This window comes from Liolophura sinensis, chromosome 11 (genome assembly GCF_032854445.1).
Source record: "Liolophura sinensis isolate JHLJ2023 chromosome 11, CUHK_Ljap_v2, whole genome shotgun sequence".
NCBI classification, from domain to species: domain Eukaryota; kingdom Metazoa; phylum Mollusca; class Polyplacophora; order Chitonida; family Chitonidae; genus Liolophura; species Liolophura sinensis.
The window spans coordinates 19147694-19264732 of record NC_088305.1 but is presented as its reverse complement, the minus strand read 5'-3'; the positions used below and the strand labels follow the sequence as shown (position 1 = coordinate 19264732).

Here is a 117039-nt window from a genome sequence, read left to right as displayed (position 1 = left end):
CAGAAAGTCGTCCTCTGGAAAAAGTAGAATGGTCGCCTGATTTGACGAAAGTTCGTTGTCATGCTGATTTCTGGCTGTTTTCCCCTCTCTCGTGTCTGTAGTGGACATCAGTGCTTAATTCTTTCCCCGTGGTTTTGTTGCAGATTTGTGTCTACTTAGTGTGAGTGGGGTATCAGTGTTCTTCATCGTGCGCTTTTTTTGATGATACCTCTGCCATTGCCATGTTACCACAAGCTCATCTTTTTACTATTACCCTCTTGGAGCTACAACTGTGGTTTACCACACAACCGTGAAGCCCAGAAGAAAAAAGAAAAAAAAAAAAAAAAGGAGGAGCATCAATTTACCACAATAAGAAAAGGTGTAACGGGTATCGTCAGTATGTTGGAAATGGCGCTAGGGAATTCCCCGGTATTCCGTTTGGCCTGTCATTTTGGATTGGGATTAAGGATAACTTACTGGTGTCTGGTACTGCTATCATGTCCCTGGTTTTGCGTAGTTTGGAGTTTCAATATCGACACGAAGACTGCTGTGGTTCACACGGGGGACAGGGGCAGCATGTTTGGATTTGATGTAGCACAGCACCTGGACCAGGGCCAGAGTTGGTAAGTTAAAACCTCTCTCTTTTCCAATCTTTTTACTCATCCAGTTTTTTAAAACTAACTAATGTAATTGACAAGAGGTCGTATTATCACACTCTTGACGCTGCTCTGCTTTTACTCTGTATGCTGTATTGTTAAGTTTTTTTTAGTCTTCTATTATAAGTTTTAGACGGAATTTCTGTTTGTACATCTGCTGGATGATGCGATTTGTCAAATCGATCAGTATATTGTTATAATTCATTTAAAACTTTAATACGCGCCGCAATGACCCAATAGCGTCTCACCACTGCGGTCATTGTGAGTTCAAGTCCGGCTCATGCGAATGGTCGTGGGTCTCTCCAGGCCTGTATCACTTCATGTAAAATGTTTCTTCAAATTCGCCTTTTCATGTAGATAAACGGTATGTATAGAAAAATTAGCCTTTGTATCGTGTTTGTCTTCATATGGTCCACATAATCTGTGCCTGGCGAACGCATGGGAGTATGGTGATTCGCTCGCTTAGCTAATCTTGATTATCTGTGTAACGGTAAAAAAGGGTCCCTATACCATACAAGCGTGATGGCACACGTAAAGAACAGGGAATCATAAAACTATTTAAGTCGAAAGCCTAAATTTTCGCTTTACCTTTTTTGGAGACATGTTAGTGTGATACGTTACTGGGTACCACTAATAGCATAGCTGTATATATGATTTAAACTTTAAAGGCGGTATGACAAGTACGCTGCATGGTGTAAACATTAAGTGTATGGCAGGTTTGTGATTCTGGCAGCCAGGTGTTTGGCTTATAGCAGTGGTTCCCGCCACCTGGCATTGCCTAACACGACCGTGGAATGAGGATATATTTCACCCTCACCATGCAAGGCTTGGGTTAGATGACAGACAAACCGGTTCGCAGGCGCTGAGCTCGTGTTATCCCTTCAACAACCAAGTGGATAAACGAAGTTGCTGTCCCTTTACCTGTCGAAGTCCTCATAGAAGCGTTATGTATAAAACCGCTTACCATTGCGATTAGTAAAGTTGATTATGACACAGATTGTGTTTAAATGTAAAATTCTGCGTGTTAAATGCAACAACGGAACGTTCTGTAAAAACGTTATTTAAAAAGACGGTCATGGTAAATCCAGTCCATTTATAGCAGCAAATTACATTTTTATTTATCTTTTTGATTGGATTTTAAGCAGTACTCAAGAATATTTGACTTATGTGACGGTGGTTAGCATTATGGTGGAAGGAAACCGGACAGATCCCTTGGGAAAGCCTCGACCATCCGCAGGTTGCTGGAAGACCTTCCCCCTGAACACTCAGACCCCGTATTGCTGAGAGGCTCCTGGGTCATTGCGCCGCGCTGGCGGCCTACCCACCTCGACTTCGGAGGCCCCTAACAGCAAAGTGTGTGAAATATATGAATGTTGCAGCCCAAATACCGATTCTCTCTGCGTAGAGAAAGCAAATAAATTTATACAAATATGATGGATAACTTGTCCATGACAAGGAGGGCATTTCACCTCCTTAAATATATGCAGTTGCTTTGAAGTTGATTGTAGTTGGCATGACTGCAACAAACGTTACACTCACTACGCTTAAAATAATGTATAATGTGTTGAAATACCCAGACATTTCTGCGTTAAAGTGGAGATGTAGTCATACAGCCACCCGAACAATTTCTCGCATTTCTACATGTGTCGGGCTTCGTTTTCATCAAGTATTCTCACATCTGTGTTATATTATTAAATAGGCACATGCGCCACTTAGCTGGGGGTAAAACCGAAAGCCAGAACGTCACTGCTGCAATTAAGGTCACGTGATCTCATTAATATACGGCCATTCGCGTAAATATCCATGACATCAGTCAATTGGTCATACATGCAACCTTATATACGCATGGACAGGTAGACATACTGACCCAATTAACTTCACGTGCTCTCTGGTTACATTCAGATCGGCCACTTTCCACTCAATTGCCACCCACGTGCCCTTAATGGCCTAAGCCTCTGAAAACTGACTGGCCGCCATGACAACCATCTGGAATGTACGGCTGGGCATTGGGCATGATAGGGCCTACTGATCTCTATCAGTCTGTACACTGAGTACCGTGGACACGATGACTGGCCATGAGCTGGTTTAGAGGACCATCTGGGTAGCAGTGGAGCTAGGAGAGAACTATTTTGGCGTTCTACATACAATTAAATGGACAAGCGTCCGTATTTCATGGGTTAGGTGTGATTATTTGACAATTGTCACATAGTCTTCGCTGGTTTTAATTTCTGTGCTGTTTGTCTTTTATTATATTTCAAATGAAACCTTTTTCAGGTTTTCAGAAAACCGCTGACCTATTGAAGTGTATAGCAGTGTTACTTATGGTGTTGTTGATTGCTTTCAGTGACTGCTTCTCTGTGCACGAGACCGTCCAAATTTCTTATTTTATATATATATTTTAGCTCATGGATGGTTAGTTGGTTGAACGTGGTTTTGGATATTTGTCCTGCGATTATAGATTCTGAAGGCCGTTATGGTTGACTGCTGGTATATGAATGTCTGTTTTCTAAGCATAGATTAGCTATCAACTAATTCTAACGTGCCTACATTATTATGTTTAATAACACTGGCCTATGTTCTGACCCCGGTATTCTTCATACCAATATATATGCTCATTTTCGTCGAACCCGCCTGGAAGCATCTACTTATAAACACGGAACTAGAACTAAGAGTAACCTAAAATCCAGTCAAATCAAGAGTATAAGCCTGTGTGTGATGGGTAACTAGGTCACGAACGGTCGGAAACCAGGACGATTTATCATTCGCATAAATTAACGAATCTTGGGTCATGGTAGATTGGAAAGTTGTAATTGTTCCTGGTAATACGTCTCTGATGAGAAATAATTAAGGCTGATTGTTTATGAATGTCTGGTCGCAATGGACACATACATGAACCTGGCACACTTAAACACATACTTTCCACTATGTGATACGGAAGTCAACAGCATAGATATTAGAACCACAGAAGCGACGACAGTGTGATAGCTGGCAAATTGTCACACGTAACAGGTGGAAATTCGGCTTCTTATCAGTTTACTACAGGTAGGGTTTTATTCTAACTTCTCGCGTACATGCTTACTGGCAGCATCTTATAGGCCCCCTAGTACAATTAGGAAATAACTGCAGTGATGTTAATTGCAATTCTTTAAACGCCGATGGCCTGGAATTACTCAAAATGCTGAGTTGGGAACACATTTAATGAACAAACACTTTAACGGACAGAACATGGGAAGGCTTAGGCCTAAAGTCTACCTGCTGAATCCAGTTTTATTCTGGAATGGAATATTAGAGACAATGGAATAGAGAGCAAAATCAGAGCAGCGACGATAGTGTGATAGGTGGCGAATGGCCACGTGTAACCGGTGAAATCCGGCTTCTTCAGTTGTCAGTTTACCTCAGTTACGGTTGATATCTTACTTCCTACATATCTTTGTTATATCTAGATTACATCCCTTTACACACCCGTTGTTAACGTAAAGGGGATACCTTTACTTTTGGGACTTAATCTGCACATCACTGTGGAATGTACCTATGTAAGTATCCCGACCAGGTTGCAGATCAAACTTAACACAGCGTGAAGATGGCTTACAGTAAAGGCGGGTTATCATCAAACAAATACACGCTGTTCGTGTACATTGATAGACCGGAACTATCTTGACCCGGCATCAGCCTGGCGACTGCATGGGTGTACATGTTGGCATGGGAGCGTTTTATAGAAAACTCGAGTTTGGTCCAAGAACGTGGATGCATGTAGGTATGGCTGTCTACCCCTACAGCCACTGCTCTGTTAAACTCATGATGGCCTTCCTGCACAGGAAATACCAAATTACCACAACCCGCTTTATAATTTGTATTTCAGAGGAACACTTGAATTGTTCTCCAGCACTTTTCGCTGTGGAAGTGCATATATATAGTACTTCTTTTGATGTACAAGTTACCTTGACTTGTATGTAGGGAGCGAGCCGTGGCCTAGTTAGAAACATTTGTCTTTCAGTCACCAGAACACACGAAGCGTGGGTTAAAACCAAACGTTCGTTGAAGACGTCTTGTCTCATGTAAATATGTGAAGCTAGGGCCAGGGCTAGATTCGAACACGTGATTTCTTCGGCGAAGGGCCTGATGCCCGAATTAAAGGAAAAGACCTCTAAAAATCGAAGTATGCATCACTAAATATACCACTTAAAACTATGCACAACATACTTTCATTTATTTATTTTTTTAGATTTTTGTGAAAAGAGTTGAAGGCGTTCAAACACTTGAATTCTAAGGTGGGCTTAGTATGGACCATAGTATCAGAGGGTAGAAACTCTGACGTCACAGGAAGTTTTTCCAACTCTAAACACGACACTGAATGTTGGGATAATTCTTCATATCCATGAGTAAAAGATTACTGAAACAATTTTCCCAAAAATTCCTTCCGTCTGGTGAACATCAGGAAGAAAAGGTGCGCTGGGCTGGTTTCCAATCAGTGCTACAGCGCTGGTCTCCAATCAGTGCTACAGCGCTGGTTTCCAATCAGTGCTACAACGCTGGCCTCCAATCAGTGCTACAGCGCTGGTCTCCAATCAGTGCTACAGCGCTGGTTTCCAAGCAGTGCTACAGCACTATTTTGTTTTAAATTTTGGCCACATTTTTGTTTTTGATATGTGAAACCTTGGAATAAACAAAGACTTAGCTTCCTGGCATCGCATGTTTATTTCGCAGGCGTGCTTCGTTCATTCATACACGTGTATGCCGCAGTAATAGCACAGGGACATGTTACACGTATGAACCTTATGTATCTCTGCCTTAGCTGCAAAAAGAACATTCCCGTGTATTACTTTTCAGAAACACTATACTCATATTTTGTAGGCTAGGTAGAAAAACTCCTTAAAGCCCCAACTTAAAACCGCAAGCCACCTAAAAGGGTAGGAAGCTGAGAGTAAATATATCTTTGATATACGCTCAAGCAGGCGGAGGATGTCTGCATTAAAACAAGACATTTGATCTGCATGCATATTACCCTAACAGTTGTGGAGAAATGAAAGAGCCGGGTATGCAACAAGCTAAAAATAAATGCAGACGTCTGTATATTTGTATATGTACCGTAAAAAAGTTGAACACATGAGAATGCTTTACAGCTGAAGCGATAGGTGACATAGCGTGAAATATATACTATATACTAGCCTTGTAATTTAACGCAGAAGTAGAGTGGCTATAGATTTTGAATTAGAATGTCTTATAATCCATTTGCCAAGCAGCTAATCTATATCTATCTTTTAACATGCCCGGTCCATTCATTTAACGTCTGGTCTGAGTGTAAGACGACATGGACTTTTTGCGGCATGTCGCAACTGTTCTTTATTTATTTGATTAGTGTTTTATGTCGTATTCAAGAATATTTCATTTAGACGACGATGGCCAACATTATGGTGGAAGGAAACCGGGCGGAACCCGAGGGAAAGCCCCCCCCCCCAAACGTACACGGCTGGAGAGGATGCCAGCATGAGCTGGTTTTGAACTGACATCGACCGCATTGGCGAGAGGCACAACTGTTGTGAATTTGAGATTGTTGCTCCTTTCTAAAGACTAAAAAGATCTTGTCTCCTAAAAAGTATTGTTTGACGAAACAGGGTTCTTTACACTCAATCTTGTCTTTAAATTGCTACAATTTATACCGGTTTTGCATTTGTAAACGATCCTGATTTCGAATTCCAGTATAGCTGTGTAGATCGGCCATGTATGCCTTGCCAATCGTCAGCCATAATGGACGGCCTAGGTCAGTAATCGACAGACGCATTCTCACTATAACGATGAAGATTGGTTGGCGAGAGGTCCTCATCCAGCTTCCATATAAATCTGTCCTAATTTCTTACTTTATAAACCACTTCAAAGGCCTCGAATCGAGAGACACACCAAAGACATTATTAAATTGTACTCACTGTTTGCTTGGGTACTTGGAACTGAGAGATTAGAGCAAGGAAACAGGAGTGAGTGAGTGAGTGCTTGGGGTTTAACGTCGTACTCAACAATTTTTCAGTCATATGACGACGAAGGAATCATTAGGGTGCATGTACGTGTAATGTGCCTCCTTGTTGCAGGACGGATTTCCACCGCTCTTTTGTTTAGTGCTGCTTCACTGAGACGACTTACCGAAGGCAAGTAAGCCGCCCCGCCCGAGCCATTATACTGATACGGGTCAACCAGTCGTTGCACTATCCCCTTCATGCTGAACGCCAAGCGAGGACATTACAACTTCCTCTTTTAAAGTCTTAGGTGTGACTCGATCAAGGATTGATCCTGGATCTACCGCTCCCGAAGCGGACGCTCTACCAACTGTGCTATCCGGGCCGGTCAAGGAAACAGGAATGCTTGGCCCAGTGTCAGTGCAATATAACTGGATGGGGTGTCATGTCTGGTGTCCTTTGGCATGATATTTCATTGGCAGCAGCACCTTGGCGGCATGAGCTCGCCCTGCCACAAGAAGACACAATGTATGCACACACACCTGATTCTTCGTCGTCGTTTATATATGATACATATATACATGCATACATTATATACTTTATTTACTTTTTACTGGTCTGTGTTGCGACTGTCAGTTTCGAGGTGTCAGTCGTTCTAGGTGCGTACATGCAGTCAGCACTGGAATTGAGTATATCATGTTGTGTATGTTAATCAAATTTGTATCTCAGTTCCGTTTTGACTGGAACTGTTCTTCTGTCCAACGCGGGGAATTTATGCAGAGATGGCCCTTATCCGCGGCTATCCTTGCGCTTGTCTAGTAGGCGCTATTGTTTCTTATCTTTTGTCTATAATTTGCTCGCAATACGGAATGTCGTTTTCAGTCTGGCTCGCATGGTACATTCTGTACCATTCAGCACATAGCTATGTAGTATATACAGATGTGTGCACACTCGCTAATATGAGACATACATCTACAACTGGGTATATAGTGTGTAGAAAACACTAAAAATGTGTAGAATGTTTTCTGTTATTGCAGCAGATTATTCTCTTAAATATGGCACTCACATTTGATTAATTCAGCACGAGGACTGTAGTACACTAATAGTGTAGAACACGTTGTTTTAACATATTTACTATACCATATTCAACATAATATTCGGCCTAGCATTACGCAGGCAACAGACTTTCTGTTATTTATTTTTTTGAGTGTACTTGTAATTATATATGTTGAATACCCTCATTAATTTGTTAACGGATTCAGGTTTGGGTATGAAAGAAAAGACACCAAATCTACCACACTGTTAGGGGTAAATAGCGAGAAAAGTTGTGTAGTTTTTAGTTTCTGCAATGTTGATTGCTATCGACATAAAACTCGTCAGGCACGTCGGTTCGTCAGCCTCGTTAATTAGCGGTAACACGTGCGACATTTGACCTCGAGATGTTTTGCATCATCTGTGATTTAGACGTGTTACGATGTTACGTCACCGGTAAGTACAGCTGCCGAGAAGAACGTGCGAGAGATAGGCAAAACATGAGCGTCATCGTCATAAAGACCGGTAACTCACGGCAGTTGAGTGAAGGCAGCTGCACTGTCTTTAGAGAGAGAAGCCAAGGTTTTTACCTACATGTCACATGATAGAATACAACATGTAGAGAGCAAAACTATAGTAGTGGCAACAATGTGATAGGTTGCAAATATGACGACGAGGAGTCATTAGATCTGTTTACATATACGCTATCGTTTTGTAACCATCCATGACGCCAAAGTGCTGTCACCACTGAAGGACCTGTATCATGCCGAAGACAGACTTGATACAAGCGTTATGTCCGACATTCGTATACCATTCATAGTCCGTAAAGGGCGTTCCAAGTCGATAATCGCAAGATCCATTTCCAAAACAATGTTTAACACTAACTCCCAAAGATAAAGTTATGTAAGAAATTATACAAATAGGAAATAAAGCTGGAAACACAAAAGAGAGAAGCGGTCATCAGTTTTTTTAAAATCAGACAGTTGATATTCCAGGCATGAATTCCATATCAAAGTTCAAATTCGTAGTTCATGAATGAGTTCCAGGTCAAATAACAATTAAACAAGGTATCTCAGTCGCGCTTTGATTGCAACTGTTCATAAAGGCATCATGCAGATATAATGAGCATGGCTGCCTTTACGGCCCCTAGCCCCAGGTTAAGTGGTATTAGATACAGTTCGAAACCCAGTCACATTATACTAACAACTGGCCAACCAAGGCCAGCTTCCTTGTTCTAACCCCTAACAGTGTGGTGAGCGTCAAACAAGGCAGCAACAAGTACCATTTTTATAGCCTTTGTATGACCCTATCCGGGTTTAATAACTTGTCTCCTGACTTCGAAAACAAACGCTCTAACATTCGTGTTTCCTGCTAATTCGACCCACTTAAAATGCCCTTATTGCTCATCCTGTGAACGCAATTCCTGTGAATGACGTCCTTCCGGTGAGTCACGTGACTGTACGTCGCAGGCGGATAATCCCACTTCGTATTACGTGCAGTATCAAATTACGGCTGTTTTTGTACTAATTATTAAAAATCCACAGTATGTTGGACCGAATGTAACATGGTGTCACCTATTAAGAGTATGAATTATGCTTGGGATAACTGTGACCATTGTAAGTTCCACCGGATGTGTGCGATTTTCGAGATTTTCATGTAATGCTTTCATGTAAATGCGTATTAAATATCATGACAACAAAGCACTTTGAAAAGGTGGAAGTAAATAATAATAAAAGGATTGTGACTGGCAATTTATTATATGTCACTTGTCTAGAATTACCTTGTCTTTTTATATAGTCAGTTTAAGCCACGCTTAAGCCACGCATGATGCTAGAGGGGTTAGGTAAGTTGGTTACTTAACCGGTGAATTCTGACCGCTGGTCAATTTACCGTCGTTAGAACTTTGTTCTATTACTGTTCATGTAAATGCCGAAAAAGGACCATTTGTCAACTATCACAATGCATGCGAGCGTTTTTGCCATATGTGATCTTATTCAACGTCATATGGTCCAAGGCCAATCGGAATTAGACGCAGTCATGACACAACAGAATGTCAGAGATTTTTGACACGCCCTCCATACTATTACTTACAAAAGAACAGCACTCACTGTAAAATTCAAGAAACTTCGATTGAATGTGTTTGGCTGAATATGCGTGACACATCAGTTTTTGTTTTGTAGTGAATACTACTGACGTATGTTAAAATCATCACACAATGCACAGGCAGGATGTAACAAATGCTTCAAGGTGGTGGTAACTCCACGTCATATGCAGAGCCTTTCAGTATATTGCTGTCCAAGTAAGGATATGATTCACGGTGTCAAAAATTAAATTACCCTTCTTATCGATTAGTCCGTGTGCCTGGAAATCGCTGTGGCTTTGGTAAAAATACGTCCAGGTAAGATGTACCATCTGGGGAGTCTGATGTAGTTTCCTTTAAAATCCAACGAAAAAATAAATGTATCTTTCTCAGCCTAGTAGGTGTCCATGCAATTGCTGTAGATGAATCCGACAGTCCATTCATTCGAATTGTTCAAGGTATTGTTCATTTGAAGACGCACATGACCTCTCGAGGGACTGGTTCCTAAACGGAAGACGATTGGGTTGTAATGATGTCGCTTTCAACTACGCGAGGCAAGATGCTTGCCACATGTGGCGGGCGGTCACTAGTCTTTATAAGTGACCAGTGACCCCGCGGCTGGCGGGCATCCGAGGAAATGACAAACAGGCTCGGTTTGTGGGCTGTATTGTCTGTGTAAACAGACGTCCGCTTCGGAACACTATCCAGGTACCAGTGTTTAGGGACGGTGCAAGTCACTTGCCAAATATAAACTCTTCTTACCACCCATAGACAAGGTGAGGGTAAGATTTATCATGGACGGATTAAAACCGCCATGCACAGTTTAGCCAGCTCTTCCTTTTCCCTCCTCCGCCAATCCCAGAGCGTTCGTGACGTATACCGTATTTCACCTAAAGTTTAGCTTTTTTGAGAAGGACACATTTTGCGTGATTCATCCAGCTCATAGGGCCACTTAAAGTCTCAAAGTCCTAAAACTACACATTTGATGCCAAGAATTATGTTTTTTGGTAAGAAATTAATCAAACTTCACAAAAAATCTTATATGATTATGAAAGTTCATTTCTACCAGCCATACTTTTGGTGATATACTTAAGATATCATATCCGACGTTAACCCTAAGCCAGTCATCATCGACAATCTGTATGTAAGCGTCATGAACAAGCGTGTTAAGTCGATAACTGCAACACCCATTTCCAGAACAATATACCTGAATCAACAGTTGCCAAAGCAATATGTAAGAAATATTAAAATAAATACCAAATAAAAGATAGTAACATATACGATGGAAGGGGCCATCATCCAAACAGTTTCCAGTGATGCAGCAAAGACAGTTGATTTTCAACAGGCGTGGCTTCAGTGTTAAATCTCAGTCATCAGTGCAGTTCTCAATGAGAAGGGATCGATATTCGTTTGGCGTGACATCCGATTCAAATTTCAGCTCGTATGCAGTTCTAGAATAATTTCCAGGTTGAACAAATACGGGTTAAGGGATCTCAGTTGCACTTAGATTGAAACTGTTCACAAAAGCACAATGCTGATGAAGGCCGATTTCTTATGAATTTCTAATTAATGGGCTACGTCTTTAGAATATTGATTTACATTTATAGGCCTGTGTTAACAGGAAGCACTGCCATCAAGTTTCAGTAATGTTGAGAAACAGCTTATAGATATTCCTGGCAAGATATATTCGAAGGACCTTGTATGGTAAGGCGGGGAATCTGCACCAGTGCGAGAAACTGCACCTCAAGAAGCGAAACAAACTATAATTTTGACAACTGCTGACATCTTCGTCAGGTTCACTGTACTATGAAGGATGCCACTCTGACTGTTGAAGAAATACGGATTTTAAACTTGCCAAAATGACAAAACCAATCACAATTATAAAGTTCATGTTTTTACATATGAAGACAATCGTTAAACAAAACGGAACTTTGACAACACATAGAAATTCATAAATGATAGTTTCACAAAAAATATTTTTTTGGTTAACGTCGATCTTCATAAAGTGCCTCGTTTGAACAAAAAATTGGCGTTTCTGACCGAGATTGCATTGTTGGTGGGTTATTACTAAGCAACCATCTCTTTTGTGGCCATATGACTTTTCTGGGCTTTTCCACTAACTTTTATACTTCTGATTCCGAAACGCACAGAATTGTGCTGGGATTTTGAAAATTGCACTTTATTATCGTTCCTCTCTGGGACCTTACTGTACCGGGTCCTTTCAAAATCAAACACAAATTACAGCAAGGATAGCAAGTAAAACCAGCACAACGACGATAGCGTTGTATAGCTGGCAAAATGATAACAAGTAACCGTGGAGACCCGCACTCTTGTCAATTCACCTCAGCTAGGTTCACTTAGTCCTTACATTAGGTAGTACTACCGTATCCAACTAAGTCGAACGCAGTCATCTATAGTTGTTTCTCAGGCGTGGTTAGCCTAATTAATTCCAGGGACTCTCGTTCTCGCTTTGGCCTATAGACCTATTACCCGCATTATATAACTTATTAAGTCATCCGAATTTAAAGTTATCCTGGACTAAAATAGATGCGTATTAAAAGAAAAGAACCAAATACATTTGTTTTGCATCAATTCGGCAACTTTGAAGGCCTATACAGTTGCTATATATACAATATCTAACCTGCCGTAAAATCTTGACCGTATTAGGTCTAATTGGCATGCTGAAGGATGGAGATCGACATAGGCCGAGTGAAAGATAGCTAAGAATAACTTAACTGCATGTTCAGCCACGATTGTGCTGGTTGGTTCGTTTCCGATAGGCCTACAAAGGTGGAACGACACGATCTTCCCTTGAGGCCAATTTCCACTCTATGGCTTGTCGTCTTGGATATTTGTACTGAAGATATCTAGACCTAGGCGTATGTGGTCTGTATCCATTTAGCCCCTCTCCTCGTAATCCTACACAAAAGTGCGTCATAATAATTATGCCAATTTGTATGATATATAAAATATCGTTAAACTTCATACTCTCAAAATTAATCCCTTAAATGTAACAGAAAATTTGAATGATTGAGTGTATTCGATTATTGAACCAGATTAAGCCTATTTTCTTAAAATTGGAGAACACATAAAAATTACGTAGCCTCCTCCCCCAACCCCCCCCCCCCAAAAAAAAAACTCTCTTAAACTTCAGATAAAAGAGTGCGAAAAGTTAGTTGTAGGCTAAATGTTGTAAAGTTGTAAAATTTCTTTCGATTTCTCTTAAAAGAGAATTTAAAGACACTTGAAACTTTGGGACCACCTCGTGATATAGGGCCTAGGCCCTATATTGTCTTTGTGCAATAATGTTCTAAACGAGGAAGTAACTAACAATTACACATATGTAATAAATATATTTGCTCTAGAATTTAGTCTTTTCAGCTAACAAATGTGGTTGAACTGAATTTTTTAATATATTTCTAAATATTATCATAATTCAGATTAAATGCATGTGTTTGGATATAAACAACAAATTTTGCCTACATTCAAATAGATTTATTAGGCATGCATCACATCCTTATTTAGAACATTATTATGCAAAGACGACATGGTGTATACCAAATTGTGGTCACGAATACCCACCATACAAAAATATTTTCAAATACCGTTTTCTCCTGACAGAAAAAATCGAAAAAAAATACTGAAGACCACATTTGCAAATAAGATTGCACTGTCGGGTCCTGATGCCTCCTCCTGCACGAAATGCCTGTTGGTAGGTTTGATATGCTCATTAGCATACGAAGATTCTAGTAAACATGACAGCGCCATCTATGTTACCAAAGGAAGCCAAGGTAGCGCTAGGCGGAGAGTTGTTAGGCGCTTCTGGTGTCGAAGATGATGTAGTTCAGAGCGTGGAACAAACCCACTGTTTTTGTATTACTAGCAATAAGCGAATCAAAAGTCATACCGAATGTAGCAGCGAGTGAGGGAAGTGGGGAAACTGCCACACTTGTTTAATGTCAGCCTCCATTTTGATTCACTCATCAACTCAAGACGGCCATATCAGTTGTTGTTTTGCTTACAGAATGAATCTGTTTTTTCAATGTTGGAAGAGGGCATAAAAATAAAACTAAATCGTAAAATCATTAAATTTGTGAAAAATTGGATTATCTGAGACTTAAAATTTTCTTGCTTTTCAAGGCTTTCCGATCTTGTTACTGTGTCTTCAGCATGAAAAATTGATGACATCAATCGGACAAAATACATGCATTTATGATTTATTTATATTCATTTTTGTATTTTTTAGTATGTGTTAATTCCTCCATAAAACACAAAACAAAATTGGTGTCGTCTTGCGGTATGGACATGACCACATAGGTAAACATACCGGTGGGGACTACGGCGATTAATTTCTGCAGCGAAATGAAAACAGTGTTATTGCTAGGTTTGGTATTCTTTGGTATTAACAGCTTTTAAGTAACGGGAATGTGGTAAGGACATAATCCGGTGACATCAATGAAATTGAGAATGGCCCGGAAAACTTTGCTGGATAATTTACTACCAGTCAACTCAGCAAACACCAATAAAATACTAATTTTCATTTTCTCAGCTTTTAAACTTGTAGAAACCATCACATCAGGTGAACTCCATGGGAGATAATCTATTCACAGGATAGGGTGTTCAGCATTGATCTTTTACCAATGCCATTTTCTGATTTACAGGTTGCTAATTGGGGCACCAAAAGCCGACACACCTCAGAAAAAAATCCAGAAAGCAGGAGCGGTGTACAGGTGTAAGACTGAGCGAGTGAATGATTGTCAGCAAATTCCTTTTGATACAAAAGGTAAGATGGGGTTTTGTATACCAAATCACACTGTAACACTCTTATATGTACATGTACTGGTACAGTAGCCTATAACCCCAAGGTGATTTCAGAAACTAACTTTAAACCAAACCAAATGTGGAATGTAACTTCAATTTAATTTAAAATTCAATTTCAGCCAAATTTTTGTTGAATTCCATGGGCTGTTTTAAAAGTTAATTAAACCAATCTCTTCCTAACACAGAGCAGTAACAACTTTAACTTTACCTTATAAGCTTAGGGCTCGGTTGTTCAAAATTGTTTTAGGATAGATTAAATCCAGACTTGATTTCAAGCCGAGTCTTCAGTTTTGTACTTAGTCCAAAAACAATTGTGTAACAGTGTATTAAATATGAACTAAATCAGCTACTGTTACACTTTGTACTTGAAATGACAACTTTATTGGCTGTTGAGTTTGGCGAAAATTTTAAATAAACACATGACTTAACACCAGTATTAGCTAATTCACTTTCAATAAAGGTTTGGGGAAATGCCTTGCCTCATTATAATTCTAGTATTTATTTATTTGTTTCATTATTAAGTCCAGGCTATGAATTGCCTCAGCTGAATTTTAGGTATGGGACTGTAGATTTATGCAAGCATGACCAAGGCTGCAAGATTTAACCCAGGAAATCCTATCTCCACTCTCAGCCAATCAGCGACGATTCTGTATCCCTTTATGATTACAGTTCACATATCACATGATTACATATCCAAACATTATCATTGTGCTTTGCTGTCTGTTGTAGATGAATGAATGGGGCGCAATCTCAGAATATTAGTTTTAAATAACGTACATATTGCATCTGTTGGTTTTATCTGTAGGTAACAACATTCGATGGAATGGCAGTGAGTTTTTGGATATAGAGGACAAGTCAAACCAGTGGTTTGGTGCAACGGTCAAAAGTTCTGGAGAAAATGGTGTCATTGTGGTGAGTCAGTTTATTCATAAATGAACATTTCATATGTCAGAACTGACGCAGTGGTGCACATATTGCTTAGGAATTGACAGAAATTTTCACGTAATTCATAAACGTAACTTTTATATTATTTAAGTATACTTTAAATGTTTATGAACTCAGGATAGGTTACATGTACACTTTATGTTTATGAATTTGCCTGAAAAGTATAGACTTGTACACTTTATAGGTATGAAATGGGGCAAGATACAATTAACATTTATGAATTATGGCAAGGGCAAGCCTATGCTTTGCATTCATGGATAGAAGTAAGCGTATATTTGCAATAATGATTTGAGGCAACTGTACACTTTACATTTGTGATTTGAGACAAAGGTACACTTTACATTTATGATTTGAGACAAGGGTACACTTTACATTTATGATTTGAGACAAAGGTACACTTTACATTTATGATTTGAGACAAAGGTACACTTTACATTTATGATTTGAGACATGGGTACACTTTACATTTGTGATTTGGGACATGAGTACACTTTACATTTATGATTTGAGACAAAAGTACACTATACATTCATGTTTTGAGGCAAGGGTAGACTTTACATTTATGATTTGAGACAAGGGTACACTTTACATTTGTGATTTGAGACAAAGGTACACTTAACATTTATGATTTGAGACATGGGTACACTTTACATTTGTGATTTGAGACAAGGGTACACTTTACATTTATGATTTGAGACATGGGTACACTTTACATTTATGATTTGAGGCAAGGGTACACTTTATTAAGGGCAGGATACTGTTAACGTCCATGGATTGAGGCAAAGGCACACTACATTTATGAAGTGAGCCAATGTCGAGCCTTCTGTTTACCAGGGAGACTTAGTTGAATTGTGTAGAAAATGATGTGCACACTTGCAGGTGTTTACCAAGAGGCTGCATATAAGCCAGAAGAGCTTTTGCTAAGCTGACACTTTGTATGGAGAAATAAGTTGAGTGATTGCTTTAAGAGAGGTTAAAGTGGTCTTCATATCTTACAATGTACCACCCAGAATCCCTTGGAAAAATTCTTTGTACAGAGTAACAGGTTGTCGTGAAGAGCCGAAACCAACAAACAGGTTTTGTTAAGCCTTGGAACGGTTCCACATTTCTTATTGATGGTTGTTTCTAGTATCGCACCAGTGCCTGGCAAACTGCCTCTACAGGGTGGGGCTGCGGAGGAGGGGGTGGGTGGTAGAATTCACGCCTGGAAAAATAATCTGAGAAAAATTGTCTGTTGCACTGATCATACGGCTGCAGAATTAATCAGTAGATTTTATTTCTAGACAAAGGTTAAAGGGGAGTCTATAGATAGGAGACAAATCATGACTGTGTGCTCTGAAGAGTTGTTGTAGATTGCCACTTTTAACAGTTTACACAAAGGTACCACCATTTCCAGCCTCGTTGATGAACAAAGCATATAGATCGGAGCTGCCTGCACACAGGTAAATCACACCACAAATTAACCGGCTAAAAAAACTGACAAACGGGAGTATAAAAGCACTGCTTCCTGCTGAGGTTGCCAATAGACTTGTTGCATTTGTCAGAACTCGACTTGGTTTGTTATTGAGAGGCTTGTGTTATGTGACTGTGTGCGGGGGAAAAAGCAGGGACCACCTGGCGCCTGGATGAAGTATTAACTGGTTTTTGGTGAAGTAAAATTGTTACAGCCCCTGTACCCATAGAGCAGCTTGTGCATAACGATCCAAGGCTATTGGCACATGTCCCTGCTAGGAGCATGGTCATTTTTATATATATGTAAGGTTGATGCCGTGCTAATTCCTGGCACTTGAGCCTCACACATGTGAAGTTGTTACAGCACTTTTGCTTTTGTCTGTTTTTTTTATGTATTTATTTATTTTATTGGTGTTTTACGCCGTACTCAAGAATATTTCATTTATACGACGGCCAGCATTATGGTGGGTGGAAACCAGGCAGAGCCCGGAGGAAACCCACGACCATCCGCAGGTTGCTGACAGACCTTCCCTCTTACGGCCAGAGAGGAAGCCAACACGAGCTGGACTTAAACTCACAGCGACCGCGCCAAAATCAAATTAAAATGTTGAATGAATCGTACTGATAGTTTCTCTTTCATATGGGTATAGGTTGAGGAATTAAGATATGGATAGGCAGGCCTCAAAATAACTTTTTTAACTGAAACATTTCAAAACATTGTTCAGTCCTTGTAGTTACATGTGAAGTTTGTCAGTCACCACTTTGTTTGAACCTGACAAGATGTGATTTCATGATTGTCCGTCGACTGCTTATTTCCAGTCCTTATTGGGGGATATTCTATTACTCGCTCATGGGGACTAATGTGTGTTTACAGGTTTACCTTTTTTTTGTTTTATTACCATTTTCTAAAAGTGTCTTTTCAGTTTTCTTTTTTTTTTCTGATTCTATCATCTTTGTGCCACGTTAACAAGGCTAAAATATGGCTAGTGTGACATTAAATCCCAGAGTGTCCGTCTCAAAGTCGGGAGACCCTAGGGTCAAAAAAATTTTATACTGGCACTTGCTGTGGCATGGTTTGATGCTCAGCTAGGAAACATGACAGGTTGGCCTGGTGTCAATATAATGTGACAGGGTGGGGTGTCATGTCTGGTGTCTTCAACATGATATTTCAAAGGTGGTATCACTTTGGCGGCATGCATGGACTTGCCCTGCCTCAAGAAGACACAGTATATGTGCACACACCTGATGACACCTCATCGTCATATGACTGAAAAATTGTTTAGTATGACGTTAAACCTCAAGCATACACACAGGCATGTACATGTACATCTACACACCTCATTACAGTGTCAGCCACACAGTCATTAACGAACGCTATGATTAAAATGACAATGTCTTTTATTCTAGATGACACAGTCAGGACCAAAGACTTCTTCTTGACTTGGCTGCCAAAGCTATTAGGTCATGGATAATTTGCGTTTTCCTCAAGTAATGTTTAAATGTCCATATGCAATGTAAAGCAACTTCCCAAGTCATAGTTCAGGCATGTACAGATATTTGATTTAATATTTTGTTTGCAGCGTAATGACCCGGGAGCCTCTTGCCAATGTGGTCGCTGTGAGTTCATGTCCAGCTCATATTGACTACCTCTCTGGCTGTAAGTGGGAAGGTCTTCCAGCAACCTGTGGATGGTCGTGGGTTTCCTCCCACCATAATGCTGGCTGCAGTCGTATAAGTTAAATATTCTTGAGTACGGCGTGAAAAAACAATCAAATAAATAAATAAAATGTTTCGTCCATGATCAAGTCACTTATTTGGCCTGATTCTGAAAGCTGTAGTTTTTTGAAAAATTGGTGTTTTCAGGTTTGTTTGTAAAGTAAAATTATATCCTTGTGGAAAAATGGAAGTTTCAGCACAAAAACATAATATTTTATGGCCTATCTTTGCTTCTGAAATTACGTATTTAAGATGCACTGTTAGGACGTCATTATCAATATTACACACAGGTGACAATTTTAATATGCGTTGTTAATATGCACCTGTAGCTTCCATGGCAGCTAGTGAGTGAGTGAGTGTTCTTGGGTTTCAGGGCTTGGGATGAGTGAGTGCTTGGGGTTTAACGTCACACAATTTTTCAGTCATATGACGACGAAAGAATCCTTAGAGCACATGTAATGTGCCTCCTTGTTGCAGGAAGGATTTCCACCACTCTTTAATCTAGTGCTGCTTCATTGAGATGCCTTACCGAAGGCAAGTAAGGCGCCCCGCCCAAGCCGTTATACTGATACAGGTCAACCAGTTGTTGCACTATCTCCTTCATGCTAAATGCCAAGCGAGGGAGTTACAACTTCCTCTTTTAAGGTCTTCGGTATGACTCGACCCAGGATTGACCCCTGGATCTATCGCTCCTGAAGCGGATGCTCTACCAACTGTGCTATCAGGGCTGGTCCATGGCAGCTAATACTGGAGGTATTGTGTCACCATGGTAGATATGTCCATGTAGCACAACCTGCACTTTGTTGCAGCATTCAGTCAAATTTCAGAATGCAGATTATCATGTAGTATCAATCAGGGTTCGAAATTAACGCTGGTCTGAGGCCAATGGAATATTGTTCAGGCCAGTAGAGTTAAACAAGCACTGTTCCGACTGACTGATACTTTATCAAGACTTAATTCAGAACCAGTGACCATACCTTACCTACTTGTATATATGGTTTCTACTATAAATTCTGCATATTAAGATGAAAGTACATATGTATATTGTAGGAAGATCAGCAGGTCTCAAAGGACGCAGATGTCATTGGCCAGTGACATTTTGTAGTTAATTTCAACCCCAGAATACCAGCGGATAACATTTGATTCTGTTTCTTCAGTTTTTTTGAAGGACACAACGAGAGTCTGTATAAAAGACGGCAAATTTAACAAACATATGGACACATGTAATGTATTTATTACATGTAAGCAGAAAAAAAGAAACACTTCTTCTTCCTGTTTGCGTAAAAACTTAAACTACTCAATGTGTGAACTAATGGATAACACATTTTTTTTTTCGTGAGTGCTGAATTGGCAAAACATTTTCAGCAAAAATAAACACAAATTTATTTTTAGCTCCCAGGGGTATGTCTGCTTTAGACATTATCAGCGGAACCTGGAATGAAGATGTAGACAATGACCTTTGACCTAAATTCTGGATGGATCATGTGATCAAAACACTGCAGATGTAATAAATCAGAAACAGCTGCGGTTTTGGCAAAGTTGTGAAGAGAGTTGGTAAACTTGCGTTTTTCTGCTTGAAACAGGTCAACTACTTGCCGTGTTGTGATTTTCATGTCAGTGTGATTCGGCTATCTGCTGACGAGGAATGAGCAGCGTCGATTTTTCGAACAGCAGGAGTTTTCTGCCAAATCCTGAGCTTGATCAGTAGGGTTTTCGGGCTGGTATAGTACGGGAATCAAATTCTCAAAATACTGGAAAAGTTACAGCATTCCAATAAAGAAACAGATAAAAAAAGAATTAAAGACTATTTTATCAGGGAAGAAGACTGTGTGGTTGTTTCATTTCCATTTATACTTTTAACAGAAGTAGAAGGTGATTCTTTTAGATGTAAGCTTACGTATTATCTAAGTGATTATTTAGGCTGTTTACGTCTGTGAGAAATAAAGCACATTAATCTCTGATACAACTTATATTTTATCACTTTAATATTTGCCTTGAAAAAAGGAATTGAGAAACAACCTGATTATGTCTAAATCTAAGATTAAATTGCCATGAATTCTGCCATGAGTTAAACCGGCAGGGAATTTGTTTGCATTCTGTTTGGTGGGTGGTGGAGAAGGGGAAGTGGGAAGGAAATGAGTGGTTAACTTGTCAGTCTATGTTCTTGTTTTGTGAACATGTAAACCACGGGCTCTAACATCATGTAGGTGTGGAGGGTATGCACAGAGGTGTAGAATGACATGGTGCTGATAGGCATGAAGGAATCAGATAAGGTTGTGTTTTGGTTCATTTAAGAAAGTTGTGATGTGCATTACTGTGCTATCTTACAGACCTTCAGGTGTTAGGATGCTTGCACTGAAAGCACATGCATGGAAGAGTTTCCTGCTCTCCCTGTTTGTCTTCGTACCTGTTAATTAAATTGCAAGGCCAGAATGATTTAGGCCAGAATGATTTAAGCCAGAAGGTTTTAGACAAGAAGGTCTGAGGCCAGAAGGTTTAAGGCCAGGTCTTAGGCCAGAAGGTTTAAGGCCAGGTTTAAGGCCAGAAGGTTTAAGGCAAGGCTTTAGACAAGAAGGATTTAGGCAAGAAGGATTTAGGCAAGAAGGATTTAGGCCAGAAGGATTTAGACTATAATGACACATTTTTGTTTTGCTTAATCTTGCACCAAAATTTTAAAAATTACCCTACCGTACACAAATGTTTTCATTGAGCTTTTCTCATGAATCTTTATATTTTCTCTTTAAGACCTACATACACTGTGCCCTAATTTTTCATATACATGTATATGATTGGGAAGCATGAAATTACCTTTTTCTTGGGAATATAATCATACTGCCCTTCGCCAGGTATCTGATTGACCTCCTTTTGTTAATCCTTTTAGCTGGTCCAGTCGTAAAGCGGGTTCAAGAATGGGATAGTCATGATACAATTGCACTTAAACTTGTCAGAGGAAGAGTGCAGTGGCTAGAGGCAATTATCTTTGTTGTGCTAGGAGACACAAGGTACGGGTTCAAACCCAGCCTTGGACAGTGAAATTGTGGATTCCTCCACTCTTACTGCTTGAGGAGTCTTGGTGACAGTAAGCTTGTGTGTCTGTCTGCACCATATGCAGCATGCAGCATAGTTATGCATTCGTTATGTAGATTTGTCTGCACGTCTGCACGTCTGCACTGCATTTGTCTGACTGCAAAAAATGTGATCAGAAACATCCATATGTCCAGTATGAGTTTATTGTTATAAAAACTGCTTAGGCCATACCAATTTTATTTGGTGTTTTGCAGGCAAACTAACATTAAAAAATTAAAAAAAAATTGCATAAAAATGAAACTGAAAACTCACGTTTAAATGTTGTCAAATCTTGACAATTTGCTGGGACAAATCCACATTTCCCGCATATGAGAAGATTTTTCAGCTTTCTTTTTGTACCCTCCTCCAAAATTGGAGGAAAATTATTCTTCCCCTAAAACAACAGTTTAAATTTGTGTGGCCTTGCCAGATTCTGATGTAGATTGTTCACACAATAATATCCAGTGGAGAATTCTAAATGCGTTTGCGTGCAGTGCTGAAGTCATCCTCTGGTTTAAATGCACATTGCATACAGGTGCACGTTACAGATGAACTGGCTGTATACACACTGCGTTTGTTTATTATTTTGTGTCAAAAATTTTACCAGAGGCGGCCTGTAAGTCTGCTGTCAATTCCTGTGACAGCTAATGTCTTTGTCAGAGACACGCCCTCGCTAGATCAAGGTCAGATTTGGCAGATGCTGAAAGTTGGGCTTGTTTATAAAGATTCCAGTTGACAGGTTTACTGTTCAAAAATATTGTCCACATTGCCCGGATATTGGTATTTTTGTTATAGGCTGATTATACCAAAGACTAGTTTTTTTTCAGAACGATTTGAAACTGTTTTAAGATTTAATTACCACACTGAAGAATTACAGTACATGTATTATCAGTGTGACTGTCCGTCTGTCCACTTTATAGCCTTACAGGTGCCCCTTGCATGTACCTCCTTTGGCATGCGACACTGTTAAGGGCACTCTAGAGGCAGTTTAGCATATGGCAATAGATGGACTCAAGATGCCTATGGCTGGTGACTGCACCATGGTACATGTGCTAACCTATAGCATGAGTTACATTATAACCCTACCTGTACAGCTCTACTTGTATACCCACTTTATACAAACCACCCTACCCAAATGCTTTTACTTTTGATCTGAAATCATCATTTTAACCTTTGGAGTTTTTTCCTGCATTTTTCTTCTTCATTTAAAACTTTCTGCAGTTTGGAAATTATTCATGAAAAGATGCAGTGTAAATTTGCATTAATAATTGCAAATTTAAAATAAACTTGAAAATTTTATTTTGAAAATTAATTTTTTGATAAATATTCACTACCAGTATCCTGCATATAAGTTTCACATGTGGTACCATACAATTCATTCTTCAGAAAATAAACTGACCTGCCAAACTAACAGAAAAATAGAGCTTGTTAAAATAAATGTTCCGCATGCCTGTACAGACATCTCTTTTATAATGGGATACCGGCCAATGTGGGACGTATTATGTCATTTTAGTGACACTAAACATTCTACTGCTGCATCACTGTGACATATGATGTCACATTGAGTACCATATGCGTGTATGAAGACATCGGGCAACAAAAGACTTACACCGTGAAAATCATATTGTACTGCTGCACCACCTGGTGGAAGAGGAAAATCTGCTTGAACCTCATTTTGGCCTAAAATCTTCTGGCGATTTGAGTGGTAAAATGGAAACATTTCATGTAAAGCAAGATTTCAGAACGGTTAATTCACACGTGAGAAAGTTTGGTAGTGACTTGCATAAAACACACCACTAAATGAAAAATGTTTGAGTTTAAAAGTTCATGTGTGTACAAAGAGTGACTTTGTACAGAGAAACGTATTTAGATTATCAGTAACTTATATGCTAACATGATTCACAATTTCAATACATACATGCATACATACATACATTCATACATACATACATTCACTCATACATACATTCATAAACTCACACTTGCATACATACACGCACACCTACATACATACATACATACATTCATATTTACATTCATACATACTTTCATACACTCACACCTACACCTACACGCACACACAGACAACACACACATTCACACATACATACATTCATACATACATATTTACATTCATACATACATCCATACATACATACATCCATACATACAGACATTCACCTAGACCATTCCTTGCAGCTTTTCATCATCATTGAAAACTGTTGACTGATTCTCTTAATTTGCATTAATCAATCTTTAATTTTAGTACTTTATTTACTTTCTTAGTTCTTTGGTGGTTTATGCTGAATGTTTTGTTAATTGGCCTTGCAGTGACTGACTTGGAACGTCTATGTAATTTGTTTCACAGCTGGTATACCAAAGTCTGTTTTTGACACATATATTCTGTCTTTGTTGCCTTGATGTTGGAACTTTTGAGTCACCCTATCTTTAGGGTGGGGCATATGTAAGTGCTGTCTTCTAGAAGGATGGTGGGAGGGGTTGGGAGAGATACCCAGACACAAGGGTTTAAACACTCCCCTATTACACCAGACCCACAGAATACCCTTCTCTCTCTCTGATAAAGAGTTAAAATATAGTCTGTTGTTTAATCTACCACAGGCAAATGTCTCATAGTATGGGAATTTTGTGTTTTGACTTTATTAAATCTCTTTGTGCCAGACATCATCAAAGTAAATGTGCATTATAACATAGGTGGGTTGTATACAATAACGAAAATTACGCACAAAAGATGATTTTCATTTATTGAATTACCTAAAAAAATCCACTGCACTAAATATTTTAGAGAATATAAGTCATCAGGTATGAATAATGTGAATTATAGTATATGTTAAAATGCAGTATTAAGCTGGCCAGTGCCACAAGTTGCTGGTGTCAGGGCACATCACCCAGGATGACGGTGGTGGTGTCAGGGCATGTCACCCAGGATGACGGTGGTGGTGTCAGGATGCTTCACCCAGGATGAGGGTGGTGGTGTCAGGGCACGTCACCCAGGATGAGGGTGGTGGTGTCAGGGCACGTCACCCAGGATGAGAGTGGTGGTGTCAGGGCACGTCACCCAGGATAAGGGTGGTGGTGTCAGGACACTTCACCCATGATGAGAGTGGTGGTGTCAGGGCACGTCACCCAGGATGAGAGTGGTGGTGTCAGGACACGTCACCCAGGATGAGGGTGGTGGTGTCAGGGCACGTCACCCAGGATGAGGGTGGTGGTGTCAGGGCACGTCACCCAGGATGAGGGTGGTGGTGTCAGGGCACGTCACCCAGGATGAGGGTGGTGGTGTCAGGGCACGTCACCCATGATGAGAGTGGTGGTGTCAGGGCATGCCACCCAGGATGAGAGTGGTGGTGTCAGGGCACGTAACCCAGGATGAGAGTGGTGGTGTCAGGACACGTCACCCAGGATAAGGGTGGTGGTGTCAGGGCACGTCGCCCAGGATGAGGGTGGTGGTGTCAGGGCACGTCACCCATCATGAGGGTGGTGGTGTTAGGGCACGTCACCCAGGATGAGGGTGGTGGTGTCAGAGCACGTCACCCAGGATGAGGGAGGTGGTGTTAGGGCACGTCACCCAGGATGAGGGTGGTGGTGTCAGGGCACCTCACCCAGGATGATATTCCAAAGTTGAATCCCAAAAATTCTTCATTGCATGGCCAATGACTTTAAGTTTTCGGGATGGATTCTGCAACTATGGATGTTGTCTGGTGACTTCATAATTAGTTAAGGCGATAAAGTGAAAAGTGGGATTTTGTTTCAGCTGGTCTTACTATACATGTACTTAACCCTCAGCCTCACATCTGTATTCCACATGAGACAAGTTGAGTACATTTACATCAATCACACACAATCTCTTCAACCAAATACAACTGGTATATCAAAAATCCAAAAAAAAAATAAAAAAATAATCCCCCGCCCCCCCTCCCCCAAAAAAAAACGCTTTAAAATCATTCAGATGTCATTTTTGAATTTTAATGAATGTCACTTTAAAGATACATGTAAAAGTACCTTAACTGGTTTGTTCAACTTAACGCTTTAATAACATTATTATGCTGTAGAACAAACACAAAATTGTACTACACCCTCATAGCTTTATACAGAAGGATAGTTGCACTAGCATATAACTTAACCAGTATCAAATGTCAGATGTATTGCACACTCTCCCTGCTGAAATTGGAAAGTTTGGAACCCTTTATAACTGCCATGACTCCAGGAACATGTAAATAATGAGATAAGCTATGGTTTTCCCATTTTCCTGTGACATTCCTTGCAGAGGTTGAAGAAGCAAGGCTCGGGACAAGTTTTGTGGACTTTGATGTTTATATGATTTCTATAATGGGGCATGTGTACATCTGTGTTTATATATATATGTTTTTCTTTCCACTTAAGGGTTGTCTGCTATCTTAACTTTAGAGAATGGGAAAATTGTGTGAACAATTTCTGAACCTCTTGAAATACTATTTCACTTCTAAATCTACATTTCTTCTCAAAAGATAAACTTGAAACTTCATGTACATGTAAACTTTCTGTGTGATTTATGACATGGGACTGAGGTAGAACATGTAGAACACTGGACAAAGACTTATATGTACAGTGTGTTGGAACCTCACACACATGTAAACTTTCTTATTATGACATGTGACTGAGGTAGAATATGTAGAACACTGAACAAAGACTTATATGTACAGTGTGTTGGAACCTCATGCACCTGTAAACTTTCTGTGTGATTTATGACATGGGACTGAGGTAGAATATGTAGAACACTGAACAAAGACTTACATGTACAGTGTGTTGGAACCTCATGTACCTGTAAACTTTCTGTGTGATTTATGACATGGGACTGAGGTAGAATATGTAGAACACTGAACAAAGACTTACATGTACAGTGTGTTGGAACCTCATGTACCTGTAAACTTTCTGTGTGATTTATGACATGGGACTGAGGTAGAATATGTAGAACACTGGACAAAGACTTATATGTACAGTGTGTTGGAACCTCATGTACTTGTAAACTTTCTGTGTGATTTATGACCTGGGACTGAGGTAGAATATGTAGAACACTGGACAAAGACTTACATGTACAGTGTGTTGGAACCTCATGTACTTGTAAACTTTCTGTGTGATTTATGACCTGGGACTGAGGTAGAATATGTAGAACACTGAACAAAGACTTACATGTACAGTGTGTTGGAACCTCATGTACCTGTAAACTTTCTGTGTGATTTATGACATGGGACTGAGGTAGAATATGTAGAACACTGGACAAAGACTTACATGTACAGTGTGTTGGAACCTCACACACATGTGAACTTTCTGTGTGATTTATGACATGGGACTGAGATAGAATATGTAGAACACTGGGCAAAGACTTATATGTACAGTGTGTTGGAACCTCATGTACTTGTAAACTTTCTGTGTGATTTATGACATGGGACTGAGGTAGAATATGTAGAACACTGAACAAAGACTTACATGTACAGTGTGTTGGAACCTCATGTACCTGTAAACTTTCTGTGTGATTTATGACATGGGACTGAGGTAGAATATGTAGAACACTGGACAAAGACTTATATGTACAGTGTGTTGGAACCTCATGCACCTGTAAACTTTCTTATTATGACATGTGACTGAGGTAGAATATGTAGAACACTGAACAAAGACTTATATGTACAGTATGTTGGAACTGCATGCACGTGTAAACTTTCTGTGTGATTTATGACATGGGACTGAGGTAGAATATGTAGAACACTGAACAAAGACTTATATGTACAGTATGTTGGAACTGCATGCACGTGTAAACTTTCTGTGTGATTTATGACATGGGACTGAGGTAGAATATGTAGAACACTGAACAAAGACTTATATGTACAGTATGTTGGAACTGCATGCACGTGTAAACTTTCTGTGTGATTTATGACATGGGACTGAGGTAGAATATGTAGAACACTGGACAAAGACTTATATGTACAGTGTGTTGGAACCTCATGCACCTGTAAACTTTCTGTGTGATTTATGACATGGGACTGAGGTAGAATATGTAGAACACTGAACAAAGACTTACATGTACAGTGTGTTGGAACCTCATGTACCTGTAAACTTTCTGTGTGATTTATGACATGGGACTGAGGTAGAATATGTAGAACACTGGACAAAGACTTATATGTACAGTATGTTGGAACCTCATGCACCTGTAAACTTTCTTATTATGACATGGGACTGAGGTAGAATATGTAGAACACTGAACAAAGACTTACATGTACAGTGTGTTGGAACCTCATGTACCTGTAAACTTTCTGTGTGATTTATGACATGGGACTGAGGTAGAATATGTAGAACACTGGACAAAGACTTATATGTACAGTGTGTTGGAACCTCATGTACTTGTAAACTTTCTTTTTGATTCATATGACCGTGGGCAGGTAAAAAAGAACACTGGACAAAGACTTTATACAGTGACCAGAACATCATGTGACTGAAAGTTGTTTGAAATTTGCACAGAGCAGAGACAGTCTGAAACAGAATAGAACACTGGGCAAAGACACATAATGGTTTTGCCTGGGGATTGTTTATGAAGACATGAGGAAGTTCTACCCAGTGAAAACCTTATCACAAGGGGATGTCCAGAAACGGTTGTTTATTAGGGCAGAACTTTAAATGGTCAACAGATGGTCAAGCTGTGGGCAAGAACACTGGTCAGATTGTCCTGAGTGAAGGGTTTAAGCTTCTGTCAGGAACCTGACAGTGCTTTGGCTAGGTGAATAGAGAAACTGTGTGAGGATGGGGAGTGAGCATGTTAGCTGTGGGTATGAGGTTTGTCTTGGGAGGTGACTTACTGCTTCAGACGTGGGGCTTTATTCAATCCACAAAGCCATTTCTGACTCAAGTCACAATTTGAAATACACATTTAGTGGTCATTTTTGGGCCATATATATATACTAAAATGTTGGCCACCTCATAAATTTGATCTAAAATCAAAGATTGAAAGAATAGAAATTTATCTGGTTAGATATTAGTGAGCATCTGGTTGTGTTGTGAACAGCTGGATAAGTTTGTGATGAAGGAGAGTCGAACTTTTGTGACAAAATTTGTGAGAAACAAGGATGGATATTGCAGAGTTGGACATGCAGAGTTTTATGAAGGTAGTATCTTGAATGACATGGAGCAATAGATAATTAACTACTGTAAATCTTCAACCTTTTCAACCATTAAAGCACTTTCGTCTAAGGAATTTATGTCTACAATTATGATGAAAATGATGGTGAAGATTAGGACATTAGCACATGTGAGGGACAGCTAAAAAAAAAAAACTACAATTTTTATAGGCAAATAAATGTGATAAAATATTACTGTGAGTGCTAGAGCTTAAATTTTCCAGTAGCCAGTAGCTTAAATCCTATTTTCATGTATACCTCAAAACACCAGGTATAATATGCAACATTGTCATGGACAAAATTTTAGAACATTCATATGGTATACCAAAGAGTGGTATACAATAACCAGTGTTTTTATTATTATTATTTTTTTTTAATATTTTTTTTTATTGCTTTGCTTTTTCAATCTGGCTTAGAATGCCATTATTCTTGGATTCTTACAGATAAAGTTAATATGCGATTGTGCTTCCCAGGATACCCAGGAATTATAAAAGTAAAGGCCTCAAAAGTTGTGTTCCTGCGGGCTGGCTATTTCAACACCAATCAGATAGGATGATCAAATAGAATGATAAAGTACCCTGTTTTTGGATGTGTCATTATGCGCACATTTTGTTCACTGATATTCAGGGACAAGCAATGTGATGTCAGTCAATCGTGTATTTTACGAAGTTCAATCCTTAGCCATTGTGGATACAGTCTCAGTGCTTGTAGGAGCAAAAGGACATGGTTGTACATACGGACTATCACTCATGTCAAAGGCAGATATTGTGAAATTGAAAATGTCAGAGGATGCTGAGGTGTCATTAAGGTAGAATAGTATAATACTGGACTGAGGATTTAGCCTTGAGGGAAATACCTCATGCTTTTCCGACATTTTCTCATCAAAATAAACTAATCGGGAGCTCCCAGATAGGTCAATGCTGGATTTGCAAGGCTCACAAGGGATGCAGGCAGAAGTGCAAAGCACTAAACATGAAATTTACTTTTACACACATATTTTTATAGATACATTGTACATGACCTAAAATTGACAACTGCATAAATAATAATAATAATAATAATAATAATAATTATAAGAATATCTTTATTTTCATGTATAACTTTGTGCTGATTAATGCGTTGTTTTATTATTTTTTTTTTAATAACCCGTGTGACTGCAGAGTGGTTGTGTGAGTGAATGGAGGGCCTCAGAGAAGATCAATACTGTCATATTGAGTGAGTTTGTTAACCTCTGAAAATAAAGATATATATATATATATATATATATATATATATATATATATATATATATATATACACATATGGAGATACAAAGCTTTGCAGTGTGTTTGGCACTTTCTTCCACTTTTGGTGCAAATTTTTAAACGATATGAAGTAAAATGGTTTTGTCTGATTCTGAGAGTGTTAGTGGAAGTATTAATACTGAGTAGCTAATCCTGCTAATCCTGCTTTGTCATCAGGGTTATAAGTAGCAGGGATGGGATGGTTGTACATGCAGGAAACTAAACACACATCAGGATAATTCATGCCCTATTAACAACCAATCATTTTCAAGTAATTAACTGAGCTTACAACCCTCTTGGCATCTGGTATCCAACAGAACAGTCAGTTTAAACGATGTGAGATTACAGACGAGTTAAACAATGCGTTTTTAGCTCGCCTGTACAAAGTACGTAACTTATGTCGTACCCTGAAACATCAGCGTTGGCGTCCATTAACAGGGAAAGCAATCTTAAGCAAAATGTTAGTGGTTTTACATGCATATAGAGCACTGTGACACAAGATGGATGTTAATTCGCTGATACTCTGTGTGCGTATTAATTACCGTAAATTACCAAATTCACGATTTTAGTACTTCATGTATTGAGCTGAAGTTTTGCATTTATTTGTCTCCTACTGGCAAGCTCTTGGTAGCCTTGCTACCAAATCTAAGTTTGGAAGTATATAGGCTTTAGAAAGATTGAGTCGGCTGAGGAATTTGTCTGAGCTTTCTGTATACAGTACATGCCACATGTGAACGTAGTCTTGTAGGAGAATTACATTGTTTTTCATTTAATAGCTAACCTTGACCGATTTTCAAGGTCATGAGAGGTCTGTAGCTCCTTTAAGTTCCATTACACACTGCATGCATGCATATCTCTAATGCAACTGTGGTATGTATTGCATTGTGCAACATTTTGTATGCTTTTTTTTTTAGGACTTTTTTTGGAGGAGGAGGGGGGGGGGGGTGTCGTACATCATGTTTTATAAGCCAGCTTGGGACATCCAGTTCATATAGTTTAATGGCACCCAAAGCTTGAGCTGATCGACATAAGAAATATGCCCAAAATAACGCTACAGAAAGACCCAAATTTATAATTACAAGGCTCTGGTAGAGAAAGATGGGTAAATGAAACACTTTCATCAATTAAATTCACTGCAGCCTGTGATATTCCAAGGTGCATGATCAGACGAGACACATGAATGGTTGGTTAAAACATCAGGTGGTTCCCTAAGTTATATGGGTTTAGGTTTTTCCATATGCCTTCCTTGAAGCTGACGTCCCCCAGATTACGGAGAAATGCGAACAGAGTACATGTAAGGCGACATCAGTTTTGTTTTGTCTTTTTGAGTCGACGCTAAAAAAAATCCAAAAAAAAAAAAATGTTGAAAATCCAACATTTCATTTTGTCCGATCTTGGTATATATAAGATTTTCTTGTTTTTCAAGGTTTTCTGATTATGCAAATATGTTTTCAACAGAAAATTTTGCCTAAATAGTTCACATTTTTCACAGACTAGATGAAAAATAAATGGAAAAAAAGATTTTTTCTGCTCGTAAAACAACAATTAAGATTGGTGTGGCCTAAAAGAGAAAATTAGCCTTAATAAGAAAATAGAAGCGGCGCCCAAAATTAAAAAGCTGTTCACCCCACTGACATTACTGCATGTATGCATGTCCCACTTTGAACAGTACTGATCAGGTGTCCCTGGCATTTAAACATGCCTCTGGGGTTGTAGAAGTTTTCTGGCAGAGTGTATATAAGGCTTAAACATCATCCACTCTAGGATGTAGGGAATTTCATCTTATCTAACATTTTAACATCATCCACTCTAGGATGTAGGTAATTTAATCTTATCTAACATTCTCATCATCCATATTATAATGACTGCTCTGGCTTCAGGTTTAACAGGCATCCTGCTATCTAAGCCTAATTGCCAATTTCCAGCAGCTGGGGGATGGTCCGTCCAGGAAGCAAGATACTTGTAAACTTTCCCCTCCTCTTTTTAACTTGTCTTATTTCCCCCAAGACACTCCCCCCTCCCCCCCCCCCCCAATGTCATTCCTTGTCGGGCCAGTTAAGGACATGTTCAGAGCACCCAAAGCCTTGAGCCTTCCTGTATTTTAAGAAGATTCATTGTTGAGATATGCTTTTTGGGTTGTTTATGTACATTATTTTGTAGATAAAACTGTGGTAAATAACCCAAACTTTCACCCAACAAATTGCACTCATAAATTAAAGGTGAATAAATGCCGTGAAGTATTGCTTAAGAGGCTAAAACTTACATTACAGTAAATTACAACATTTGCACAAGACTTGCACGTCATATTTGTAGGAGACAAGTAGGTTACACAAGACTGGCTCATTCGTTTTCAGAGGCGCCATGAAAGTTAAGGGTGTATAGGAATCTGAAAACTCCAACCAGCCAAGGATGGGATTGAACCCATGCACACATTGTATGCCTCATGGTTGGCGTGGTGCATCTACATGTATGTTCCAATCCCAGTTGTATTTTGTAGTAATGTTCTGAAATACCCTTCCTGTGAAAGAAACAATGCGTTAGTCTTCTTCAAAAGTCGGAGAATAATTATAGTGAAAAGAGAACTTTGGTTTAATTACAACCTGTGGAAAATACACACTTATCAACTATGCTTGGTTATCACTTAAAATAAGCCAGAGCTTGGTTATCACTTAAAATAAGCCAGAGCTTGGTTATCACTTAAAATAAGCCAGAGCTTGGTTATCACTTAAAATAAGCCAGAGTATTATAGCACTGAGGAGCAAAAAGACTTGGCACCTTAGGACAGGGTTGTTTTTGAAGATCAAAGTTCCCACGTATGAATAAAACAGGTGCATACATGTGTCTATAAAAGGATCTGCTGGTAAGCTCTAGTACTGGTAGAAGTTAATTTTGCTATTAATGTCTTTCTTAAAGATCAAAGTAAAGGTAAACTGAGGATATGGTTGTACTAGCTGAGAGCAGGAAATGGTAGCTAGTTTGCTGCGGGCCTGTTATGATGACCGCTAACTTCCTGTTGGCTGCCTGGATACCACTGATGGACCTACAGTGTTGTTCAACATATGGCTACCATAGCTAGGGCTAATATATATTTAGACATAATGAAATTTTGAGATGTTAACATAAAAACAAACTTAACCAGGAAAAAAAAGTTCAAGCAGTTTACATTTGGCATTGTAATTCTATGAATGTATATGAGTTTGTGAAAGTCCAAATAAAATGCGACGGAAATAATTTTCCGCTGACAATTAGGTTGATTTTACAGGAAATCAGGATTTTCAAAATGTCTAATATTTGATCAAAATAAACAAATGTAATCATTTTATTAATAGAGGTCAACTAGTAGAATAAATTTTAGCAGAATTGTCTGGAGTCTTTGTAGTAATTATGTTTGCAAGGCTCTCCATTGATGTGTCTTTTTTCTTGTGGTCATTAATAGATACATGTGTGGATGGTTTCTCAATGTGGATGGAATTCTCAGCTCCTTAAGTATAATTGAAGGGCCAAAGGAACCAATTTATCAAAAGGGAATTTGACCATTATAGTTCCCTGCTTTTTAATCTGTCATCTTTATATAGCTGCTTTAATGTAGTGTGGACATATCGGCTTACTCATTCCAGCTGTGTAGTCTATACACATGTTGGATGTAATGAAAGATGTACTGCATAGAGAGTGAATCCAGAGAGGTGACGGCAGGGTGATAGCTGGCAAATGATCACCTCTTGTCAGCTTACCTTGATTAGGGTTTTATTCTTACTGTTCATGCAAAGGCTTAAAACGTAGTGAATTACTCGCCCCCTTGCACCATAGCTTAAGCAGAATTAGGTAAATGTGTAGGTAATTGCAATATGTTGGAGGTCACTGGTCTAGAATTACTTGAAATGCTGTGTTGTCATCACATTTAACATAGAATCACTTAAAAACGAGGCAAAGGGACCAGGCCTCGGGGATGCTTAGTGTGCTGTGGAGGCATAAACAGAAATGACCTTTAATTTTGCTCCCCAAAATTGCATTTTTAGCTTGCCTGTGGTAGCATATGCCATTCCATGAGTGTTGGCATCCAGGGAAAGCAAAAGTTTAGAGGTGATATCTTAAAAAGCACTGCAGGTATTGAGATCAGGGTTTGCACACATGTAGAGCACAATAACACAAGGGTGGGTAATCAATGGTAAATTCAACGTCTGCATATCAAATAGTGTAAATGGCCAAATTTATGATTTAGTGTATGATACAAAATGTTAGGGGTGGTGTCTCAAAAGGTGCTGCATGTATTGACCTCAAGTTTTACACCCATGTAAAGCACAATGACACTATGGGGTGATCCATCACTGAGGGTCAGTGTGCATATTAATTACCATAAATTACCAAATTCACGACTTGAGTACTTTATGTACTGAGCTGAAGTTTTCATTCATGTGTCTCCTACGGATGAGCTGATTGGTAGCATTGCTACCAAATCTAAGTTACAGGTATAATTATAATTGTAATAGATTATTACTTTTAATGAGGCTTTTTACCTTGTTCCAATAAGATATCATCCAATTTTCCCAACTTCAGACATATTTGTAACATTAATGGAACTCTCAGAATAAGGTAAAATGTAAAACTTTAGTCATGGGTGACTTAATTAAGTCATCTTGTCGATGTTGTTTTTTTTTTAAATTTTGGTTGGACGAACTGGGAACCAAAATTATTAGATCAACGCTTCGAGAAAGGGACTTGCTGGACCCTTTTTTTGGGGGGAATTTTTGGAGTTTTTATTGGAATTTTGACAGAATTCTTTTTTTGACGTTTCATATATTTTGCATTAGCTGGAATAAAAAAGCAGAATGAATTCCCTGTTGTAATTTTGCATAGGATGCTGAAACTTACACCACAATTTACCAGTCAGTATATACAAGATGGCACAGGTAATATTGATTTGTGAAATGGTTGTATGTTGTAAGCTCTAACTTAAGACCTAAGTTTTGACTTACAACCTTTAGTGAAATTGGTTGCCAGGTGAAATACATTACTTTGTGTATCCATTTTCTGTCAGTTGTCAAACTGATAATTAAAACTTCAAATGTGTTATTGGTCTGCATATATACTTAACAGTTGCGAAATTCCCTCATGTTGTAGGCATGTGCCCCAAGACATGTGTATTACTCTCACTCATTGGATAAAAGAGAGCCAATCGGAAGATGCCTTGTTGCCAAAACTTCTACCAGGACATTCATGGAGTTTGCACCTTGTCGAACAGGTAGGTCTAAATTTAAATTACAGACTTTGATTTGAAACTTTGAACTACAGAATAAATAAAACTTTTAGATACCGTATTTCACTCAATATGTGAACGAATGCATTTTCAGAAGAATGGAAAGGCCTTAAAACGTTTGAAGCCGAATCTTCAAAAACGAGAAGTGAATTAAACTTGAAAATAACCTCTTAAGTGGCATTATAAGGTGGATGAATCAGTCAGAGTCAAGAAAAATGTGTCAGTTGTGTCAAAAATGGTAAATTTAGGTGAATTACAGTATATTCAGCTTTTTATGTGTTTTTTTTTATAAACCCTATTCCAAAATATATGGTAAATGATTGAAAGTTTCACCCAGAAAATGTTTTTGGAGGCAAATAAAATATCACATTTACCATATATTACACTCGTGTTCATCACCACTATTATTTAAGGGATGGAAAATTTGGTCGAGGCTGATTAAAACTTAAATCTGATTCATACATGTATGTTTAATCTGTTGTTAATTAAGATGTGTGTTGATATTCATAGACAGTGTAAGTACATTAACTTCGTAGCCAGTAACAAGCTAATGACAGCTGTCTAAAGACAAAGGGTTTTGGAACTTAAGCTGGTATTAAGCATGTACACCTGTTGCCTTAATTAACCCAGATTACATGATTCAAAGTAATTCCTGAAGCATTTTCTGTCACTATGCTGTGTTTGCAAGATTTGCATGCTCTTGCATACATGATTGCAGCAATATGGTAAACACTTTTAATTTGCATTGTGTTTTGACATAGTGAGTGAGATTAATTTATTTCTAATGGGGAACATTGCCAGCCTGAAACAAGTTTGTCAGTCTGAAACAAGTTTGTCAGCCTGAAACAAGTTTGACAGCCTGAAACAAGTTTGTCAGCCTGAAACAAGTTTGCCAGCCTGAAACAAGTTTGTCCAGGCAATGGACTCTATTATCAAAGATTGATTATTTGTCTTCTTACAGCTCAGTAACATTAAGCTTTTGCATGCACATTCACTTTGCCAAAGCATAGAATTTTAATATGACAATTTTTAGAAAACAGATACAAACAAACTTGTTTGCTAAAGTGTAAGCCATTTTGGTGGGGAAGGGGGGGGGGCATTGTGTTGAAATGGTTGCTTATCAGTGTCTTGTGGATTGCACTTAGATATCTAACATTTGACTTGAGAATCTGTTGAAGATGTGCATCTTGAATGATTATCATGCTTTTTGCATTATTCACATTGTTGCAAGACAAAAATGCTGTAGTACAACAGATTGCATATTGCCTTAACAGGACGGTATAAACTGGATGTATTGTCATTATGTTTGTTACATTGACAGCACATTGTTGCACTGGCAGCATCTTGTTACATTTTTGTCTACATCTACTTGTGCACATTCTGAGTGATGTATACAGCTGGGCTTAGATCAGGATATGTTTGGTGCAGCTGGGTTTTTGGAGACTGGGAGCATCTGGTAGCAATAGGGAGCAGGTTGGAGCATCTGATCAGGCTCTGGTTTTAGCTGATCTATGCGGTCAAACAGCATGCAGTTGTATCCAGTTCTGTCGATCAGTGCATGCTTGCACCCAGTTGGCAAGCGTTACCTCTAGATCGACGTTGTCTAGTTAGACCCAGATGCTCAGTTGGACCCAGATGTTCAGTTGGACCCAGTTGTTCAGTCTCACCCAGTTGGTCAGTTGGACCCAGATGCTCAGTTGGACTCAGTTGTTCAGTTGGACCCAGTTGTTCAGCTGGACACAGTTGCTCAGTTGGACCCAGTTGCTCAGTTGGACCCAGTTGTTCAGTTGGACCCATTGCTTAGTTTAGCCCATTGCTCAATTGGGCCCAGTTGCTCAGTTGGGCCCAGTTGCTCAGTTGGACCCAGTTGCTCAGTTGGACCCAGTAGTTCAGTTGGAGCCAGTTGCTCCTTTGGACCCAGCTGCTCGTTTGGACCCAGTTGCTCAGTTGGACCCAGTTGCTCAGTTGGACCCAGTTGTTCAGTTGGACCCAGTTGCTTTGGACCCAGTTGTTTATGATTGTAAGTTGACCTTATGTCTGACTTATACCTTGTACATGTATGATAAAACTGAAAAAAACTGTTAAATTTCCTATTGACTTGTTTTCTATGGTGCACGTATGTGTGTGTGCACGTAGCATCAACCAGATGTATATATGTATATGCATATATGTGTGAATATAGCTGAATATCGAATACCCGTGCCTGTGTTCTGAAGATGTATCTTTTCTGTTGAACATGCTAATGCACGCATATGCTTGTATGCTTGATTAATCAAAACATGATTGTGTTAATTTGTACCACGCTGATTGCGAAGAAATGATTATGTCAATGGTGCTGTTTTATTCTAATATTATAAAAGAGGTTAGGGATTATAAGTAATTCATTTTTTTCAAATTCTTTGAAAGAACCTTGTTTGATTATAAATGTAAAGATAATTATTGAAATACTTGTTAATTAATGGCACCTAAAAATGGCATACTTGATACTGATTAAAACATCCCTTGTTGTTTTGTGAAGACTGTAAAAGCTGATACATTATTTGGAACCAACTTTCTAGGGTTAAGTAGAATTAAGTTGTATAACCTGGGCCCGGTTTCATGAAACTTCCAAGGTCCAGTAAATTGCTTAAGTTGGAGTTTTTTTTGCCTAAGTTCAGGATGGAGTGTTTCCTGACAAAACTTAAGTCAAATGTTCCATAAGTATAGTATTATGTTACTTAAGCAAAACACCTTTGCTGAAGCAGGATGACTTAAGAAGTTACGTGAAACCGGGCCCCGTACATCATTATATACATTTAAGTGAAAAAATCATGTTGTACCATTCAAATAAATGAATAAATAAATAAATAAATAAATAATTAAGCTAAGCGTACCATAATGTTATATGCCATTGACCTTTTGGCTGCATGTTTATCTGTGTAGCAAAATTTATGCTCAGTTGCAAGCGAGCAATTGGGTAAGCAATCTGAGATGCCCTGGATAAAATCTTGCTTCCTTCACATTTTGACAGTCTCCCTAGGGTTTTATTATGACAAGGCACGCACCATTTGCAAAAAAGTGCAGACCGAAAATGTCTAAATATAAATCAGGGTGAAAACTTATCTCTAAGTTTATGTAACCTTGTGTTTTGACAAAATGGAGGCGTTTATCCAGTTTTATCGTTACATTTATGTGTGTGTGTATATATATATAGAAAATCCCTCTCTAGATGAGCCCTTCAGAAGATACGATCACAAATGTCTGCCTTGTTGTATTAAACAGCTAGCTTTGAACATAAGTGGGTATACGTGTTAAACCAAGATTAGGTGAGGCTAGAGATCAGGTGTATATAGGTGCAAGTCTTATATCTCATGTTTGTTAGCACAAAATAGCAAGCGGTAGTTCAAAACTTTTTAGCTTTTCTGATCAGTGCATTACGAAGCAAACATAACAAACCAAGATGTATTAAATTATTTATGATATTTTCAAAATATACATGTAGGTAATAATTGATTAAGTCTCTCTCCTTGCAACCCTCATCCATGTGCAAATGGAGGTGAACTAGCCCTGATTTCTGCAGACGGAAGATGTTTTTTTTCTTTGATACAGTTAATTTAGTTCTGTAAACTTTTGATGTCTGCAGTCTGCCCTAGGAAGTTCCAGATCCAAGATGGCCGACTGATAAACAGGGTGCTAACATATACATCCAAATGTCACATGGGAACAGGCGATAATAAAGAGATCCCCTTTCATTAAGATACTCTGACAGTGGTAGCATTGATCTGTGGGCAACGTTCGAAAATTACCTTCAAAACATGTCTGCCCTAAAGATGTATGTATACATGTGTTACATCATGTACAGCTTTTGCCCCAAAATTTATACCCATACCCCAAAATTTATAATTTAAGTTTGCCAATTTGAATATATTGGTACAGTTGGGAATACGTTGTGGTAGAGTGACAAAGAGGCTTGTTTATCGATGACTAGCACACACAAGGTGCGGGTTCAAACCCTGCCCTGGATAGAAGTCTTACTCTTCATGCTTTTTGAAGACAGCTCCTGAAATATTGAGAAATTGTAAACCTAATAATAATACTGCTATAAGACCAGTTGTCCAGTAGGTCACTTGTAGGCATGCACATCACTTAATTGCCAAAGGTCAGTGGTTTATACCAGGCAGTCTGCTTTCCCCCACCCATACAAACGATTGTAAATAACAATGAAATAACAGAATTAAATAATACCACAATAAAGATAAGATAAGCTACAAGTATAAATTTTACTGCAAATGATATTTGACTGAAAAATATGTTAGTTGCATTTGTTAGCCAATACTTCTAGGAGAAAAGTGATAGTTTTTGAACGACAGTTTTTCTCCACATTTTTTTATGCTTTTGAAAAGGAAATTTACATGTACTTCCAGTCAATAAAGTTTTTTTTATTAACTCAAAATTTTTTGAGCTCTCCCAAGTATAAAAAGGTCTGGAAAAAAATGTTTATAAAATTAAACTTATAAATGGCTTTGCACTTTTAAAGGAGTTACAGAAACAATAATGGCCAAACTTTTATCTTTCAAAGATCACACTGACATATCCACCACAATCGCTGCATGATCATCTTAACTAGAACTGCCCCCCCCCCCCCCTCCCCCCGCCCCAGGCCTGGAATATATGACCGTAATTTTAATTACATACTAACCTGAAATGTACCGATTTCGGGGATGGCCATACTCTTTTGATATAAATTAGTCTGGTCAAGGCAAAGCCAAACACCAATATCCCAAACATTAAGCAACAGCAACCAGTATATGACTGCACCAATCAAATGTGTGATTTCTTGCTAACTTCGTGTACATAACCAATCAGAGTGCGTGTTTGGAGTAGATTTACATATTGCATTCTCTTGTAGCTGTAGATTACATTGTATGGATTGAAGACCAGTATCACAAGCAGGGATACTGCATGGCCGGCTACACAGCCAATTTCAATAAGGTAAGTCATTGTACAATTAATATTTATATATTTGATTTGTGTTTTTTTCACCTGTACAGGTATATTTAAATACCCATCTCATGATGCAAGTTGTCTCCCTGTTCTGTTTTCTTATTGATGGATGACTTCTTTCATTTTCAGGAAACAGGAACTCTGTTTCAGCTGATTTTTTTTTCAGGCTTTCTTAATTGTTTACTGAAAAATGAGTATAAATAGTTGTGGGGTAGGGGTGCATATGTGGGTGAGAAGTAGGTAGTGATACTCTCTGAGTATTGGTGGACAACAATTTTATTAATTAATAATAATTAATTAATGTCTCCTTTAATGTCCTCTGATTTATTTTCTTTGATACATTCAGACCCGGAAGACATATTCTCCCAAAAATCTGTTGTGCGGTCCGTTTTTTAAGCTCACCTTGTTCTCGCATGCATGAAGATTTATTTAGCCGAGTTATCTGCTACTCGCCATGAAATAGGTTATTTGCATGTCATCATGTGAAAACATTGATTTATGCTTCTCACCCAAAAGGGCGAGAAGGAAAATTAATAAAAGCTATCTTCTCATTCAGACCTTTATTTGGAAGGTTAACAGAGTGGTATTTTGGACAGTAATTGATTATTGTGGGCAATTAAGAGAACGGTATTTTGGACAGCAAGATGTGTGTGTATCGGAACAATTTGTTGGAGAATAATTGATATCGTGGGCAACAGAGCGTTATTTTGGAGGGTAATAAGTATAGTGGGCAACAGAAGGCTATTTTACAGAGTAATAGGTATAGTGGGCAACAGAAGGCTATTTTGGAGAGTAATAGGTGTAGTGGGCAACAGAAGGTTATTTTGGGGAGTAATAGGTATAGTGCACAACAGAAGGATATTTTGGATAATAATAGGTATAGTGGGCAACAGAGGGATATTTTGGAGAGTAATAAATATAGTGGACAACGGAAGGCTATTTTGGAGAGTAATAGGTATAGTGGGCAACAGAAGGATATTTTGGATAATAATAGGTATAGTGGGTAACAGAGGGATATTTTGGAGAGTAATAGGTGTAGTGGGCAACAGAAGGCTATTTTGGAGAGTAATAGGTATAGTGGGTAACAGAGGGATATTTTGGAGAGTAATAGGTATAGTGGGCAACAGAAGGATATTTTGGAGAGTAATAGGTATAGTGGGCAACAGAAGGATATTTTGGAGAGTAATAGGTATAGTGGGCAACAGAAGGCTATTTTGGAGAGTAATAGGTATAGTGGGCAACGCAACAAAATCTTTGACAGTAAAAAGAATAGTGGTTTGATTTTGTTTGTCCATGAGTTTTGGATGGTTGGCAATAAAGTATTATTTTTGAATAACTCCTTAAGGAAATCATTGGAAAGGATGAACTTACCCTCAGCACCCTGGGCATATTTCCAGATGATCATGTGATTTAAATAAGCAGAGAGAGTCTTACAGAACAAAGATTTACTAAATTTTACAAAAGTAATGTTTAAGAAGCGTTGTTATAGAATCTAAATAAGCGAAGAAATAAATATTATTAAGCATATCAGTTACTGTGGCTACAAATCTCTTCACTGTATGTTGCCATGGAAATTGTGCCAGGCGCAGTTTGCGACTGCTTTACGAAAAGTAACATGACCAACAAGCTTATTCGATAAATTTAAGAAGGCCTGTTCAAGTTGCACTCACTCAGCTTCCTCAAGCAGGAGTATATTTGTGAAAAGTTGTGCAAGTGTTTGTACTAAATCCACATAATGCAAAACATGTGAGCTGACAGGATGTGTGCATATACTTGGCATCGTGCCAGGAATGAAACCTTATCTGCCTTGTCTCTTCACTTCATATCTTCTCCAGGTAATTTTGTCAATTAGCTCTGACGGGTCTCGTTAAATCCCCTGTGTTTCTTCTGGTTGTAGGTATAATTAAGTGAGTGTAAGTGTTAACATATATATAGGTATATACTTAACAATCTACATGTGTTCTTAAAGGTTCGTATTTTTGTTGTCCTTATCATTCATCATGCCAAGGTATGATCTTTGTGATATCTCATGCAGGTGTTAATCCACATCTCTGCATTTACCATAATTCTTTTAGTTTTTTGTTTGAATATTGTCAGGGTGCCTTTGTGTCCAAGTGGTTAGCGTGCTAGCGCAGCATAATGACCCAGACGCCATTGCAGTCATTGTGAGTTTAAGTACAACTCTTGCTGGCTTTCTCTCTAGTCGTATGTGGGAAGGCATACCAGCAACTGGTGGATGGTGGTGGGTATTCCCCTGCATGGGCTCTGCCTGGTTTCCTCCCACCATAATGCTGGCGGCTGTTGTATTAGGAAACATTCTTGAGTAGCGAATTAATCAATAAATCAATAAGTAAATATTTTCAGGTATCAAATGTGATGTTTCATGGAATTTGGAAGTTTGGAATTCATTCTATAAAAAATGGTTATTTCTGCAATCCAATCTGAATGAATTATTTTAGCCTGTCTCTTAAAATGTCTTCTCATGCTGGCTTCCTCTCTGGCTGTAAGTGGGAAGGTCTGTCAGGAACATGCGGATGGTCATGCTTTGCCCGGTTTCCTTCCACCATAATGCTGGCAGCGGTTGTAGAAGCGAAGTTTTCTTAAGTACGGCATAAAACACCAATCAAATCAATCAATAAATAAATTAAAATATCTTAAGTGACTCATTAAGCTGTATGAATCGGTCAGAATGATGAGAAATACGACAAAATTTCTGGTGAAAAATAGTGCTTTGGAGTGATTAGCAAACTTAGAAAAAAATAAGAAAATGTGATAGGGAGTACGGCTATATTTTCAAATTCTGGCTAATTAGGTTGAGTATTATGAAAGGGCATTCTGTGGATGGGAAATTGAGCCGTATGTTCAAATCAGAACAACAGTGTACATTGCTCTGTTTATACTATCCGCTCAATGTGACATTATTCATTCACAAAAATCTGAATTCTTACTATATGCCCAACAAAAAAATTTTGACTTTTCTTTTCTGTCACTTAAACGGAGTTTTCGTTACATATTCTCACCATTTTTGCAGATACCGTGCATACTCAGTTTCACATTTTCATCTTATTGAAAGATTTATGTCGTAAATTACGAGCGCTTAAGAAGTCAGTCTTAAAACATGAAATACTGTAATTCTTCAATCTTTTCGCATGTTTGCAAGGTGTTTACTCAAGCATATTCTGAAGGTATTATTCTGTGTAGACTGATAAAATTCTACTTTTTGTGAAACCCTGAAATTGGCAAACCCAGTCAATCTAGTTTTGTCTCCAAAATTACATGTATATTAAGAATGCGCATAAACTGCACTGAAAGTTGCTTTTTCCTAGGTGAAAATGTTGAGGAATTAGGCTGAAATTGTGTTCAATACGCTACTCTGCAGGAAAGAAATTCAAACTTTCTAGAGCAAAACAATTTAATTGTAGTAATGCTTGAATTTTTGATAAATATTCCCCTGGGTCTAGCAGGAGGAAGTGTCTCCTTAGCCTGGTATGATCAGATCTGGGGACAGGGAAATGATGTGAAGTGTGTCCTGAAACCAGACCCCAGGGAGAGGACTCGAGAAAAATTACATTACTTGTAGTTCACCTAAAGTTTAGCATTTTTAAACTGACACATTTTAACTGATTCTTATTGATGCATCCACCATATAGGGCCCCTTAAGAGTTTGTTGTGAAGTTTAAATTTTTTTATGAGAAAAACTTAAGTGTTGGCATCAAAAGTTTCATTTTAAGGCCTTCATGTGCTTTTGAAAGTGTATTTTTGTATACCAAGCTTCGCGTGTAATTAATGTACAGTAAGGCCTGCGTTCCTGCCCTCATAGAGACACTGGGGGTGGGGGTGGGGGGTGGGGGGTCCTTTAAACTTGTTTATTTATTTATTGTTGGTGTTTTATGCCATACTCAAGAATATTTCACTTATGCGGCCATCATGATGGTGGAAGGAAACTGGCAGAGCCCGGGGGAAACCCAAGAACATCCGTAGGTTGCTGACACACCTTCCCACATACGGCCAGAGAGGAAGCCAGCATGAGCTGGACTTGAACTTACAGCGACTCCTTTAAACCTGTATCTAGGCTAAATTATGGCGTGCCCATATAGTAACTAGACTAAGGGCTGCATCGAAAATTGCATTTGTAGTGCATTCAGTATTTTCTGCTCAAGGTCGCACGATACAGACTAAATTTTAGTCTGTTTGCAGCCATGGTTGCAGAATATACTTTTGCTACATAGTCTCAGTTTTGATTTCATTGCACAAAATCTTTCATAAATCAGTTTGTACAAAAACGAGGTAGGAGATCATGCAGCCATTGAGCCTGACCAACCCACAGATTTTCTCCCCGAATACCTCCTTCATTAAACTTAAGGTTTTCAGTAGATGTGTGGAGGTTAATTTCCTTCTAGATTTTTGTGCACATCTGCATTGCTGTGTGTTTGGATTTAACTGTATCAGCCATGCTTGATAGTCTGCATATGTGACATCACTGTATCCAATCGAAATCCAATTTGGTAGCCATCTGTTGCCCACGACAACCCCAGGAAGACATGTTTCCCAGTATGCCGCAGTGTGAGAGTATCATATGCTTAGCAAGGCAGTAAAAAAATGGCCTGTTTATTTTTGAATCAGGATCACATCCTCACCAGATTGCTTCAATTTCACTAATAGGCCTGTTGCTTGTTCTTTCTGGGACATTTTTTAAAAAAAGAAGGAATAAAAAGCACATGTGGGTGTTTAATGCAGTCATTGAAGAAAAAAAGAAAAACATCCCAGACTGCAGACTAAAGCAGTGTGTGGCCATTATTTTTTATCTTTGTCCTAGCTATAAATAAATGATGTTGACAAATAAATTTCAAGTAAATCCCTCTTTTGATAAGTCATAAAAATGTTCATTTTTAAAACATCATTTGTTTTGAACCTGCATGGGTTTAGTTGTTCATAAATGTCCAATCAGTTAAACCTGGTATTAATATTATTTTGGACTAAATAAAAGCTTCATTGGTAATTATATTAGGGTACAACTGATATTTAGATTTAAGTCTGGCATAACTTTTATTACAATTTAAACAGCTGGCACTACTAGATGACAGCGTACGTCGTGAAGATGCTCTTTCGCTTTTTTCATCTTGGAAGAAACATTTCTGCCCACACCTCTGTGCTACATTCACATGTAGATCATAAATTTAAGTTTTAATGTACGCGCGTCTGGATTAATTACATCTGGTGGCTTATGTACAGAGTTCTGAGTTAATAAATTCAATCACCATATGGCACTATAATGAAAGAAAGTTAAGTTTTGCATATGCTTCACCATATGTATGTCCAGATATTTGCGATTTTTCCGAAAGTTTTTAATAGACTGTGACAATCTAACTTCATCCCCAAAGCAAGTCATGTGGTCTAGGACGTGCATTGAAGGAGTCAGTGGATCATATAAGTACAAAAAGATTTGGAAATATAGTTGCAAAGACAATTAATTAGCTCCTGATTTATCTAATAGATTGATTGATTAATTGATTACATGGTGTTTAATGCCTTGCTCAAGATGTTTTTGCTTTTATGACACCTGTCAGGTTTATGGGTGGAGGGAACTGGAGTAAAATAACGATCTTTGCTTGGTAACTGGCAAACCACTTCACTTAAAATGGCAGTCAAAACAGAAAGAGTTGGATTCGAACTTGCAACCTCATTGATACGGTTGATGCAACCACCTGAGCCAGCAAGGCTTCTTGTAGGTATTAAAGTATATGTGTATGGTGTCTTTTGAAGTTCTTTTTTTTGTTGGCAGATCTAATTTATGGGTACAAGTAGATTTATGTACATGCAGCAAACAAATTCTTTTGGTTTGTAAATGCCTCGGATACGCTAAATTTGTCTGTATACCATTAAACAACTTCTTCTTGGGTAATTTCCATCATGTACACATTCAGCCATACCCCAGTATGGAGGGCTCATTTTAAACTCACACCGAAGAAAAGAGAGAAATGCATATTTCTGGCATCAAATTGCGATGTTAGCTCAGACAATATAAACACATTCTTAAATTATATTACATGAATCGGGTATGTGGAAATTTATCTTAGACTTTGGCTGTGTTATTTGACACGTAGAGTTTGCACTAGGATTTTTGTATGTGTATATGCCTGCAGAGCTAGCATGTGTTATCTGTTTCCCAGTGTTGTGTAGTACAACCAGCTGATGTGTCATCCTAGATTTGCTCATTCATAACTTTCTGAGGATAACTGTACTGGCTGATCTACATCATGTAGGGCCTACAATCTTTTCGCATGTTTGGAAGGTGTTTATTCAAGCATATTCTGAGCGAATGTTTTGGTGTAGATAAATTATACAAGCCCCCAAAACTGATCAACCCAGCCAATATAGTTTTGTCCACAACATCAAAATAAAAAGATTCCACTTATTTTAATAATGTAAAAAAGTTTTGAAGCATTTTACAGATGAGTTGATTATCGACAATGTCGCCAGGTTTGCCAAACAAATTACATGATCTTATTAAGTATTCAAAAGATGAAGAAATTCTGTAGTCATCTGTCTGTCTATGTCCCAGACGGATATATACAAGTCTGTGTGTTTTCTAGCAGATATCTGAGTCAGGCCTGGTCACCGCAGGCTCTAGCGCTGGTGAGAAGGAATACCCACTGTGTTCATTTCTGTAACCCTGGTGTGTCTGTTACAAGTACCCTAAGGTATGCAGAGTCCTTTTATCCCCAGTCTTAGGAGCCTGCCCACCAGCTCCCTGTCTTGTTTAGACTTACAAAGCAGGCTAGGCATTCCATGCCTGTGGTTTTCTGGTGTCTGTTGAACATTCTTAATTGATCTGAGCTGTCAGTCTCAAGTACATTATGGACCTTGGGTGCGGTGGGGACACTTGAGGGCAACAACCTTAGAGCTGGGGAAAGCAACCGTCAGAAAGGAAATCGAGCTGTCTGTCCTCAGACATGGTATATCAAGCAGGATTCAGTATTCTTCTCAAACACTCTTGAAGAAAAGATGTAGTGCCAGTTTAATGGAATTGTATAAAAATGAACATTTTTTTCTGATGAGTTTTGTTTTTAAGCTTTAAGATTGTCTCTAAAACACCCTAAATATATCTCTGGCTTAGGGCTTAACAAATACAAAGTGATCTCTTCAGATCATGCAATACTCCCTGAATAAGTTTAACATACTAAAGACAAATACTGTTAATAATGATCTTATATATGCTTATTTTCGTTTGTTTTTTTTTTCAAAGGTTTCCTTGCATTTCATGAAAAAAATGAAAAAATCTGGACATATGTTTGAAAAACAACTAAATCAGTATTACTGTTTTCAAACAGCTGAGTAAGGATAGGTAAAATCCATGTGGTAAGTCTAAGAGAGGAGGGACAAACATGGATCCCTGCTGAACTCCCATGCCCCTGTTTAGACTAAGGGTAGACCATGGCCAGACCTCTCTCAGCAGGTGTATATATTCCCTATTCAGAATTGTCAGTCAAACAGAGTGAAGATGATGCCCAGTATCCTTCCCTTTCAAGATCACTTCATGAAGTTCCGCTAAACGGCTTTGTAAGAAAATCAATCTACTGAGACACGGCTAACTAGAGTTGATAGCTGGGCTTATCTTGTTAAAAATCTGAATCATACTGGCTTGTCAGTCTGCCATATTCAATTTAAGCCTTGACCGACCATTGCTTTCATCACCACAGCAGAACTTTCTGGGAGTATCAGCCAGACAGGAGCATGTGTTTCCCTTTTATCACAGATGCACGTATTCTAATTGGAGACCCATTTTATTTGGAGTAGTGTAAGGCGTCTGGTAGCCAGGCTTATTAGTGCAATCTCTACGTGCTCAGCATTAAGTGGAAGACTGAAGCTAGAGAGTGCGGAAGTGACCTTAATTAAAACTACATGTATTTGAGTGCAGCCAAAAAAAAAAAAAAAATGTTTTTGCCAAAAATAAAGTAAGTTAAAATTAGCCAAAAGGAAACATCTAGGCCTACTTTTGTAAAGTGTAATGAAAGGAGTAGGGATAAAAGGATAAAAAAGGTGCACAGTATTGAAATTAATCTCAGTTCATCCAGATATCCTGGTTTAGCAATCAGATTTCATTCTTGTAGCATGAATTTGATTCCAGATTTCCCAAATCCTGGTAAAAGTGTCATTTCCATTTATTTGTACTCAGTGTAGTGACAGACAATCTTAAGTCTAGGTGTTATAATCAACGACTGAATCAGAGCTTTTTTTGTCCTGCAGTACTGCTTCAGCAAGATCCTTCAATACTCCAAACTGGAAAGGAGTTTATTATTGTTTTATGATATTCTGTATCCATGGAGACCAGAACTGTATGTTAATCAGTTAATTAGATGACCTTTTCTGCGGTGACCTTTGTCTTTTAACTTTCCTTTGAGATTTTGAACAAGGGACCTGGTCGGCCTGAGGTCCTGACATACGACACGTCTCTTGGGGTGGATACAACTGGGGCACAATGGGGTGGAACTACACAAGGGGCCCTTCTGGCCCTTCACCAACATGTATTTCATATTAAAAAACTCCAGTTTCGATGAAATGATATTGCGCTGTATAACTTTTCACTAAAAGTTTTGTCTGTTAAAATGAACATAAAGAAGCACATATGACTCTTAAAATGATACTTGGTCTGTCAGAAACCTGCAGATGGTTGTGGGTTTCCACCGGGCTCTGCCCGGTTTCCACCCACCATAATGCTAGCGGCCGTTGTATAAGTGAAATATTCTTGAGTACAGCGTAAAACACCAATCAAATAAATAAATAAATAAAATGATACTTTCAGTGTCAATTAGCCCTTAAATTTGTCTGTCAATTAACCCTTAAATTTGTCTGATAAGAAATGAATCAGACTTCATTCTTAAAGGGACAAATCATGTGGATGAATCACTCAGATATGATAATAGACTTAAAGCATAGAGAGTAAAGTCAGAGCAGCAACAACAGTGTGGTATTTGGTGAATGGTCACACGTGACCAAACAAAATGTGGCACTTAAAAAAAATAGGCTATATAAACTTTAGGTGAAACACAGTATCTTTTCTGACAGTAGGAGTCTGTATGTGGATCTGTATCATTCATGTAGCATTGTGATTTATCATCCTGATTTGTCATTCTGATTTGTCATTCTGATTTATCATTCTGATTTGTCATCCTGATTTAAGCCCCATTCTGTGAACAATAGTGATTTCATGTTCAACAGTTTTTTCAAAAAATTTTTTTAAATAATTTTTTTAAAATAATAAATATACTTCCACACTGATTGCATTATATAGTGTACATCAATTTACTTTGCCAGCATAGAGAGCGTTTCATACACACCTATCCATATAAAGCACTCGAGACTTTATCTTTTCATGAATTGACAAACAAGCCTTGTGTCTTTACTATCAGTGTAATCTAAGATCTGCTCTCCTCTAATTCCCTTTAATCCTTTCCACATGTTCTGTAACCCAGGCTAGATATAAAACATTCTTTGTGTACATTTTCAACTTTTATTATGCTTTTGACCGTTTATAGAGAGTATAGTACACATATACATTTATGTACATTAACATAGCACCGATGGGAAAATGGGGAGAATAATTAGCTTGGCCTGAAGAGGATATCCTTGCCTACAGATGTCACCATGGCGTCAGACATGATCTCTACGGTTACACATGCAGCTATGGTGATAAACCTAAGTCCCGCCTCCAGGGTGAACTATGTCAGATTTGCTGTCAGGTTGCTGTAACTGGGATGCATTCATAAGCTTATATGTATGTCTGTGTCAAATAAGAAATTGTGACTTTAGTTGAAGGCTACACATACATATGGCCTTTATAGCCAGTCAGACATAAAAAATAACCAAGTGTAGGGTAATGTAAGGGTCCATTGATGTATTCTCTAGGAACAGTTTTTTCCAGTCAAAGCAAGGTTTTGAAACCGAAATAAACTGTTAGGTTTTCAGAAAAACAACTCAAATTATGACCACTCACTTTTTACATGAAAAACATGCTCAAAATGTTAGGTTTTCAGAAAAACAACTCAAATTATGACCAATCACTTTTTACATGAAAAACGTGCTCAAAATGTTAGGTTTTCAGAAAAACAACTCAAATTATGACCAATCACTTTTTACATGAAAAACATGCTCAAAATGTTAGGTTTTCAGAAAAACAACTCAAATTATGACCACTCACTTTTTACATGAAAAACGTGCTCAAAATGTTAGGTTTTCAGAAAAACAACTCAAATTATGACCACTTGCTTTTTACATGAAAAACGTGCTCAAAATTTTAGGTTTTCAGAAAAACAACTCAAATTATGACCACTTGCTTTTTACATGAAAAACGTGCTCAAAATTTTAGGTTTTCAGAAAAACAACTCAAATTATGACCACTTGCTTTTTAAGTGTAAAATATGCATTCAGTATTTAAACTGCTGATTCAGCACCTGTTGGACAACAGTTGTACACTCCAGTCACAGCCATAACCAGCTATTACAAGTTGTTCGCAGGTTGTACCGAGGCTGTATACTGGTTGTACAGCGGTACAACTTTATCATTTTCATATTTCATCCAAAGCTGTAAGCTATTACTGGTTGTTCATTAGTTGTACAAAGGTTGTATAGAGGTATAATAAATCTGTTAAAACAGGTATAAAGCATGCAGGTTCATATATATATATATATATATATATATATATATATATATATATATATATATATATATATTTGACTAAATAGAAAAAGATCCCCTGGAAAAAGATTCTCCTAGGAGAATATACATAGGAAAAAAAATAATAAAACGCCTTCTTAACTTTCTACAGCCTTTTATATTCCAACTGCTTTTTATAACTCAAACTTCATGTTGTTTTCAAGGAATATGTGCAGGAAATATATATATATATATATATATATATATATATATATGTATATATACATACATACACACCTTTCGATTCTTAGGTCAAAGTTGTTCCATAATGCGTGGTGTTATTTTAGTGAGTCCTCTCCCAGGCAGTCTTTTCACTATGAAGGTAGAAACATAAACAGCTGAAGATATGGGAGTAACTTGTGAATCCTGACTCAGACTTCCACCAGAAAAGAAAATAAGCCAGAACAGTTCTTTGTGTGTCTCTCTGAGGAGTGGATAATTTCTGTTTTCTGTAGTAGGCTCAGAGTGCCTTATATGCATTCTTGTGTTACCGAATGTTTAGGTGGTTAAAGGGTGGGCCACAATAGGGAAGAAAGGACTCCAACTCATCCTAAAGTTAAAAATCGTCTTTTTGTATCATTTTTTCAGATTTATTAAACTGTTAGGCAGTTTTTGCTGACAGTGATTTATATTAGCGGTCCCCTGTTTCACTGTGCTCCAAAGGCACTGATGACATCACTATCCTTGAGGAACTTCTTGAGTTCACAAATCTTCAGCTCCTCAACTTTCTCCATCGTTCGTCTATTTTAGATGAGCTGTTCTGAAAGTTCAACCATGTTGAAGTAAATGTGATCAAAAAATAGCTGCTTAATATGTCTGACAAGTCACGTTGTGCGGCAGGACATTTTGCACCTTTAGCGATTAAAGAGTGAGGACTCAAAACTCTGTTGTTCAGTGAAGATGCATGTCTTTGATTATTACATAAACTCGTTCGGAGGGTACAAAATCAGTGGGTCATAGAAATGATTTTCAGTTATTTGCCAATGGCAGGTGGTTTAATTCCTTCACTGTTAGTTTCCAACACCCATGTCATATTATATCAGTGAATTTTTCTTCAGTACAACTAATCATCGTGCTATCAACCAAGTCAGTAAAATCAAATCTTATGGCAATTTGTTAATGTATAAACTGTAAAATAAAAAATCCAATAACAGTGTAATAAACCAAATCAGTTAATTCCTATGTGAAGTGGTAAAAAGATGAATACTTATTGGGATAAAGGTGGGGAAAGATAAGCAGATACTATTGGTACAAAAAAAGGTGGACAAAACAAAAACTGAAAAAAAAAGAAAGTTTTGCATTCTTGGTTTAAACACTTTGCAGAATTTGGAATTCTGACAAATCCAGTCTCTAAAATCCAGGCAATTTTTTCACGCCCTTTAGCTTATATGCCAAGAACTGTATAGTGGTTGTGGTTCTTGCGTGATGTGTTACATGTAGGTATGTACAGGAAGTGACCTAAAATTGTTCACAAGGAGTTTCCTTGACAATGTGGAGTAAGAAGAACAAGCCCTTTAGGCCAGGAGTCATGTTATTGTGTTGTATTACTGCAAGTCGAGGTAAAGAGCAATGTGTGCAGGAAATGAGAATGAAAGCTGAGGTTTGGAAACACCCGTTACTTCCTTCTCTTCAGACCACGCCTTTATCGTCACGGTAACATGTGATACTATAAACCACCCTTCTACCATTTAAATATGAAAACTATTAAGGAGAAAAAGCTAAAAAAAAAAAGTAAGTAAGGCTTATTTAAAAGGTAGCTGAAAATTATATGTTGAGACACTTTCATTCATTTTTCCCATCCCCTAGTTGTTTGATTGAAACACCCCACACGTGGGAAAGAGTGTTATATGGACCAGAGCCCCATTTCATAAAGCGCAGGTAGCCCTATGTTCATTTAACTGTCACGGCGGAGTAACATCTACAGTACTGGTCACTGCACGTAACTATCATGGCAGAGTAACATCTACAATACTGGTCACCGTCACGTAACTATCATGGCGGAGTAACATCTACAATACTGGTCACCATCACGTAACTATCATGGCGGAGTAACATCTACAATACTTGTCACCGTCACGTAACTATCATGGCGGAGTAACATCTACAATACTGGTCACCATCACGTAACTATCATGGCAGAGTAACATCTACAATACTTGTCACCCTGTCACGTAACTATCATGGCGGAGTAACATCTACAATACTGGTCACCGTCATGTAACTATCATGGCGGAGTAACATCTACAATACTGGTCACCGTCACATTACTATCATGGTGGAGTAACATCTACAATACTTGTCACCATCACGTAACTATCATGGCAGAGTAACATCTACAATACTGGTCACCGTCACGTAACTATCATGGCAGAGTAACATCTGCAATACTGGTCACCGTCACGTAACTATCATGGCGGAGTAACATCTACAGTACTGGTCACCGTCATGTAACTATCATGACGGAGTAACATGTACAATAGTGGTCACCATCATGTAACTATCAAGGCGGATTAACATGTACAACAGTGGTCACCCTGTCACGTAACTATCATGGCGGAGTAACATCTACAGTACTGGTCACCGTCACGTAACTATCATGGCGGAGTAACATCTACAATACTGGTCACCGTCACGTAACTATCATGGCCCAGTAACATCTACAATGCTGGTCACTGTACATGGAAGTTAATTGCATGTGCACTTTGTGAAATGGGCCCCTTATAATAAAAGGTAGGTCTTTTAAAATAATACATCCAGTCCTTAGGAGAATGGATCTAGGTTGGACGTATGTTTGTATTTATTAGAAAATTTGAAAGTTTACATGCATGAACAGATGTTATGTAGTGTTGCTCAGGATATATCGCTCATTTTTGTTGTTTGAAGGTCACAACAACCTGAAAAATTCAGCCTATAAAATCAGTTTGGTTTAGTTCAGACCCAACAAGTATACTTCTAAAATGCTTGTTTTTGATGATAGAAAGGAATAATGTTAGAAAGATGTAGGGCAATATGTTTTTGTTTCTCCTGGGTGGTGAGTGGAACAGATGGAGGTTGGGCGGTGTTTTGAGGGGGGAAGGGTTGTTTATTGACCCACATGTGAGTGAAACATTGGTCAGACATCTAGGATGGAGATGGAAGGATCTATTTGGCGATGAGGAGCATTATAAGTGTAATAAGTCTAGCTCCAAACATCATGAGATGTAGTAATACTTAAAGCTGTGCTGTTCACTATTTCAGACTTGTGCTGTTCACTATTTCAGACTTGTGTTGTTCACTATTTCAGACTTTTGCTGTTCACTATTTCAGACTTGTGCTGTTCACTATTTCAGACTTGTGCTGTTCACTATTTCAGACTTCAGCAACTTGATGAATGATTCAAAATGCAAGCAAAAAGAGTTTTATCGCTAATTAAAAAACTTTCCATGAATGTTTTAAATGCATTTTGCAAATGTTGCATCAGTTTGAAATGTCATATCCAGCATGAAGTTTGGTATTCAAAGATTGCATGCAGCATTTTGCATCTTGTGCTTGCGTGGTGATATGTTTTGTATGCATATCATTTGCATAAATGGAACATAAATTATCTTGGCATGAGTCCTTTGCATGGTTAATTATTATGGCAGTGTTCAAAGCTTGATATTTGTCTGCCAGTTAGAAAGTTCCAAAACCCTCTTGGCAGTACGACCAAATCCACTGCTCTGGAGCTATCAAGAGAATCTTAAATGCTTTAATTGTCTTGCTGTGTTAGGACATGAAATATTACACATGTATGAAATAAAACAAATGTGATGATATCTTTGAGTGCATGTGTTCTTGTTCTTATGAAAAGTGTGCCAAACAAGAACCAATCCAGATTTAGTATTAAGGGCTGGCTGTTTTTCCTGGATTTGTTTCAGCGGCTTGGGGCTATCACCGACAGGGCTACTGCTCAGCAGGATTTAGCGCTGCCCTCACAGCTGTAAGTCTGCATGTATACACATGTGCATGTCTCTTTCTCTCTGAATTTACCCGAATGGTGAGGGGATAGGTGGATGGAGTGAGAGTCGTTCGGGAATTTTGTTAATCCTGTGAATTAAATAGGATTAGTTAAGATTTCTAGGAATTATCTTTCTAAGAGCAATAGAATTTTCAGAACTGAACAAAATTACGTAGCTTATCCATCGACGAAATTTTAGACCAAATGCAGTATCTGGAGGATGGATACGTATTTACGTGCAGTAAAGAACAGTGTCTCTTAAACTGAACCGAATAAAACTTTTCAGTTTTCAACCTTTATAAGTGGGAGGCTTTAGTTGGCCTAATCTCGAGATGGGTGATTCTTAAGAGTAAGAGTTCAAAATTGAATGAAATGTTTCCAGACCTTAAATTGCCTACATTGCTTGAAACTGAATTATATAACACTGTCTGTAGAATATTTATTTATTTGCTTGGTGTTTAATGAACTTATAATTAAAATTATAATTATATAGTTTAATGCCACTTATACAGTGATAGCCAGCATTGTGATGGGAGGAAACCAGACTGCCTGTAGTATATGTGTCACAGAAAATAATGCTGGGTGGTCTACATTGATGACCTTGGCTATACACAAGCTGGAGGTCAAGGTCGTTGCCAACTCCTTGACTTTCAAATTGGCCTCACATTCTCTGTGCTAGCCCTCATTCAAGAAGCTGATATCCACTAGCCACACCTGTGTAGTCTGTTTATTGACCGTCTTTACTTTTTTCACCATCGCCATTGAAAATACAGACCACTTGTTGAAAGTTACACCAAGATTTTTATTTTTTTAAAAGAGTTTTTTTTTGGGAGGGGGGGGGGGGGGTTCAGAACTGCCCCGACAAACATTGCTGACTAAGCTTAGTGTCTCTACTCAGGGATCATTATGAAATACAAACATTCAACATTAAAAACATAGTGACAAATAACGTTTGTTATGCAAAGTGCCACTATATAGCCTGACAGTTGCTTTGGTACTGCAAAGAAAATTAGGTTTAGCGAATAGCAGTAATCAGTGTTTTATGCTTAGTCATGTGTTTCTCTACTGGTTAATTATTTTGATGTTAGCCATTTTGTTAAGAGATTGGTTTGTTTCCAAGATAAAGTTCTGGCATGCCATGAGAACTGTATTGAGTTCAAGCCTGTCAAACTGATTATCTTGTACCAAACTGACTTTGTAATATTTACAAAGTCCTCTTTAATAACTGTCTGTTAGTGAGTATATTTCTGTTTTCTTTTTCATGGTGGTTTGTGCTTCTCTTAAAGGTAAAGACAACTGATAACATAACCTTTAATATAATTTCAAAGAGGGGTGGAAACATACCTAAACGGCCACTGCCATTTTGATTCTTGTTCGTTTGGTAATTCTTCATGAACATTTAATCTGGAATTCTTACGAGATTATGCCATATGTCAGAGAACCTTGAAACACTGTGTCACTTCACTCGTACCTCTTGCTCGTAGGACTTTAAGACAAAAGAGTGATCGTGTTACGGCAGCGAAAGCTGCTGCATTTTTGGCATACTGCTGACAGCTTATGCGTTGCTCTCTACTTTTCACTTTACATCACTGCCAGCAAGAGCAAATTTGCACAGAAGTCTTAAACAACGTCGAGATCACTGGGGTCACAGTGATGAGGTAGGCAGTCATGTCAGAAAACACAAACAATCCGTCTCAACCTTTTTCTCTGATAATACTTTATGCACACGCATCTTCTTTATCTAGAGCATTCTCTTTATCTCATGTACAACGTGATTGTAACCAAAACCTGAAACAATTTTATTGATCAAAGCCGATTAAATAGTTCCACCAGTGATAACAAAGATGAGACAAAGCCTAAACAAGCCTACACTTGTCTTACAGACTCCAAAGGTCAATCTTGTCTGTTGGTGGCAGTGATGTAAAGCAAAAGGTAGAGAATGACGCATGCAGTGTAAAGAGTACGCATTTTTTTGGTTATGCATATGGAAATAAGCTCGATTGAATAAAACTTTGTTGTCTTTTATTTTCAAATTGCCAGCCTGAGAGGAGGACTGTTTTGGTGGCAGAACACTTTTCTTAGTTTTATAACATGTAATGCTGTCAGCGTGAATGTCACACGATGCCATAAATGACCCACAATTACACACACACACCCCTCTAGCTACCCACCTCCAAAAAATAAAAATAAATAAATTTCGGTTTTAGAGGGAAATATAAAAATATTACTCTTTGTAAACTCACATATTTCCTGTAGGATATCATCCTACATTCACAACAAAACTCAAAACACCTTTCTAAAAATTAACAATTCTCTAAGCAAAATGAGTGAGGTGGTCATGGGAGAATTTTTACACGCACATACTTCTTATTCATTCGGCAATGAATGAAAGTAACTCTGAATGATATTAAACATGCAGACATTACACCCTTATTTGGGTAATAAAGGTGATGGATAATTTATAAATGTGTTGAATTTCATGTTTGGAAAACGACTGTGGGAATGTAATTCTAGCTTTGGCATTGCACCACCCAGTTTACCACCTCAGGGAGTTTCCCCCCTTGTTAGCACTCTCCAGCAGAAGTTAATGGAGGTAATATAAGCAGTGACACACGTCTTGGGTAATGTTACTCCCACAGGGAGGTGCCAATTGCATAGTTATAGCAAATATACACTGAGCATAATAAGACCACCATATTGTGACTCACAGTGAAATCGTTGGGAGAGAACCTGAAATAAAACCCCCTGGAAAGGAAAAAAAGATGTAAATAAACAAGGGTGGTGGCAAGTTGAATTGACTTCTCAGTGCAAGTGTTGACATTTGTTCCCAAAGTCAGGAATCTTTCAACTATTCAAGAAAAGCAACTCTAGCAAGAGTATGGCTAATACCAATTAGGTTTGACATTTGTAACTCAACAAGTGTTCTTTATGTGCCTGTGTTTTTTTTCTTCTGAACAATACTATTGGCTTGCTGGGTGGTTTACTGGGTGCATGATGGCCCTTTGAAGTTTAAAACATTAGGCCTGTGTGTGTGTGAAACACTTTGCTGCCAGATCAAAATAAATTTAAAATATATACATATACAAAAAACAAAAATGGTATTTATGTTTATATATTTTTGCACAGTGTTAAGTAGGGAGACAAAAAAAAAATGTTCTTACAACCTTAGGAGCTGGGATGGGTTTTAAATACATACTGGTTTGAACAATCTTTTAGCAGCCATCAGAATATTGCTGATGTAGGTGGAAAAAGGTAAATGTACAAAGTTTACTGGTTTTTCCAGTAGTAAGAATACGATTTAGACCAATTCATGGGGTTTTATAAGCATGCATCTACATATTGTGAAGTCTCCATGTATAATACTGTTAATAGACGCTCAGATTTACTGAAGTAGCAGTTGGTTAGTGCGCTAGCGCAGCGCAATGACCCCGGAGTCTCTCACCAATGCGGTCGCTGTGAGTTCAAGTCCAGCTCAGGCTGGCATCCTCTCCGGCCGTACGTGGGAAGGTCTTCATCAACCTGCGGATGGTCGTGGGTTTCCCCTGGGCTCTGCCTGGTTTCCACCCACCATTCTGCTGGCCGCTGTCGTATAAGTGAAATATTCTTGAGTACGGCGTAAAACACCGATCAAATAAATAAATAAATACTTTTAAGTAGCAGATAATGCATGTGGGATTACCATTCAATTGATATCCTGGGTAAGATCATTGCAACCTGATGTCTTGTATAGACATGTATTTTTCTTGCATCATGTCAGTGACCAGAGTAATATTAATCTTTGCAGCTTTTGAACAAATGATAATGTTGTAGCTTTACATCAGCAGATTTGTTATGGTCCAGAGAAGATTCATTTCTACTTGGTGACTAGTTCCCTTCTAGTTTTGGGTAGTTTCCTCTTAGTTTTGGGTAGTTTCCTCTTAGTTTTGGCATGTTTCCTCATCAGTTTCTACGTTCATCCTAGCTATGGCTATAAGTTTCCTCATTACCTAGCTGTTGCGAGTTTCCTCAAAGTCTTGTCTAGTTTCCCCAAAGTCTTCTGTAGTTTTCTCCAAGTCTTGGCTAGTTTCCTTTTACAGTGTAGCTATATCTAGCTAGCTAGTTTCCTCCATGCTGTCTACAAGTTGTGGTTACATGTAGTTCTGGCTAGTTTTCTCTAAGCTATGACCAGTTTCCTCTTGTCTTTATCTATTTTCCACCAAGTTGTGGCTGGTTTCCTCCATGTCTCCATGCTGTCTACAAGCTGTTGTTACATGTAGTTTCCTCCATGCTGTTTCCTGTTTCCTCCAAGCCATGGCTAGCTTCCTTTATGCTTTGGCTAGCTTTCTCCAAGCTATGACCATTTTCCTCTTAGCTTTATCTATTTTCCACCAAGCTGTGACTGGTTTCCTCCAAGTCGCCATGCTGTCTACATGCTGTGGTTACATGTAGTTTCCTCCGTGCTTTGGCTAGTTTTCTTCAAGCAATGACCAGTTTCCTTTTAGCTTTATCTATTTTCCACCAAGCTGTGGCTGGTTTCCTCCAAGTCGCCATGCTGTCTACATGCTGTGGTTACATGTAGTTTCCTCCATGCTGTTGATAGTTTTCTCCAAGCTGTGACCAGTTTTCTCCAAGCTATGACCAGTTTCCTCATTGTTGGCTAGTCTCCTTCTAGCTATGGCCATGCAGTTTCCTCCTAACTATGGCTATTAAGTTTCCTCCAACCATTAAGCTGACCGTTATGATAAAAGTGAAAAATATTGGTCAATGAATACACCACAAATCGACAATCAGGTAGATACTGTTCATTTAAATTAATATTTTAGCAATGATCATAAAACTACAATGTGTTTACATTGCTAAGCAAAATATTAGTCTTGGATGCAGGAATTAAATGTTTGTCTCAATCTCTCTTGTGTGCCAACAAATGAAATTTTAAGGCATGGATGATTGGAAATATTGTATTTCTCTTGATTAGTTCATTAAAAGTAAATTTCTCGTGTCTGAAGATAGACTGTTATCTCATTCTCTACTGTCTGTGTAATGAATTGCTCTATTTCCCTTGATTCTTGCAAAAATTTGTTTCTGTTTACCTTATGAGTTCTTGGTTCGTTTCAGGATGGTACAAAGCTGCTCATTGGTGCTGTTGGAAGTTGGTACTGGCAAGGTAAGCCAATCAACCAATCGAAAGATATGTATTAAACTACATTCTAAAACAAGCCATAGAGTTGTGTTAGATGTTTTTTTGTATTGTTTCAATGTATGATGATGAATTTTTTTTATTCATGCATTATTTTTAATATGGTCCATAAAGCTCATTTTGCATTGAAAACATTTGACTGCATTTGATGCGGTGAAAAAAAAAAAATACAAAAAATAATTTAAGATATTTGCTCTTATAGATTTCAATGGTCTTTCTACAGGTGCTTATTTGATCATTTGTATGTTCTTTTACACATTAAAATGAGACAAAAGCCCCAGTTAGATTTGTTATTAATTGGATGAATTGTAAACATTTGTTTACATGGTGGCAGTGTCGCTCTCCAGCTTTTTTAATGACACTGATAAATCACTGAGAAATGAAGGAAAGAGTTCAAACACAAGTTTTATTCAGAAAGAAGCCATGAGAATAGCACCGTACATGTGTGCCAATCATGATCTTTGAGCAGCACCAACTTGTTGAAATTTACATATTCAGTTTACCGTTAGACTTGACCAATCAGAGGTCACTTCTTATTTTATGTACATGATTGGTCCACTGCATAATGTTTGAAAGCTTATCAGATGAGCTGATCAGTTCTAGTTCATATATCTCCTTAACTGACCACCAGGCCAACTATTAACTGGTATAGGAGTAGGGAGTTTGGGATGGTGGGAGAGGGGTAGGCGCAGCAGCTGGGGGGTGGTAAAGTCTTGTTTGTGCAGCTATCTCTAAACTGCTCCCATAAAGCCTGTGTGTGCTGACAGACATGTTTTCTGGGATAGGTTACTGTTAGAACAACAGGAACTGGACTGTGAAATGACCAGCCTGGTGTTAGCACAGGTTTGATAGGGGTACTGACAGAGCCTGGCTATTGACATATGGCTGCTTGAATATGTCTATGGGGAGGGGAGAGGTGGAATAACTGGAGAATTCTCCTCAGAAGGGGTGTAAAACACCAGACACACAACCCCTGTGTAGGAGAGCATGACTATAAGTAAATTTAGGAGCACAGGAGATAAAGTATATGAAAAACAAGCAATGCCATAATCTGAATTTCAGTTTGACAGTTCAAACAGTTTTATTCCCAGGCTTTGGAAAAAAAAAACAAACAAACAGACAAACATAGGAAACAAACTGTTACAGTCCTTGCTCATTTGCAATATCACATGATGGTTGTTGTTTACTTATACTTTCTGTAAATATACAGTGCTACACATACATTTCCTACCTGACTAAATAACATGTTTCACATTAATTTAGATAAAGAGCAATCAAATTTATTTTTTTTTTATTTTTATTATTATAAATTAGATTAAATTTTCTAACAGACAGAAGTGCAGTAAATACAAGACCTGTTAATTGGTCATTGAGATCCAAAAATCCAACTTTGATTCCAAGCTGTAGGTGAAGTGCAGTAAATATGAGGACTGTTAATTGCTTTGATTCCAAGCTGTCGGTGAAGTGCAGTAAATACGAGGACTGTTAATTGCTTTGATTCCAAGCTGTAGGTGAAGTGCAGTAAATACGAGGACTGTTAATTGGTGATTGAGATCCAAAAATCCAACTTTGATTCCAAGCTGTAGGTGAAGTGCAGTAAATGTGAGGACTGTTAATTGCTTTGATTCCAAGGTGTAGGTGAAGTGCAGTAACTACGAGGACTGTTAATTGCTTTGATTCCAAGGTGTAGGTGAAGTGCAGTAACTACGAGGACTGTTAATTGCTTTGATTCCAAGCTGTAGGTGAAGTGCAGTAACTACGAGGACTGTTAATTGCTTTGATTCCAAGGTGTAGGTGAAGTGCAGTAACTACGAGGACTGTTAATTGCTTTGATTCCAAGCTGTAGGTGAAGTGCAGTAACTACGAGGACCGTTAATTGCTTTGATTCCAAGCTGTAGGTGAAGTGCAGTAACTACGAGGACCGTTAATTGCTTTGATTCCAAGCTGTAGGTGAAGTGCAGTAACTACGAGGACTGTTAATTGCTTTGATTCCAAGGTGTAGGTGAAGTGCAGTAACTACGAGGACTGTTAATTGCTTTGATTCCAAGCTGTAGGTGAAGTGCAGTAAATACGAGGACTGTTAATTGCTTTGATTCCAAGCTGTAGGTGAAGTGCAGTAAATACAAGGACTGTTAATTGGTGATTGAGATCCAAAAATCCAACTTTGATTCCAAGCTGTAGGTGAAGTGCAGTAAATATGAGGACCGTTAATTGCTTTGATTCCAAGGTGTAGGTGAAGTGCAGTAACTACGAGGACTGTTAATTGCTTTGATTCCAAGCTGTAGGTGAAGTGCAGTAAATATGAGGACTGTTAATTGCTTTGATTCCAAGCTGTAGGTGAAGTGCAGTAAATACGAGGACTGTTAATTGCTTTGATTCCAAGCTGTAGGTGAAGTGCAGTAAATATGAGGACTGTTAATTGGTGATTGAGATCCAAAAATCCAACTTTGATTCCAAGCTGTAGGTGAAGTGCAGTAAATGTGAGGACTGTTAATTGCTTTGATTCCAAGGTGTAGGTGAAGTGCAGTAACTACGAGGACTGTTAATTGCTTTGATTCCAAGCTGTAGGTGAAGTGCAGTAAATACGAGGACTGTTAATTGCTTTGATTCCAAGGTGTAGGTGAAGTGCAGTAAATACGAGGACTGTTAATTGCTTTGATTCCAAGCTGTAGGTGAAGTGCAGTAAATACAAGGACTGTTAATTGCTTTGATTCCAAGGTGTAGGTGAAGTGCAGTAAATATGAGGACAGTTAATTGCTTTGATTCCAAGCTGTAGGTGAAGTGCAGTAAATATGAGGACTGTTAATTGCTTTTATTCCAAGGTGTAGGTGAAGTGCAGTAAATACGAGGATTGTTAATTGCTTTGATTCCAAGCTGTAGGTGAAGTGCAGTAAATACGAGGACTGTTAATTGCTTTGATTCCAAGCTGTAGGTGAAGTGCAGTAAATACGAGGACTGTTAATTGCTTTGATTCCAAGCTGTAGGTGAAGTGCAGTAAATACGAGGACTGTTAATTGCTTTGATTCCAAGCTGTAGGTGAAGTGCAGTAAATGTGAGGACTGTTAATTGCTTTGATTCCAAGCTGTAGGTGAAGTGCAGTAAATACGAGGACTGTTAATTGCTTTGATTCCAAGCTGTAGGTGAAGTGCAGTAAATATGAGGACCGTTAATTGCTTTGATTCCAAGGTGTAGGTGAAGTGCAGTAAATATGAGGACTGTTAATTGCTTTGATTCCAAGCTGTAGGTGAAGTGCAGTAACTACGAGGACTGTTAATTGCTTTGATTCCAAGCTGTCGTTGAAGTGCAGTAAATATGAGGACAGTTAATTGCTTTGATTCCAAGCTGTCGGTGAAGTGCAGTAAATATGAGGACAGTTAATTGCTTTGATTCCAAGCTGTAGGTGAAGTGCAGTAAATACGAGGACTGTTAATTGCTTTGATTCCAAGCTGTAGGTGAAGTGCAGTAAATACAAGGACTGTTAATTGGTGATTGACACTCCAAAAATCCAACTTTAGTTGATTCCAAATTAAGAAGTTTTAGGGAGCATAATTTGGATGGTAATTTGACATTTCGTGCCAGAGTTGTTCAGGATAATCACAAAAGTCTGAAAAGACATTTGCTCAAAAACACTTCGTGCCACTCTATAGTGGATGTTGCTGTTCATAGCTGCCAAGCATATATGCGAAGAAAAAGGCAAAGTCCAGTACATTGCCAGGCCAGGTGCAAAGTTGTGTGGCATTGGAGGAATTCTTTCCCTGGAGGTTAGGATATTTGATTCCTGGTGTACGAAGGCTCCAGCAGACTCTCCCATCAGGGCTGTTTATTATGACACATTACCCCTGCCACTGGCAACAGGAGAGTTTGGTTGTTGAACCAAGCTGTGCAAAAATGAGTCTTTACACTTGGGTATAAGCTGAAAACTAGGTTTGTCGGCAACCTGCGGATGGTCGTGGGTTTGAGCCTGGTTTCCTCCCACCATAATGATGGCCACTGTTGTATACACGAAATATTCTTGAGCACGACATAAACCACCAAGAGAGCAAATAAGAATTTGAGAAAAAAGAAAGGTAAAAGTGACAGAATAAAAATTAAATAGCAAGGAAGACCTGATAATATTAGCATTAAATGTATGTTAATGTATTTGAACCAAAGTTTAGCTTTTTTTCAGTTGATACATTATGCTTAATTCAGATTGATCCATCTGCCTCAATATTGCCTTACAGGGTGGCTTAAGATCACCTTGTCTTCAAACAAATCTGTAACTACATGTCGTTTAACTTTGAGAATGTTAAAAGTTTTTGTCTATGACTTTAGAATCCGAAATGAAATTATAAAATTGGCATTAGCGCTCTATGAAATACAAACTTATTTTTCCAAATTCTTTTTTGTTAATTTACATACTTGTCAGTTCCAGTATCTCAGATACACTTTAAGAACACCTCACATATAAACCTCAGGTACACCTCAGATACACCTCAACGTCAGATATGGTACTCCTCAGTGGTACACTTCAGATACAATTCTGGTATACCTCCAGTACACCTCGTTAGAGTATGCATGATAACATTTCGTTATTTAAAACACCAATGAAATAAATAAATCAGATTTCATTATTTGACGATTTACAGGTGTGCATTGGATATACATGTACATTATATATTGTGTAGGGTTTGACATGTTAGGTTTTATCACATGCGACCATTTTAATTTAATTTTAATTTAATCCCAAGTTGAATCTCCCTGTAATTGAAATGGAGACACCAGGTCTTCTTGGAGCCAGAACAATTATTTTTGAGCAATCGACCCTGAAAAATGGCTTTACGTCGACCCCTATTACTTGTTGAATTACATGTAAGTTACATGTACCTGTCTTATCTCTGGTTCTCAGGTCAGATGTACCTATACAAGACTGACCCAGGGGATAAGAAGGTGAAATCCACCGGGGAGGGGCCAGCTTCCGAAGATGACAGCTACATGGGTGAGTATAACGATTGGTATGTATATGGACTCTTTTCAGGCCTCTGTGACGAGCAGGACACTATGGTGTCAGACAGAGTATATGTACATCTATGTCAGTTTGGTGACCATATGTTTTGGCATGCAACATTTATAAATAGGACATTTGGTATATAGCATTTCTTATAATGTATTTCTTCATGGTATATGACATTTTTGAACAAATTGAAAAGTTATTATTTTGGCATATAATGTTTATGACTCTTTTTTGCTCTTTCTTTGTCCAGTTTATAACTTTTTTTTTACAGAGGTATTGTGGGTTATTATATATGTTATGGCTTTGCCTGTCAGTCCATGTGTCCATAAACTTTTGCCATTGCCACTATACCTACAGAACAAACTTCAGTCAAAGTCATAAAATTTGTTCCCTTTTTGTCACAAACACCAGAGCAGGGCCCAGTTACACAAAGCCGCGTTCGACATTTTTCTATCGTATATTTGTTGTACAATATTTTGTACATCACAATTACTGCACCATTGTCCTATATGTGCAATTATGGTACACGTATGATATCTGTGTGAAACTGCGCTAAGAAACCTATTGAAAACATGTCTCATCCTTTAAAAAGAGTTATCTCCCTTTTTGTGATGTATTGTTTTGTTTTTGTGTCAACACTGTATTTGAAGAACTTCTTTACATTACTGAGTTTGTATTAGGACAATCATGTGTATTTTAATCATAATTTATAAACCTTATGGATGTGTCCTTCATTCAGAATTATTAAACTATTTCATTGATGTTCAGAAGTTGTTGTTGTACTACTACGTGTAATTCTTAAGTTTTTGGGGGAGCCAGTACTTGAATTAGAATAGAAATTAGTGATCTAAAAATCAAGGCAAATTGTATGTAGGCCAGTATTGAAGTCATCACTTAAATGCGACAAAATCAGATTCTTCTGTTCTCATGCATTAACACCATATGTTTCCTTGAATTTGATGCTGAACAACATCAAATAAAGGAGAGAAAGTCTACATTTTCTGCCAGTTTCTCATAGTAGGTTTTACACGCTGCAGAACTTGTGTGTGAAGCCTCAGGTGATTTGGCCGACTTCACACCTCCGGCAAAGTACCAATGTGAATGAAAAACGTGTTAACCAGCAGAGGAATAATGTGTTATCAGCGGAGAAATATTACGTTAATGATCACGCTGAATTGAGTTTTAAGCTGAACTGTACTGTAGGTATCAGTATATAAAGATTCCGGTGTTGTTGTTGGTGGTGGTAAAATTGGTGTCTCTTCTACTATGATGTGTATCCTCCAGGGGGACATAGAGGTGAATCCTGGGCCAGTCGATCTCCACACTGGGTCTGTCCTCGCCTAGCTGGTGTGTGTTGACACCTCTGCCACATGTCAATCTCCATGCAACAAGATCTAGGCAGTACCTGTTGAAACTTCTGCCACACTTCAGTGAAAATGTTGGCAAACAGTCTTGCAAGATACACAAACTTGCTATGAAAGACTAGATTTCGTGGGACTAGAAAGCATGGGAGTTTTGGAGTGAATGATCAGGTCAAGAAATATAAGTTTGCGGAATTCAGTTTTCTGGGAAATCCCGTATTGGATGATGATATGAACTCTCATGTTGGTATTTGGCAGATTTTCTTATCCAGTTGTGAAGGTCGACTGACTACTACATGTATGTTAGTATAGGCCTTTTCAGTCACCACTGTGACAAATATTTTAAATATCCTGAGAGTATGTTTAGGAATGGGGTGTAGAAAAATAATCACTACAGTTTTATGAAGCTTGCATCTTAAGTGACGCAAATAAATCATTTTTGGTTTGAGTTTAATAATAATTGTATGCATAAATTCCACTGTAAAAAGTGTGTTAGAGGTTGAAAAGGCTGAAGATTCACAGTAATTTCTCATCGGGAAAACTGCTGAGAGTGTACTTTTACGTGCCAATTAAACGTCATTATCTAGTGTGTTTGTTTGTCTGTCTGTACCTATATCTATCAGTCCAACTCTTCCTAGTATGAGAGCTAACTCTCATCCAGCAATTTTGGATGCTTAAGATTAGGTTAAACAACTCACCAATTCTAAAAATCCAAACTTTTGTTCCATAAAATATTGAAGATACTGTCGATCGGGATTGATCAGGTCTTTGTTGGGAAATATGTTGTCTCAGTGACTATTTCTGCGGGACACAACAGCATGCATGTAGAGAATATGGACAGAATTGCACAGTGAAGGTTGAATAGCATAAATATTTTTGGAAAAGGTGAAAATGATAACCCTCGAAACGTTATTATTTATATTTTGACAATATCGTGATTTTGTGTATTTTGAACAAGTTTAAGCAATGTTTTTAGCTGTAGGCCTTATACGCAGACTTGTGTACATAGCGTGACGTCTTGTATGATATCGTGTCTTGTTGCGTGATGTAAGAATATTAAAGTTGACTGAACTTACATTAGAACATCATTCGGCTGAGCTAGGATTGGAAAGTCCTAAACCAAAGTGTTTTTTTTGGGAGGGTTTTTTTTGTCGTCATGGCATCTGGGTGTGTAATAACAAAAATGATATCTTACTGAGCGAGTTAGACATCACTTTTATCAATGAAGGAAATCCTGGCGTTTCACCTTTATATAAATAATAGTGGCCAAGGGGGTTAGTATGCTATTGCGATGCAGTGACCCAGGAGGTTACAGTGCAATGATCCAGGCGGTTGGGGAGCAATGACCAATGCTGTCGATGCGAGTTCAAGTCCAGCCCATGCTGACTTCCTCTCTGGCCATACGTGGGAAGGTCTGCCAGAAACCTGTGGCTGGTCGTCGGGTTTTCCTCTGGGCTCTGCCATAATGCTGGCTTCCATCGTATAAGTGAAATAACCTTGAGTACGGCGTAAAACACCAATCAAATAAATGAATAAATCATACAAATAATAAAAGAGGATCCACTTCATTGTATACCCCAGGCCCTTCCCATGGTCGCAGCATTGCAGCTGCAGTCAAAATGCAAAGATGTAGAATTGCGAAATGCTCACTTGTTATTTTATTCCACTATAATATATATATGTGTGTGGGTGTGTGTGTGTGTGTGTACATGTATGTATTGGTACACTATTACAGACTTCAGAAACTTTCTCTAAGCTGACTTGTACTGTAAGGCAGTATATGGGGACCTGTCAACTGCTCGGCATTGGGAACTGGGCGCCATTTTAATGACTTCCAATATTCGTTTCCCAGCTCATCATGATGACCTCACAATAGGCAGAACGACGCTACTGTACAAATTGATACATTGTCACGTTGTTCCACAGTCTTTCTTGACGTTACAATGGCTTGTGCTCCTACTTCACACTAGCACCACCTTACAGGATTAAAAAGTAGGCCACCTTCCGATTTGGCTCAGTGAATGTACCTGCCAGGTGTGATGGTATTTACATAAGGTTAGAGCAGCATTGCATTGGCCTGACCCCCATCCCCCTCCCTCTGCTCTCCACAGGCATTCAGCAGGGTTTATTGGAATCTTATCTGTTGAAGGCAGGAGCCAGACAATGGAGGTGGAAAGCTATGAGAAAGTTTATCTCAGATGTGGAGTTGTGAGATCATATATGACCTTTGGTCTGGTAGCCTGCAGAATTAATTTGTCTGGCACTGAATGGGTTATCATTTTGGCAGAAGCCTGTTGGGTCCATTATGATAAAGCTCTTGGAGTTGCTAGATGCAGACATGACACCTTGGTGTTACTCAGCAGGTTTGGTGCAAGACCAATGGGAAGCCTTGTAACAGTACCAGACTCTTGTGTCGAACAGTTGGATTGGCTTACAGATTTATATGTGTTTTATTGGGGTGCCAATTAGAAAAATGCTGTTTGATTGGTGGGTTATGGCTTGGGTGGTGCCCCATGCACATATAAAATGGTGACCCCTTGGGGTGTATCTTCTGGCATTCCCCCAGGGTTTTTAAGTGTAAACAGAAGCCTCTCAGCAGGCTGACAATTAATTAGGTCAGGTTTCGCCACATTGCAGATCTGCACCTGATAGTGTTACTGTTTAGGAGACAGAACTCTCCCTTGAAGTGCTGTTGTTTATGACAAGCCCTATCTCTATTTCCCCCCACCCAGAGACTTGTGGAAAGTTCAGATCAAAGGGGAGAGGCCTAAATGGTTTGGCTTGATCAAGGCTTAACTCTTGGATTCTTGGCTGCTGTTTCTTACCTTATGGACTGTTACACTGAAGTGTCAAAGTCAGGGGATGATTCTGCAAAGAAAACTTTGACCGCCGTCATCATAATGCTAAGCATGTTTGGTCCAAGACGTTAAAATTGTCTGAAAGGATTAGTGTCCAGATTAACTCCTGACGCTAATTATAAAGATTATAACCTGTTTAAACAGTATATTACCAGCCGGGCTTCTGAGAAATTTAATCAGGCCTTTAAATCCACCAAAACAATAGATCTTTTGCCCTAGCTGGCTGTCCCCGCTACCGCTCAGCGACGTCATAGATGGCCAACCCAAGTCTATAGCTGGCCTGTATAACCTGGGAATTTGCATCAAAATGATGCCATTTTCAAGATGGACTCTAGCTACACAGGAGCAAGTATATTGCCGTATCCAATTTTGAACCCATAGAGGACAAAGTGGACATTCCGATTTATGACACTGACATCGCTAGCCAGACTTTAGATTCAGAATTTTCGGACGTTGAATTTGATCTTTGTGCAGGCAGTTCCAGTTGCACTAATAATTAATACAGAATGGTAAGCTATGTTACACTGTATGTGTTATGTGTTTATCTTAAGATTTAATATTTATTAACTATTTTTTCTTTCTATCCGCTCCACAATATATATCAGTCTATTCCCCCAAGGACTTCATACCCATATAGCATGACAACTACCGGTATATGTTATGGTCGGCATTCCGAACAGCCTAGGCATATAGGATCCTATGGTCATGTACAATATAAACACATGTACTCGAAATCTTTCGAGTTCACTCGTATTCTTCTCATACCTGAGGGCCAAATCATCCTAAAACTTGAAAAAATAACTCTAGGAATCTTTGATGAAATTTAAATTTTAGCCAAAACAAGTTTTTTTTTTTTTTAGTGGAATCATGCTCTGATTTTCAGTTAGGCTAAAAGCTTGTGCACACATACAAGACATTCTGATCACGATTAGAATGACTTATCCTAACTAGAGACAATATAAGTGTATTGTTGTCACCTTGAATTAATAGCTCCATAAAGCCTGTCTCGCATGTCTAGGACAATTCCAGACAAAACAAACCAAACCAGTTATTATGGACATACTCAAGATTTATTGTTATTAACTCTGGTTTGGGTACCAAACCTTGTAAATACTATCGACATAAGCCTGAGTGTTGGGAGTCCCTTGTTCCTTTGAGAAATGAAAGGTTTTTATACTAAGCTTAAGGTTAGAATTTTTTTTCATCTGTATTAGCAAAGGTCATTTATACTTAACACGTTGAGAAAATAACCGTATATGTTAATCTTATTCAACAAACTTTTTCAGTATCAAAATCAAACAATTCTGATGTATTTCTGGTTTAAAATGGTGACTTGAAAATTTATATAACTGCTGCAGGAGTGTAACAGGGAAGTGTGGACACCTTCTGTAGTGGATTGGTTTTGCAATAGGGAGGTGTGTATGACTTTTATATTGAGTGGGTTTTGTAAAAGGAAAAAGTGGACGACTTCTGTATTGGATGGGTTTTGTAATAGGGAAGTGGGTATGACTTTTATATTGGGTGGGTTTTGTAATAGGGAAGTGTGTATGACTTTTATATTGGGTGGATTTTGTAATAGGAAAGAGTGGATAACCTGTGTAGTGAATTGATTTTGTAATAGGAAATTGTGCATGCCTTCTGTGGTGTATTGGTTTTGTAAAGTGTGGATGACTTTTTAAGTGGATTGATTTTGTAGTAGAAATGTTTGAAAGACTTCTGTATTGGATTGCTTCTGTAATAAGAATGTGTGGATGACTACTGTAGTGGATTGGGTTTGTAATGTGGAAAAGTGTGGATGAATTCAAAAGTGGACTGGTTTTCATTGTGATAGGGAAATGTTGATGCATTCTATAGTGAATGCCTTCTATAGTAGATTACAGTGGAAGTTTATTTCTTAATAAAGTGTAAAAATATTCAGAAAGAACATGAGTGATCAAATGATTCCTTAGCTGTAGGGATGATGCCTGCCTGATGTTCATGTTAAGAGTATTGCAGCAGTTAAATGTTGCTTAGGCCCTAGGGACACCCATCACTGCCCAGAAAAGTCCCCTATTCCTTCACTTTTCTACTCCACCCTATTACTCCCAAGGGGCCAACCCTTCCCCACCACAATCCTGGTGAGTGACACTCCCTGTGGGCCATGTAACATCTTCTCCCTGTCTGACAGTGAGGAATTTCTGCTATGTTATTGGACAGTAACCCTCTTTTCTGAACACTGGAGATACCAGCTTGTGGATCAGAGGAGGCTCTGATAGGGGTTTTTAACCTAGCAGCAGAAACAGACTGTTCCATTTTGAAACTTAGGGGTGCAGGCATTTCCTGTTCTGTCATCTAAATCATGGATGCAGCCAGTAGTTCCTGGCTTTTCATACTTTTTATTGAGTGGTCCGTAAACTTGTGGGAAAAAGTTTGTCACAGATAGTGATCTTTTTTTTTGGGGGGTGGGGGGGGTTATATGGATTAATTAAAAAATTAATTCATACAGATTAATTTAATTGAATTGTCGGTGCAGGTAAATTTATTGAGATTCATTAACCCCAAACTGATTAAAACAACTTTTTTCCACCATGTTCAGGTATGTGTAAAGTGAGAGGGTGAAAGATGATTAATGGAAGGGCTGTTAGGGGTATTGACATCACTGATTGGTTAATAGTGTCAGGTTACAGAGGAGGAATTGGTAACAGCTGCTGCTGTCTTCTTTAAGGTCAAAGGTGAAGGACAGACAGATGGATCCACAAGGATTTTCTCCTATAGATCCAGTCTTATTCAAGCAGTAAAAAGGCATAAAAGTTTGTTAAAAGATCCACTTTAGCTGCGAAGGAAACCAAACTTAAGACATAAAATTATATGAAGCAAGCCTTAATATGGATCAGAATTGATATCATATTGCTAATAAAGGAAATGAGTAATCATGTTGAAGACCATTGAAAGGGTATAACTGAAGCAAAGGCATTTGCTGGATTTGATGTGAAAATATTTCTGATGTGAAATTGATTGAGGCAGCGGTTATGTCAAGTATAGTCATTTGGGTGAAATAATGTCAAAGTATTTGAGAATACAGCATCCTTAGTTCACTTATAGCTCATGTGCTTTCTCTCAATACCCGCTCTCACCAATGCGGTCTCTATGAGTTCAAATCCAGCTCATGTTGGCTTCCTCTCCAGCCGTACGTGGGAAGGTCTGACAGCAGCTTGCTGCTGGTCATGGGTTTTCCCCTGGGCTTTGCCCAGTTTCCACCCACCATAATGCTTGCCGCCATCGTGTAAGTGAAATATTCTTGAGTACGGCGTAAAACGCCAATCAAACAAATCAAACAAATCTCTCACTACCCTGCTTGTCCTGCTGATTGGGACAATTGTGGGGAAATCACGGTTGTGTGCTTTTGTATGTTTGAATGTGTTACATGTAGCTTCACTTTAAAAACTACACGATGCTTTAAAGTTTGTCTGATTTGAGATATACTGATGTATTTTTTTGACTGGACTCTGAGGTATGTTTCCTGTATATTGTTTTCTTTGTGAAAGTCCTGGGAAAGAACAGTTTCATTGTAAATTGTCCAAGCTGTCTTCGATAAATAAAGATATTATTATTATGTCATACCCCAAACATTGGCGTCGGCATCCAATAACTGTGAATGCAATCTTAAACAAAATGTTAGGGGTGATATCTTGAAAAGTAATGAGCTCAGGTTTTGCACAAATGTAGAGCATGATAACTTGAGGGTAATATACCAACAACTGATGCTCTGTGTGCATATTAAATACCATGAATTACAAAATTTACGACGGCCGCATTTTGTATATTGAGCTGAAGTTTTGCATTCATGTGTCTACTACAAGCGAGCTCTTTAGTAGCCTTGCTACCAAATTTAATTTCTGGGATCTGTTGGTGATTAGAGATATTATGTGTTCATGCATGTTCGACAGAAAATAGGCATTAAGACTAACTCCATGTAACTGCTGTGAAAATTCACGGAAATATGTACATTTTTAGAGGAAAATAAAAGTCATTAAATATTAGATTACATGTGCATGAAGAGTTCCAGTAAGATATCAGCCTACTTTCTAAACAAACCTAACAAAAATAAAAGTCATAAAAATATTTCTTTTTGCTGCTGAAATTAGATTACATGTGCATGAAGAGTTCCAGTAAGATATCAGCCAACTTTCTAAACAAACCTAAAAAAAATAAAAGTCATAAAAATATTTCTTTTTGCTGCTGAAATTAGATTACATGTGCATGAAGAGTTCCAGTAAGATATCAGCCTACTTTCTAAAGAAACCTAACAAAAATAAAAGTCATAAAAATATTTCTTTTTGCTGCTGAAATTAGATTACATGTGCATGAAGAGTTCCAGTAAGATATCAGCCAACTTTCTAAAGAAACCTAAAAAAAATAAAAGTCATAAAAATATTTCTTTTTGCTGCTGAAATTAGATTACATGTGCATGAAGAGTTCCAGTAAGATATCAGCCTACTTTCTAAAGAAACGTAACAAAAATAAAAGTCATAAAAATATTTCTTTTTGCTGCTGAAATTAGATTACATGTGCATGAAGAGTTCCAGAAAGATATCAGCCAACTCTCTAAAGAAACCTAAAAAAAATAAAAGTCATAAAAATATTTCTTTTTGCTGCTGAAATTAGATTACATGTGCATGAAGAGTTCCAGTAAGATATCAGCCAACTTTCTAAAGAAACCTAAAAAAAATAAAAGTCATAAAAATATTTCTTTTTGCTGCTGAAATTAGATTACATGTGCATGAAGAGTTCCAGTAAGATATCAGCCAACTTTCTAAAGAAACCTAAAAAAAATAAAAGTCATAAAAATATTTCTTTTTGCTGCTGAAATTAGATTACATGTGCATGAAGAGTTCCAGTAAGATATCAGCCAACTTTCTAAAGAAACCTAAAAAAAATAAAAGTCATAAAAATATTTCTTTTTGCTGCTGAAATTAGATTACATGTGCATGAAGAGTTCCAGTAAGATATCAGCCAACTTTCTAAAGAAACCTAAAAAAAATAAAAGTCATAAAAATATTTCTTTTTGCTGCTGAAATTAGATTACATGTACATGAAGAGTTCCAGTAAGATATCAGCCAACTTTCTAAAGAAACCTAAAAAAAATAAAAGTCATAAAAATATTTCTTTTTGCTGCTGAAATTAGATTACATGTGCATGAAGAGTTCCAGTAAGATATCAGCCAACTTTCTAAAGAAACCTAAAAAAAATAAAAGTCATAAAAATATTTCTTTTTGCTGCTGAAATTAGATTACATGTGCATGAAGAGTTCCAGTAAGATATCAGCCAACTTTCTAAAGAAACCTAAAAAAAATAAAAGTCATAAAAATATTTCTTTTTGCTGCTGAAATTAGATTACATGTGCATGAAGAGTTCCAGTAAGATATCAGCCTACTTTCTAAAGAAACCTAAAAAAAATAAAAGTCATAAAAATATTTCTTTTTGCTGCTGAAATTAGATTACATGTGCATGAAGAGTTCCAGTAAGATATCAGCCTACTTTCTAAAGAAACCTAAAAAAAATAAAAGTCATAAAAATATTTCTTTTTGCTGCTGAAATTAGATTACATGTGCATGAAGAGTTCCAGTAAGATATCAGCCTACTTTCTAAACAAACCTAACAAAAATAAAAGTCATAAAAATATTTCTTTTTGCTGCTGAAATTAGATTACATGTGCATGAAGAGTTCCAGTAAGATATCAGCCTACTTTCTAAACAAACCTAACAAAAAAACCTCACTTTTCCAAGTAAAGTAGGATTCCTGGAATTGGACAAAATTGAAAGTCAGGTAATCAGCAGATCACTATAAGCTCCCCACCGGTACCCCATCCAACTCTTCCCAGCAAGCCATTTCATGTCTGGGTTATTTTGTTCATTCACTTTACATGTAATAATCAGTTCTGTGCACAAAGTGAAAAGCTATTGCACCTGCTTTGAAATGATGACTACATAATTTCCTGTAGAGTTGATTTATGGTTCTTGCTTGTTTACTTGTGCAGGGTTTTCAAGTGCAGTCGGGGAGTTCACCGGAGACGAATCAGATGGTAAATCTCAGATGTTCTTACATGTTTTTCATTTTTTTTTGTGATGCTTGAACTTGATGAAACTGCATTATGTCACATCAAAATTATGATTTATTTTACTAGCATTTAACATCATATCCAAGAATATTTCTCATGTACGATTTGTTTATTTGTTTGATTGATGTTTTATGTCGTACTCAAGAATATTTCACATATACGCTGACAGCCAGTATTATGCTGGAAGGAAATTCTCCATTGCTATGGCAGTCATGTAAGTGTACATGAAGTAAGTGTACATGTAAGTGTACATGAAGTAAGTGTACATGTAAGTGTGCATGAAGTAAGTGTACATGTAAGTGTTCATGAAGTAAGTGTACATGAAGTAAGTGTACATGTAAGTGTACATGCAGTAAGTGTAATTGTAAGTGTGTATGAAGTAAGTGTACATGTAAGTGTGCATGCAGTAAGTGTACATGAAGAAAGTGTACATGTAAGTGTGCGTGAAGTGTACAGGAAGTAAGTGTACATGTAAGTGTACATGAAGTAAGTGTGCATGTAAGTGTGCATGAAGTAAGTGTACATGTAAGTGTCCATGATGTAAGTGCACATGAAGTAAGTGTACATGTAAGTGTACATGAAGTAAGTGTACATGTAAGTGTGTTTGAAGTAAGTGTACATGTAAGTGTGCATGCAGTAAGTGTACATGTAAGTGTACATGAAGTAAGTGTACATGTAAGTGTACATGAAGATCCGTATTAGTGCTAAGGACAGCTTATGTACAGCTTATTGCCACCAAGGCCTTGAGAACGGTAGTCTACAAAACATTTGAAAAACATCTGGAAGCCAGCATGAGCTGGACTTGAACTCACAACAGACAGCATCAATAACACTGCTTACATTTGGATTCTGTTCTGACAGATTACGTTGTGGGTGTGCCCAGAGGTAGCAAGCTACAGGGGAAGGTAAGTGCTCTTCTACGTGTTTACCTTTCCTGTACAAAGCAATAACACTGAATCCAAATCAAAATTCATGACTTTATAGGCTTCTTGTGCATTGGAATCAGTGTTCAGGGGTGGTATCTGAAGAAGTCCTGAGCTCAGGTTTTGCATACATGTAAATCACCATAACGCAAGGGGAATGTTCTGTTGTCGATTCTCTTTGTACATATTAAATACCATAAATTACAAAATTCACGACTTAGTGCATAGCGTATAATATAAAATGAAAGTTAAGGTAAATGTTAAGAGTGCTATTTCAAAAAATACTACATTTAATAAGCTCTGGTTTTGCACTATAAGACAAGGGGGATGTTCCCTTGTTGATGCCCTACATGTGTGTAAATGACCAAATTCACGACCTTCTCGTCTCTTTAGAGTATTAGAATCCATGTTAAGACAAATACATGTACAAAGTCCCTTGAAAATGTATAGAGGCGAGGGATTGCATGTATCAAAATCTAAATTTCCTACTCCCCGTTGGTCTAAACCTCCTGTAAAACTGAAGTTATTTTCGACTTCTGTATTTATGTGCTAAATTGTTGAGTGGTCTATATTTTTGATTTGACTGCTGTTGTACCTGTTTTTTTTTTGTAATTTTTACAACACTTTTGAACAAGCAAATTCAGAATAGTATTTCTGAGCAAGCACCTTAGATATTTCTCAGGTGGTTAAAGTACCATTTTATCTGAACCAATCACTCAGTCCAGCCAACTTTTCTTTTTAGGTGTCACTGTTCAATCAAAATCTCACCATCATACAGAATATTTCTGGAGATCAGGTACGCACATATTATCATATTGACATCTGGACAAAATGGCCATCTCTGGGGATGAGGTATGTGCAGGTTATTGTGTTGACAGCTGGACAACATGGCCATCTCTGGGGATGAGGTATGTGCAGGTTATCATGTCGACATCTGGACAAAATGGCCATCTCTGGAGATGAGGTGTGTGCAGGTTATCATGTTGACCTCTGGACAAAATGGCCATCTCTAGGGATGAGGTATGTGCAGGTTATCATGTTGACATCTGGACAAAATGGCCATCTCTGGGGATGAGGTATGTGTATGTAAAATTGTTGACATAAAGTATTGTCATTGTTGGTGTACTTATTTAATTGGTGTTTAATGCCATACTTAAGCATTGTTCATGTAACAATGATTATGGGTGAAGTACATGTAGACTGGCGCGTGTTTGCCAGGTACCAGACAAAACTTGCCAGGTACCAGACAAAATTTGCCAGGTACTAGACAAAACTCGCTAGGTACCAGACTAACATCCTGACCTAAAGCCCCAGCAGATCCAGCAAGAGCTGGATTCAAGGGCAGACAAAACATACAGATTATATAAAATGTTATGGTATATACAATAACTTTAATTGAATTTTCTGTACACTTTTGTTAACCACTGAATTACGTGCTTTGAAACCATTGCATCGTCCCAACATTTGCTTGTTTTTTGCAAATGCAAAACGTATGGAAAGTTTATGGGGTGTTTGTTTTTCTCTCGTCAGATGGGGTCATATTTTGGCTATTCAGTGGCGGTGGCAGACCTGAATGGGGATGGGTAAGTGGTTTTATATACAGGTAATACAACATATTTATTTATTTATTTATTTGATTGGTGTTTTATGCTGTACTCAAAAATATTTCACTTATATGATGGGTGGCCAGCATTATCTTGGGAGGAAAGAATCTTGCATTGTCGAATGAAACATATGTCCTTCAAGACTCCATTCTTTACCTATCTTGTTAGAACCTGGACGAAATCTTGCAAGAAGTATTATTTGATTTTCGACTTTTGATCATGTTGGCAGAATGTTGCGATCTCCCCTTTAATGATCCATCTGATTCTCCAAGCTTAATTTGCAACTCAGTTCAGGAAGAGCATTTTACACTAATCTCAACTGGAACACGTAAACTTTCCATCTAATCTTAGGGGAAGTGACCATCTAATGAGACTCACATCTCTTGGCAACGCTGAATCTCGACTTAATATAGTGTCGTTCAAATATCGCTGTTTTTGGTTTGAGTTAAGCATGTGAAGGAGGTCATGGCCTCATCCGGCTTCCATAAGAACAGGCGCGGACAAGGGTCCTGTAGCACGGTAGCGCTTACCATAATGAATAAGCAGTTTTCGTTATTATGACAGTTGAGCGATGTCCCAGAACAAAGTGACGTCACCACTTTACAGCATAGTGGAGCTACTGTACATCTTTTAACATGACAGTATTCATGTGTAGATAAAACTACTGACAGAATAGCATTTATTAATTTATTTGATTGGCATTTTATGCCGTACTCAAGAATGTTTCACTTATACGATGCCGGCCAGCATTATGGTGGGAGGAAACCGGGCAGAGCCCGGGGGAAATCCCACGACCATCTGCAGGTTGCTGGTCTAACTTCCCACATACGGCAGGAGAGGAAGCCAGCATGATCTGGACTTGAACTCACATTGGTGAGAGGCTCCTGGGTCATTATGCTGCAATCGTGCGCCAACCAGCTCTGACAGAATATTGGTAGTTTTGCAATAGTTGCCCTCCAATGCCAACCAGTAACATAACACAGAAGAATAGTCTGGTGCTATTTTATGATTAGCTACCTATATCTTATATACCACCCCATGTTAAAATTAGACTTGACCCTGCTATGGTGTGAGATTGCCAAGCAGTATCATTGGGTTGATCAACCTGTGCATGGTCGTGGGTTTCCTCAGGGTTCTGTCCGGTTTCCTCCCACCCTAATGTTGACCACAGCCGTATGAGTGAAATATATCTGAGTACAGTGTAAAACACCAATCATACGTAAATATCATTGGTCTGTTGTAATGCCAAATATGGAAAAATGCAAATTAGGTGTCAGTATTTGGACATCCTGAATATATTTTGATGATATATTTGTCAGTACCCACAATGTAATTCTCCAGCCTTTTAACATTATTTTGTGTGGACGGGTGAAATTATACATCTTGTAAAGCCCTGAAATTGGCCTTCAATTTTGTATCCAAAATTGAATTTAAAAAGTACATAAATCGCACAGAAAGTTGCTATTTGATATGGCAAAAGGTTGAGGAATTAGAGTAAATCATGTTTGATTTGTCACTTATTATAAAGAATTGTTGAAATAATAGCAGAGATGATCCCACAGGTAGGATTGCTGTTATTGCTCACAGCAGATGACGATGTTTGGGAACATTGTTGTATTCATTTATTTTTATTTGATTGGTGTTTTACGCTATACTCAAGGATGTTTCACTTATACGATGGCGGCAAACGTTAAAGTGGAAGGAAACCAGGCAAAGCCCGGGGGTAACCACAACCATCTGCAGGCTGCTGGCAGACCTTCCCACATATGGCTGGAGAGGAAGTCAGCATGAGCTGGATTTGAACTCACAGCAACCACAATCATTGTTGTATTAAAAGGGCTATGTTATTATTTTTCTTCTTCAGAGCGGATGACATTGTTGTGGGAGCGCCATTGTTTTCAGTGTTCACATCCCACTCATACGAGCGAGGCAGAATCTATGTCTTCTACCAAGAAAAATACAGCAAAAAGGTACGAAGGCTGGTTTACAGAGAAAAAGTACGCCTTAAGTTTAAGTCGCAGGAAGTCCAACAATTCATATCTCAAATTGGTCAAGTATCAGCCAGAAAGAGGTTTAGGAAAATAAAAAGCGTGAAGAAAAAAAGTATTCTTCAGAATTTCACGCATGAGAACTCATGATGAACTGGTATGTTATTTGCATGTATGTTCAAAACCATTCAAGATATGAGGCCCTTGCTGGCTTTTTAAGACTGCTACAGTGGGAAAACTTTCCTGCCTACATGTGATTACAGTGGTTTCACTTTCATTTTGGTATGTTAAAATGCATCTTCAAAAGCGCGCAAGAAAAAATTTTTCACTTTAAAAATACTAATTTTAGATCTCATTAAGTTGTTTGTGCCAAAACTGTACAGTCTGATGAAGTTTTACGTGCAAACTGGTATCTGGTACGATCATAAAACTTTGTCAGACTGTCCAGTTTCGGCACAAACAACTTCAGAAAAATACTGGACCCAAGGTTACCAGGATGAATCATACAAGGGAAGATATAGTTACCCGTAATCTTGGTGAATGAGTTTGCGCTTCAAATTTAGGGTTTTTTGCTCAGAACTTCTCTCCATGAGGGTTGTCTGCAGGTACTTAAGTCATTGCCCCGGCTCCTTCTGGTGTTCTCTTTCCTTTGTCCTTCCCTATCAGGAAGAAAAAAAACATGAATGGTACAACATACATGTAGCTTCAAGCTTAACTCTGCGAGAAAAAGGGATGGAAACATAAAACTTAAATATGTATCAGCTGAAAAACCATTAAACTTTGAAATGCAAAATGTTTTTATGATGGTTTTTCATATGTTTCTAAGCTATCAGATGGTAAACCTCCTGTGACCCACTTGGTATTGAACTCACAACCATAATTTTGGGTTGAAATAGTTTGTTTCAAGGTATATTCCATTAATTCATTCATACATGTAGGTCTATACGCATATGCATTTGACTGCAGAAGTCCCTCAGTATGCCAGCTGTGGTAAGGTGACTTTAACATCCAGTGTTTCAAATCCGTTTTATTCCATTGAACAAGAAGTAAAGCAAACTATTTCCATGGACAGTTTTTAAAGGTGTTCCATAAACTACATGTCAATATTTTCTTTCCTTTTCAAGAAGAATTTGAAGAATTTAAAATTAAATCAGGATTTTCCATCAATAATTTTCCAGGGAGCAAAACGGTTCGTAGAAAGCAGCGTTGTGGACGGGCCAAAGAGTAAAGCACGGTTTGGTCTGGCGCTGGCACACATGGGAGACATTAACCTGGATGGATATGAAGGTGGGAATCATTCTTATGTGTTGTCAGGGTCTCCGTGGCTGAGGGGGTTAGCACGCCAGCACGTCACAATGACCCAGGAGCCTTCAATCAATTCAGTTGCTTCTTCCTGGCTTCCTCTCCGGCCGAATGTGGGAAGGTCTTTCAGCTACCTGCGGATGGTTGTGGAACTCCCCCAGGGCTCTGCCCGGTTTCCCCCCACCATGCTGCTGGCCACCATTGTATAAGTGAAATATTCTTGAGTACGGCGTAAACACCCATCAAATAAATAAATGAATACATGCTGTAAAGTGAAAAATTAACCCAAGCAGGCTGTACATGTACAATCTCATCATCAACCCAAAGTATACGTCTTCAAAATGAACTCGGGCCATACGTCCTCAAAAGCAATTCGGGCAATGCTTTCTTCAAATCAATGTAGGGGCCTTCGTTGCTGAGGAGGTTAGCACACCAGTGCGGTGTAATGACCCAGGAGCATCTCACCAATGTGTTCAAGTCCAGCTCATGCTGGCATCCTCTTATGTCTGACAGCAACCTGTGCATGGTCGTGGGTATTCCCCAGGGTCTGCCTGGTTTCCTCCAACGACAATGCTGACTACCGTTGTATGAGAGAAATAGGCTTGAGTAAGGCGTAACACACCAATCAAATAAATGGATAAAATTCAAAATCAACGCAGGCTGTATGAACTCAAAAACAACCCGGAAAACATTTTGGCCAGTGTTTTCAGATTGAACTTTTCCTGTCATGTTGTTGTGATCACATTGTGGACTTTGTTGTGACTCTGTCATGTATGTTTGTGGACAGACATCGCTGTGGGTGCCCCATATGACGGTGAGGAAGAGCAGGGTGCTGTTTATCTCTACCACGGATCCGCAGATGGAATTAACCCAGACAAATCTCAGGTGAACAGCGTCTTCAACTTCTCTGCAACCAAAATGGCTTACACTATTGGATGTAATATTTTGTTCATGACTAGCGTATGGAGTATGCATTAATTTAGCTCTGCATGGCTGTGGTCATGTATACTGTGACAGCCAGGCTGTGCAGGGCTGTGGTTACGTATACTGTGACAGCCAGGCTCTGCAGGGCTGTAGTCACGTATACTGTGACAGCCAGGCTCTGCAGGGCTGTGGTCACGTATACTGTGACAGCCAGGCTGTGCAGGGCTGTGGTTACGTATACTGTGACAGCCAGGCTCTGCAGGGCTGTAGTCACGTATACTGTGACAGCCAGGCTGTGCAGGGCTGTAGTCACGTATACTGTGACAGCCAGGCTCTGCAGGGCTGTGGTTACGTATACTGTGACAGCCAGGCTCTGCAGGGCTGTGGTCACGTATACTGTGACAGCCAGGCTCTGCAGGGCTGTGGTCACGTATACTGTGACAGCCAGGCTCTGCAGGGCTGTGGTTATGTATACTGTGACAACCAGGCTCTGCAGAGCTGTGGTCATGTATACTGTGACAGCCAGGCTGTGCAGGGCTGTGGTTACGTATACTGTGACAGCCAGGCTCTGCAGGGCTGTAGTCACGTATACTGTGACAGCCAGGCTCTGCAGGGCTGTAGTCACGTATACTGTGACAGCCAGGCTGTGCAGGGCTGTGGTTACGTATACTGTGACAGCCAGGCTCTGCAGGGCTGTGGTCACGTATACTGTGACAGCCAGGCTCTGCAGGGCTGTGGTCACGTATACTGTGACAGCCAGGCTGTGCAGGGCTGTGGTTATGTATACTGTGACAACCAGGCTCTGCAGAGCTGTGGTCATGTATACTGTGACAGCCAGGCTCTGCAGGGCTGTGGTTACGTATACTGTGACAGCATAGATGACCCCATGTGTCATCCATAGTAAATCCTCACAAGTGGGAAATTCAGAGATGATCAAGGTAAGCTTATGGAACAAAACAGGACTGTGATAGGATACGTAATCACAGCCCTATAGCTCTAGTATTAATTATGAGTTTATGCGCGGCAGCAAAATAGATCAATTAGCCCACTGTCAGCCTTTTCCCATAACTGTGAGACGCTTATTTCATGTGCTGAGGGAATTATTTATAGTTATAGTAATTTATTAGTATAATTAATTATGTGTATCCTGATAAAAATTCAAGTTCATGCCAAGCCCTAGAATCGACCAAAACAACCAATGAAGTTTTGATTCCAAAGTTAAGTCAAAAAGGTGGATAACCCAATTCTTCAACTGTTTCGACAACCTCTGCAACCAATATTTTGAAATATTTTGAGAGTACTGTGGGGTGTAGAGAGCTAATTTGCACAGTTTTATGAAGCTTGCATCTTTAGTGAAACAAAGAAATCAGTTTAGTATTATTTGGATAATAACTGTATGCTTAAATTCTGCTGAAAAAAAGTGCAGTAGTGGTTGAAAAGGTTGACAATTTACCGTAAATCTCACTGAAAGTTGATCTTTCATATGCGAAAACACTGAGGAGTTATCTTTTTCATTTTCTTCTGCAAATTTTCTTATCAACAGGTGATATATGCTGAGGACATTGGCAACGAATTGTCCACATTCGGCTTTTCCTTATCTGGAGGTCATGACCTTGACAAGAACCATTATCCAGGCTAGTATACAGAAGTGCTATTTTTAATACATGTTCCGGGGCAGATAGGACAGTCTTTACAACAATGTAGATTTTGGCGACAGCCCAGGATTCTGTATATGTATTTTTTAGATTTCATACATGTCCTATGCTTGAGACACTGAAGGTTTAGACGTTCATAAAAATAACAAAAAAAAAAAGAGAAGAAGAATGAGGATTTGTTGAATCGTGTGAGACAGTCAAGGATTACAAGGCTTAACCATTTAATCTGTCCTAAAACCCAGATATGTTCTGTTTGCTTGAATCAGTGCTAACTGGCTTATGTAAGTCAGGAGGATCAATCCAGTCAGTTTTACTGCTTCCTATGGAAGAATTTCATAGTTTGAAACTTTGTTTGATCATTTATCTATTTAATGAGTCTGTCAATAAGTACATTTAAAATTGATAACAACACCGTAACAATGTTTTAATCTATTTTTGTGAACTCTGAATGCTAGTTTTTTTACCATGATGAAAAAGGCTTTCTGAAAATATCCAAAATTTACATCATTTTAGTGTGTTTTATTACAGGCTTAGGCCAATATAACAGTTTTTTGTTTGTGGTTGTAGATTTACTTGTTGGCAGCTACAACTCAGACAAAGCCATTTTTCTCAGGTAAGTGACGAAGCCATTTTTCTCGGGTAAGTGATAAAGCCATTTTTCTCAGGTAAGTGAGAAAGCCATTTTTCTCAGGTAAGTGATAAAGCTATTTTTCCCAGGTAAGCAACAAAGCCATTTTTCTCAGGAAAGTGAAGAGCCATTTTTTCTCAGGAAAGTGACAGAGCCATTTTTTGTCAGGTAAGTGACAAAGCCATTTTTCTCAGGTAAGTGAGAGAGACATTTTTCTCGGGTAAGTGTACATGTACAAGTTAGATAACAGCCTTTTCTATGATAGTGTACATGTACAAGTTAGATAACAGCCTTTTCTATGATATATGTGCATACATGTAAGTGACTTCAGATTTCATCCCCAAAAGGTGCATTTATAGAGGCAAATAATGTCATGATAATTTATCTTTGGTTTCTGAAACTTACATATTTGGTGCTGGGACAGACAAACAGACAAACAGACAGACAGACAAACAGGCAGACAGACAAAGAGACAAACATGGGAATAATTATGTCAGTCTTATGATTGGCTTGTAACCAAGAGACACCAAGAGGTGATATGACCTACAGTAATTCTTGAACTTTTTTACATGTTTACAATGGTGTTCAAGCACATTCTGGAGGCATTATTATGTGTTGGCTGACAAAATCATACTTTTTGTGAAGCCCTGACACTGGCCAATCCAATCAGTGTAGTTTTGTCTCCAAAGTCAAATTAAAAATGTGCATAAATTGCTCTGATAATTGCTCTTTCCTATGTGAAAAGGTTGAGGAATTGGGGTAAGTGATTTTGAAAGTGACTGCGTTTCAGTGTGTGAAGGGAAGTCGGGAAAGTTTAGGTTCACATCTGGTACTACCACGTTTATCATTTGAAATGACTTGAAGAGACAAACAGATTCTCTCAAACACTGCAAGAAGCACAGGAAAGTAGCAATACCTTCACTGTACATAACACTGGCATTTTTTATTATTTGCTACTCGTTTGAAATGTAATAATTACTTTACGTGGAAAAATTCATGTATTGGTTTTATTATATCACATGGTAAATTTTATTATATATTTATGTACGGGATACTTGTTGAATTATGTGTGTATTATACATGTATATCTACGTAAGAAACCCTGTGAATTTGCCTGTTTATTTTCAGATCTCGAGCAATTGTCCAAGTAGAAGCCTCGCTTACGATTATTCCTCAGTTGATTAACCTGGAGGACCAACAGTGCTCAACTGTGGACGGCACACAAGTCACATGGTAGGTCACATGATAGTCACATGGCACAATATGATGTCTCATGACACATAAATGCCAACAACAACAACAACAAAAAAGATTAAAATGATTTGGAAGATACGAAACCTTTTTTGTTTTTGCACGTTTATTTTTCAAGAAATTAAGTTCATCTCAAAATTGTACATTGAGATATATTTAGAAATAAAAGCTTCAAATTAAAATCACACCCTTGTATAAAACAGTGAAGTTCTTCCCAAGAATGATACCCTGAGAATTCAACTTTCACAGGCTGTATGAAGGCTGTGTGTCTTTACAGTTTATACTTCCAAATGTTTCTTGTGTAGTACAGGTTTAGAACTAAAAGCTTTAGATTAAAATCACAACATTGTCTAACATAATGTTTGTACTATATTAAAGACAATATACACTGGGTAACTTTAGGTACCATGCCAGACCTTTTCTTGCACTATCAACTGGTTACATCTTGGTACTGCTTAAATACAGCTTGGTACTGCTCAGATACAGCTTGTTACTGCTCAGTTACAGCTTGTTACTGCTCAGATACAGCTTGGTACTGCTCAGTTACAGATTGATACAGCTTGTTACTGCTCAGTTACAGCTTGTTACTGCTCAGATACAGCTTGGTACTGCTCAGTTACAGCTTGATACAGCTTACATGTACTTTCTCTTGCAGAAGCACTCTGCCCAGATCCAGTTGGTAACCAATTTGTTGCCAGCTGTTATGGGGTGGTCAGAGTTTCTCGGTGTAGACAAAGTAACATCCAAAGCATGAACATTGAACTTAAATGTTCAACTTGTCTAAATTCTTTGACAAGTTGTCCATGAGTAATTACCATGGTAACCATAATGATGTTTTTCTTTTTCTCAGCCTCACCATAAAAACATGTCTGGAATATGACGGTGTAGGAGTTCCAGAGGAATTATGTAAGTCTTGTATTGAAATCTGGCTTTTTTCATCACAATGTCATCACTAGGCCAGATGTTTATTCACAGTTGGATTTCTCATGTTTACAATATCCCTGAACCTAATAACACCGTAGATCATTTATCCCAAGGCATTTTTGATAAAAGCCAGGCTCATGACTAAATGCTATGGTATCCGGTATCGGCTCTCCAAGTGTCTGCTGGAGAAAGATTTTAAAGTTACACCTTCCTGACTTTTGCAAAGACAACTTCATGTATTGCCAATGACGCCACACCACAGTTAACGTGTAGGATGTTAACAAACACATTTGAGAAGCTCCTGAAACCAGATCTCAAACAAAAAGTGACTTCCCTGGCCCTAGTGGTCTAGCTTATGGTTTCTTCCCCTCCAGTCAACCTGCAGATGGTTGTGGGTTCCCCAATTTCCTCCCACCCTAATGCTAGCTTCCCCTCCAGCCAACCTGCAGATGGTTGTGGGTTCCCCAATTTCCTCCCACCCTAATGTTAGCTTCCCCCCCAGCCAACCTGCAGATGGTTGTGGGTTCCCCAATTTCCTCCCACCCTAATGCTAGCTTCCCCTCCAGTCTACCTGCAGATGGTTGTGGGTTCCCCAATTTCCTCCCACCCCAATGCTGACTTCCCCTCCAGTCAACCTGCAGGTGGTTGTGGGTTCCCCAATTTCCTCCGACCCTCATGCTAGCTTCCCCTCCAGCCAACCTGCAGGTGGTTGTGGGTGCCCCAATTTGCTCCCACCCTAATGTTAGCTTCCCCTCCAGTCAACCTGCAGATGGTTGTGGGTGCCCCAATTTCCTCCCACCCTAATGCTGGCTTCTTCCTGCAGTGAACCTGCAGATGGTTGTGGGTTCCCCAATTTCCTCCCACCCTAATGCTGGCTTCTTCCTCCAGTCAACCTGCAGGTGGTTGTGGGTTCCCCAATTTCCTCCCACCCTAATGCTGGCTTCTTCCTCCAGCCAACCTGCAGATGGTTGTGGGTTCCCCAATTTCCTCCCATCCTAATGTTAGCTTCTCCTCCAGTCAACCTGCAGATGGTTGTGGGCTCCCCAATTTCCTCCCACCCTCATGCTAGCTTCCTCTCCAGTCAACCTGCAGATGGTTGTGGGTTCCCCACTTTCCTCCCACCCTCATGCTAGCTTCCCCTCCAGTCAGCCTGCAGGTGGTTGTGGGTTCCCCAATATCCTCCCACCCTAATGCTGGCTTCTTCCTCCAGTCAACCTGCAGATGGTTGTGGGTTCCTCACTTTCCTCCCACCCTAATGCTGGCTTCCCCTCCAGTCAACCTGCAGATGGTTGGGGGCTCCCCAATTTCCTCCCACCCTAATGCTGGCCTCCCCTCTAGTAAACCTGCAGATGGTTGTGGGTTCTCCCACCCTAATGCTTGCTTCCCCTCCAGTGAACCTGCAGATGGTTGTGGGTTCCCCAATTTCCTCCCATCCTAATGCTTGCTTCCCCTCCAGCCAACCTGCAGATGGTTGTGGGTGCCCCAATTTCCTCCCACCCTAATGCTAGCTTCTCCTCCAGTCAACCTGGAGATGGTTGTGGGTGCCCCAATTTCCTCCGACCCTAATACTGGCTTCTTCCTCCAGTCAACCTGCAGATGGTTGTGGGTTCCCCAATTTCCTCCCACCCTAATGTTAGCTTCCCCTCCAGCCAACCTGCAGTTGGCTGTGGGTGCCCCAATATCCTCCCACCCTCATGCTGGCTTCCCCTCCAGTGAACCTGCAGATGGTTGTGGGTTCCCCAATTTCCTCCCACCCTAATGCTAGCTTCCCCTCCAGCCAACCTGTAGGTGGTTGTGGGTTCCCCAATTTCCTCCCACCCTAATGTTAGTTTCCCCTCCAGCCAACCTGCAGATGGTTATGGGTTCCCCAATTTCCTCCCACCCTAATGCTAGCTTCCCCTCCAGTCAACCTGCAGATGGTTGTGGGTTCCCCAATTTCCTCCCACCCTAATGCTTGCTTCCCCTCCAGTGAGCCTGCAGATGGTTGTGGGCTCCCCAATTTCCTCCCACCCTAATGCTAGCTTCCCCCTCCAGTCAACCTGCAGATGGTTGTGGGTTCCCCAATTTCCTCCCACCCTAATGCTGGCTTCCCCTCCAGTCAACCTACAGATGGCTGTGGGTTCCCCAATTTCCTCCCACCCTAATGCTAGCTTCCCCTCCAGTCAACCTACAGATGGTTGTGGGCTCCCCAATTTCCTCCCACCCTAATGCTTGCTTCCCCTCCAGTCAACCTGCAGATGGCTGGGGGTGCCCCAATTTCCTCCCACCCTAATGCTAGCTTCTTCCTCCAGTCAACCTGCAGATGGTTGTGGGTTCCCCAATTTCCTCCCACCCTAATGCTAGCTTCCCCTCCAGCCAACCTGCAGATGGTTGTGGGTTCCCCAATTTCCTCCCACCCTAATGCTAGCTTCCCCTCCAGCCAACCTGCAGATGGTTGTGGGTTCCCCAATTTCCTCCCACCCTAATGCTGGCTTCTCCCTCCAGTTAATCTGCAGATGGTTGTGGGCTCCCCATTTTCCTCCCACCCTCATACTAGCTTCCCCTCCAGTCAGCCTGCAGGTGGTTGTGGGTTCCCCAATATCCTCCCACCCTAATGCTGGCTCCCCCTCCAGTCAACCTGCAGATGGTTGTGGACGCCCCAATTTCCTTCCACCCTAATGCTGGCTTCTCTTCCAGTGAACCTGCAGATGGTTGTGGGTTCCCCAATTTCCTCCCACTCTAATGTTAGCTTCCCCTCCAGTCAACCTGCAGATGGTTGTGGGCTCCCTAATTTCCTCCCACCCTAATGCTGGCTTCTCCCCCCAGTCAACCTACATATGGTTGTGGGTTCCCCAATTTCTTCCCACCCTAATGCTAGCTTCCCCTCCAGTCAACCTGCAGATGGTTGTGGGCTCCCCAATTTCCTCCCACCCTAATGCTGGCTTCTCCATCCAGTCAACCTGCAGATGGTTGTGGGTTCCCCAATTTCCTCCCACCCTAATGCTGGATATCCCCTCCAGTGAACCTGCAGATGGTTGTGGGTTCCCCAATTTCCTCCCACCTTAATGCTCGCTGCCATCCTGAAAGTTAAATTTTGGCATAAAACTCCAATCAAACAAATAAATAAAATCAAAAATGGCGCCTCCACATCGAATTTTTTTCCCAGAATGCAAAGATGTAAATGAGAAGTGACTGAATTATAGGCTAAGGCTATAATGTATTTTTACCGACAACCAAAATAAGTGACTGTTAGAGCGGCTTCTCTAGCCACAGCTAAAAATACGTATACGAAGTATAAAGATACTATCACAGATGTGGTTGAAGGGATTAGTCTTTATGCTGTTATGTTGTATCTGTCTCTGTAGCCTTCTCAATTCACACCTAACATGTCACTTGTATTTTCAGACTTTGATGTCAGTTGGCACTTGGACACGATAAAAAACCTGACCAGACGAGCATTTTATTTACCCGATGACCAGTCCTTTAGCCATTTTAACACCATCAAGCTTACTCGTAAGAAACAATGGTGTCCCTCCTCGTTCGCATTCATAAAGGTGAGATTTTCCTGTGGTTCTGTCTTTTTTCCTTCAGCCCTTAACCTAACCAGGGATATATGTGTACATGTAGAAAGCAAAATAAAATTGCTGACAACTTCAGTCGAATATATGGTGCAACAAAAACTACAAAACTGATGATTTTAGTTTAAAAAAAGATGTTTTGATAACAGACAAAACAAAACCAAACTGAATTTAAACTTTTCAAAAGCCTTTTATAGCAAACCATTATTTAATTGATATATGTATATATCTGATATATATGGAAAAGGTGATGAATTTCTTTAGAGGTGGGAAAATTCTATATTTTGGTTAAATTTTAAATATAAACATAAATGTTTGAATGTTTTTGGAAATATAATCTGATTAGTTTATTTATTTATTTATTTGATTGGTGTTTTACGCCGTACTCAAGAATATTTCACTTATACAATGGCGGCCAGCATTATGATGGGTGGAAACCGGGCACAGCCCGGGGGAAACCCACGACCATCCGCAGGTTGCTGACAGACCTTCCCATGTACGGGAATCTGATTAGTGAGAGGAAAAAAAAAGTGCACAAAGCAAGAATGTTAATGATATTTATTGTGATAATTATAAAACATAATGAAACTTATTCTTGTTCACTTCTTGTAAAGTGGGTGCCGCTCGTCTTTTCTGTTGGTTGCAACTTGTATCCCTATGAAAATCAGTGTGTACTTTCACAACATTGTCCAAGGGAGATAATTTAAAACTGATCAGGGGAGACAACTTTTTGATTTCCTTATAACAAATCCGTTATGAGGGTGATGTTAGGTCACATGGAAATGTTTAGTGATGTATTTGATCCAGAGAAAAGCCTTCCTGGAAATGAAATATGCAAATTTGTCTAAAATACTTCTTTGTCATCTTAGAAAAGGTAAGAAAAGTATTACAGCTGACGCATTAGTGAATCGAAATTATGAAAATGTAAACTTGCTGACCAAAACTTGTACAGTAAATGGAATAATCAACCTTATGAGCAAAGTATGTATACAGCATGGTCAAAGACTTTTTACCTGATAAGTCTGATTTACATGTAAGTTCTCCTTTGTTTCCGGTTGGTTCAGGCTGATATCCGTGACAAACTAACACCGGTTGCAGTCGACTTTGAGTTCAAACTTCACAAGCTCCGTAACCGTAGACGACGGCGTGATGTGGCGCCCATTCTCAACCAATACATTCCAACCTCAGTGAGAACCCAGGTGAGTTCTCAACCAATACATTCCAACCTCAATGAGAACCCAGGTGAGTTCTTAACCAATACATTCCAACCTCAGTGAGAACCCAGGTGAGTTCTCAACCAATACATTCCAACCTTAGTGAGAACCCAGGTGAGTTCTCAACCAATACATTCCAACCTCAGTGAGAACCCAGGTGAGTTCTCAACCAATACATTCCAACCTCAATGAGAACCCAGGTGAGTTCTCAACCAATACATTCCAACCTCAATGAGAACCCAGGTGAGTTCTCAACCAATACATTCCAACCTCAGTGAGAACCCAGGTGAGTTCTTAACCAATACATTCCAACCTCAATGAGAACCCAGGTGAGTTCTCAACCAATACATTCCAACCTCAGTGAGAACCCAGGTGAGTTCTTAACCAATACATTCCAACCTCAGTGAGAACGCAGGTGAGTTCTCAACCAATACATTCCAACCTCAGTGAGAACCCAGGTGAGTTCTCAACCAATACATTCCAACCTCAATGAGAACCCAGGTGAGTTCTTAACCAATACATTCCAACCTCAGTGAGAACCCAGGTGAGTTCTCAACCAATACATTCCAACCTCAATGAGAACCCAGGTGAGTTCTTAACCAATACATTCCAACCTCAGTGAGAACCCAGGTGAGTTCTCAACCAATACATTCCAACCTCAATGAGAACCCAGGTGAGTTCTCAACCAATACATTCCAACCTCAATGAGAACCCAGGTGAGTTCTCAACCAATACATTCCAACCTCAGTGAGAACCCAGGTGAGTTCTCAACCAATACATTCCAACCTCAATGAGAACCCAGGTGAGTTCTCAACCAATACATTCCAACCTCAGTGAGAACCCAGGTGAGTTCTTAACCAATACATTCCAACCTCAGTGAGAACGCAGGTGAGTTCTCAACCAATACATTCCAACCTCAATGAGAACGCAGGTGAGTTCTCAACCAATACATTCCAACCTCAATGAGAACCCAGGTGAGTTCTCAACCAATACATTCCAACCTCAATGAGAACCCAGGTGAGTTCTCAACCAATACATTCCAACCTCAATGAGAACCCAGGTGAGTTCTTAACCAATACATTCCAACCTCAATGAGAACCCAGGTGAGTTCTTAACCAATACATTCCAACCTCAATGAGAACCCAGGTGAGTTCTCAACCAATACATTCCAACCTCAGTAAGAACCCAGGTGAGTTCTCAACCAATACATTCCAACCTCAGTGAGAACCCAGGTGAGTTCTCAACCAATACATTCCAACCTCAGTAAGAACTCAGGTGAGTTCTCAACCAATACATTCCAACCTCAGTAAGAACTCAGGTGAGTTCTCAACGAATACATTCCAACCTTAGTAAGAACCCAGGTGAGGTCTCAACCAATACATTCCAGTCTGATTGAGAACACAGGTGAGTTCTCAATGAATACATTCCAGTCTCTTTGAGAACACCGGTGAGTTCTCAACGAATACATTCTACCTCAGTGAGAACACAGGTTCTTCAATTAATATATCCCAAACTGTGAGAGAACTCGGGTGAGTTCTTAACCAATACATTGCAAGTTCTGTGAGAACACAGGTGAGTTCGGAACCAGTTGATTATACAATTTCGTCTTCCCCAGTCTTGTCTTCCCAGTTACATCAGCTTGTTTTTTCTAAGGCCTCAATTTTAATTGTTGCTTTTAGGGCATAATAAATATTTCTTCAATGCTGGAGGAGGGTATCAAAACAAAGATTGAAAAATCAAATAATTTGTGGAAAGTGTGAAACCTTGGGAATTTTTTTTCTGTTAAGGACGTATACATGATAGGAAAGCCTTGAAAAACAGAAAAATCATAAAAACATCAAGATGAATTTTCAGTAAAACACAGAATAAAACTGCTGATGCATAAAAAACAAAGGGAAACTCAGCATTATCTGTCAGAATATGGAAGTAAAACCTGATGTGTTTTTATGTTTATAGGCTCAGATATTAAAACACTGCGGCCGTGACAACAAGTGCATACCAGATTTAGTACTAAGGGCTACCACGTGAGTTCTACATCTTTGTTTAAGGGCTGTTTCTTTTGTGCTTACATAAAGCAGTTGAATTATGATTGCAGTCTTAGTCTTATGATTGTGTTAGCTTCATCTTCTCATTGTCCATGTTTGATACCAGAAATTATAATTTATTATTTATTTGATTGGTGTTTTATACCGTACTCAAGAATATTTCACTTATACAACAGCGGCCAACATTATGGTGGGAGGAAACGGGCAGAGCCCAGGGGGAAACCCACAACCATCTGCAGGTTTCTGACAGACCTTCCCACGTATGGCCAGAGAGGAAGCTAGCATGAGTGGGACTTAAATTAGCGACCGCATTGGTTAGAGGCCCCTGGGTCAGTATGCTGCGCTAGCGCGCTAACCAACTGAGCCACGTAGGCCCCCCAGAAGACATAAATTGGAGGATAGCTGTTTATTCGGTTAGATGTACATGTATATGAAATGTATGTAATCCTGTTATATACTTACCTGTGCTTCAGTGTACATGTATTCAGCTGTAGCATTAGTGTAATTCTTCAACGTTTATGCATGTTTGGAAGGCGTTTATTCAAAGCATATTCTGAGGGCATTATTCTGTGTAGACTGATAAAATTATACTTTTTGCGAAGCCCTGAAACTGGCCACTCCAACCAGTGTTGTTTTGTCTCCATAATCAAATTAAAAATGTGCACAAATCGCTCTTTCATATGCGAAATGATGGAGTAATTAGTTGGATACCTGCTGAGGGCTGTGATTTCAGATGTTTTATTGATCACAGTCACATAATAAATTGATAAAGGAGTTTCCAGTTTAAATTCTGTTATTGCTAAAAGTAAAAAAAAAAAATGTCCTACTGTAACATATGACCTTCACAAATTGTAGCCAACTGCAGCGTATTTCTCTTTATATTTACAAAAACATTGGTGTCTGAAAAAAATTTACAGAAAGTTATTTAAAGTAGACTAACGATGGATGAAAATTTAGAAACTGAATGATTTTGAACACGAAGGCTGGTGAAGGAAGGGGTTGTCTGTCATTAATCATGCCTCTGGAACACTGCTGCGAGACATGTGATTGGTTAGGTAACATCAGGTAGGAATATTTTTACCTTTAGCGACAAAAGAGTGCGAGCTCAAAACTCCACTCTTGATGGGAGTGTCTTTCTTGGGGCTAGCTCACTATGGACCTGGTTATCTCCCTTGGCAGGATGGCTGAGTCTCACATCGTGGGCAGCAACAAGACGATAGACCTTGAGATGATCGTGGATAACCGCGGGGAGGACGCCTTTGAGGCTCAGCTCTTCCTGACCCTCCCCCAGGGGGTGGTGTATGTCAAGGTCCAGGAGTCCGACAGTGTGAGTACATCGGGAGGAGGTCGTCCATTGTTTTGATTATTACTTTTGCCAGCTTCCAGCGCCATCGCTGCTTGTGAGGACCAATAAGCAGTGGACAGTAAGCAGTTGACAGTAAGCAGTGGACAATAGGCAGTGGACAATTGGCAGTGGACAGTAAGCAGTTTACAATAAGCAGTTTACAATAAGCAGTAGACAGTAAGCAGTGGACAATAGGCAGTTGACAATAGGCAGTGGACAATAAGCAGTTGACAATAAGCAGTTGACAATAGGCAGTTGACAATAAGCAGTGGACAGTAAGCAGTGGACAATAAGCAATTTACAATAGGCAGTGGACAATAAGCAGTGGACAATAAGCAGTTGACAGTAAGCAGTTGACAATAGGCAGTGGACAATAAGCAGTGGACAATAGGCAGTTGACAATAGGCAGTGGACAATAAGCAGTTGACAATAGGCAGTTGACAATAAGCAGTTGACAATAAGCAGTGGACAATAAGCAATTTACAATAGGCAGTTGACAATAGGCAGTGGACAATAAGCAGTTGACAGTAAGCAGTTGACAATAGGCAGTGGACAATAGGCAGTGGACAATAAGCAGTGGACAATAGGCAGTTGACAATAGGCAGTGGACAATAAGCAGTGGACAATAAGCAGTTGACAGTAAGTAGTTGACAGTTAGCAGTTTACAGTAAGCAGTTTACAATAAGCAGTTTACAATAAGCAGTGGACAATAGGCAGTTGACAATAGGCAGTTGACAGTAAACAGTTGACAGTAAGCAGTTGACAATAAGCAGTTGACAATAGGCAGTTGACAGTAAGCAGTTGACAATAAGCAGGTTACAATAAGCAGTTTACAATAAGCAGTTTACAGTAAACAGTTTACAACAAGCAGTTTACAATAAACAGTTTACAATAAGCAGTTTACAATAAGCAGTGGACAATAACCAGTTGACAATAGGCAATTGACAATAAGCAGTTGACAATAGGCAGTTATTGATGCTCTTGTGTGGCCATTTGCCTCGTCTAACCTTCATTGAGGATCACTTGTCTTCCACTGAAATGGAGAGCTGTATCCCAACATGTACGTCACATGTGGGAATTTTCTTGGCAACTTTCCAAAGGTCGTTGATTTACCGACCTTTAGGCCTTCTCTGGTTTTCTTCACCTATAAAACTGACCGCCAAGAATTTGTGGTGTTAAACAACAATGGTATAAATAAACAAATACATACTTCTGATAACAACTTTACAGAAAACATTATGGTTGGATTAGGATGAGGCTGATCTTATGACCAATCTACAGAATTTTGGTGTTGACTTTTTGGATTCTGAATTTTTTTTTTCATTATTCTTTACCAATGACAGACAAGACAGGTATCCAGTTTTGTACTACAGGAATTTGAATGTTTGGAGGGACAAGTTTGCGCTCTTGGAGAGTCTTCTAGTTTGTTTTATCATGGTAATGTAATTATTATATTGTATTATTGAAATTGGCAGGTTTGTCTTCAGTTTTATTGGCTTTCTCAAAAGCTGTATATTAATGTGTCACTTTTGTTTACACGCAAAAAGTACTCCGAATTTTGTGCAATTTCTATAAACTTTTGTGTGTAGGTTTGTTTTGTGTGACTTCAAATCTGTGCGTAAGTTTTACGTATTTACTGATTTTTTTGAGTCTGATGAATCTTTTACTTTCATGTTTCGAATACTGACCTATGGTGAAAGAATTTTGAGCGCTGTTTCATTTTGTAGCCCCGGCGTCATTTTGTAGAGGAAATTAGAAAACTATCTTGATCCTTGCATAAGTTTGCATATTTAGCATGAGATATGCATTCTCTGAATTTGCTTAAATTAATTCCATTTAAAATTAGGCAGAACTACATTGAAAGAACACTTATTTGGTTTTTAAGATTGTTGTGTATGTTGTTGTTGTCAGGTGAGCGTTCCAGTGAGTTGCGGGGCTCATGAGGGGGGTGATGTGGTTAGCTGCGACATAGGTAACCCACTGCCAGGGGAGATAACTCACGGTGTCAAGTGGGACAGCTTCAAGCGACCAAATCGCAGGGTATGTCAGTGAGAATTTGCAGTTACACAAACATAATTGTGATTCTTAATCGTCATAGTTTAATAAAATAAGTTACCGGTAATTGATAAATCAAGGTTTCATTTCTTTAACCAAGGGACCGTCTATAATATTGAAAAGTACCAGTAGATCTCAAGAAACACTGTCACTATCATCAAGTGATATTTTGTGGTTAAATAGGCTATACTGGAGCTTTTGGGAAAAAATCCATATTCTTAAATCAAATTTAACTTCATGCATTTAATGAAAATAGCACAAAATAATATTACTTTTCTGAAGATATCAGACCAGGGCATGTAGACCTACTATTTATGGTGTTGAAATGATGTTAGACTTTTAAAAAAGTTATAAAGCGACACGCATTATAAGCTTTGGGATGTTTATTATGGATTTTGAGGCTGATATTTTGTGAAAGGTAATTATTTGGGCTATTCTAAATAATAGAAAAATATTTTATTGAATTTCAACCTTAGAACTGTTAGGGTCTCATGGTTAGTAGTTCAGTCTGTGGTCTCTGTTTTTGCTTCAGCTAATGTTTGTGATCAGAGTGTCCCCCAGGTTTGTCAACGGTTCCTCAAATGTGCTCAGATTTGACGCGCTCGTCAACAGGTGAGTTTGCACGTCTGCACTTTGAACATTTATGTCCATCAGATGTGGTATGAATTACTTATGAATTGTCTTTCACGTTAAGTTTGTCCTCTCAGAAGGACATAAACCTACCTAAAATGGTACATTTGATGTTAATACATGTACATGTACTTGGTTTTTTAAATGAGAAATGACTGGCCCCGATAGCACAGTAGAGTGTCTGCTTCGGGTAGCAGTAGCTCCAGGGTCAATCCTGGGTTAAGTCACACCTAAGACCTTAAAAGAGGAAGTTATAACTTCCTCGCTTGGCGTTCAGCATGAAGGGGATAGAGCAACAGCTGGTTGATCTGTATCAGTTTAATGGCTCGGGCGGGGCAGCTTACTTGCCTTCGGTAAGGCGTCTCAGTGAAGCAGCACTAGATAAAAGAGAGGTGGAAATCTGTCCTGCAACATGGAGGCACATTACATGCACTCTAAGGATTCCCTCGTCGTCATATGACTGAAAAATTGTTAAGTACGACGTTAAACCCCAAGCATTCACTCACTCACTAAATAAGAAATGAATCAAACTTCACAAAAACACTGTAAGGTTGCCAAATCAATCAGTATCCAGTAAAAATATGTCACAATTTTCACAAAAATCATTCTCAACTTTCGTATTCTGCTATTTCATAAGATTATGAAATAATGTACTGATTTTGCATATGAACCATCAGAATTGACCAAAGTAACATTGTGTGGAAAGTATCTCCCTTTGTATGGAGAATGTTGTGATATCATTAAATTTACGTCTTTAAAAAATTGTCACAGTTTTTCTGTGACGTTTATGGTCTGATGAATGTCACAACATTCCAAAGTCCAAGGGGAACTAGGCGTGGTATTCTGAGCAGACTACAGACCAGTGCCGTTTATTTCTGGTCCAAAATAAGCCACAAATTGCCGACGCGTGTACAAAATGATAGAAAAACCTAACAGCACCATTAACAAGTATTAGCTCTGATAATACTCAATTCATGTTTAAAAATTTCCCGATTTCAGCTCCAACACAGAAGAGTTCGCGAACACAGTGAATAATCGAGACCCGATTGTCCTCCCGGTGGAAGCCATTGCTGACTTAGATCTTAATGGGTGAGGGTTTCTTGATTTTTGTTCTTTTTGTAAAATTTTGTAATTTTTTAAAAAATTGATGTTATTTGACAAATCTTGTTGAACTACTGTAAAAACGACATGTAATACGCATGATGAGGACAGTCAATTTCTCAAAATGCTCCCATAACAATATTATATTATAATATATTATTATATTATTATTATTAACTATATCAGACCTTGTGATTTTCCTCTATGTCTTTTGTTTTGTGGGGTTGTTTTTGTCATGAGGACTTAATTGTTGCATAAAGAAAGTGAAGTAAGTGCAGTTTGAAAATGAATAAATTAAAACCTTCCAGATTCGTTCATTGGTTATCCTTGCAGAATCCTATTTGCAAGTATCATGGTACATTACTTTTGTTTATGCGTACTATGACATTAAGACAGTAAACTCTTAGAGGGGTCCTTGACGTCCGAGTGGTTTGCGTTATAGCTCAGCACAATGACCCAGGAGTCTCTCATCAATGCATTGGCTGTGATTCCAAGTCCAACTAACACTGACTTCCTGTCTGGTCATATGTGAGAAGGTCCTACAGCAACCTGCGGATGGTCGTTGGTTTTTGCCCGTTTTACTTCCACCATAATATTGGTTTTCCTCTCCGACCGTAAGTGGGAAGATCTTCTAGCAACCTGTGGATGGTCGTTGGTTTTTGCCCATTTTACTTCCACCATAATATTGGTTTTCCTCTCCGACCGTAAGTGGGAAGATCTTCTAGCAACCTGCAGATGGTCATTCGTTTTTTTTAGCCCGTTTTACTTCCACCATTATTTTGATCTCCATCCTGTTTTACTTCCACCATAATATTGGTCTTCCTCACCGGCCATAAGTGGGAAGGTCTGCCAGCAACCTGCGGTTTTTCGTTGGTTTTTGCCCGTTTTATTTCCCCCATAATATTGCTTTTCCTCTCCAGCTGTAAGTGGGAAGGTCCTCCAGCAACCTGCGGATGGTAGTTGGTTTTTGGCGGTTTTACTTCCACCATAATGTTGGTCCCCATCACATGACATATAGTCTTAAATAAACACTAATCAGATAGATAGATAGATAGATATTGGTCCCCATCACATGACAAATAGTCTTAAATAAACACTAATCAGATAGATAGATATTGGTCCCCATCACATGACAAATAGTCTTAAATAAACACTAATCAGATAGATAGATAGATATTGGTCCCCATCACATGACATATAGTCTTAAATAAACACTAATCAGATAGATAGATAGATATTGGTCCCCATCACATGACATATAGTCTTAAATAAACACTAATCAGATAGATAGATAGATATTGGTCCCCATCACATGACAAATAGTCTTAAATAAACACTAATCAGATAGATAGATAGATATTGGTCCCCATCACATGACATATAGTCTTAAATAAACACTAATCAGATAGATAGATAGATAAATAAATAAATAAGATATTAGAACTGTTTGAAATCAAAAGGTGTAACAGAAACAGGAACTTATGTGATAATGGATTTGTCATCACTGGCAAGTAAACCAGAACAAATGTACCTTAATTACCACGAACATTTATTACAACAGTTCATGCACATTTCTCTGTAGTATTTATTTATTTATTTATTTGATTGGTGTTTTACGCCGTACCCAAGAATATTTCACTTATATGAAGACGGCCAGCATTATGGTGAAACAGGGTATAGCCCAGTGGAAACCCAAGGCCATCCGCAGGTTGCTGCCAGGCTTTCTCATGTACGGCCGGAGAGGAAGCCAGCACGAGCTGGACTTAAACTCACAGCGACCGCATTTGTGAGAGTTTTCTGGGTCATTATGCTGCACTAATGAGCTAACCAACTGAGCCACGGAGGCCCCTCTCTGTATTAAGGACCCATGGCACGCATAGCTGGGTGTCAACAGCATTTGCACATACCCAAATTCAACCTTTTCAAGCGCCTCTGCTTCCAATATTTTGAAACATTCTGAGAGAACTATGGGGTGTCAGGAAATAATTTCTACACATTCAGCTTTATTGAAAAGGTTGAAGATTTACAGTAGTTGTAATGGACAAGTGGTGACTGGCATACGGCCACGTATCAGGCAGTCATCTGCCTTCCTTCACAAAAAGTATAATTTTCCCAGCCTACAAAGAATAATGCCCACAGAATATGCTTGAAAAAACACTTTGCACACATGCAATAAGGTTGAAGAATTACAGCAATTCCTGCACCATCCTGGTCTGTTGAGTTGTTAGTTTTACTGCTTCATTTGCTTGCTGTTTCCAGAGTATCCTCTCCGGAACAGATCGTCTACAACTCCACGCGTAAACTGGCGCATGTCAACTGGCAGAAGGAAGACGGTCCGGCTGTGGTCCATTTGTACGAGGTAGGCAACCGATGGCACTTTGGTCCATTTGTACGAGGTAGGCAACCGGTGGCACTTTGGTCCATTTGTACAAGGTAGGCAACTGATGGTACTTTGGTCCATTTGTACAAGGTAGACAACGAATGGTACTTTGGTCCATTTGTATGAGGTAGGCAACCAGTGGTACTTTGGTCCATTTGTAGGAGGTAGGTAACCGATGGTACTTTGGTCCATTTGTACAAGGTAGGCAACCGATGGTACTTTGGTCCATTTGTAGGAGGTAGGCAACCAATGGTACTGTGGTCCATTTGTACGAGGTGGGCAACCAATGGTACTTTGGTCCATTTGTAGGAGGTAGGCAACCGGTGGCACTTTGGTCCATTTGTACAAGGTATGCAACCAATGGTACTTTGGTCCATTTGTACAAGGTAGGCAACTGATCGTACTTTGGTCCATTTGTACAAGGTAGGCAACCGATGGTACTTTGGTCCATTTGTAGGAGGTAGGTAACCGATGGTACTTTGGTCCATTTGTACAAGGTAGGCAACCGATGGTACTTTGGTCCATTTGTAGGAGGTAGGCAACCAATGGTACTGTGGTCCATTTGTACGAGGTGGGCAACCAATGGTAGTTTGGTCCATTTGTAGGAGGTAGGTAACCGATGGTACTTTGGTCCATTTGTACGAGGTAGGCAAATGGTGGTAAAACCCGAAAAAAAAAAAAAAAAAAATTGAAAAAAGTGCACTTCAACATGACTCCAGAATGAAAACACCATCTCAGCCAATGAACAACCTCTATTATTTTAAGTCATGTTATTTGAAGAATGTCAACCAGTTAATTGATATAAGGTGATAAGGTGATATATACTGCAGTGATGGTGTTATTTTCACGTTTTTAAAAGATGAAATGGTACATACTGTTGTATTTGTTTAATGTTCATGTATTGTTAGAGAGGGCCTCTGGAAGAGCAAATTGTTAAATTTGACAGAGCTACCATCTTTAAATAAAGGTTTCATTCACTCCTTGATTCATTCATTCAAGAACAGCAACAACAACCAACGTGGATGTTTACAATTGCTTGTTTTACGCCATACTCAAGAATATTTCACTTATACGATAGCGGCCAGCATTATGGTGGGTGGAATTACCAGGCACTGCCCAGGGGAAACCCACGACAATCCGCAGGTTGATGCCAGGCCTTCCCACTTACGGACGCGGCAGCTAATGTTCTGTGATTGGTTTATGTACATATAGATCACAACTGTGATTCAGCTAATGCACTAGACACTTGTTTCCCATGGCCACCATTGTGGTCAAAGAACTATACACCAGCTTCGAAACTTTTGCAGTGTAAAAAAGAAAAGAAAAAGTTACATGCTAAGGATCGAGAAATTCTGGACTGTTGTTCTAACATAGAACCTACAAATGTGTACACAGGGTATGGCTCTTTTCTGAATTGTATTGACATTGAATTTCATTTCCATTGTTGCCTCATGATTTGGGACACGTGTGTTTGTAGTTACGTAACCTGGGTCCCAGTAGCACACAGCTGACGAGGCTGAAGATTCTGTGGCCAAGCTACGACCTGAACGGTGAACCCCTCATGACGCTAACCACGCCTCCTCGCCTCATTCCAGCCAATGGCAAGTGTGAGCTGCAGGAGATGACACCTCTCAATAAATCTGTAAGTTCATTAAAAGGAAGAAACCACAGAGATCTTTGGTTAAAAATCGATCAGTGCCATTTTTGCTTATAATTTTATTTATTTATTTATTTGATTAGTGTTTTACGCCATACTCAAGAATATTTCACTTATACGATGGCGGTCAGCATTATGGTGGGTGGAAACCGGGCAGAGCCCGGGGGAAACCCACAACCATCCACAGGTTGCTGACAGACCTTCCCATGTACGGCTGCAGAGGAAGCCAGCATGGCTATAATTTTAGGATAATGCAAATAATTACCTTTCACTAAATATCACTAAATATTCACTTAATAATTGCATGTTTTACTCTTCAAAACCGGTAATAAAGTTATTGTTTAGAAAGTGCAAATGAACAAAGGTTAATAATTTCTGTACGTTAATTTAGGTTTCGTAGACCATTTGTTATGGTTATGAAAAATGTGCTTATGTATATCACTGCAAGGCTGCGTCCTGGCAAAAGATTTATTTACCTTCACGTGCTTTCTCTAGCCACTAGTTCATATTTGGCTCCTTAGTTCTTGTGAAGACTGTCTCTAAAACTGTATGCTGAGCAGCAGTGTTAGCTATCTCTGTGTGATTGGGCGGGGGATTGGGTGGGGGATGGGTTGAGGGGTGGTGGGGTTTTGTGAAGTAAGCTGAGGGATTTAAGTTTAGAACAGCTTCATGTGCAAGATTTTTTGAGCCAGGTGAGGGAGAGACAGCAAGGATTTCCTCTATAACAAAGTCGTGAGGTTTGAACATTGTGCAGACATGGCCTTTTTAGTGTATGGAGATGACCCAAAATTTTGTCTGAGAATAAGGGTGCATACTTTGCCTGATTGTGCGAGTTTCTTTCATCTTCAAAAGTTGTGGGTTGGAAGGTAGCAAGACAATCCTCTTGAAGTTTCTGCACCAAAAGTAATACTTTATGACATTGTATTTACTATAAACTGATACCCTGAATGACCCCCAACAATCGACGAAAAAAGTGCATTTTTGGAAGCAAGTAAAGGTCATAAAAACTTTTGATGCTGAAACTTACATTTTCACAGAGGGGTATTATCATACCAGTCAAACAAGGTGGAGAAAACATAAAAATGACGAAGTTCAGATGAAAGAGTGCGAAAAGTTATTCCTAAATATGGTCTTCAGTATTTTTTCCGATTTTTCCTTAAGGAGAAAAAGACACATGAAAATAATTTTGTATGGTGGGTATTTGGGACCACCTTTTGGTATTTATAGTGTTTGTTTAATAATGTCATAAATGAAGATGTAACACAGGTTATTGCACTAGAATTTGTTCTTTCCAGCAAACAAATGTATTAAACCTCAATTTGGATCCTATTTATATTATTAATATGTTCAGAATTATTGTCATAATTTGGGTTAAATGCAATTGTTTGGATAAAAACAAAAAATTTACATTCAATTAAATTTATGAGACAAGCATCAGATCCTTATTGAGAACATTATTATGCAACCACGATAAATACCAAAAGTTGGTCCCAAATACCCACCATACAAAATTATTTCCAAATACCCTTTCCTTTTGAAAAAAAACCCCCAAATATATTAAGGATCATATTTGCAAATAACTTTTAACACTCTTTCATCTGATTTTGGCATCATTTTTATGCTGAAAAATTTTTTTTTAATTTTATTTCTTCTCCTTTAAAACATTGTTCAAAGGTGAGTGGAACTCTCAATATCAGGCAGAATGTTGGGTCAAATGCAGTGTGTACTGATATCTCTGTGTGGGGTTAAGAAACTGGGGGGGGGGGGTGTCCTCATATTACATTCTCATGGACTTTATTGTTTTTTAAAAGATCTTGAACTTATTGAGAAAATTGTTTTTTGTTACTATGTTTTTTTAGAAAGGTTCGAATGACATAGATGTTGAGATCATATTGCAACAACTGCGGGATCGTGGTGAAGACAAAGGATCTGAGATCAGCTACGATGGAGAGAAGTCACGAGAGGACGCTGAACGTGAACGGAGAGCCTCCTACAGGCAGAGCCACATCGAACGAGTGAGTCCCCATCATGCTGTATGTACACAAGCAGTGTGGGAACCTGGCATAGTGAGGGGTGGGTCAGGGGTGAGGGTGGGTGAAGTGGTAAGGATGGGTGAGGCAGTAAGGAGTCAGTAGGGTGGAGATGAGTGAGGGAATTTTGGGTGGGTGAGACAATAAGAATGTTTGCGGCAGTTAAGAGTGTGTGAGGCAGTGCGTGTACCCTGTGGCAAAAGGTCACAAGGGAATGAAGGGACATGGGTTCTCCTCAGTGCATTCTGTTTTCTCCAAGGAAAACTGGTTTCAGCCTAATTACGATAGTTTCCTCCAGGCTTTCTCGTTCCCTCCAGGCACACTCAGTGACACTTGGCACACCAGTTTCCTCCAGTCACACTGGATGACACTGGGCACACTAGTTTCCTCAAGGCACACTGGGCTCACTAGTTTCCTTCAGGCACACTGGGCTCACTAGTTTCCTCCAGGCACACTGGTTTCCTCTATTTTTTTCCACCTATACATCTGAGTGAAGTGACAAACTGTGATGTATGACCAAGTTTGTGCGTGTTGAATTTAAAATTGCTTTTGATGATATTGTATTAGAAAGTTGCAGTACAACATTTCTTTGTTTTTACAGACCTGTACACCTGATTGGTGCACCATTATTACCTGCATGTTAGACCGCATGGAACAGGACGATAGTACACTCCTCGAAATCACCTCCAAACTCTCCACGAAAACACTGCTTCAGGTAAGATTAAGCCAGTACTCTGTATTTGTGAAGACTCCGGATTTGTAGAAACAACTCATCAATGTGAGAGTACAATATTGTACAACCTTGAAATTGTTGTTAACTGGGAAGGGCCTTGAAAAGGTCGGGATAGATTACCATTTTTCAGTTGCAGACAATTACACCCATAAAACTGCACTTTTTATAGTTACAAATACAGTATTAGTCTGTATGTTATGCAGTTTGTAGATATGATGCAAAAAGTGTGATTGAAGTGGAATAAAAACAGGTTAGAATTAAGATGAAGGGCAGGACTAACCTAAGTGGTGCTAGCAAGCAGTAAGCTTCTGCTTAAATAAGTGTGATTTTAACTTCTTGGCAATTTAGAGGTTCATGCCTGGCTGCTATGAACAAAGTTTGGAATTTGTATGAAACTGTGTTTTCTATGTTCGTTGTATTACTTTGTATTGGTATTTTTGTGTTTTGCAGAACAATTACAAAGACCAGCTAAAGGTTATCTCGATAGCATCAGCTGAAGTGTTGGAACTGCCGTATACGATAGACACCGGCCAGCTGTCATTCAAATTGTTTAATGTAAGTCTGATGGTTACATTGTTAGTTTCTCTCCACAGATTGTTTAATGTAAGTCTGATGCTTACATTGTCAGTTTCTCTCCACAGATTGTTTAATGTAAGTCTGATGCTTACATTGTCAGTTTCTCTCCACACATTGTTTAATGTAAGTGTGATGCTTACATTGTCAGTTTCTCTCCACAAATTGTTTAATGTAAGCCTGATGCTTACATTGTCAGTTTCTCTCCAAACATTGTTTAATGTAAGTTTGATGGTTACATTGTCAGTTTCTTTCCACACATTGTTTAATGTAAGTCTGATGGTTACATTGTCAGTTTCTCTCCACACATTGTTTAATGTAAGTCTGATGGTTACATTGTCAGTTTCTCTCCACACATTGTTTAATGTAAGTCTGATGGTTACATTGTGAGTTTCTCTCCACACATTCTTTAATGTAAGTGTGATGGTTACATTGTCAGTTTCTCACCACACATTGTTTAATGTAAGTCTGATGCTTACATTGTCAGTTTCTCTCCACAGATTGTTTAGTGTAAGTGTGATGCTTACATTCAGTTTCTCTCCACACATTGTTTAATGTAAGTCTGATGCTTACATTGTCAGTTTCTCTCCACAGATTGTTTAGTGTAAGTGTGATGCTTACATTGTCAGTTTCTCACCACACATTGTTTAATGTAAGTGTGATGCTTACATTGTCAGTTTCTCTTCACACATTGTTTAATGTAAGTTTGATGGTTACATTGTCAGTTTCTCTCCACAGATTGTTCAGTGTAAGTGTGATGCTTACATTCAGTTTCTCTCCACACATTGTTTAATGTAAGTGTGATGCTTACATTCAGTTTCTCTCCACACATTGTTTAATGTAAGTGTGATGCTTACATTCAGTTTCTCTCCACACATTGTTTAGTGTAAGTGTGATGCTTACATTGTCAGTTTCTCTCAACACACTGTTTAATGTAAGTGTGATGCTTACATTGTCAGTTTCTCTCCACACATTGTTTAATGTAAGTGTGATGCTTACATTGTCAGTTTCTCTCCACACATTGTTTAATGTAAGTGTGATGCTTACATTGTCAGTTTCTCACCACACATTGTTTAATGTAAGTCTGATGGTTACATTGTCAGTTTCTCTCCACAGGTTGTTTAATGTAAGTCTGATGCTTACATTGTCAGTTTCTCTCCACACATTGTTTAATGTAAGTGTGATGCTTACATTGTGAGTTTCTCTCCACACATTGTTTAATGTACATGTAAGCTATAGGGGGCCTTGAAAACTTCAAAAGGCTTGGACAGTGAAAACAACTTTTCCAGGCCTTGAAAAAATGGGAAAATTGAGTCTTTTAGTAGCTGAGCCTGGAAAATTCATTGAAATCGAGACTACAGAACTAAGTCGAACTACTGTTCATAGTATGCTGATATTCTTGTGCGGAAAATCTTCCAGATTGCTTAATGCGCTGCCTTTTATTTGTGAAAGACTAAAAGTTCGACTAATTAAGGTGATTTACATAGAAATGTGAATTTTGAGCCTGGCAAAGCCGTGGGAAAACCTGTAATAGCCTTGAAAAAAACCTGAATACTTGAAATTTTCAAGGAGTGCAAACTCTGAAGTGCGTATGATTTTGTTGCGATCAAGATATCAAAGCTGAGGAAAGATTCCTTGTCAAACAAACATTTGTTTCCATGGTAACTTCACTTGTGGTCTTACATGAAAGAATGTAGACAAGGTCACAGAAATTCCCTGTCCAAGGTCGGATTTGAATGTAGGCTGGAGAGGTTAATTTTAAAGGAGCGAAGTCCATTTTATTTATTCTATCAGTTTCTATTGCTGGTATCTGTTAGTTGATTGATTGATTGATTTATTAAGTTTATTTCCAGAGGGTTGATAAACTAAGTTCATTGTTAATAAATGTATCTTTTCTGTACCAGGTAACTACTGATATCAATCCAGCTAATCTAGTGCACAGGAAACGAGGTGTAGAGATATGGATCATCGCAGTCGCAGTATCAGCCGGACTACTTTTATTGTTATTACTGGTACTCCTTTTATATGCGGTAAGTTTCACCTGCAGAATGGTTTGAGGACTTAACATTTTGGAATCACTGAGGGAAGCGCTTTCGTCATTTCCTCCAACGATTTCAAACAGTCTTTTGATTTATCCATTGACTGGTGGGATGATGTCTGTTGTGTGAGACAGCTACGTAACAGCTGCACAAGTGCTCCAACAGTCTGTTTATCCATTGACTGGTGGGATGATGTCTGTTGTGTGAGACAGCTACGTAACAGCTGCACAAGTGCTCCAACAGTCTGTTTATCCATTGACTGGTGGGATGATGTCTGTTGTGTGAGACAGCTAAGTAACAGCTGCAGATATGCTCCAACAGTCTTTTTATCCATTGACTGGTGGGATGGTGTTATATTTGTGTGTGATGTTTGACGAACTTCGTGTAAGACTGACTGGCCCTGATGGCACAATTGATGACGTTAGGCACAGTAGTTTCCTCCGGGTACACTGAGCATGTGCTTCAGGGACGATAGATCTGGGGTCAGTCCTGGGTTGGGTCACACTTAAGACCTTAAAAGTTGTAGCTTCCTCGCTTGGCAGTCAGCATTAAGGGGATAGAGCAGTGACTGGTTGACCTATATTAGTATAATGGCAGGGTGGGACGGCTTACTTGCCTTCCGTAAGTCATCTCAGTGATGCAACACTAGCTAAAAGAGCAGTGGAAATTCATCCTGCAACAAGGAGGCACATTGCACGTACATGCACTCCAAGGACTTCTTCGTTGTCATATGACTGATAAATTGTTAAGTACGACGTTAAACCCTAAGCAGTCACTCCCTCACTCGCTCGCTCACTCACTCACTCGTGTAAGACAACCTTGATTTAATACCATAATAGAACACCTATCAAAGAAAATAAGTAAATGTTTTTGCTCTAATACTGAACAACTGCTCTTACTATGTACATGTACATGTTTGTGTTGTTCAGGGAGGGAAATTTTCATGCTTCATTTTTAAGGTTTCTTTTGCTTTAAGAAGAATATTCATGGTACTAAAACTTTATATTTCAATATTGTTTAATATGTTTTTTATATTAGCTGTTTCCTGGGAATAATGTAGAATGAAGTATAGGTTAATGGTCATTGATAATAAAGTATAATTTCTGTCAACACAGAATAATGACCTCAGAATATACTTGAGCAAACATCCTGTAAACATTTTAACAAGCAAGTAGTTTACAGTATCTATAAATAACACAGGGTGTTTATTGTTGCCCATGTCTTGTTTCAGTGCGGGTTTTTCAAGAGGAAGAGGCCAGAAGATTCCATGTCCGAGTCTGAGCCGCTCAAACCGCAGAATGGACACCCAAAGCGACTGGATATCGAGGACAAAATCTTTGAATGATGATCTGTGACCGATATTCATGACAGTATAGAACGGGCAAGGCACTGGTGACATTGGCGAGGCACTGGTGACACTGGCAAAGCACTGGTGACACTGGCAAGGCACTGGTGACTGGCAAGGCACTGGTGACACTGGCAAGGCACTGGTGACTGGCAAGGCACTGGTGACACTGGCAGGGTACTGGTGACACTGACGAGGCGCTGGTGATACTGGCAGGGTACTGGTGAGACTGGCAAGGCACTGTTGACATTGGCAAGGCACTGGTGAAACTAGCAGGGTACTGGTGACACTGACAAGGCACTGGTGATACTGGCAAGGAACTGGTGACACTGGCAAGGCTCTGGTGACAGCAGCAGGGTGCTGGTGAAACTGGCAAGGAACTGATGTCACAAAGTGGTATATGGCTGTGTAAAGACTGTGTGTAACACAGACAAGGTACAAGTGTCTCAAGGGCCTATCTGACTCTTAAAACTTGTATCACAAAGAAAGTGCCAGTATCCCAAAGAGGTTTTGGATTGTGACCAAACTGCATCAGAAAATGCCCCTCTTCTGAAGAATTTTGGATTGTGACAAAACTTGCACCACAAAGTACCGATGTCCTCAGTGTTTCTAAATGGATTTTCAAAGTCATCAGTGTCTCTAAATGGATTTTCAAGTGATCAGTTTTTTTAAATGGATTTTCAAAGTCATCAGTGTCTCTAAATGGATTTTCAAGTCATCAGTGTCTCTCAATGGATTTTCAAGCCATCAGTGTCTCTAAGTGGATTTTCAAGTCATCAGTGTCTCTGAATGGATTTTCAAGTCATCAGTGTCTCTGAATGGATTTTCAAGTCATCAGTGTCTCTAAATGGATTTTCAGGTCATCAGTGTCTCTAAATGGATTTTCAAGTCATCAGTGTCTCTGAATGGATTTTCAAAGTCATCAGTGTTTCTAAATGGATATTCAAAGTCATCAGTGTCTCTAAATGGATTTTCAAGTGATCAGTGTCTCTGAATGGATTTTCAAGTGATCAGTGTCTCTAAATGGATTTTCAAGTCATCAGTGTCTCTGAATGGATTTTCAAATGATCAGTGTCTCAATGGATTTTCAAGTCATCAGTGTCTCTGAATGGATTTTAAAAGTCATCAGTGTCTCTAAATGGATTTTCAAGTCATCAGTGTCTCTGAATGGATTTTAAAGTCATCAGTGTCTCTGAATGGATTTTTATTTCATGGAACCATACATATGACAAACAAGGTGGACAGAAGTGTCTCAAATAGGATTTTACCTTGTGATATTCCAGGAGAAATGTTGAGACAGATGGAAACACTGTTGTTCCTTCATGCAAGAATAATACTTTTGAGGACTCAACTTCATGACTTGTGCAGCGTGCTGAGGGTGAATCAGTATTTACAGTTTTGTTTGCAAATTGCGACTTGCCATGTGTGGACGTGAAGTATGTGTGTACATGTACATCATACATGATAATGATTGACGGCTCCTGCTGTGTTAAAGTGTTCAGAACAGTGTGGAGTCACACGATTCATGGGATGAGTAATCAGGTCGCTTTAAGGACTCACTGTCATGGTGTTCACTGGAAGAGGATTTTGTTTTTTAAGAGTCAAGTGTCACGGAATGAATCCAGACGTTCTGAAACATGATGGCTGATGAAGAAGGTTCTACCAATCTGTAATATCTTTTCTTCCCTGAGCTCTGGGTGTTAAATAATACCTTTTACATCTAGGGCCACTTTCATATAACTTTGTAATTCAAATTTCTCGTAACTGTTTTCGTGAAAGACTTTTGGGTCATACTGCCATTAGGCGACGTCATTTCCGAGAAAAGTTATGAAAAATTGATTTACGAAGTTTTGTGAAAGTGCCACCTGTTTTCTAGGTGAGGGTAGGTGCTAAATGGATATTTTTATTGGATCTTCATTGAGAAAGTAAAACAGTATGGATGTTTTGAGGGAACAAGGAGACTTTGGAACCCCATTAAAATTTTTTAGGGATCTTTATGGTGATACCGAAAGATGTCTTCATTGGAAGGGAGTTGTAACTTTTTATGAATATTTTAACTTTTTATGGAACTTTAGGAACCCAATGGACTATTTGGACTCCATCAATATTTTTTAGGAAAGTTCACAAAGACGCCAAAGGATAACTGTATTCTAAACACTCTTTGTACATCATGGATATTTACTGGGGAACCTCAAAAGACACCTGTTCTCTTCAGTGACAGCGAGACTTTTGGGGACTTTACAGTGACTCCAAAAGAAACCTGTTACCTAATGAGGTAAAATCCATGGATTTTTTGCGATGATGGCTTCAGTGCAAGGGACTTCTAACAAGTGTGGACTCCATTCCTTGATATTTAGGAAAATCTTTATTTATATGGCTGTAATCATTATTGGTCTTGTTGAAATTTATCTTCAGAATAGAATGTGTAGTGAGATTACCATATGTTTCTTACTTTGAAAAGACCCGAAATAATGAAATTTAATTAGCAAAGGCATCCACCATTACTGAAGTACATTTCACCTAAAGTTTGATCTGTAAAACGAAGGCCTCCAAATGATACCTTTCAAGCTAACACTTAAAGGAGACAAAAGAGTAAAAAGGGTGCAAAAATCAGATGAAAGAGTGTCAAAACTTATTTGGAAATATGATCTGTAATATTTTTTGGATTTTTTTTTTCAAGAGAAAAGGGTATTTGAAAATATTTTTGTATGATGGATATTTGGGACCAACCTTTGGTATTTCTCATTGTTGCATAATAATGTTCTAAATAAGGATGTGATGCTTGTCTAATAAATTTTTTGGAATGTAAATCTGTTGTTTATATCGAAAAATATGCATTTAACCTAAATTATCATAATATTTATGAATATTTGAAAAATATAAATATGATCCAAATTGAGGTTTAATACATTTGTTAGCTGAAAAGAACAAATTCTAGTGCAAAATTATTTATTAAACCTGTGTTACATCCTCATTTATGACATTATTAAACAATGACTATAAATACCAAAAAGGTGGTCCCAAATAACCACCATACAAAAATTATTTTCAAGTGTCGTTTTTTCCATAAGGAAAAATTGGAATAACTTTTTGCACTCTTTCATCTGAACTTTGTCATTTTTATGTTTTTGCTGATAAGAAACGAACCAAGCTTTGGGAAACCTCTTAAGTGGCCCTTGTAATCTGAATGAATCAATTAAAATCAAGCAGAATGTGTTGCTTGAAAAAAAGCTAAGGTGACTTATCAAGCCTCTGTAGTACATGTAACCAGTAATGTGTCTCAAATCCAGACTGCTTACGACTCAAAAGCCCATTGAACCACAAAAGTGCCTAAAATTTACCCTTTCATAGCAGTTTCAAGGAAAAAGTGCATTATTTATGTAAGTGCAATACAAGAGTGGAAGAATCAGTGTTTCCCAGGAATCACAAGAGTGCCTCCCTTCAGCATTCTTTTTGAAGAAGAATGGCCTTTAATACTCAGGAACCACAGAAGTAACTGCTAAGTGTTACCCCTTCCGTAGGGCTTTTATGGACGCGTCTTGTTTCTCATGAGGCACAAATGTGCCTGCTACATATATGTGTTTCCCTCCTCAGTGCTTTTACCAAAGACCTGCCTTTCTTATGGTTCACAAAAGTACAAGCTTCAAATTGCTGATTCACAGTGCCCTTGTGGAAGAGGTGCCTTTCTTATGGTCCACAAAAGTACAAGCTTCAAATTGCTGATTCACAGTGCCCTTGTGGAAGAGGTGCCTTTCTTATGGTCCACTGAAGTGCAAACTTCAAATTGCTGATTCACAGTGCCGTTGTGGAAGAGGCGCCTTTCCTATGTTCCACAGAAGTACAAACTTCAAATTGCTGATTCACAGTGCCATTGTGGAAGAGATGCCTTTCTTATGATCCACAGAAGGGCAATCTTCAAATTGCTGCTTCACAGTGCCCTTTTTGTGGAAGAGGTGCTTTTCTCATGAACCACAAATGTTCCCTGTTCACAAGTATCTTTGTACTCATGACTCACTAGAGTGCCTTTCTTTTGAACCACAAAAGTGCCGTACATGTGCCTGTTTTCACAAGCCATGTGCCTGCTTCACATTGCCTGTCCAGCCTGTTGGACAAGCTTAGCTGTGTATGTTGTAATCTCCTCATTTTGTATATGTGGTAGTACGTTGTAGGTCCTACATGTACATGGTGTTTGTGTTTTCAGTATCTCTTGCTGGTCAAGGAATCATATAACTTGACCATGCCATGAGCAGTCATTTTGGCTCACTTGACCATGCCATGAGGAGTCATTTTGGCTCACTTGACCACACCATGAGGAGTCATTTTGGCTCACCTGACCATGCCAGGGGTTGGGGAGAGGGCTTTTTTGTCTTACTTGGCCACGAGGACACAATTTGGCTCACTTTACCATGTCAGGGGGAGTCATTTTGGCTCACTTAACCATGCCAGGGGTTGGGGAGAGGGCCTTTTTGTATCACTTGACCATGCCATGAGGAGACCATTTGGCTCACTTGACCATGCCAGGGGGGAGTCATTTTGGCTCGCTTGACCATGCCAGGGAGGAGTCATTTGGCTTACTTGATTATGTTGTGGGGAGTCATTTTGGCTCGCTTGACCATGCCAGGGAGGAGTCATTTTGGCTCACTTGACCACATCATGAGGGGACATTTTTGGTTAGAAAAACTTGCATGACAGAAACTGTACTGAAATGTTATGGTATGTAATATGTGTTGTAAAAAAATACCTCTCTCCATTATTTACAAAATTTGCTCAAGGCATCTATGCATGCATTGCTGTAAGTAGATTGACAAAATGAAAAACACCTGTAATGAGAATTTTCACGAACAGGCAGTTCGAACAACTGTCTATTCACGAACAGAATATTGCAAATACTAGTAATATCCTGTAGATTTCATGAACAAACTGACTTAAAAAAAGGTAGATGACACTACTGACTTCAGTATTTTTGTGAAATATACAATGTTTACGACTCATCTTTCTGTGTGTGTCACCAAATGTCTCGGCTTCTAAATTGTAAATAAAAGTGTACAGTGTACATGTGGGTGAGGTAATGAAGTATTTAGATATGTGAAGTCGTAATCATATTTGCTTGATTGTTTAAGAATCATACATACATGTACATTGTAACTGTAGGTGTTGTTTTTGGATAGACTTAAATTACACTCCCAACTGGTGGTGGACTCAGTACAAAGTACACTTTGATACCATATCCACACTTAACTTCACCATTAATTTATTCGTCACTTAAAAGTGCTCTGTAAAAATTACATGTACATGTAATTGTACATATTTGATGTGACCTATCATTGTTCGTATTATGGATATATGTTGCGAAAGGTTTGTCTTTTATACGTCGTTCACATTGCAAACATTCAGGTGGTAAATGTGTTGTATTTTGTGATTTCTGCGTCAGTTCTCCGGATGGTGTCAAAATAAAGTGCCAAACTAATCTGGTCAAGTCTTTTGCGGTTTTGGACTGCACATGTATAAAATTTGCAGTGGCTGAAAGTGCTACGTGGACAGTTGTTAAATGGTGACTGTTTTAGAATAACGTTTATATGCAAAATGTACTCGTTAAATACACATTCTGCTCCACAAGTTTCTCTTTGTTTTGCTGTATTAAACAGAGAAGTGGATGTAACATGGGTTATGTTCTGTGCCTTACTGGTGCGTTATAACGTTACGACTCAAAACTCCTGTCTTACTGGTGTGTTATAACGTTATGACTCAGAACTCCTGTCTGTCTGTATTTTACTGGTGTGTTATAACGTTATGACTCAGAATTTATGTATCATAGCTATCTGTACCTCACTGGTGTGTTATGTCGTTGTGACTCAGAACTCTTGTACCTCACTGTGTGTTATGACTCAGAACTTAGGTGTTCTGTTATACCTTAAATACTGGTAATATAGATATATACCGTGTATGACTCAAAAACTATGTAATGTCTGTATCTTATTGCCTTGTTGTAATGTTATGACTCAGAAGTTATTAACTGTCTGTGCCTTACTGATGTGATGTAAAGTTCGACTCAGAAGTTACATACTACCTGAATCTTACTGCTGTGTTGTAACATTTTGACTCAGAAGTTACGCACTTTTCTGTACCTTTGTACGTATGTTCATACAGATGTACATCTGGACTTGCGATTCCTCAGTGTCCTCATGAATGTTGTACAGACATTGACAAAACATACATCCTGATGTTTTCACATCTGTAAAACGCATTTACAAGTTTTGTTTCATTCATTTTAGCGATTGTTGTTTAGTTTTATAATATTACAAATATCATACCAGTATGACGTCATACCAGCATGTTGTGTGGACATACGGCCTGGTATTTGTTGAAAGCATTGATCTTCAAGACAAAATACCATTTTATTTATTTAATTATTTGATTGGTGTTTTACACTGTAAACCGACGGAAACCCACAACCATCCGCAGGTTGCTGACAGACCTTCCCCACGTACAGCCAGAGAGGAAGCCAGCGACAAAATATCAGGCCGTAAATGTATACCCACTTCACTGGTACTCACGTGTACCTCATTTTCTTATACGCTTTGCAGCTGTGACTGGTGATTGTAGTGGACAAACATTGCTCAAGGCCAGCTTATACATGGGTCAAGTAGTCACAGTTTTGCAATGATGTCATAACTGCTCTGAGCCAATCATCAGCCCACTCTTTAGTCATGTGACTAGAGTACTGGAGGTGAAAAACAAAGCAAATTTTAACCCAGATTAAATTGGCCTTGAATAAGATTTTAGCATAAATAATGAAAAGTATAGCTTTTAGGTGAGAAATTCTTTTTGAAGAATTAATCAGAGTGTGCCTAGCCTGCAAATTTTCAGTGTCCAGATTCAGTGTCCTGTAGTACTTTAAACTTCAGAAATGGACAAAAATCAGCATTTTGCTTATTTAGCTCCGTGTGAAGAACCTGGATGCTTGGACGAATGCAGAAAAAATCTCCAATTCTAGAGGCTGTATTCCTTGCCTGTTGGCAAATGTGATACTTGTAGCTTATTCCTGGCACATTTACTGGTCAGAATTCTAGGATTTTCTGTGAATTGTGTTAAATGTATCCTGTATGATGATTTGTTTATTGGAGTGGTGGTGTTCTACACTGTATTTAAGAACATTTCACTTAGGTGACAGTGGGCAGCATTACAGTGGGAGGAAACTGGCCAGACATCATATGGGAATGGTCTGAAGATTAAGGGGAAAGAAATTGACAGAGAGTGTAGAGGTAACCGCAGGACTTTATCAGGTACCTGGGAAGGCTAACTATAGCTGTTGTTTCTTGTTTATTTATTTGATTGGTGTTTTACACGCCATACTCAAGAACATTTCGCTTATATGGTGGCAGCCACCACTATGGTCAGAGGAAACTCGGCCTAGCCTGGGGAAACCCGAGACTATTTGCAAGTTATTGGCAGACCATCCCACTCATGATCCCAGAGGTTGCTCTTTTCTTGTTTGTTAAGTTACTAATTGGTTTTTTTTCTCTTGGGGGTCTGCAGCCATCATTAAAAACTTGTTCACTGGGCACAACCCTACTAAACCCTTCTACA

The 117039-nt window shown here is 38.9% G+C and overlaps 1 protein-coding gene across 1 annotated transcript; it reads left to right on the top strand.

The window, feature by feature from the left end:
- The first annotated feature begins 342 nt into the window (after positions 1–342).
- LOC135478149 (integrin alpha-8-like) lies at positions 343–109585 on the top strand. The gene is made up of 32 exons (XM_064758421.1): positions 343–602; positions 14354–14475; positions 15319–15425; positions 35257–35377; positions 54985–55046; positions 60159–60207; positions 65129–65218; positions 75469–75513; positions 76411–76454; positions 77215–77268; positions 78003–78055; positions 79941–80046; positions 81243–81351; positions 82154–82251; positions 83834–83924; positions 84513–84558; positions 85702–85806; positions 86675–86775; positions 90133–90281; positions 91370–91504; positions 93476–93543; positions 94744–94891; positions 96821–96949; positions 97497–97576; positions 98594–98683; positions 100955–101054; positions 102553–102717; positions 104592–104747; positions 105364–105477; positions 105946–106050; positions 107973–108098; positions 109339–109585. The coding sequence occupies exons 1-32, from the start codon at positions 379–381 to the stop codon at positions 109450–109452; spliced, it is 3306 nt and encodes a 1101-aa protein (XP_064614491.1). The 5' UTR covers positions 343–378; the 3' UTR covers positions 109453–109585.
- Positions 109586–117039: the final 7454 nt, after the last annotated feature.

Excerpts from the sequence above, each read along its gene's own strand:
- LOC135478149 (XM_064758421.1), top strand. The coding sequence starts at position 379 with ATGTTGGAAATGGCGCTAGGGAATTCCCCGGTATTCCGTTTGGCCTGT. Across the intron at positions 14,476-15,318 it reads AATTCCTTTTGATACAAAAG|GTAACAACATTCGATGGAAT; the intron begins GTAAGATGGGGT and ends TTTTATCTGTAG. Across the intron at positions 83,925-84,512 it reads TGACAAGAACCATTATCCAG|ATTTACTTGTTGGCAGCTAC; the intron begins GCTAGTATACAG and ends TTGTGGTTGTAG.